A 138,052-nucleotide genomic window follows, 5' to 3' on the forward strand; every position below is an offset into this window, starting at 1 on the left:
GTAGAGGGCAAAGGGCTGGCTGAGCAGGGGTCCATGGTTACCCAGGGCCCAGGCATGAGTCTGGAATGAGTACTCAGTGGCATTTCAGCATCTCTGTGGCCACGGGCAGCAGTTCCTGCATGATAAGTACCAGCGGTGGGTATAGGCCCACCTCCAGGGCTTGCCGAGGGCTGTGTCCCAAGGCTGGCAGCAGGCAGCAGCTTACCAAAGACATACAGTGGTCAGGGCAGAGCAGCTCCTACTGCAGAGGCGGGTGGACCTGGGTGGGAGGGAGAAGGTCATCACCGCTCTGGGAAAACCAGGGGATAGGATGCTGGGTTGCCACCATAGGCCTGGGACCTGGGAAATGGGGGGCAGGAAAGGACGCCCCAGCCTGGAGCTACAGTCATGACCTTTCCATTATCTGCTTTGTTTGGGAGGTGAGGATGACAAGCCCTTGAGCCCACGCAATGCCCTGACAGGCCCCAGGTCTCTACCTCCTGGCCATGTCGAACCTTTGGTTTAGAGGGTACAGGAAAGATGGGGAAAATCAGTTCCTCAAATAGCCACTGCCCGTGGGTTCCAACACCACGTGTTTTGAGGAGTCTGTGCAGTTGCTAGAAGTAGAAAGTGCAATCTCAAACAGAGATGTTCTAGTAAAACCTGGATGCAGTTTGCTGATGCACATTCAGAAGCAGAGGGCAGTGCCGACGCCTCCTCCCACTGTGCAGTTACAAGTCCGCAAACGTTCTCAGCGTTCCCACAGGGGCAAGGGACCACTGACAGACAGCCTTTGCACCTGAACAGTGAAAACATTTTCTTGGCCCCCAGGGAGTGGGGGACCGTGTTCCCCTCAGCCACCTCCTGCCCCAGAGTGGCTCGTGAGGGGAGGCAGGCACCGGCAAGTCCCCAGCGGAACTGGGACTTGAACCCACAACTGCTGGGTTCCCACACCCTCCCTGGGAGCATCTGCCCTCCTGAACCCGGGTCTGCTTGCGCTGAGGCCCCTTAATGAAAGTCAGGGCTTTCAGCTGTTACACTTTGGGCCCTATGTTGTTGTTTTTTTTAAGGCACAGGGTGGTGTATGCAAAACTATGTATAACATATTTTGTGGTGAATTTTTGGGTATAATGTTGAATAAACGTGACTTTGACTCTGAGAGCTAGACAGGCCCCTCCTCTGCTCCTGTTTCATAGCTGCTTCCAGGCCTGGTGTGGAGTCCTGAGAGACCCGGGGGTGTTCCTGGCCAAGTAAGACTCCCAGGATGGCCTGAGGACAAGGGTGTGGAGAATCACATTCTCCATGAGGAGGGTGGCACAGGCAGCGGAAGCCAGGGCACGGAAACAGTACATGGCCCAGGCCTCCACTGTCCACCGGAAAAGCTGTGTGCAGCGGGGCTGGGCAGACAGGCAGCCGAGGAGGGTGTGGACTCAGCAGGCCTTTGTAGCACAGCAAGTAGTCTTGGGCCAGCGCTGCGAGGCGCACCAGCTGTCAGAAGAGAGAGCTCGTGCCTGGGCCCGGATGGCCCTGTGCTGGGCGCTTTGGGTGTGTAAGTCCCACTACACCAGGTCAGCCAGGCTCCCGCTACCCAGAAGCTAAGTGCCGCGTGGGTGCTCACGGCCTGACGGCAGCCACACACTGTGCTTCCAGCCAGAGCCTCCAGCGCGTTTGGGGCAGCGATAGGGGTACTGGTGGCTGCCTGGATGCCAGAGCTCAGGAGGCTGGGGGTAATGGGGAGAAGCAATCCTGGTCATTGCAGCCCACATCTGTACTTTCCAGCTGTAGGACTCCTCTCTGGGCTTTGAAGTCTAACCCGGAGCCCCTGGTAATTAGAGTTGTAGCTGTGGGCTCAGGTCAAAGGAGGAGAGCAGGCCTGCCTTGCATGGTGGCCCCAGGGACTAGAGATAACACGTGATAACATACCACTCCAGCCAAAAACACAGCCGGTGCTCAACTGACCATGTTCTTATGAGGGAAGGGGAGGCATGGTGTCATTGGCAGGACTGCCCTCCCTGTCCCCTAGACAGGATGCTTGTGTGATATTCTGTTGCTCTCCAGGCCCATTTGAACCAGATTTCTCCAGGAAAGGGATGGGGGGAGGAGGAGCAGAGAGGCTTTGCCTGGAGGTCCCCTTCCTGCAGGGCGCAGGCTTGGGCTGGAGAGGGCTCCCTACAGCTGCCGTAGATATGGGCTCCTCCCTCTCCCCCGGGGTCCTAGAGGCCTGGGCCCAGTCAGCAGCCCAGGGTCGTGTCCAGCAAGCCGTCATTGCCCAGTTCCAGTGGACTGGTGTCAGGTGCCCCTTGCGGACTTGCTGGGCCCAGAGGCAGACAGCGTCGCTCAGCATGCAGCTGGAACCACAAGTCGAGGCCCAGGAGGCCAGCCCTGCCCTCCCCAGGTCCAGGGTCCACCTCAGACACCAGCCCAGGCTGGCCAACAGAGCTGTGCATTCTTCTGCCCAGAAAAGCAGTACGGCTGGGCCCAGGGAGTGTGACATATGTCACCCTACAGCCTAGGATCAAGATAGGTACACGTGGCCAGGAGGAGTTGTCATTTTTTTTTCGTATTGGAGAAATGAAACATGCTCACTACAGAAAAATCAGAAAATGCAAATGAAAAAAAAATTTTCCTAAATCTCTCTGCCCAAAACCACCAGTCCCTCTCCAGACCTGTAACAGTTCTGACACCAGCAAATGGTGACAAGAGCTTGATGGCCTAGCAGAAGGGAAGAGACCACAGGAAAGCCAGGCACAAGAAATGACACTGTAGGGCAGCCTAGGGACATGTTAGATAGTTCCAGTTGCTGGCTGTCCCTAAAGGTGAACTGGCATTATCACGAACCCTATTTCAGAATGCCAGGGAGTATATAGCAGATCTAGAAAGATTCTAAAATACTTTTTTTTTTAGAAACAGAATTGAGAGAGACTAACTCCCATTATTTGCAGAATCCACCAATTCACATATGTGGGGGTATGGCAACAGCGGGCTCTGTGTTTTATTTCTAGATGTGTGTCACATGATAATTTTATTTCCAGAGTATGTTTATAAATATTTTCATTCCATTCTTGGCAGCAAAAGCAGGCAGGGACCCCATTTACTGATGGAGAAACTGAGGCTTATAGAAGCCAAAAACAAATGCCAGGAATGATAACTAGGGTGCTTAGTTCCAGCCGCCTCTCTACCCCAGGAGCATACAAGCCCAGGCAGCTCTCAACCTATTGACGTGAGCAGGTACTATGCCATCTCATGGTGGCACACAGTCCATCTGGGAACCCCTGGTATGTAGAGAGTTGTAGCTGTGGGCTCAGGCTCCAAAGTCACACCACTCCCTGCAGGGGGCCCCAGGCAAGTAATTTAAGTTTGTAAAGCTTCCGTGGGGAGAGTAATACGGCACTACAGGCTGTGCCTGGTACACATTAGGTGCTCCCCGAGGGGTAACTGTTGCTGGTCCATCCCTCTGAGTTCTCCAACCATGTGGGAAGATGTGGAAGAGATAGTGGGGTATGCTGATGGCCATACTACTATTGGGCACCCTTTCTGACAACACTGGGAGCCTCAGGGCTCACAAGAGAACAGGGTGCAACAGGAACACAAATAGGAAGGCCCACAACTAGGCAGGGGCAGGGCAGGGCACGAAAGGAACCTGCCAGGTCACTTGGACCCCAGGAGATCCATGCCCACTGGGCTCAGGTTTTCCTCTCTGGCTGTTCCCCAGACCCACAGCTGCACGGGACCCGTGCTGCCCAGCCCAACCCAGCACCACAGCCTCTGTGCACAGAGGAAGCGAGGAGAAATGTCATGGGCTCAGACTAAGATCTGCACCTGGGAACAGACATCTGAGGTGCAGGGGCGGGCACGGCAGCCTCCAGCCCTCATGGGCCTGGAATCAGCTTGCAGCTCCTTGGCAAATCCGTTTTGTATATTTACTCTGTTCTCCCCACCGCTTTCCTGTTCTGAGTTATTTCAGCCATTCTGAGAAAACAATTGATGTTTTCTCCTGCTCTGTTGGTTATTTCTCTTTGGGCAGTAGCTCAGGGCCCCCGAAGACTTTGGCAGACGCAGCAGAGGCGGGTGCACAATGCTTCACACCTGAGGCTGTCCACCCCTCCTCACTGCGCTCAGCTTCCTGGAGCAGACCAAGGGAAAGTTTGCTCCTGAACCGATGTGTTAACCTTCTCTGACTCACCCCCTTTCCAGGCAACAGGGAGTCTCCCCTCTGCCACGCCTTCCAGGCCCAGCTGGGGCCTGGACACACCAGTTGGGCCCATGGCCCACCCCCTACAGGGCTGCAACTCTGAAACCAGCGCCCTGAAGGGCAGAGGCCCAGGCGGAGAAGATGCCTCTGAGGGTGAGGGCAGTTGCCCACATACGGGGAGTGGGTGGGGTTGGGGGAAGGGCCAAGGGGCTTAACTGAGCCCTGCCAGAGCTGGGCCCTCTCTGGCCAATGCTCGTTTCTGCCGGGTCCTGGGGAAGCAGGCCCAGGCCTGAGGCTCTGCCCTTTCTCCGGGACATGAAGGGTACACATGGTGCTCTTGGCCATCAGGGCTATACTCCCCAGGAGGAAATACCTGCAATGCTGGCGCCTTGAGGCACTGCGTCACAGGCTCCAAGGTTCCCAGCAGGCCAGGCACCTGGCCGCAACCTGGCAGTGCTTGGTAGATGCTCAGGGAGCACAGCAGCTGGGGCTGATGCTGGTGAGTGGGGTGCCCCTCTCCAGCCTCACGCTGATCTCCCATCTCATCCCAAACTGCTAGCAATGGAGTCTCAAAGTATGGGCTTTGTACCTAGCAAGTCCGAAGCCTTGGGGGTGAGGCCCAGGAATCTGCATTGTCAACACCATGCCACCCTCCTCTGTCATGCCCCTTCACCTTGGTGCCACAGCACTGCAGGGGGAAGAGGCAGCAGAGGGAAGTTTAGGTGCTGGAGGTGGCAGTGGGTCCAGCCTGGGGCTTTCCTGCCAAACTGTCCCCACAGTTCAGGCAGTGGCACCTGAATGGACCCGGTGAACGTGGTGGCAGCAGGTCCTGTGGCTGCAGGTAGCTCCGCGATCACAGCAACAAGACGACGGCACGGTCCTTTCCCAGGTACTGGTGGGGGGACTCCCCCTACCAGAAGGTCCTTCGCAAACCAGTGCCACACCTGGACATTTCTGAGCTGAGGGCCCTCCCTACTCACCACCCCCAGGACCCCTTCATTTTAAGGGGAGAGGTCAGTTTGGCTAGAGAAAAACACAGCTTGGATTTGGGAGTCCTAGATTTTGCCAGTGGTCATGTGCTCAGCCTAGTCCTATCCTGTCAGTTTAGGAACAAGGCATGGCCTGTGCGGCAGCTCCCCGTTCACGCGGGCGTGTGGGGTACGGGTCCCTGGGCGTCCCCTCCCTTATTTGCTCCATTGCTTCCCATATTATAGGTCTGATCTATTCTGAGCCTGTGCATTTGGCCTGGGGCAGGGCTGGCTGGCTGGCTGCCTGGGGCGGAGGGGCCTCCTTTCCCTTCGGGGACAGGCACTGAGCACAGGTGTTGGCCTAGTTCACGTCCCACAGACACAGGAAGGAGCCAAACAGCCTTTCCGTCTCCCTGATTCTGGGCCTTTGAGAAGTGACACTAGCACCTGGCAGCCAGTGGCCTAAGGAGGAGCCACCAGTGGTCCAAGAATCCCAAGCAAGGTGGGCATCAAGAGCCCTGAGAGCAGGCTGGGAGTGCCCGGAGCCCATGTGTGGCAGCCACGGGGCAGAGTGGGGGCCCAGCTGCAGCTGTGACTAGTTCCCATAGAAAGAAAGAATTGAGCCCAGCCTTCCCATGCCCCATCCATCAGGGGAATGCAGGCCCTAGGCCACAGGGTGCTCAGCCCACAGCCTGGTGACAGAGGGCACAGCTCTCTCAGCTCTGAAGGACAAAGAACGCCCTCCTAGCTGCTTGTCCCACTCAGTCTCTTCTAAAGGCGGCCCCTGTGCCCAGCCAGGTGGCACAGGAAGCTAAGGAAGAATACTTATGACCGGGCCCTCCCCCTGCTATCCGGCTGCTTTCTGGATACCCAACCCCCACCCTCCTCCTGGTGCCAGCAGGGATGGGGGCAGGGAACAGCCTATGTGCATTTGCCAGTCACCACCCTGGGCTGTGGGGTTTGGGGGCTGAATCCTGGGGAGCAGTGCTAGGCAGATAGCTTCTTGGACAGGGCAAGGGAGCAGCTGGCAGGAGGAGGGCCCACCTAATAAGCCAGGAAGAAATAAGCCCTGCTTTGGAGAGCCTCATCTTTGTCCTTGACAATAATGCACAGAGTAGCCCTCCATGGCCAAGGGCAAAAAGGGAAGGCCACAGGCTCCACCAAGTACCAGTGCAGATGCCCTTTAACCTTTAAGAGGCACTTTCTTGAGCCACCAGAATGTAGAGACAGCTGTTTCCAAAACCAGCATCACAGAAAGGTGAAAACCCAGCTGAACTCTCAGGTAGAAGGTGGCAAGAAATGCGTGCATTACTAGGTTTCAGCCCAAGGACAGTCCAGGGGCCTGTGCTGGGTCCAGCCAAGCAGGCAGGACAGGCAGTAGTCTGACTCCAAGATCACAAGCAGGAAGGGCCAGCTGCCGACGTCATAGGGGTCGAGGGGGTGCACCTTCACTTTGCTGTGTCTCTTCTGCAAACACCGTGAGTTCACTTTGCTCGGCCTACACAGGCCCCAAGTGCAAGGTCACAGGCAGTCTCAGACTGGCTCTTAGGGGCTGCAACAGCCAGTTTCCTCCCCTTCTCAGGAGGGATGGTGTTCTGCTCCCAGGGTCCTCTGCAGGAGGGAGGTGCTCACAGAATAACAAAGACTTCAGGCTGAGTGGGGAACCCTACGCTCCTGCCTGGGGCCAATTCAAGTCCAGCCAGAGTCCGGAAGCCTCACACCCATCTAGCTGCCATCATCATGTCGAGGAGTAGAGGCCAGGGCTGGGGAGAAACGAAGGAGAACAGGGATCCCCAGGAGAACCAGGACTGGGGAGGCGGAAGGTGGGGCATCAGGGTTTCGGGGTGTAGGGTCACGGAGCTCCCGTCTCCTTCTCTGGGGTGGGCCTGTTGAGAAGCTCAAATGTATCTTCTACCACTTGCCACAGGCAGCTGTCCAGCGGAAACTCGTTGTCCACCAGGTTGACCAGGAAGTAGTTGTCATGAATGTACTGGATGATCATGCGGGACGGGGCCTCCTCCTCGTACAGCTTGCCCCACCGCTCAATCCACAGGGCAAAGGCTTCGTCCTGCACACACACACGCCCACAGATGCACACACCCAGACACACAGGCAGACACAGGTACAAGGTTAGGAGGGCTGCCCTGGGGTCAGGGCTCTAGCTCAGTCCCCTCAGGGTCTGTGGCGCTGTCCAAGGGGACATTTCCAGGAATAGAAAAGGCCCACTGCCAGTATAACAACGAAGCAAAACTGAAGGAACAAAATAGCAGCAGACTCACAGACTCCAAGAAGGGACTAGCGGTTACCAAAGGGGAGGGGTGGGGGAGTGTGGGTGGGGAGGGAGGGAGAAGGGGATTGAAGGGTATTATGATCAGCACACATGGTGTGTGCGGGGTCACAGGGAAGGCAGTATAGCACAGAGAAGACAAGTAGTAACTGTGGCATCTTACTGCACTGATGGACAGTGACTGCAATGGGGTGTCGGGGGGACCTGATGCTATGGGTGAATATAGTAACCACAATGTTTTTCATGTGAAACCTTCATAAGACTATATATCAATGATATCTTAATAATAATAATAAAAAAAATGCCCACTGCCAGTGCCACCTCCCACCCCCAGCCCAGAAACAGCATGGGAGTCGGCGTGCAGCCTGGGGGGCGGGGTCTGCCAGCCCTGGGGCTGTGGCCTCCAGCCACATCCTTGGGACCCAAGGACACTGCCCGCCCAGGGTTTCCCAGGTGGGCAGGGCAGCCCCGCTCGTGGGCCCCTCACCTTCCAGAACATGAAGCTGACGGGATCCACCACCGTGGGCTGGATGATCTCTCGCCCAGGGAAGATGCCCCAAGTGACAGCGTTGGGCTGCAGCTTGGGGGCATTGGTGATGTTTTCACCCTGAGTGAGAGTGGGGGGCAAAAGCAGATTGGGGCAGAGACCTCTGCAGTGCCCTTATCGCCTGGGGAACTCAACTCGCTGGGAGCGCTCTGCCGCACACTCTGCCCCTGCCACCTCTAGCCCACAGCTCCAAGAGCATGTGAACAGCTGCGGAAACCTAGAGGTCACCCAGGGTATTCCTCCTGCCAGTCTGCTCCACCAGCTCCACAGCCCGCGCTCCCGACTGCTCACTCTGCCGTCAGTCCCCTGGTGTGTAGCCCAGCTGGGCCTCTCTGCTACCCGGGCTCTGACTCTAGTCTTCCCTGGCCCTGTCATCCCACAGCTGCCCGCTGTGACCACCTAAAGTGTAACATGGAGCCGGTCACTCACTGCTGGGAAACGCTTCCTCTTGCCTTTAGGGGAAAACCTAAATTCCAAGCAGGAGAATCGAGACCCTGAGGACCTGACCCACCTTACCCGTCAGCCTCACTCTGAACCCATTCAGCAGCGTCCCCATAGGCGGTGTGGTCAGTCCTTTGCATGCCCTCTGCCCTTTCCCTGGAACGCCCTTCTCCTCATCCTTAAAGATTCAAGCCATACAGACTCCTCCGAGAAGCCTTCCCTGACACTCCCTGGCCAGGTTAGGTGTCACTCCCCTGGGTCTCCAGCATCCGACACCGAAATGTGTTGTTATAAAGTGTAACTGGAATTACAATTATCCACTGATCGGGCTCCCTCACCAGGCAGGCAGCTCTCTGATGGCAGAGGCCTGGATCTGTCTGCATATCTGTCTTGTACATTGTCTGGCCAGGGCTAAATGCTTGGTGACTGCTGCATGGAAGAATAAACGTGGGTGCCCCTGGCCCTGGCACTGGGGCCCTGCAGAGAACTGGCGGAACCCTGGCAGCTGGCCTACCTTCACATCCACAATGTGGTAATTAACCCGGAGCTCGTACTTCTTCAGCACTTGCAGAAGTGCCTCCATAGTCTCAGGAGACGTGAAGAACTCTAGGTAGGCCTGTGGGAGGGGGAGAGGAGCCCCTCCCATCAGCCCCAAGTCCTGGCCAGATGCCTCCCCTGTGTGTTGCCCAGTGCCTGTGTGCTCTGAAAACCAGACGCCAGCCCCCGACTGTCCCAGGGAGGGCCCCACAAAGATACATGTGGCAGGACATGTAAGGCTCTAGGACGAGTAGTGGCCACGTGGATCGAATCGCGAACTGTGGAGCTGGCAAATAAATGAGCAAATGGGAGGGGACCTGGTACATGAAATTTCTCAGTCTGAACAGGTATGAGGGACATCTGCCACCCTTCCTCCAACTAGGGAAGGCTCCCTGGAGAAGCCATTTTAGAAGCTGTCTAGGAGGCCCAGCTTGACAAGCTAAGATGTATGAGAGGCCAGACACATGCTCCCCACTCACTGGGTGGGAAAAGATGTGAGGGCTTCCCAAGCACCAACCGTCTTAACAGGAATCAAGCTGGGTTTACTGACATTTATTTGCCCTAATGCTCATAATACTGCAGGGTGAGCACTGTTATCCCCACTTTACAGATGAGGAAACTAAATCAGGGAAGCTGAGCAATCTGGCTGCACTGATGGCAAACAGCAGAGCTGGTCCTCAAATCCAGGTTTTTCTAACTCCAGACTAACTGTAATTTTAATTCCAGCAGCCCTGGAAAAAAGGTGTCAACTCAGGAGGGTAATAACAGCTCCCAGTTAGGGAACACATTCCCATGTTCTTCCCACCTGCTAAGTATTTTACGTTTTGCCACATTGCATCCCCAAAACATGATGTGATACATCCCCATTTTATAGGAGAGAAAGCTGAGGCTCAGGGGGTCAAGTAACCGCCGACTCAGATCTGTTGACTTAAAGTGCAAGCTCCTGTCCATTCTGATCGCTGCCATGTGGAATACAGTGGCCAGAGAGAAAGGCCTCTCTGCTCCATCTCTGGGGAGTCCCTGGGTGCCAGCCAAGGTGGTGCAGCCCCATATGTCCCTGCCACACCTTCTGGAAGACATAGCCCCCACTGGGGCCCCAGCCCACGATGGGGTCAGAGGATGGCTTCCCGTTGACGTTGGGCTGGGAGTTGATGGTGAGGATGCCCTGCCGGTTCACTCGGAGCAGCTCCTCCTTCATCAGGCTGGTCTCGGCGGCCAAGGGATCATCATTCCAGGGCAGGCACGTCACCTGGGAGAGGGGCAGTGGGTTGGGGGCAATGACAGGATCAGGCACCCTGGCACAGGGGGCCGGGGTCAGGGGAGGGCGGCAGGAAGCCCAGCCCAGTGTCACTCACTCTGCAGCCGTTCTGGTTTGGCTCTCCTGAGAGGTAGTGGGCAAAGACCTCAAAGACGCTTTCTTCGCTGGTCAGCTCCTCCCCCCACATCTTCAGCAGCTCTTCCCTCGGGGACTTGCTCTTCAGGTAGAAGAGATAGTAGTCCTTCAGCTCCCCGAAGGCTGGTGAGGAGGAATTGCCCCTGTAGGAGGAGATGCCCAGAGGTCAAGGCACACTCCTGGCCTTGGGCTCCCGACAGAGGGACAGGTGCACCCACCTGCCCAGGGGGTTTCCTGTAAATCCTGCCCCTTGCTGCTCCTATAGGCTCAACCATAAGCATGCAAACTCCTTCCGCCTCCCTTCTCCCAAGAAATAGGCTGCATCCACAAGACTGTCACCAGCGGCCATTGGGGAACTCGTCCCACTCCTGCGTGCGGTAGATGTAGCTCTTCGGTCTGGAGGCCCAGAAGATGGGACGTACGTCTTCCTCCCGGCGCTTGGGGTGGGCACTGAGAGCCCAGGGCAGAGGACGCCTGGGCAAGAGTGGGGAAAGGGTGAGGGACTGGCTAGAGGGAGCAGGGAGGAGGGGGGCACCACTAAGCCTGCTTCTTCAATCTGACTTGAAAACGTCAAGCTGCCCAAGGCATTCAGAGACTGGAACCTCCAGGGTGCCGTAGGCATGGCACAGACAGCCCTCTGCACCCCCGGAGCAGCCAGCCAGCTAGGGCTCACTCATTCTGTGACACCCAAGTTCCCTGCCCACCCGACTTCCCTCTGTGGCTCCTGGGCCTGAATTCAAGGCCACTGGCTTCACCTGGGGTCCTCGTTCCACATGCCCAGGCGTTTCAGCACCTCTGTGGTAGCCATCTCGCGGTTAAGGGTGTAGAAGTGGAGGCCTGGCACCAAGCCACTTGCCAGAAGCTCCTGACACAGGCTCAGAGCCTGCTCAATGCCATAGTTGCGGATGGCATCATCATTGTCTTTGATTGGCTCAATCACGTCTTTGATCTGCTGCGGCACCTCCAGCTTGGATAGCTTCACCAGCTGCCGAAGGGAGTGGTAGCCCTGTCCCAGAACAGGGAGGCTGTGGGAGCCATCTCCCAGCCCATCTCTCCCCCTAAATACTTATCCCCCTTCTCAGCTGCCACCATGTCTCCTGGCCACACTGGTGACATAGAGTGACCCAGGAAAGTTGTTAGACCATAATGTACAAGGACCCTGGCCTTGTCCTGTTTTTTCCGTTCTGCAGAGCACAGCAGCTACCCACAGCGTTCCTGCCACTGGCCCTTCAGCCCCTACGTGTACTTGCGGGTCACACCGTGGTCATCTGAGCTAGTGGTTCCCAAGCTGCCCTGATCATCAGACTCACCTGCAAAACTTAAGAATGTACAAATTGCCAAGCCCCACCTCAGATCTACTACATCAGAACTTTAGGGATCTGGAAGGCCATCTTTTGAAAAAGCTCATCAAATGGTTCTGATGACAGCTAAGTTTGGGAAACACTGATTGAACCAAAATGTATAAGCAGAGTTACCATGACACTTGTCAGTAAGCCCCTCCAACAGACACTGTTGCTGTTTGGTGGGGGAAAGTAGAGAAATGCCACCCAAAGTAGGGTGGCATTTTGCAAGGACTAGAGCATCTGTGTGATGGAAAATCTAATGAGCAATCGAAGTACTCGCCCGTGAACTTGGCACTTCACCCCAAGACTCTGGCCTGTGCCAGGCTCGGGGTGGAGGGAGTCCATTAGACCTCCTGGGACCCTCACCTGAATAGGAAAGATTCCCGGAAGGATGGGGCAGGTAATGCCTATCTCGCTGCAAGCCTGAACAAAGTGGAAGAATGTGTCAGCCTCAAAGAAAAGCTGGGTGATGATGAAGTCGGCTCCTGCAGACACCTTCTCCTTCAAGTACTTCAGGTCGGCCTCAAAGCTCCCTGCGTCGGGGTGGCCCTTGGGGTAACCTGCCGGTAGGGATGACAGTGGGGAGAGGCTGGCTCCACCTGCTCAAGGGGAGCGATAAAGAAACCAGCAAGCTGGAAACACGGAGTTCTCTGCCTCGGGGCTTCTGGACTCATACCTCCCAGTTCCACAGCAGGGACTGGCCAAAACAGGGAGGGGCTGGGCTCACTGACGTGCCCCTCACCCTAGACAGGAGGGTAAGAGGTGGCTTAGAGTCACACACACCCCCACCCCCACAGGAGTGAGAGGTGGATTGCTCCAAACTCCCCACACTGTTCCTGCCTCTAGGCCTTTGCAACTAGCCGGGCAAACTGGGCCTGTGCTTTGTGGCCAGAGGAAAGAGGAAATGCTACACATAGCACTGGTCAGGCAGCATTTGAGGTGTTGGGCTTGAGTCTAGGTGCAGGATGAGAACCATGCTTTTAATTTAACATTACTCAGAGGTCCATTAGAGTAAAAACTCAGAAGCCATGTTACACAAGCAAAGACAGGAGAGAATGAAGATGTTTCACTTGAAGGAAAACATGGAGAGAACATAAACTTCTAAAGACCCAGAGGTCTGTCACGGGGACAAGGATGCAGCTTAAATGAGTCTCCTATAGTTGTATCTGTGTGGTTTCTGGTGGCAGAGCCCGGGGCAGCTGCAGCCAGAGCTGCCCAACGAGGGAACAAGCAGTCCCACAAAGTAACATCAGGCAGCCAGGACCACGTGGTAGGGACACGGCAGATGGATGGGATTCCGAATTGCCTGCGAGGCGGGCTGGACAGCATGGGGCTCCTCACTAGCTCGGTGAAGCCATGACTGCTTCTCTCATCATCCGAACTTACTAGCGGCCCAGCTGGCACAGGACGACCACAGGCCCTAATGAGACCACAGGGGCGGTGTTGGCTTCCTCAGCCACAGCCCAGGCAGGACCCCAAGCCAGGACGGGGGCAGAACCGAGAGCCAGACTGTTCGGGAGCCAAGCTGCTTTGTTGTTGTAAGGCAGTTTTGTTCTTAAGAAACCCCAAGTCAGCAAAAATGGAAAGAAACACTACTGTGTCGGGGGCTGAGGGGGTGGGAAGACAATGAGGTTTTAATAGCTGAAACTATCCATAAAATCTCAACATCACCAAACAAATCCAGCATTTGGTTACATTTGGGTTTTGCTCAGTTTGTGGTGCCCTCTTTCTGTCATGGACAGCTTGGTCTTTCTCACCCCCTCATAAGTGACGAACTGAACCACTCAGCCCCTGTAAGCTCCCAGCTCTGCTAGTTTCCACTCAGGACCATTCAATGCCCACTGCCCATGTGCATGTCCCCCAGTTAACTGGCTGCATCATTCCTGGAAATGCCTGCTGTGTTACAAACTCCCCATCAGGGCCTCCTACCCTCATCACCCGGACACTTGTTGACCAAAAAGAGTGGACCTGGGGACCTGGTAGTAAGACCAACGTCACCTACAGTAAGTACTATCCTTGAAGACACATGGCTTTTTAAAATTCTGATCACTTTGGTATGCTTCTCCTAATGTAGCCATGCTTATTTTAATATAAAAATGATTTTCCCCAAAATATTTGAGAAAAATTGTTATCCTGAGATGATGAGTCAAATTACTCCCTGGCACATGCTGCCTCACCATACCCATGTGAGAAGCTAAAGGCCCAATCCCAGCGAGTGGCGGCAAGAGGGAAGCCCACCCACCCGGGAAGCCCACCCACCCATCTCTAGCAGGTGGACCTTGCCTCCTGGCTCTAGCCCTCGGAGCTGGAATTGAGCTGATCTGATTCTCCTTCCTGGGAATTTGGAACCCATCAGTGTGGGCTACTGGCTGGGACTGACGGTGTACATCGGGAGGAGGTGGGTGGCTGATCACACGTGCAGAAAGGTGTACACATCAGGTCTACTGGACAAAGCATGGAGATGTGCAATGGGGGGCAAAGATGGGGGCCTACATGGCCTGGACAGAATAAGGGAGGGCCTTAGTTCTGATTGCTCCTTGGTTTCAGCTCCTAGTGAGGTCTGATGCCATTTCCTGACCTTGAGTGCTAAGATTTCCAGAATCTTAATAAACATTCCTCTTTTGTTTAAAGAAGAATGGGCCTGGGACGCAGGCAAAAAGCACAGAAAGGCAGAGGAACAGAATCTGAGGGGCAGTGGCAACCTGGGCGGGTAGCCCTTGGCAGAGTGAGACAATGTGTTCAATTGACGTGGGCCCCGCTCTCACCTGGGGGCACTGGCTCAGACCCCTGGCCCCCCTACCCCTGCTCCTGAACTGATTCCTGGCAGGCTCTCCTCTGGTTGGCTCATTCCATCCCACCCACTGGGACACTCCTGCCACTCACCTGCCACACAGATGTCAAAGTAGTCACCAAACTCGCCTCGGATGTGCTTCACCAAGTCCACAGCATAGCTGAAACTGCATTTGTCCTCTTCCCACTCATCACCTATGGGGTCTGCAGGGTTGGTGGAGGTCACGGTCACCGGGTCTCGCCCAACCTCTGATGGCCTTTACGTTCCTTCTCCCTACCCCTACACCCAGGCCCATGAGCTGCCCCAAGGCAAAGCCTTCACTGGAGTTTGTGTCTCGGCTTCCTAGCACAACACTTGGTAAATAGTGGGAAGGAAGACAGCAGCCAGCCAACCTGTCAAACATTTACTGAGCACCGACTCTGCAGGGTGCGCTGGCAGCGGTAAACAGGGACGGCTGCTGCTGTTCCTTTAGCCTCAAGCATCTGAGATCTCTTCCCTGCTCAACCCTGGTGTGTTCAGGCACCCTCACCCAACCCCCTCTGGCTCTCCTATTGTCCTGGAGCGCTGGCCTCCGGGGAGAGTCTTCTACTCATCTCAGTCTTGTGGTGGGCATCATGAGGCCACAAGGTCCCACCATCAGGCCCCCTCTTCCCACACGTGGGTGGTCCAATGCCAGCAGGCACCAGAGGCAAATGCAGCTATTCCCACTATGGGAAAAATGCCAGGCCTGTACTCTTTGACGGGGCTAAGAGCTGGGCGTGGCCAGTGATCAATGAAGCTGTGGGTAGCCGGGCCACAGGGTTATCAGGCGCTACTGCATTCCTGACTGAACTCCTACGTCGAGGTTGAGAGGTTAAGAGGTGTCTCCATGTGCGTGCCCACGATACTCACTACCCACAATGCCTACTGATGCTACTGGCAGGCAGGCACCCAAGCGGGCTCCGTGTGGGACCCAGAGGAAAGTGAAGGACCATTCCAGGGACAGAAGAGGCCTTTGGTGAAACAAGACCCCAGAGAGTAAAGTACTGGCTCCACACCTCCCCTCAATGCCAGGATGTTCTTCAGGCCCAGCCGCTTGGCCTTGTGCAGGTAGCCAGTGATATCCTCCTGACTCTGACGGCAGCAGGTCATGTGCAGCACGGTCTCCAGGCCACAGTAGTTGACAGCAGTGCTGGCGATCATCATGGAGGAGGTCTCTTTGTCTGAGCCAGGGTCCCCTGCCGGGTGCCAGGTCACATCTATGAAGAGGGGACCGCCTGCCCCCATCCGGTCAAACCTGTAGTGAATTTCTTTCTGAAGAGGGGCTTCTAGGAGCACACCACCCTTTACCGCCTTCCCATGGAGTCTGACAGAGAAGCATCGCGTACAGGTTGGATTTGGACCATCCTGCATTCATTCTGGCTTTGCTATTTATTAGCTTTGTGATCTTGGGAAAATTAATCTGAGTCTCTCTGAGGTTCCTGATTTCTAGAACGTGGCAGAGAATAGTACCGATTTTGGGATAGCACTGTGAGGATGTTATGATTGATGGCTCCACAGCTCTCAGGACGGTGCCTGGTACACAGTGAACACTTAATCAATGTGAGCTGCTATGACGAGTTACTACTATTGTGGAGAATAATACACTACAACAATGCACCCATTTTGTGTGAGAGCAGCTCTTTGGTCTTTACAAAGTGCTTGCACGTTTATTATCTCGAACATTTGGATGGTAAGGGTTTGGGGAAAGTTAGAGTGGCAAGGAGAGGCTCATGCTAGGAACAGGAGAAAAGAGGGTCATGCTGCCCCCCCAGTCCTGCTGCAGCAGCCAGCAGTCCTGTAGAACAAGACCACTGTCCAGAACTAGGCTCAAGAGCCATGGGTGTGCACACACACTTGTGTTACAAGCTATGACATGTTGCATTTAAATATCTCGTGCCTCTAAATGTCAAAATCTTGGGAGCAACACATGTGAAAAGCAAACGGTAAAAGGCGTAAACTTTAAAAAAGGAACTGCAATTCATAGTGTGCTAACGTAATTCAGCTGGCATTTCCAGATTTCAAGAGGCACAATCCAAATTCCTAACTTGCTGAAAATGTTCTCCAAGCTGCTTCCTGGCTTCCTAAACTGTACTCACGAGACAGCCCCAGGTTCCGCCAAAGAATGCAGTCGGAGAGATTCCACATTTTTAACCCATGGAAGAATGTGCCTAAAAATTCCTGATGCCTGCAGGGACTTTACAGACAACTGAGAAGCTGCGGATCAAATTATCTACCCTGCCTTTGCTCCTTTCCACCCCCTCTGCTGCCTTTCTCTTCCAGGTCAAAGTGCAGCCTTGCCTCAGGGCTGACAATTCACTTCTCCCCGGCTCCCCTCCCTCCATTCTGGCCCTTCTCCTTAACTCTATATCAGCTCACCTCGAGATGAGATTGACAGCTCCCTCAGCAGTTCGAGGAGGGAAGAATTCTAGGGAGAACCACTTGTCGCCAGATTCTATCCTCCGCCTCATCTTCTCCCTGAGCCTCTCATGCCGCTCGGGGTCCAGCCCCGGTGTGGAACACCTCGAACTAGAGCTGTCACTGCTACTGCTGCCCTCCAAGCGGGGCGTGGGGCCGCCGTTCCCTCTGGGTTCATCCACCATGGCCGGGTTCCTGCTGCGCGGGGTGTGGGGTGGGCAGGGAGCGTCAGTGCGCCAGCAGCCAGGCCCCAAGGCAGCGTCAAGGGAGAGATGCTGCATTTCCATGCAGGGAGAAGGCCAGCGAAGGCAACAATGCCCCCACCCAGAGGCTCTGCACACCACGGCCACGAATGTCTGCCGCCTCACTCAGAGCTTTGCCCTCCGCTGCTGCCTGCCTCCCAGCGACAGCCCCCACCCGGCTCAAAACCATGCTCCTTCATCCCGAGGGTCCTCGGTACCAGCTACCTGACAGAGGGTGGCGCTGAGAGCCTCGGGCTGCTGACCTCGGAGGACCGCATTCCTAGGGAGGGGCAGCGGTGCCTGCCTGGGAGGATCTTGGGTTTTGGATGGTCCATCTCTGCCAGCTTGGACCCAGAGTGGGTGGGGGAGAATCTGAAGAGCCTTGCCTAGCGAGTGTGTCTGAATGGGCGGGGCTGGGACAAGGGAAGAGCCCAGAGTTGGAGCTAGGGCCTCAGTGGGGGAAGGGGGCGGGGGCAAGACTTCCAGGCAAGAGGGAGGGCGGAGGCTCTAGCTGTAGAGGGCGGCTGGGAGGAGAATGCGGCGGAAGACCGCAGGGCTGGGTGGAGATGAGGCCCGCAGACGAAGAGGCCAGGAGATGAGTCCAGGGTCCCTGGCTCGCTCTCCAAAGAAGGAATAGCTGAGTCTGGCTCTGCCTGGAACTTCTCCCGTTCCTTGGAACAGTTTGTATGCATGCAGGAAGGAAAGGGATGAGGAAAGCAGCCAGATTTCTCCTGAGTTCATGCTACTCCCAGAGGACCCTGTCATGGGTTAGAACTTGACACTGGCTGGGTTCCAAAAGCAGCCAGACCCAAGTTCAGTAAGGACATGAATTTATGTCAACTCAGAACAGAGGCTGTCCCATCTGTGCCTGCCTTCCAGGCCCTTCTCCTTACACACACCACTGAAGTCAGTTAAAATAATGACAGTGACTGCACAACCACATGAGAAGCCCTGAAACATGGCAACCACAGGCAGGCCAGCAGCGGGCATGGTGCCACTGGGCAGTTTGGCAGGGAAAATAAAGGCAGACACTTCAAACAAAACACTACTCTTGCACAGCAATGTGCAAACACATTTAGTAAATCCAGTGTGTGGAGACACAGAGCATTAGAACCAAGCCAAATATTTTTCTTTCAGAGAACATCCACTGCTAAGCCAGGGTTAACCATTTTGGCAGGCTTAGATTCTTGAGAAATTGATGAAATCCACTGTTCCTCTCTCCCAAAACACACACAAATGCACCTCACACACATTGATACATCCATCCAAAGTCAAAGTCAAGACCAGAGTGAAAACTCTAGTGCCAATGTTTTCTCTCCCTAGGGATGCCTATTGATTCTAACCTAAAACCCCCATTTGTCACCAGGGTTGGCCATCAGGAGGGAGAAAGAGGACAGTGTCAAGATCATCCCATCTGGTCTTTCTCCCGAATTCAAGAGAGGGCCTCACTAACTGTCTGCCGGAACAAATCCCAGAGTGGGCAAGGCAGAACCACCTGTAAACTCTCTGCTCTTTCATTTGTTCAATAAGCATTCCCAATATGGGGCAGGCACACAGTGTGTTTCGAAGCTTCCTTCTCGTGCTATTAATCATTTCAAGCCAGGCTGCCATAGCACCTTGGTTTGTAATTGTGAACTCACCCCCAGCTCCCCGAGCCCAGGGCCCAGTATCCTGCCTGTGGTATCCAGTGCCTGACACATGGTAGTAACAGACAACACTCAATGGGCGCTAATGGGCCAGGCACTGCCACTCCATTCTTAAAATAATCCTCTGCCATTTACTGACCACTTGCTTAATCTGCCAATCTCCAAGTAGTGGGGGGACAGGGATCCCACCACTTCCAGAAGGGTCCGAGTGGGCACCTATACCCACTGCTCAGCCCGACTCAATGGGCACTGGGGACAGCGTGCCAGCGGCCCACGGCTCTTCAGGTTTTCAGCAGGATGGCAGGCGTAAAAGGCTGGAGCTGGAAGGATGCCTTCGGCGCCCGGGTGGCTCGAAGGCTGTAAATAGAGTCTCCGTGTCACTAGGTCACGGGCAGCTGTGGGGACAGGGGCCCAGGCCTGGCCCCGTTTCAAGGTTGCCTTTTCCCCGGGGTTCCTTCATCTAGGCCGAAGACCAAAAGTGAATCGTGGCTTCAGGGGTGGGGGTCGCCGGGGATGGCTGGGATCGGGGGTTAGTTAGCACTAGTCCCGCAGAAAGCCGGCGCAGGGTAGGCAGAGACCCCCCCACCCAGACGGGCCGGCCGGCTCCATCGCTTCCTGTCCCCTGGCGGGTGGTCACGGGTTCCCGGGCCCCCGCCCAGGGACCCCACCCCTCGCCATCACTCACCTTCCGGTTGTGGGCCAATCGCGGCGCGTGCGCTCGGGCTGAAGCAGCCCGGCCGGGGCGGGAGCGCAGCCGGGGGCGGGGCGCGCGGGGGAGGGGCCCGGCGCAGGCGTCAGGTTGCTAAGGGAGGTGGAAACCCCCGCGCGGCGAAGCCGAGGCCACGCCCCCAGCGCGGCCGCGCTCGGAGGTCTGTATGGAGGCCCGTTCCACCGTCACGTGACGCGAGTCCTCGCTCCACCCGCCGCAGCCACTCCCCGTCTCCGTCCCCAAGCTCGAGAGGGCCACGTGATGCTCCCGGGGCCAGTCACGTGAGGCGCGGATCCCGGGTGGGAGGGGGCTGGCTCGGGGTCCAGAGCGGCTGTAGGGGAGGAAGATGGCGGGGTGCAGGGGGTCCTCGTGCTGTTGCTGCCGATGGTGCTGCTGCTGCGGGGAGCGTGAGACCCGCACCCCAGAGGAGCTGGTAAGAGCGCGCGGGGCGGGGCCGGGGGGCGGTTGCTAAGGAACGGCGAGAGGCGTTGCCGGGGGCGGGGCTGAGCCAGGCTGAGCCCTCAGGTGGCAGCGGGTGGGGCCGGGGGACCGCGGCGCGGGCTGTCGCAGCATCTGTCCCGCTTCCCGTCCCCGAGCCCGGGGTCTTTTTTTTATAACTCCTCCCTGGAATCTGAGGGAGATCGAGGCCAGCTCCAGTTAATTCCATCCAAATTTTCGTTTATTTACGCGTGAAAGGAGTTTGGAATGAAACAAACATTTTCAGAATGAGCCCCTTTACTGGACTTTGTGCTGATCACGTAGCTGGCATAGTTTCTCGAGCCCTTTCTAACTCTATCTCTCATCCTTTCTGGGTCACTGCTATTCCAGCTTCCTCTGCAAAGCACCCTGGGAAAACTGAGTTGCTGTGTACCCAGAGTTGACAGGTCCCTTCTGATTTAAGATTCGGCACACTTTCGGTTGGGACCTGAATTTTTTTCCCTTTCAGCTGGCAAGGGACATCTTTGAGGTGTCCTTTAGACAAGAGTGGTTACTTACAGAATGTATCCTTAGGAAAATGAGCTCATCTGGATGACTTTTGATCCCCACCCACATCACCTCCTAAGTCCAAGATTTTTTGAGGTCTTGTCCCACTTGATGGTAATGGCTCCAGGTGATTGAGGAACTAGCAACTGATTTCAATAAATACTTCTGCCGCTTTCCACTTTTAACCATTAAAAAGGTCTTCTTTCTGTGAATCTGCTTTTCTAGACCATCCTTGGAGAAACTCAGGAAGAGGAGGATGAGATCCTTCCAAGGAAAGACTATGAGGTAAGATTCTTAGACACTGTCTTTGGTAACAAGAGTAATGAGTGACCTGGTCACTTCAGACCAAAGTATTAAGATTCCAAAGAGAGATGTTCTTTGACAGTCTTTCCCGGGAGTGAGTGGGTAAGAGGTAACTTCTCTCTGGGAAAGGGGCTGTTTAAGAAGCTCTTTTCTCACCTCATCCCCAAAACAGGGTGTGGGTGTGTCCCCGTGCTTTCATAGATCTATGCTGGCACCTTAACCTGGATACAGTATGTGTTTGCCACTAAGCCATTTGTTTTTACAATATATAGAGACCCAGAGTCAAAGCCACTGACAGTTTCTGCTCCTACCAGGTGTGGGCCAGGTCCTTCTTCTCTTCTCAGTTTTCAGGTGATTGTTTCCTGCCCACCCAGCTTTTCTATGAAATGTTGTTGCCTATAGTTCCCCGTTTCAAGTATGGAACTCTTCTTGTGTATGTGTTTAGTAAGGTCAGCACTGCTGGAGTGAGACGTCATGCCCATGCCTTTTTATCATGTAATCAGTTCATTAATCAGATGACATCTCTATGACTTGTGAAATGACAAAAACCAGCCATGATTGTGATAGAGAATTCTTAAACTATTTACAAAAAAAAAGCTACAGAAAAATCCATAACCTCACTCTGTAAAAGGTAGTTATTAACCTTATTAAATCTCCTTTTCCATGCTTACATACTTGCTTTAAGTAACAAAAGTGAGATCCTTACTACACTCTTTTAACGTGTTTTCCCCCTCAACCTCGATAACAATTTTTGTGCCACTGGAAGCTTTTCTGCAGTATCTTTTAAAATAGGGGAATGCTCTTTTGTTATGCTACAATTTATTTAATCTGATTTTTCTGTATGATGTACTGCATAGTTGTGACTATCCTTTCTTGTTCATTCTTAATTGCTTACTTAGATTAATTCCAAGAAATGTAATTAATCATGTATATATTTAATGCTTTTTAAAAAAAATGTCATGTAGACTTTGAAAATTCAATATTCTAGGGCAATAACATACCCAGACTAATTAACGTTTAATATGTCATCTTCTGCTATAGAATTTAGTGTAAGTATGATGATCTGTAGTGTAGCATGGAATTAAAAAAAAAACTTTTATTATAGAGAAGTTCAAATATACACAAAAATGGACAGAATAGTGTATTAAAACTCCCTGTACTCATCACATAGCTTCAAGTCATTCAGCTTATGCCCAACCTTGTTTAATCTGTGCTCCCATCCACTTCCCCCTTCCCATATTATTATTATTATTACTATTTTTTTTTTTGAGAGGGCATCTCTCATATTTATTGATCAAATGGTTGTTAACAACAATAAAATTCTGTATAGGGGAATCAATGCCCAATGCACAATCATTAATCCACCCCCAGCCTAATTCTCATCAGTCTCCAATCTTCTGAAGCATAACGAACAAGTTCTTACATGGTGAACAAATTCTTACATAGTGAATAAGTTCTTACATGGTGAACAGTACAAGGGCGGTCATCACAGAAACTTTCAGTTTTGATCACGCATCATGAACTATAAACAATCAGGTTAAATATGAATATTTGTTTGATTTTTATACTTCATTTATATGTGGATCCCACATTTCTCCCTTTATTATTATTATTATTATTATTATTTTCTTCCCATATTATTTTAAAGGAAATCCCATCCATCATATCATTTCATCCATAAATCAGCATGCATCTCTAGAGGATAAGGACTTTTTTCTAGTAGTTTAATATGCTACTTTGGGAGTGCTTGTCATGAATCAAAAAGCATGGTAGTCACTGATGTATTTTCTCATATTTCTTAAATACCTAGTTTTTTTGTACCTAGTTTTGAAAGGGTCATGAGAACTGGTGTGAGACGCTCCATATTTTGCCGTCACCATTGCACCTGGTGATATCACCCTTGACTGTATAATCTTGACTGAAACTCTCTCAGCCTTCATCCTACTCCAGTCTCGTGGCTTCTCTGCTCCATCAACCCTGCTGTTCCCAAGGCTCTTTTATTCCTTTCACTAAATTGCACTTTTATTTGTAGTGCATTTAATTTCAGCTGATATGCATATTTATGTAGATTTTATGGGTTAATGTTCTTTTCATGTGAGTCATTCATATTTCTCAATTAACCATCTTCACTTGTGAGTTTGAGAGCATTTGTGTAAGAGCAAATTTAGCTAAGCCCTTAATCAGAAAAGTCTGCTCAGATTGTATTAGAGATCAATTAGGAATGGAAGCGCTGAAATCTTTCTAAAATGTGCTCCTTTTCCTTCTTGCCTTACTAAGAGTTCATTGCGATACTTGACTGAGAAGTTGGAGGTAATACAAGATGTTAGAATACCTGTTTTGACATAGAAGATTTGAATAATAACTCCCTATCTGTCATTACCAACAGTAATATTTTCATCAGGTCATAGAGCCTGTGGTGCTCTTTTGAGTTAGAGAAAGGCAGAGCAGAGAATTTAGAATAAAAGGCCTCCCTTCTGGGCCATAGCAATGCTCAAAGGCCCAATGAAGGTACTTTTTTGTGTGAACACTAAGGTGCCCTTCCTAATTGAATTTAGGCTGCATTTCAGCCCCTAATTGCCCCCATGGCCACAGTGCCATTTTGCTCACAACCATAGGCAGTAGCCGCACAGGACACCTATACAAATACTTTTTTTTTTAACTGTTGGTCCCCCAAACCAAAAAGAAACATATACAGAAATAAAAGGGAGTTAGTCCTCACAAGGGAGAAATAAACAATACCTGGTTATAATAATATATCATATAGTCTGTTCATATTTTCAAATTGTCAAACTCTTAATTAATAACAAAGGTGTATGTTCTGGTGTTCGAATTGTTTCTGAATGTCCCTTTTGACAGCTTTACTGAGCTATAATTCACATTCTATACAGTTTGCCCTTTTAAAGCATACAATGTGATGGTTTTTAGTATATTCACAGGTTTGCACGCCCATCATCAAATCCATTTTAGAACATTTCTGATCACCCCAGAAAGAAACCCTGTCCCTGTTAGCAGCCATTGTCCATTCCCCTTGCCTTTGACCCTAGGCAACCACCAATCTACTTTCTGTCTGTATAGGTCTGCCCGTTCTGGACATCTAAAAACCTTTTAAATGTTTGTGGAGCCAGAACATTATTAGATAAAACCATAAGCAAGTAATTAGTTGGCCAATAATTTCTGCACAAATTTGGTATTAAGGAGATTGGTTCCTAGAATGCAGTGTCACTTAACTGATTAAGAAAATGAATAATAGGAGTGTGAATGTGTGTGTATATATATATATGTATACACACATGTGTATGCATGTGGCACGTGTGCATGTCACATATATAATATGTGATTGTATGTAGTTATATATATGATACATATGTAATCGTTAAATACATATATATTTAATCATTTAGTAATTCATCAGTCTAGTTTCCCAGAAGTATTTTTTACTGACTGTGGCATTTTGTTTTGCAAACAGAAAAAAAAAATTCTTAATGTAAAAGTATACTGTGTTTGTAGTGAGAATTTCAAAGGATACCCAGATGTGGAAAATTCCTAAAACACCGCCTCGGAAATAGCCACTGTTAACAGTTTTGTATTGTATGCTGACAAACAAATGATCTTAATTTTGTTTAATTAAAGTGGAAACCATATTATACATTCTCTTCTGCATCTGGTTGTGTTTATTTATTTAGCATCCTTTTTCACTTAATAATCTTTATACCCTTTCCACATGTGACTGTGTAGACCTGTCGTAATTATTTTATTACTACATAGTCTTCCATATCTGGATGCATGATCATCACTTTAATTAGTTACTTGTTGATACTCCAGGACCCTTTTAAAAATAATTTGGATTTGGGGTAGTCATATAGATGGAGTAAGTCGCCACATGTCACCACTGTGGTTTGTCTGACTGTGAACTCCCGCCTAGGAGTGTGGCTACCAGGCCAGTGTCCCGCTTGTTCACCAGCTGACTGACTTGTAGGTAGCAACAGCTTGTAGGGAGGAGTGAGCACACAACAGAGACCATTTTCCTTTGTTGCCCAACTGCTGACAAGACATAGAAATGAAAGCATTTCCTTTGAATTGTTTCTCGGATAGTCTCTCGTGCACCTGCGGATTGTTCACAGAACAGCTGTGTTCTGGGAAGCATGGTTTGGTGAACACTGCTGTAGATGTGGGTTTAGGAGCAGTGCTGAATCTGTGCCTCTTCTGAACGTAAACCTGAAGTTGCTTTTTAAAATAGTCTCCCTAGTAGTGTGTCCTGGTCACTAACCTCTTTTTCATAGAAGTTAACTGAGGGGAGATACTTAGAATTAACTGCCTCTCTGAATTAGTTTGGTTCTGGTTAACTAAAGCTTTTATTCATGGATGAGAGTAAATTGGGTAACACAGGTGATAGCTGAAGGTCTTCTACTGTTTTGCAGAAATAAGATGTCCACATTTTTCCTAAAGCATCAAGTATGACCCTAAAGCAGTGCTCCTGTAATGCCATTGTCCACCAGGTTGCAGATTCTGGTGTGCAGGTCTGACGGGGTCCGAGATGTTGCATTTCTAACCAGCTCCTCTAGTGTGGCTGCAGGGGCCACTGCTCTGCCCATCCCCACTTGCAAGTAGCGGGAACTTGGGAGTTTTATCCCTTTCCAGGCTTGGTAATTCTTCCTATGTGGTTGCACCTTTTTCACTCACATATCCCTCTTTCAGAGCCTGGATTATGATCGCTGTATCAATGATCCTTACCTGGAAGTTTTGGAGACCATGGATAATAAGGTTAGTCCTTTATTGATGCCTTGGGACTAAATAGGTGTTACAATGGTTTCTTTTCCTCTTCTAAAAGCTTTGGTAAATAGCCTTACCCCTTGCCCTTTTAACTCCTTCCTTGAGGAATCAGCATCTTTTCCTTAGGCCTTCATCCTGCTAACCTGAGTCCCCTCTGCCAGTGCACCTGGCCCAGCCCTTAGACTTCATCCTGCTTGCATTGTGAAGCCCCTGCCACGCTAAACATCATCGCCATACCTACTCTCCCTGTGGGATTTAGTCTAAAACTGGTTGGCTGAGATGCATTCCTCCCCTGCTGCCAACATAACCCTGTAATGAACTGAGTCTTTCTTTTCTTGTGTGCACAGAAAGGTCGCAGATATGAGGCAGTCAAGTGGATGATGGTGTTTGCCATTGGTGTCTGCACTGGGCTGGTGAGCAGGCGGGGCATGGGGAGATGGCAGACCAGAGGGGTGGAGAGGGGGTCAGAGGGCAAGTTATCATATAACGGAGGCTGCCTTTTCTTTTTAATTATTCTGACACTGTTTTTCATATTTCTTTTGCTTTCACTTTGTAAAATGAAAGCAAGCCGTGTCACTCTGGTGCTGTTTAATAACTCACTCAAAGGCTTGGTCAAGACCTGTATTTTATGATATGGTATGGTCGTACCAGGTAGATAACATAGTGGGACAGTACCTAGTGGATATCGCAGTCGCTGTAGGGAAAAAACCAATAGTGGAGACAGAACCATGAAGATGATCCCCTGGCCTTTAGCATAGCAGGCCAGTGAACAGGACACTGGCGGTATCAGTACATTTATTGTGCTGCACTGGACTTCTTTCCTGCACTTTGCTCATTTTATCTAGAAAGTAGGTTGTGGTTGTGGGTAGAGGACTCTGCCTGAATGCACAGGGTTCTGGGGTCCGCATGTGCACAGACAAGATAGGGAAACCCTGCCAAGGAGTGTAGAAGTACAAGGTCTGGAACCACAGCTGCTGACTTAACCACTGTTAAGCCTGGAGAACAGAAGCTAGAGAAGTCAGCAGACATCAAAACGATACATGTCAGATGTGATTTTCCATCAGTAGTGTTAGAAAAGGGGGTTGTCTTAGTCCATGCAGGTACTATAACAAAAATACCAAAGACTGAGGGGCTTAAACAACAGATGTTTATTTCTCACAGTCCTGCAGGCTCAGAAGTTAAAGATCAGAGGGCCAAAACAGTTGTGTCTGTGAGGGCCTGCTTCCTGGTTCATAGAGGGTCACGTTTTTGCTACGTCCTTCTGTGGCAGAGGCAGGCAAGAGAGCTCTCTGGGTCTGTTTTGTTAGGGCATTCACTAATCCTATCCGTGAGGGCTCCACATTCATGCCCTAAGTACCTTTCCAAGGCTCACTTGCCGACACCATCACTTCTGGGATTAGCATTTCATCCTAAAGATTTTGGGGGGGACACAAACATTTAGTCCATAATAGAGGTTATCTGTATTTCTAAGCAGCATCCTATTTATCTATCTACAATTATTCATACTTAACTCTACATGATATACCATAACGTGTAAATACATGTTTAATACAGCCACAGAGGTGGCCACAATTTTTATTTTCATGGTACTTGTCAAATTTGAACTGTAGGGAATACAGAGGTCAAGGAACATCTTACTAGTTCAGACCAGTGACATTCAGAAAGCCTCTTTGGTCCCACTCTGAAGAATCCCATTGTGGCAGCAACTTAAGTTGGTTAGTTTTACTGAAATTTCCGACTGCCCATTTTGCTATATGTTTCCAGTTTCGAATTTCTCTGTAATAAGCTGAGTCATTACCCATCTAGTCGTTAGTGTTGCTGCTGCGTTCACATAGAACTCCTTTTTAAAAAGGAGTTTATCAACACCAACAGCCTTACCTGGCACCCTCATGTCAGGGGAAGGCAGACGTGCCTTTATAGTGTGGCAGCCAGTCCCTCTGCTCCAGGTTCTCCTACCCTGTGATCTGTCACCACTTACTGCTTCAGTATTTAAAAGCCTCCTGGCATTGGCTGCAGGGCACACTGGAGTTAAAGACATGAAGCTTTGATCCTGAACCCACAAAACCACCTGTTTCCGGTTCTCTTAAGCCCCAGCAAGGACTTGTGAAAATGGAATCATTGAGCATGAGTGGTTTCCTTACAGCCAAGTGGTTATCTACCAGGATAACCACTTGGCTGTAAGTCAAGATAGTGGCTTATAAAATATTAAATAGTAATAAAAAACATTCAGAAGCTATAGACGCTTATGTGAATGTTGTCTTTCAAAAGGCAGTATCCTAAGCTCTGTGTGCTTCCAGCTAAGCATCACTGAAGACATGTTTGGAATCCTCTTCTGCCCGTGTTCAGAAAGCTGAGCGGTGCCTCACACAGTGCTGCGTCATCACTCTCCAGTCATGGGGTGGCCTTCCTTGGCCTCACATCTTTTTCTGCCTCCTTTCCCCTCTTCCCATTTTACTCTTCTTGTCTCAACTTAGCTGCATCCTCTTCCTTTACTCCTTGGAGGGGCCCTGGGGCCAGGCCAGAGCGGGGATCCCCTGGAGAGCCAGATGACTCCCAGGAAGCTCCGGTCAGCGTCGCTGGTTGGGAACGTGGGGGTGCGTGACCAGCCAGTAAAGGGGGTGGAGGAAGCCAGCGCTTTGTGAGGGGAGTGCTGTGATGACGCCTTGCTTGCTCCGCACAGGTGGGTCTCTTCGTGGACTTCTTCGTGCGTCTCTTCACCGAGCTCAAGTTTGGAGTGGTACAGACATGTATCCTTGCCATGGTTCTAGGTGTTCCCAGACTCGGTGGTCACTGACTTTGCCTGCTTGTCTAGATAACGATAGATGTTATCTTTGAAGAGTTATTTATTAGCTATCTGGCTTTGAAGGTTTTAATTATAATTGGAGGACACAGGAGAAAGACTTTAATAAATAGATTGATTCATGTTTGTGGTTGGCGAGATGTAAATACCACACAGATGCCCTTTCTCCCCAGTCAGTCTGTAAATTCAGTGTAGTTCCAGTCAAGATCCCAATAGAATTTTTCAGGAACTTGAAAATTCTCTTGCTAAATTTGCATGGAAGAATAAAGGGCCAAAAGTAATCAAGACATTTTTTAACAACAAGCAGGGGGACTTGCCCTACTCCATGTCAAGACTTGTATACTTTTAAGACACAGAAATTGAAACAGTGTTTTACTGGTGCAGCAATACCCAAGTAGACCAATGGAAAATAACAGAGGAGGAGAAACTGGCCTGTACATATGCAGAAGTGTGAATGAACGGCAGAGTTAATGTTATAAATCAGTGGGGAGAAACAGATGGATTATTTAATAAAAGTTGCTGGGACATTGGTTACCCCTCGGGAAAAATATAAAATTAGATTCCTACTTTGTACTATAAATTAATTGCAGGTAGAATGACATTGTAAAAAGACCAAACAAAACTTTAAGGTATGATGTCAAGAGTAGGAAGTAATTTCTCAAAACTCTGGGAGGCACAAAGGGAAGGGGTGAAGATCAATAACCTTGACCACATCAATGTAAGTAAACAAACAAAATAACCCAAGCAGCAATAAAACAATGCAAAAGCAGACTCACAACCAAGGAGAGGTTACTCACTCTGCATTTAAGAGACAAATAAGTAGTATCTACAGTATAGGAAGAACTGCAGCTCAATAAGAAAAAAGCCCAAACGGTCCAATAGGAAAATGAGCCAAGGATGTGAACCGGCAGTTCTCAGAAAAGGGAAATTGAATGGCCAATAAAAAAGCCTATGGAAAAGTGCTCACCTCACCACTAAACAGGGAAATGCAAATTAAATTAAGGTGCCCTTCCCTCTGACTCATGAATTCTTCCTTTCGATGTGGGCCTTAGACACGTACAGAGATACTCACTGCAGCTTTGTGATCGCAAAAAGTTGAAGTCACACCAAATGGGAAAAGGGAAAAATTGTAGTATGTTCTTTCAATATAATTTTATGCAGAAGTTAAAATGAGTGAACCAGAGTTGTGTGTATCAACATGGCTAATTCTCAAAAGCTCAATGCTGAGGGAGAGAAAAAAGGAAATTGTGAAAAGTGCATGAAGTGCAACTTAATTTTAGGAACACTTAAAACAACATGGATACATATGAAAATATACAGGGAAGGAGGCATGATAATTTCAGGTTAGTATTCGTCCCAGCGGGGAGAGGGAAGGAATCAAAGCGTTTGTTTTTTTTAATGGTATCTAATGTTCTGCTTTTTAAAAATTATCTGGAGCAAATATGGCATAATGTTGAGATTTGTGAAAGCTGAGAGTGGGGAGGTGGTGCAGGTGTTATTCTGTGTAACATTTGAAGTAGTTCATACCTTAGCAGTTCCCAATGTAGAAGACACCTCAGGCAAGTTGTTTCTTTCGAGTTTCCATATGGAGAACAGGGATCCTGCGGTAGGCAGCCAAGGTGTTTCTGAGGAGGAGAGGCTGCAGCGTTTCAGGTGACTGCGGGAGCGCCCCTGACTGGCAGGCATGCTTTCCTTGACCCAGTTTCTGTAGCGGTGGAGGAGTGCAGCCGGAAAGGCTGTCTTGCCCTGTCCCTCCTCGAGCTCTTGGGTTTCAACCTGACTTTTGTCTTCTTGGCGAGCCTTCTTGTCCTAATTGAGGTGAGGTGGTATGGCTCTTGCCATCTTGCCTATGAGGTCTTCCATGCCTGTGCTCATTTTCTGCCTTTCCATTTTGGCAATGTCAGGAAACTGAGTTAGACTGAGAATGTAGATTCCTGCAGAAGGTGGCTTCTCATTCACTCACTCAGAGAGGTCTCTGAAAGAAAAGGTTTCATCCTCTGATGAGATTAAAGAGGAAAAATCCAGATTGGTTCTCAACCATGGCAGCACATTAGAATCACCCAGGGAACTTTAAAAATGACTTTAAATACGTTTAAAATACTTTTAACTATAAAATAGCTCTGAAACGACTGCTACCCAGCTCAGAAGAATGAGATCAGAATCTCCAGAAGTGGGGTGCCTGCACTGATTGTTGGAAGGCCCCCCAGGTGAGGCTGAATCATGGGAATGTGACTCCTCCGGTCTCCCCTCAGACCTGCTGAGTCAGAAGCCCAGGGTGGGGCCCGGCATCTGTGCTGGGACAGGCCCACAGGTCATGCTGGGGCCGATGCGCGCCAGTTGGTCCCTGTAGCGAGGCTTCTGAATGTAGGCCACCGGACCGGTGACTGTGAGTTGATGGGCCTGCCCACTCTCCCCTGCCAGCCAGTGGCAGCAGGTTCCGGGGTACCCGAGATCAAGTGCTATCTGAATGGTGTGAAGGTGCCTGGGATCGTCCGTCTCCGGACCCTGGTCTGCAAAGCCTTTGGAGTGCTGTTCAGTGTGGCTGGAGGTAAGGAGGTCTTTCTTTCATCCTTCAGGTAGTCAAGGGATGAGGATGAAGAAGTGGTATGTATATGCATTAGTAGATTTGGATTTGAAGGGCGCCATCACACAGATCTCCGCACGTTTTGTTGGTGGGTTTTTTAAGTGAAGCGTCTGTCAGTAAGTTACCATTCAGAGATACCTGACGGACACTATTTAGTTTTGAGGCAGAATGATCATCGAGCTGGTTTACAGCCTTGGCTTTTTGCAAAGTCATCAAGCTTTTTGTGTAAATGGCCAGATAGCAAATATTTTAGGTTTCGTGGGCCAAGAGGCAAAATGGAATATGTAGCTACTTAAACTTGATATAATCATCTAAAACATATCCATGTGAGAATATACAAACCATTCTTAGCTCTCTGGCTGTACAAAAACAGGCAGTAATCCTGTCTTGGCCCGTAGGCTATAGTTTACTGACCCCCGATTTGGAGTTTATTTATAAAGAGTATTTTTCTTATTTAATGAAAATTTGACTCAAGAAGTTTCTCTTACCATCATATGATCGTCTCTGTTTAGTAGCTGTCAGGAGAATGTCTGTGTAGCAAAGGCCTCCTGACCCAGAGACCGTCCTGTGCTGACTGATGCTGTCCCTTTTCCCACCTGTTCCCAGGGCTCTTCGTGGGGAAGGAAGGCCCCATGATCCACAGTGGAGCCGTGGTGGGAGCCGGCCTCCCTCAGGTAAGGGACGACGAGCTGGGAGTGTATGTCCCTCAGGGCAGGCTTCCAGGGTGGGGACTGTCCATGGTTGAATTTGGAAAAATCCATCGGGAGCACCCTAACGTGGCTTTAGAATCTGCTGTCAGTTTGGGTTGATGTGAAAAGCATGTGGTCTGTCTCCCAGGAGAGCAGGTAACTGGTACCTTGAGATTTTAGCAAGGTTCTACCGAGTCCTAGGGGCAGAATTGGGACGTGGAGAAAGTCTGTTCAAATGAAAGGCAGCTGGTGCCCCAGCAGCCTTGCCAGACGCCTCCACATAAGGTGGCTGCATAGATCGCGTCCGGGCTTCCAAGTCCCAGGAGGTGGATGCGTGGCAGACGGGTTTGGGCCCAGCTCTATGCCGAGTCCAGGTGAAACAGCCCAGGACTAGTAAGAGTCCTGTCTGGGCCGGACCCTCCATTTTTTCTTTTTTAAAGCTGAGGCTGGAGAAGCTAAGGAACTAGCTCGGGACTCCAGAGCCCCCAATCGCCAGGGCTGTGAGTCTGGGGAGCCTCAGTTCCTTTGCACCGTCCCTGCAGACAGTTACGTCAGTGCTCTGAAGGGAGAGGGTTCCTGGGGGGTGAGCTGTCGGAGCCAAGCGGGGAGGCTTTCGTCCCAAGCCGTCTTTTCATCTCTCTCGTTCCTGCCTTTATGTCAAGCACCCACCTCCCAGAAATGAGCTGAGAGGTGGAAGGAGGCCAAGCAGGGACTGGGCGGCAGCGTGAGAACCTCTCGGCCTGGCCGGGGTGTGCCTTCCTGCCCTGCCTCCTGGAACAGAGCTGACTTCATCTTCGGCAGCAGCTTTCAGTTCCTCCAACCCCCGTTGGCTCTGCTGTTTCCCCTTTTCTTTCTGACTTGTTGATAAAGCGCAGTTTTGTCAAATGCAAAATCTGACGTTTGTACAAAATGCACCTTCTGAGGATACTAGGAATTTGGGGGCAGGAACAGAAGTTTCTCCCAAAGTAGCTTTTTTCCCCCCTAGGTTGCTGTCCTGGACTCTTCCTTCTCATAGCACACGTGCCCAGGTGTGCTCAAGCAGAGGGGACTTCCAGCGGGGATCCCTGCAGCCTCCATCCCTACAGGCCCCCCTCTGACTTTGTTTTCTCTTGTTCTAGTTTCAGAGCATTTCCTTACGAAAGATCCGGTTTAACTTCCCCTATTTCCGAAGTGACAGGTATGGAAAAGTTAGGAATTTATGTTGGGTGGGGGAAGAAGTGTTCATTTACTGCCGCTCAGGCTGCTACTCACTCTAGCCTGCTTATAATCTCCCTGCCGGGCAGGTTGCTTGTCAAACTGACTGTCAGAAAGAAGTGGGCTTTAAATTTTTCTTCTGAAAATAAGCACAAGGGCCAAGCTGGCATCATGGCTTCTATTTTGTCATGACAGAAGGCCTAGAACCACCTCAGGCAATGAGGAAGACAGTCCAGGATTGAAAACATGACCAAAATGTCCCCTGGAGGTCCACGGCCATTGCCGAGCACCTCCATATATGGGGCCTCAGTGGATCATCTCAGTGCTGCCACCTCCCAACAGGCACATTATCAAGAATGTATCTGATATTCCAGAATGATCTTCCAACTTTTCTGGGCTGGAAGGTGCTCTTCTTGGTACTTTTCTTTCCTGTGGGATTTGTGCTACTGACACCTTGCAATGCCCTTGAAGCCAGGGGCCCCAGTGCAGAATTGTCCACCTTCTTGTCTTGGTGTGCCTACAAGTTGTTGTTACCTGCTCCTCTGCGTGTAACCAGCACTTGGACGCTCTCACTGGTGCTGTGACTTTCTGGAAGGAAGATCCAGTGAGATTGTGGCTCAGCAGTGACCTGCTTCCTGAGTGGGTGGCTGAGACTCCACGTTCGGAGCAGACTGTCATCGGGGAGCCCCTGCCCCTGAAGGAACCCCAGCTGGGGAGGGCGCTTGGCTCGTGGGTGAACTGTGTTTGCTGCCGTCTGTCTCACCAGAGCCTGTCCTTACACAGAGGCCCTGGCTCTGCACGGGTCACGTGATGAGACGTTGGTGGATCAGGAAGTGGAAAATGGCCTTTTCCAGCCTGAGGACTCTTTCCTGGGAAAACCGTCTGTCTCTTGTCTTCTCTCCTCAGAGACAAGCGGGACTTCGTATCAGCAGGGGCGGCTGCCGGAGTCGCTGCCGCTTTCGGGGCTCCCATTGGGGGTACTCTGTTCAGTCTGGAGGAGGGCTCGTCCTTCTGGAACCAAGGGCTCACGTGGAAAGTGGTGAGGAGGACCTTCAGTGAAATCTTCTCCTAAACTTAACACACACCCCAAAGTTAAACTGGATATATTTAACTTTGTCTCTTACTCTGTATGTCTACCGGTAGGTTCACTGAGACTGGGAGGATTGCCTTTAGTGGAAATTCCATTGTTCTGAAAACCCATAACCTCCAAACTGTGGACTTTTCTATACCTTCCATTTTAATGCCCTCCCTACGCCCCTCTCAGTGAACCCTCTGACGTGAAAACATGAGATGGTCTGTGTGCAAAGGCAGGCGGGGCAGCGCCCAGACCTGAGCCCCCTCTCCTGCCTCAGAGGGCCGTGTTCTCCCTCCGGTGTTGACTGCTGGCTGCCACAGGCTCTGAATGAATAGGCCCTCACAATAGGCTGTTGAGTGGGAACCTCTTTAGCCTTTTCCTGTCTTTCACACTTGAGGTGAAAGATCCCTACATCCAAACCTGGAGTTGACAGGTTTCTATGTGGGGCAGTAGGTTTTGTGAGGACGTGTCAGGGAAAAAACAGGACTTGTCACTGTTGAATGTTTTTGTCTTTGTCACCTGTCCCCTAGCTCTTTTGTTCCATGTCTGCCACCTTCACCCTCAACTTCTTCCGTTCCGGGATTCAGTTTGGAAGTTGGGGTTCCTTCCAGCTCCCTGGATTGCTGAACTTTGGCGAGTTTAAGGTACGTTTTATCCTTTTCCCCAGAATTTCTCGCCTGACCCAGGAAAATTGCTGTCAAGTAAAGTACCAGAGAGAAGTGAGCAGAAGGGTAGGTACAGCCTGCGGTGGGGCGTTCCTCACGCTGCGCGCTCGGCGAGGGCAGGATGCCAGCGCGGGCCCCGCTCCGCGGGGAGCAACAGCCTCGCCTCCCATTTCCGGCTTCTCCGCACTGTCCCTTCCTGTTCTCACGGGCACTGTGGTTTTTCTCTCTCCCTCCCCTACCCCTTCTCTCAGTGCTCTGACTCTGATAAAAAATGTCATCTCTGGACAGCTCTGGATTTGGGTTTCTTCGTCGTGATGGGGGTCACTGGGGGCCTCCTGGGAGCCACATTCAACTGTCTGAACAAGAGGCTTGCAAAGTACCGTATGCGAAACGTGCACCCAAAACCCAAGCTCGTCAGGTACCTGCGCAGTCGCCCCTTGCCTGCCGGCTCCCCGAGCTCTGTGTGGACAGGGCGTCTCTCCTGAGGCGGGTGATCATGTGAACACCCTGCTTCCCACACCAGCTTTGATCTGGTGTCTGAGACTGAGGATGTAGATGGGCTCATAAATCTGCTATTTGGTCAACAGGCCAAAAGGTTGAATCTGAGCTTGATTTGTGTCAGAGTCGCTGGTTGACTGCCAGCCTCTCTTGTCACAGGGCACATGACAAAGTCAGGAGGGTCATTGAGACCCTCGCCCCTAAGACCTAGAACAGAAAGATGACGAGCATTTGGCAGCCCACGTTACCGGCTCCCCACATTTCACGTACAAACCGCTGGGACTCAGCAAGTCGCTGGCTGCCCAGAGGCTGCCGTACACGCTCTCGGGGAAATGAGTGTCGGAACAGGCAGAGTTGGGTTTTGAATTCCTGAGACTGGGTTTATTTTATCATGAAATAACAACCGTGCTTTGCTTCCTAGAGTCTTAGAGAGCCTGTTGGTGTCTCTGGTAACCACCGTGGTGGTGTTTGTGGCCTCACTGGTGTTAGGAGAATGCCGAGAGAGGTCATCTTCGAGTCAAATCGGTAATGACTCATTCCAGCTCCAGGTAACCCCATGCACCTGCTACCTTTGTCCTGCACCACAAAGAATCAGAAATGAATGACTTGCCTCTGTTCAGCACTAATCCATGTGTCAGGTTCATTGTTCCACACCTGTAGCAGGTAGCTGAGAGAGAGGAACTTGTGGTAGTCTTTTTACCTAAGAGAGGATGTGCACGCTCTATTTTTTCCTTTTTGTGAACAACCCTGGCCATCACAGAGGGAGGGTCCTCTCTCTCCCCCTCTCTGTTGAACAAGATAACTGGAAACAAGCTGAGGAAGCAGACCGTCTGCTTCTTCAAGCGCTGGTCTGCTCTTCTCCCTCTGCATGCCTGGCAGGCACCCACCCGTCTCACCCTCAGGTTTGTGAGTCACCTTGCGGGGAGAAAGGAAGCAGCCACCCTGGTCTTCCCAGCATCTCTTTGTTCTTACTGGGTTTAGGCCACTTACTGGCAAATGTTCTTTGGTATTTCTCCTTTCCCTGTCTTGAGAGTATGTAGTATTTTCCAGAACCTTTCCCTGAAAGAGCAGGTCAATGAGATAGGCATTGGAACTTTCTCTGGCCTGCATTTTTTTTTTTGTCCAGCAGTGGGTCTGAGAGCTAGTCTGTAGTGAGCCAGAGGTGTGGGTCTGGCCTCAAGGGTGGAGGTAGAGAGCATTCTCTGAGTACCCTGTCTGGTTGCCCCTGAATAGCGCTCAGATCCCTCAGAGCCCCATTTAGGGTCTTTGTCTTGGATGGCTGCCTCTTCAGGGTCCCTGGGAACAGTCCATGAACAACAGACTCTATTAGAATCAGGAGTCTTCAAACCATAGCCCGTGGGCCAAATCTGGCCCTTAGCAACTGCTTATTTTTATGTAGCTTCAAGCTATATAAAAATAAGCTACATTTTTAAAGAGTTGGAAAAAAGAAAAGAAAAAATATGCAACAGAGACTGTGCCCTGCAAAGACTTAAGATATTTAATACCTGGCTCTTTACAGAAAAAAATTGCCAACCCCATTTACTAGTTATCCCTGAGGCTAACTCATTACCAGACTAGTGTTTTCCGAAATGTGTTCCATGGAACATTGATATGTATGATTAAAAAACAAATGGACAGGGATTCCATGGTCAAATGGGTTGACCAGAATTAAGTAAGTTTCTTTAATACAGGACTTCCTAGGGCCTTTAAAATTCCAGTAAGTGTTACAAATGTTTGGAATGTTCATTGTGGGTTAGATAATCCACTGGGCACTTCACGTACATGACCTCATTTTAATCCTTTCCGCTGCTGTATTGGCTAGTATTGTCCCCATGCTACGGCTGAGAAAACTGAGGCAAAGTGAGGTCTCGACCAAGGTCACTCAGCTAGTAACATATAGCGTGAGGCAGATATGATTCCCATTCCATAGATGAGGAAACTGAAGCTCCACAAAATGAAATACCTTTCCCAAGGTCATTCAAGAGTGGCAGAGTCAAATCTGTCTTATTTTGGCATGTGTGCTCTGCTTTTAGCAAATATTTTGATTTCCAAGGTGCTGTGATGCTTTGCAAAGAATTTAACTGCAGGACTCCTTCCAGAGAGCGCCTTCAGGAACTGGCATTCCCTCTACATCCAGTTTGGGAAATACCACAAGTGTAGATCATTACACTGTTGTCTCAACTTGTCCACCATTCACTGTTTTGCACACATTTCTCCTTTGCCAGCTCCTCCCAGCCAGGTTCTGCCAAAGGGGACTGTCCTGTTCCCTACAGCAGCCTTCATCAGCTGTAGTGCCCAGCCAGGCTCACCTGGTAGCGTTATACAAACACAGCACCGTGTATCGCTGTAGGGCCACCTAAGGGCATCTCTACAGTGTCATCCATAGAACTGAGTCCAGTAAAAATCCGTATCCTTTATGGGCACGTGTCATTGTACTCTGTTTGCACGCACAGTTACCTGCGTGAAGTAAATGCCTGGCCTGGACTAGTGCCCACCACCAACTGAAAAATAAGAATTGTCATGCTCCAGAGAACCTTACCCTCTAAGGAGCCAGGCAGTACCACACAAAATAATAGAGGGAATGAGAGGTCTGAGATGTGGAGGAACAATCTCCTCTTTTCCAGTTTGGGTTCTGTTCATCCGGGTGGGGCTTGGGGAGAGAGGCAGCCAGGAGTACAGTGTCTGCATGTGGGCTTCCTGGAGAAGTGGGGTCTCTTCCAGCAAATGCAGGGTGGAGGCTTTCTTGATTTGGAGCCCAAGTTGGGGCATTAGGTCCTCTGCAGACACCTGTCAGCTCCCACCCACTCGTCTGTCACCGGCCTCATCTCCCCACACCCCGTGGGCTTGGGCCTGGCTCCCAGCAGGATCACTTGCAAAATTCACACCAGGAGAGGAAGCAAAGCCAAATCCATGGTGAATCATAATGTAGCTGTATTTTCATGATGAATGTGGATAAACAAGGGCCCTCCACCTGATTATTTCATCTGCAAAATGCAGGAACTACAGTATCACAGCTGCTGTTGGGTACGGACTTATTATTTGCTCTCTGTTTAAAGCCCGCCCAGCCTTCCCGACCTAGCTGGAGACGTCCCCTTGAAGACTTGGTGCCCTGGGAGGCGTACTGGCTTTGTACTGACTTTTGGATTCCTGCCTTTTTAGGTCATGTCAGAAGATGTGAATTCAAGTATCAAGACCTTTTTTTGTCCCAATGAGACCTACAATGACATGGCCACACTCTTCTTCAATCCCCAGGAGTCTGCCATCCTTCAGCTCTTCCACCAGGATGGTGAGTGGCTGTGTACCCCCTTGTTCCTGGGCAATTTGTTTGTCCTGCAGGGAACAAGTGATCAGTCCTCTGCCCCTTGCGTTGGCCCTCAGACACAGCCAGGCTTGCCATTGATTCTGAGCGAGAACAGGACTTTTCCTTTGTAATACCAACCCAGACAAGATGAGTGTTTCTGCCTCCAGTGTTGGAGTTGAACCGGTTCGGGTACGGGACCTGGCAGGCGCCGAGGGGGTCTGGCGGGCTTTGGCAGGCATCTGGTAGTGGGAGTCAGGTCGGTCCTTGCCTTGCAGGTACTTTCAGCCCCATCACGTTGGCCTTGTTCTTCGTCCTGTATTTCCTGCTTGCATGCTGGACGTACGGCACTTCCGTTCCAAGTGGCCTTTTTGTGCCCTCTCTGCTGTGTGGAGCTGCTTTTGGACGTTTAGTGGCCAATGTCCTCAAAAGGTACCGTGTAGGTGTGTGTGTGCCTGAGCATATGCACGTGTACACTCGCACAAGCATGCGGACCATAGCTCCCCTCCCCCTTTTTCTCCCCCTACCCCCCCAAGCAGGATTCTCAGCCATGTTCTTGACTTTCTTCTCCACAGCTACATTGGATTGGGCCATATCTACTCAGGGACCTTTGCCCTGATTGGCGCCGCTGCATTCTTGGGTGGGGTAGTCCGTATGACTATCAGTCTCACTGTCATCCTGATTGAATCTACCAATGAGATTACTTATGGGCTTCCCATTATGATCACGCTGATGGTGAGTACACCCCTTCTAGGCCTGCTGCAGGTTTAGGGCCAAGTTCAGCCCCAACAGCCTCTTTTCAAGTCTTGGCTTCGTGTTTCAGGTGGCCAAGTGGACCGGGGACTTTTTCAGTAAGGGCATTTATGATATCCACGTGGGCCTGCGCGGAGTGCCTCTTCTGGAATGGGAGACAGAGGTGGAGATGGACAAGTGAGGCCGTGACTCCTCTTTCTGCCCTGGTTTCAGCATTTATAAACCCCTAGGGCCTAGGAGTGTTTGTGTCAAGGTAGAAATGGGCATTAAGATTCGTGGGTTGGAATAAAGTGAAACAGTAGGTGACAACAGGCAGGTCATTCAAACAGCAGCACGTCTGTTCTGAGCCCCTTGGGGGGTGTTGAGCCCTGGGTGTGGTGGGAGCTGGGGTGGGGCAGAGGCCAAAGGGTGGGGCTGAGGTGGGTGGGGCCGCCTCATGGTGTCGCCGGCTCCTGTGGTGCTCTGGTGGGATGTGAAGTGAGGTCTCTGCGTGAAGTCTGTTTTACGATTGACCGTTTAAGGGTCTCCAAAACCGTGTGAGTGAGAACTAGCCTGCCTCACGCGTGCCTGGCCAAGTGTCACACTGCCGGCAGTGATCATTCTGAACATTATCACCAATTACCCATCAACCCACGAAGCTTGGGCCTCCTGTGTCTAGAGGGAAACTTCTATAAAGGGGTAGATAGTAGATATTTTCAGCTTTGTAGGCCATGTGGTCTCTGTCACAGCTGTTCGGCTCTGCCACTGTAGAACCGAAGCAGCATAGACATCTGTAAGTAAGCGAGTTTGGCCGGATTTGCCCTGTGGGCCGCTTGGCCTAAAGGAGCACCCAGACACATTTCATACATTCCAGTTGTATAATTAATCAATGGTGACATGTGGAATGTGCCATGGAGTGCCAAGGAGAGGGTGGCCAATCCCCTGGGCAGGCAGACGGGGTTTGTAGCGAGGGGACATTTTCTTTGGAGCCAAGGAATGAGTAAAGGCCCACCCGTTTGGCAAAGGGCGTTCAGGCATGGGGAGGGGCATGTGCCAAAGGGATGGAAGTACAAAGGAATGCCTGTGTTCGAGGCACCACCAGAGAGGGGACCCCAAGCAGTCTGGGCAGGCAGGGGTACCTGCACAGCCCCATTCTGGCTTGCTCCTGGGGTGCGTGGGCTCTGTCATGAGGACGGACCGTTCCCTCCCTCCCTCCCCAGACTGAGAGCCAGTGACATCATGGAGCCCAACCTGACCTACGTCTACCCGCACACGCGCATCCAGTCACTGGTCAGCATCCTACGCACCACGGTCCACCACGCCTTCCCTGTGGTCACCGAGAACCGGGGCAACGAGAAGGAGTTCATGAAGGGCAACCAGCTCATCAGTAACAACATCAAATTCAAGGTAAAGAACACAGCCCAGGAGGAAGGGGGGGGCAGGAGTGACAGGTAGTCTATTGACGCTTGTGCTCATCCAGGTGGGGCAGCGGGGTTGGCTCCTCGGGAACGCCAATGCTCTTCCTTATGTGGTACAGAGGGTGTAGACGCGACAGCAGGCGTGGGCTTTGCCAGGCCATCAGGACGTGTGTCCTTCCCTGCCCTGGGAAGCACGCGGGCAGGTTTGCTTCTAATCAGCAGTGCTTAGTAGTCATAATTGACTGCGTGCACGTTGTATCGGGAGGGCTCCAGAGTTGCCAATGACAGAAACGACTTTGGCCTGCTTAAGAAAGGAGACTGAGTCAGCTGGCAGCTCCAGGACTGCCAGGAAAGCTGAGGAGCCCGAGGTGGCATGCTCCAGGCACGCAGGTGGCCAGCGGACACGCATTAGGTACCAGGCTTCAGCCAGCCACTCTGTTCTTGGGTTGCTCCCAACTTGAAATCCAGGCGGAGGGAGAGTCCCATTGCCTCAGGTGCCCACCCCTTGGCTTTGGAGGCTTAGGGTTTCATAGATTGACAGTCCCCCCCAAGACCTGATGTAGGGAAGAAGTTGTTCTCCTCTGGAGAAGTGAGGAGCTGTTCCCAAATCAAAGGAGTAGGGATGCTGGGCCGGCAAACTACGGGAGTAATGCAGGCCCTGGTGCTCCGAGGCTCCTTTCAGTCTCAGGCCCCTGAGCCCCTGCGGTGCTGCCATGTTCAGCACGTGCTTTTGACCTTCACTGTCACCCAAATCCTCAAGCTCAGTAGATGCCCTGTTGGGTGCCTGTGGCAACTGTCCATCGCCTCCCTGGGGGAAAACCTCTGTCCTCACCACCCCCTCCCCATCCTCAGAAGTCCAGCATCCTCACCCGAGCCGGCGAGCAGCGCCGACGGAGCCAGTCCATGAAGTCCTACCCGTCCAGCGAGCTGCGGAACATGTGTGATGAGCACATAGCCTCCGAGGAGCCCGCCGAGAAGGAGGACCTCCTGCAGCAGATGCTCGAGCGAAGGTGAGCAGACGCTGCCCTGCCTTCTGCTTGGATGTTGTGAGGTGGCTCCTGAGTTTCTTGGGGATCAGGTGGGTCGGGGCTGTGGGTAGGACACGGTCCTGCTGAGGGTAGACTAGGCAGTGTCTGGTTTTTATATAACAGATACACTCCCTACCCCAACCTATACCCTGACCAGTCCCCAAGTGAAGACTGGACCATGGAAGAACGCTTCCGCCCTCTGACCTTCCACGGCCTGATCCTCCGGTCGCAGCTTGTCACCCTGCTCGTCCGAGGAGTTTGTTATTCTGAAAGTCAGTCGGTAAGTCTCTCTCGTCCACACCAGGGTTCTGGAAGGCACGGGTGGTAGGAGCACAGCTCCTGTGCTTCTGGGGGGGAGACCAGTGCTTTGAGAGTCTGCGTGCCAGCGGCTGGCATCGAGTGGTATACGCAGTCCCACAGTGCCCTCTGCTGCAGTGTCTGTGTGCTTAGTGAGCCAGTGTGCTCAGCAGGGGCAGGGCATATTGTCCCCCACCATTCTCCACTGAGTCCTGTGCCAGTTGTCAAGTGTCCTGGCATGTAGGCTTTTATTATAGTTTCTACTCTTTATTTCTGGCATCAATGAACTTCCCTTAGGTATGTTATCAAAAGAAATACTATTCTTCCCATTAATTCCCCTGTAGTTTTCTTTTTTCTCTTACGTTTATTTTTTGTAGAGATAAGCAGGCGTCAGGAGGTGTGTTGTTCAAAGTGGCCTCTTAACCCCACATACTTAACTGCTTTAGTTGGAGCTTGAAAAAGTTGCCTAGAGACCTGGTTTCCTAATTGACTCTCCCAGTTCGTGTCTTGCCCGAGCCTGAGGTCACTGGTGGTCCCGCTGGCCCGTGGAAGAGCCATTAACACGGGGCGGGATGGAAAAGGCCACGAGCAGAGCAGCCAGGGCTTGGGGTGTGTCTGTGGTGAGGACCAGTGTGGTTGCAAGTGGGGTCGGGGTGATGTGCGGAGCACCCCAGACGAGGAGGTTGGAGGAGCGGAGGGAGCCAGATTACGGAGGCCTGGTTTGAACACAGAATCCTGAGGGCCCTGGGAGGTGGTGGGTGGAGAACGCCATGTGCAGAGTGGAGTTCAGGGGAGAAAGATGGGGGCAGAGCGGGGACCAGTCCTGGTGGCGGCTGAGTGCAGCCTGAGAGCCAGTGGCAGCGGCCCAGGTGCCCGGTGATTGTCAGCAGCAGCAAGAGCTGAGGGAAAATCAGAAGACAGAAAACGCAGGACTAGCAGGAAGCTGCTGTGGGCGCTTCCTGTGGCTGCTGCAGGCGGCTGCCAGCAGCTTGGCGGTGTCAAGTCCGGAAATGTGTTCTTTCATAGTTCTCAGGCCAGAGTACAAAATGCGGGTGTCGGCAAGACCTCGCGTTCTCCGGAGCTGCAGGGGAGGATCGTTCCTGGCCTTCCTAGTTTGTGGTGGCCGCCATCAGTCCTCAGGCTCCCTGACTGTAGGCCCATCGCTCCAGTCTCTGCCTCTGTCATCACGTTCTTGTCCCTGTGTGTCTTCCCTTTTTGTAAGGGCTCCAGTCATCAGACTTAGGCCCACCCTGATTCAGTATGACTTCATCTTGATCACATCTGCAAAGATTCTATTTCCGAATAAGCCCACATGTGCAGGTACCAGGCATTAGGACTCAGACATATCTTTTGGGGGATACAAATCAACCCACAGCAGCTCTTGGTTAGCACTTCTGTCCCTTAAACTTCAGAATAACCAGTGTCTATTTTACAGACGAAGAAAGGGACATTCAGAGAGATTAGGGACTTCCCAGAGTGGCGCAGCTAGGACTTGGCTGGGAACCAGCTTTGCATTGTGCTGTCTCTCCAGAGCACCCCGCTGACCCCTGTGCTGCACTGCCTCCCTCTGGTGGGCCGTGGCTGGGCAGATACAGTAATAAGGAGGGAGGCGGCTCTGTGTGTGGCCCCGACATGCTATGCTGGGTGTGAGGACAGTGTCTTGGTTGGATTGCAGAGTGCCAGCCAGCCGCGCCTCTCCTACGCCGAGATGGCCGAGGATTACCCGCGGTACCCTGACATCCACGACCTGGACCTGACGCTGCTGAACCCGCGGATGATTGTGGTAAGAAGGGCTGTGCCCTTGGGGCAGGACTGCAGGAGGAGGCCGCCAGTTGGTCCTGCCCGGACTGCTGCTCCTCTGTGCTGTTGGCGTCCCTCCCTGGCAGGGGCAAAACTGCCTGCTGGTAACGTGTTGTCCTTCCTCCGCAGGACGTCACTCCGTACATGAACCCTTCATCCTTCACTGTTTCCCCTAACACCCATGTGTCCCAAGTTTTCAACCTGTTCAGAACAATGGGCTTGCGGCACTTGCCCGTGGTGAACGCCGTGGGGGAGGTGAGTCTGAGTTCCAGCTGGAGGAAGGAGAAACCTGTGCCTGGGGCTACGCCTGCGTCGGTTGCCCCTCTAGCTAGCCTGTTGCCCTTCCACCCACCTTCTGGAAAGGCCCCTCTAGCCTCAGCACTGCTTGTAAGTCAGGCCTCCTCAACCCGAAGGAAACACCAGAATCCCGCAGGGAGATTCCTCAGACTGACACCTCCTCTGCAGCTCTCCCACCAGGAGTGAAGGGGACAGTGGTGGGTGGGCTCTGGTGTGGTTTCCACACCTTTACACCTTTGCCCCTTTGTGTCCTGCGCGTCTTATGTGCTATCTCCTGCTTGGCCAGCAGATGTCGCCAGCGTCCCAGTGACCTGTCTTTTGAGCCCAGAAAAGCTTGGTGGAGTCTCCCTACCCTCAAATGCTCCTTTCCTCTTCACCCTTGGCCCACGGGCACCTCCTTGAGGAGGGGTCAGTTATGGACGTGTGTAACATTAAAAGAGAATTTCAAGCAAAATACTAGAAAGTTTTAAAAGATACAACATCTAGTAATGCTGCAGACTTTCCCATTTTTTCTTCTTAGAATTCCGTTTTTTCTTATTACAAGAATACTGTTTGTAGAAAAATAAGAAAATACAGATAAGCAAAAAACAAATACCAAACCCTTTTCTTAACTCTACAGAGGTAGCTGTGTCAACTCCTTAAGTTATATGCTTTGTACCTAGAAATAGAGATCTTTATATATTAACTTCCAATGAAAATGTTATTTTACAGTTGGTTCCCTTGGCAACCAGCTCCGTCCTTGGGGCTTCCTGAAAGTTACATCATTAACATAAACTGGGGTGTGGTTGAAAGGGGCTCCTTATGAATTTTGGAGCCGAATTTGTCCATTGGCCTCCAGTTGGCAAGCCCCCGTTACCTGTTTACCTCCTTCCCTGCTGGAGGCTAGGTAGCCTTTGCAATGAGTGGGCTGGTCGCTTCAGGTCTGTCCCAGCATGGCAGAGCGCCGAGCTCTGCCCACGTGCGCTCTCGCCCCAGGGGGTTTTACTCTGCCAGTGACTTGGGTTCACTCTCCTTGTCCTAGATCGTTGGGATCATCACACGACACAACCTGACGTACGAATTTCTGCAGGCCCGACTGCGGCAACACTACCAGACCATCTGACTGGCCAGTGCGCGCTCCCTGCCACGTGCCGGCCTGCCCACTGGGGAGGCAGCTCTCCCCTGCTCCACCACCACGGCTGGCTGGGGCGGTTCCAGGGCACGGAGCATCCCCAGTCACCCACTTGCTTGGAAAGCCTACAGTCATGCAACACTGCTGGTCAGAGATCCTAGGGATGGTATTGAACCACCAGAGTTGGCACTTACTTGTGTGACTTCCTCAGCAAGTATCCTCCTGTTCCCTGCTCCCTGCATTCTGCCATCCAGTGCTGGCACAGGTCCCTCCAGCCAGAGGGTGCCAGGACCAGAGCAGGACGTCAGGCCTCCCCTGCTGGAGATGACACCCAGAGCAGTTGTCCGGCTCCCTCTCCTCTGCTTTCCTAGGGAACCCAGCTGTGGCCTTAAACCGTAATGGGAGGGACTCTGGCTAAGGCAAACACTGGGAAGGAATGCCAGTTGCAAAATGCAGTGAATCACTAAATTTAGGAGTTGGACATCAAGGAAAAGATGCAGGTTTCAGGGAGGCCTTCCTTTGTTGGGACTCTTAACTCGACATCAGCAGCAGTTCATTTTAAGGACCCTTTCTGCTTCCTGGGCGTGAGCCGGGGTCTGGTCTCAGCCCTGTGGTTTCAGTCTTCTCAAAACCACTTGCCTCCAGAAGCACAAAGCACTAAAGTCCTACAAATAGTCTCTGAAAGATAAATCCCATCTGCCCTGAGTTTTCACATTTCTAGCTTTCTCTCCATTTCCAAATTACTCATGTTTCCTGGTGACATGTTTTTGTCCCTGGTTGTTTTCATCTCCAGTGAATTACTAGTAAGTTTGTACTCCCAGTGTCCTGGTAAAGCAGCCACAGCCCAGAGGATCTTGATGTCACCCCTGCCTCCCAAGTTAACTAAAGAAGGGCACCACTACGTAAAACCACTTCATTTTATTTATAAGATGGGAAGGAGTGTATCCTGAGCCACTAAATGGTACATGATAGGGCTTGACAAGCCGGTGTTAGGATAGGGCAGGTGGTTTACTCGCCCCCCGCCCTTGACAGAATCTCGCTGCCCTGCCGCCAGCCATCCCCGGCCAGCGGAGGGGCTCAGGAATGGGAACTTGAGGCGGGTCTGCTGTGCTGCCCTGGGGCTGGGGTGAGAGGGTGCCTTCCTGAATGTGCCCCCTGCAGTTCTAGCATTAAATACTGGGAGCCTGCCCCTGTCTGTCCATGTCTTTGTGCCTCTCCGGGCAGGCTGGTCCTCTCAGCAGGCGCCCAGTGTGAACACGGGAGCATCAGGCACTTGCCCTTGTTTTCTTCTGCCCTGTGACAAATGTCCTTTGGGACTCCAGATGGCATTTACTTGTTTTTAGTTTTTTGGGTTTTTCTTACATCGTGGAAGTCGTCTGAGGGCGTCGGTGCCTGGCCCTGGCAGCACTCTTCCCCTCTCACCCCTTGCTGACTTCCTGTCCCAGGACTGCCTTTCAGCCCCCGGAGGGGCTGTCAGTCCCAGTTTTGCCAGCTTAGGTCTTGGGTTCTGCCCCTTCCCACCCTTTTCTTCCCATTTTCTTATCTCTCTGACCCAAAGTACTCTGACTTCTAAATTTCTCAGCTGCTTTGGATGCACTTGACTTGTGAATTGTGGGCAAAACTCCCACTAAATAGTTTGGGAACTCACAAGGACCGGAAAGGCAAGCCCTTCTAAATGTGACAGCTCACTGCCGCTTTATTTCAAGGCAGCCATTGGAGCTGGACTACATTATTTCTTTTATTAAGAGGGATGCCAGTTACCCAAGTCCTGAGGATGGCGTGACGGCCCATCACAGGACTTCTGTCCCCTCTTCCCATCCCTCACTGAATATGGCAGAACCCTAAGTCCTGCAGGAGCTTTTCTGGCCTCCCGGGGTCTAGGTCACCAGCCACTTGTCTCAGTGCCACCCTCGAGGAATGTGGCTGGAATTTATCCCTCATGCATATCGTGTTGCATTTAAGTCACCAGATATTTTGCTCCCAGCAGTGTGGCCCAGAGATACACTAGAATGCAAATGCCTCCCTCCCCGTGAACTGACCGGATGGTCCCCACAGAGGACCCAGATCCCTCTGGCAAGGCCCGTTTTTTCCCGTCCTCTGTCCGCCCTTGCCAAGCCCAGAGAACCGCTGCTCCACCTGGAACCGGGAGCCTGGCTCCTTTGCTTACTAATCGTTAGAGACGCACATTTTCAACAGCTCACCTATTACCAGCCCCATCGCCTCCGAGTGACATGGGACCTCAAGAAACAAAAATCCACAAAGGGGGCTTTGGGACTGGCTAGAGCTGGTTTTCTGTTTCACCTCAGCCTAGTGTTTTGCTAGGTTCCCCAAGGAAGGTGACTGGGGGGCAGGGAGCAAAAGCCCCTCCTGACTGGGAACCTTTGCCTTCTGGGGGATGATTTGCTCATAGCCTTGCTTAACTAATGGTTCCTGGCTGGAGTGGACGCTCGCTTTACCCGGCCTACCATATGTTTCCGATGCAGAGTTGAGCACTGACACCGCCCTCGGAGACAAGGGAGGCCAGAAGCGCCCTCCTGGGCCCGCAGTATTATGTGCAGCGTTGCCCCACCGCGTTGTGCACCTGGGTCATTTCAACAGTAGCAGCTTTCTGTGTTCTGTTTGCACTGTTAACAGTAATGTGAGCTAATTCCAGTGTGTATATAAATTGTATTTTTTTTAATTTGTAAAATTCTATTTTTATTTGATCTTTTGGAACTTGGAAGTTCCTCATTGTAACCATAACATGTCAGAATAAAATGTCTTTCTCTGTCTCGTTTAGCCCTTTGTCTCCATGGCACTCTTCTGAGTGACGCTGGTTTTTATTTTATACCTTCTCTATCTCTAATAGGTAACAGTTGCAAAGCTAGAAGGTAGTTGTGTAGTCTCAGATCTCCTTAAGTAGCTCTCCCAGCAAGACTCTTCGTTCATAGGCAGCGACTTAACTACCTTAGTAACAAGAACAAATTTAGCCCTTGGTGTTAGCAAAAATCAGAAAGTCACCACTCCTGTTTCTCCCTTCAAATGAACAGTTAGTTCTTGTTTACTGAGCCTTCCTATAAAAACCTACCTGTTCCTTTCAGCTGCTGAATGTTTCCTATGACAATGGGTGGAGAATCCACTTGTATTCCTAACAATGTTGTGCTTAGGAATTTGCCCCAGGAACAGATTCTCCTGCTGTCCAACAGCAGAAACAAAATGGAAGCTGAGCCTGTAGTGTTGAGACCTGCTGGCTAGCCTGTCAATTCCCCTCTGTCATGCTTTCCGTTCACTTTTTGTTTTGCAAGAAATGTGACTTGCATAGTCTAACTGACCTGCTTCAGTTTGCCTTTCCACCCCCAGTAGAAATGGCTTCAGTCAATTCAGGCCATTCCACCTACCCCCCCATTTCCAGATTTTCTACGCAGGTGGCCCTTTCAGTCAATTGCACTCGGGGAGAGCCCACTGTGTCAGTGACCCCTGCGAGGGTGCCCAGCTCACCATGCTTCCCCTCCTGGCAGTTCCCACGCACGCATGCCAGGCCTCAGGAGCCAGGTGTAGGCGGATCCTTCTGGGTCTCTACCCTTGTCCCTGCTAGCCCTCCTCTGTTTCTTGGTTTTCTGCCCCTCTGTGTTTGAAGTCCACATAAGGAACTTTTTTATTGGGAAGTTCCACCTCCACTCCCTAACCACCAATTCATTTCTGGCTTCTCCTTCCCTCTACAAAGAGCAAATGGCTACTTTCCATTTTTCCCAGTTTCTGTGCAAGACCAAGACAATTTAACTAGCATTTTATAGAGCATCAATGGTGCCCTGTGCCACAGGGGATGCTGAGTGGGCATTTCCCCTCAGGAGCTTACAGTCCAGGGACACAGGCACAATTGTATACCAGGCCACATTGTGTTGCATTATATAGTTACATGCAAAATGCTCCGGTGAGGAGCTCAATTTGTACTGGGCGCGTGGTATCAAGGAAGAAGTGGTGTTCTTGGGGAGCCTTGAGGAATATGTAGAATGTTCTCAGGAGCATTAGATGAAGGATGTCTGGAGGAAGGACTGGCATGAATGGGGACATGGAGAAGCAAATGTGTGAGTGGAGAGAGTCTGGTATGCAGAGTGAGGTGTGTGGGGTGGGAAAACAGCACCACTCCCAGGTGTAGGTGAACTTAGTGTTGGTATTCTCTGCTTAGGACAACACCCTTTTCAGAAGTAGATACTAAGAAACTGCATCTTTTCCAGTGGCTTCAACCTTAATAAAATCTATAAGCCCAGGCACCTTGGGTCTGAATTACAGAAAGCCCATGACTATTTTTTAATCATGTTAGGACCCGAAAGACACATAAACCTGCGGTTTGTTGGCATAGTAAACATTTCTTCTTTGCTCAGCTTTTAAACCCAAATACTCTGCCTGCTCATCTTAAAACTAAAAGTGCAATCATTCAGTTACATTACAAGTGGATCAGAGGAAACGTAGTGTCCTTGTTTATGAATGGGCCTCTAAAAAATAACCAAAAGTTACTGGGTGTACAAAAATTGTCTATTGAGTGTAAGCTACCCTAGATGTAACCAGGGGAAAAAACCCAGATCTTTGTAAGCTTTCAGTAAATAAGAGCCCTAAACATAAGCAAATCCAAAAAATAAATGCCCTTTCAGTCTGCAGGGGATTTTTCAGGATGCATGATGAGGCTGCAGTGAGAACCAGCAGGTTGATAACTACCTTGAGCCCCAACCCCAGAAAAAAAAAAGAGGAAGGAAGGAGGAAGAATCTGTGCAAACCCACAGACTGTCCAACACCCAGAGTCGCCCTGTTGTAACCTGGACTCTGGGCGGGAATGATGCGTCCATGTAGGTCCATCCATTGTAACAAAGGTCCCCCTCAGTTGAGGGGTGTTAATATGGGATATCTATGGGAACTCTATTCCTTCTTAATTTTGCTGTGCTCCAAAAAATAAATTTTATTACTTTTTAAAATGAAGAAGAAAGAAACTGAGCACTTCTTTTCTCTGACTAAAGGTAAAATGAGTATCAGACTGAATTCTCTTCCCTGGGAAAAGAAAGAAATCACGCCAACCCAAGCCTTCAGCTTCTGTCCATGGTGCTGACCTTTATTCACTTTCAAACCACTTCAATAACAGGTGAGGGTCTACCTAAAATGTAATACATGGGATGGGAGAGGTGGGGAAGCCACAATTAAACCACTTTATCTACATGTAGCAATAAATGTGAGAAATGTTGACAGGAGGCTGCAGCAGCTTGAATAGGGTGCTCGTCCCAGTTCGGTTTGACGGCAATGAGATGGCACAAAGTTGAGTGAGAAACTCCAGGACATGAGGGTCTCTTGAAGTTTGCCCAGGACCTGGCCTGACTTTTCCTCCCTCGCCATTATCTTCGGTACTACAAAGAGAACAGAGACATGTTGGGTTGGTGACGTGGCTCTACTGAAAAAGTCAACTTTTCACAGGGCTCTGCTCACTTCCCCCCAGCCCCCACTCCAGCTTGACAACTGCTCTGAGTTTCCTAAACTGGCACACAAGCTGCTCATCAGAAGTTTGTAAGGTCAACCCCAGTTGATTTCATCGCGTCCTTTGGAATCTGACAGTTCTGGGGAGGAACATGAACTACCAATGAGCAGTTTGAAGGCAACTCGGCCCCATGAACATTTTAAGTTCCCAGTGCTGTGGCAGTAATACATTTTTTCTTAGCATTTTCTCAACAGCCTGTAGCTGAAGATGATGTCACTGTCCTGAGACTCATGGGGCACCCACCTAGTTGGGACAAAGATTTCAAACGGAGTAAGCTTCTAGGCTGGTGCCTTTCCTGCAGAAGGCGTCCCCTGGTGTTATTCTTTAAGGAGGTTTGAGCCTCAGTAAAACCAGAACTTCCTTTCTCTCCATCCAGTTTCCATCCCCAGCTCCTCTTACCCGGAAGCTGTTGCAACCCAGTCCACTCTGGGCTCCAATCCTGTCCATCCTGCCCCCGAAGCAGCTGGACCTCCGCAGGCTCCGAGGGGCAGCAAGCAGTGCCCTCAGCTTGTTTTTTAGGAGGGCCGACCTATCAGAGGAGTCCCAGGGGCCCCGGCCGAGGGCACCCGCATCTCTCTGTGCTGGGTTGACCTCCCCAGTCCAGGGAGGCACCTCAGGGAGGGGGCTCAGAGCTGGCCCAGCCTCCTCATTCTGCTCACTCAGTACTTGTTGGGGAACAAGCTCATCTTCTAAAGGCATCTTGTCCTCCAAGTGGTCCAGCAAATTCTTTACAAAGGAAAACACGGGGGGAGAGGGACGTCTCAATGACTAGCACAGAGTCACAAAGCCCCCTGGTCCCAGATGGCGGCCCCTTTCCTGGCCCTACCTTGAAATCCATCAGGTCTGCGTTGGACACCGAGCTGTACACAGGATTAGCCCCAGTTTGCCCTGGGAGCTGACAGGCCAGAAAGAGGAGCAAGCCCATCGTGGCAGCGGAGAAGGAGCCCATGCTGGCGTCAGTCGGGGAGGAGCAATCTGGCGCTTTTTGCCTTTTTTCACTCCTCTCTGGTTTCCTCCTCTTGGCCTTTGTCCGCCTCTGTCTCCCAGCTGCCCTGCGCCTCCTCTTTTTATAACCCCCCAGCTCTCCAAGAGCGCAAGAGAGATGGAACCCTCCCCATTCTGTCACTTGCAGTGATAAAGCAGCTGAATGAGGAGCCGGCCCAAGATGCCCTTTTAAAGTTATCCGTGCGGCGGAGCCTGTCACAGCCCCTCTGCCTTGAGCGACTCCAACAGCCCCGGACCCTCCGCTGGAAGAGCCACATTCTTGTTGATTCGCCTCAAGAGGCTCCCACTTCAAAGGTGTGAGAAGAGCAAACAAGAGTCCTTGGTTATCTCACAGCGATGCCTCCGGCTTCTTTCTCCTCTGCGGGGGACCCACGCCGGGAAGCAGAGGGCGACTGTTGGCCAGCGCCCAGCATCCCCGGTTGGCTTGCCGTGCAGCTGTCAGGGGCTCCAAATAAGGGCGGGAGAGGAGGAAATGGCAGGCAGCCGGCAACACGGGGCAAATTAGTCCAGATGCTCGAGCTGGCCTCACACCTGACCGCTCAGCCACCAGGGAGGCCTCCCCTCCCCTCCAGCAGGTCTGCCCTCGCCCTCTGAGGTCACTCCCAGCATCAGATGAAGAGGGGTTCTTTTTTAGAGCACTAAGGCAGTCGGGAACCAAATGTGATGGATGTCCCTAGAATTCAGCTCCCCAAATAAATACCACCTTAACGCCCCTGGCCTCGGCCCTCTCGAAGATGTCTGGGGAGGTAGGCACGATGGCGTTACCAACATTCTCATTTTGTCACCTCACTGCTTATAGGGGCTCAGACTCTGAGTCTGAAGCTTGTAGTGCCCCCCACCTTTCCCAGGAAAGCCCCCGCAGTGAGTTGGCTGACGGAGTGGGGTGGGGGTCCCGGGGTGTGAACGTGGCATGCACAGTTTCCTTAAAGCCTTTCATGTCCTTCTCCAAAGCCAAGCAAGGGAGGAGCCACCGAGGCCTCTATTTTCCAGGTCCTCAAAAGGAAATAGTAGGCAGCAAGGCTGTCCACATTTCATGTGCAGCTCCATTCACTAAGCACTGAACTCACATTAGCACACTTTCAACTCAGTGTGTCCTGGGGAGAGAACACATTGAATCTGAAAGGGTGAGAGACCTGGATCGTAGCCCGGACAAACCAAGTTGCATGCATCATCGGAGCCTTATTCTCATACATAAAAACCTGCTCTACCCACCTCCCCAGGGTGTGAGGCTCAAACTAGCTACTAATAAGTGAACACATTTTAAAGCGTGAAGGGCTGTGTAATTGCACGGTGGTAGTAACGGCTGCCTTTACTGACAGCTACAGTGTGCCAGACATTATGCGGGTCATTCCACAGGGCTGTATGTGCATTATTTTATTTTCATTGCCACCCCCACAAGGTAGGTGGTATTGTACCCATTCAAAGGGACAGAACTGAGACCAAGTTGTTCAGGGTCACGTGGCTCATTAAGTGGCAGAACCAGGACTCGAACGCCAGGTCTGGTACCAACGCCTATACTCCTGACCCATCTCACAGAGACTGCTGCTTCTTAGCATGATGGTTCCCCACGGAGCCGTTTAGGTTCAGTCCCTGATTAAACATACCCCTATGCCCAATACCCTAGGTTGCCCCTGAGCAGCTCCTTCACTTCCCCTGCCCCAGGGGCAGTAGTTTTGTGTGCTTGGCGAGTCTGTGCGTGGGTGGACCCTCAAGGAAAGGGCTACATCCAAGCCCCATGAGCTATTGCCACACCTAATGTATTTTGATCTACCTGACGGAGGCTCAGGAAATGCATGTGGAATGACCAGCGCTGCCCTGGCCAGACCCCTCCCCGGTGGTGCCCACTCTTTGGCTGATCAAGTAGAGAGGCTGTTTTACTGCAGGAGGGCAGGCCATCAGGGCAATATGTGGCCAGAGGTCACAAGACATATCCAGGGTGATTTTATTCTAAGATGGAAGGAGAGAGGAGCTCTCTTCAGTAACATCTGGGTCCGCCCGACTCAACTTGAAACCCAAAATGGGTGCAGTTCTGAGTAGGAGCTCTGGGGGCAACAAACCATGGTATCCTGAGTCGCCCCTGGAATGTACTCACCACTTAATTGCTCGGTTGGCAGGGTTATTATTAGCAAGAGGAGTCAGTGCAGCCACACTGGGGTATTTGATGCTCCTTGCTGCGTGCGTCACACAGCCTGCCTCCTGGAGATGCCCTTTGAGACAGGCCTTTGATGCAGACGAGGTCTTCCGGAAGGGCAGAGTGGCAGGGGGCCCGTGCCATGGCTAGGCCTCTGAGGGCTGCTGCTGCTGCTGAGCCACTTCTCAAGTCCACAGGTGGCCCGAGGAAAAGAGGAAGTCTGTTTGGTTGTTTTGGTGTGTGTGTGTGTGTGTAAGGGGGGGTGGCAAGAAAAAGAATATTCAGTTTTGCTGCCCTGAGGACTTTGTATAGGACCAACACCACCTCCTACACCAACAGGGCACAGTGAAAACACAGATAACTCTCAAAGACACTTATCACCCCAATCCAGTCAAAGCCTTGCTTTGAGCCTGAAACAGAATGGCTGGAAAAAATCTCTTGACGTAAAGTTTCTCTTCATTTCCATACCCTTGCTCAACTTGGGTGTGTGTGTGTGGAGGAGTTGATATTTAATGGGGTGTTTAGAAGTCAGCCTGTAGGACTGAGACAGAAGAAAAGCAAAAGGCATATAACACCAATCCACCCGCCAGCCCCACCTCTCCCACTAGCTGGAGAATCAAAAGCCTTTGTTTCCTTATTACTGGGAAGAAATCATCTTACTCATATGATGGAATGAGCTTTGCAGATGGGCGGGAGAATCCAGAACTGGGCTCTCTCCAGTTTCTGTCCCAGAGTTTGGTTTCACGACCTTCCACGGGGACACTTGGGGGAGCCCATGAAGGCCGCACCATGTCAGGCATGTGCAGAACCGAAAAACCCATCATGTTCACGGCATGATTCTATCAGACCCAAAGGGTCTAAACAGAAGCCCTGGGAGAAATTGGTAGGATTCTGGTACCTATTTAGAGATAGTTGTTTCTGACTTTGAAAACAATGTTGTTTCTTTAGTACAATATGGAAGTCAGTGGGACTGGAGCTGGGGACGGGTTTCCTAGGCAGAGGTCAGTTGCTAAAGCTTTTGGGGGTTTCAGTTCAGGGAAACAGAGTGATGGGAAAAGAGAAGAGATAGTATATTAATTAACTGTTGCTGAATAACCAAGTACCCCAAACCTTAATAACTTAAAACAACATACATCTATTATCTAACAGTTTCTATGGATCAAGTATCTGGCCATGCTGGGTACCCCTTGCTCAGAACTTCCATAGGCTACAATTAAGACGTTGGCTGGGTCTGCAGTCAGCTCAGGGCTTGGCTGGGATATCTGCCTTCCACCCCACTCCTATGTTGTCAGGCCTCGGGTCCTTACTGACCATTGGCTGGAGATGTCAGTTACTTGCACATGGGCCTCTCCATAATGATGCAACTGACATCTTTTAGGTAAACAGATCATATAAACCACAGTCACTTTGTAATCTAAGCTTGGAAGTGGCCTCCATGATTTGTGTTGTACTGTGGTCATTAGAAGGGAGGCATGGGGTCCAGCCCAGCCTCAAGGGGAGGGAATCATAAAAAGGAACGGATACCAGGAGACGGAGATCACTGGGATCCTTCTCAGAGGCTGTCCAGCACAGGTAGGGAGAGAGAGGGACAGCAAATACAAGATGATAAGGTGGTAAGTTCCCAAGCTGGCCACAGCTTTGCAAAACATGCTTGATTGATTGGTTCATGCCAGATACCTACAGAGAGCTTCATGGAGCCCAGCACCTGAGAACAGCCTGTGAGGAGACAAAAGGTTGAGGGCTCTGTGTTAGATCCTTAGGGATGCTGTAACAAAGGACCACAAACTGGGGGGCTTCAAACCACAGAAGTGTGTAGTTGCACAGTTCTGGAAGCCAGAAGTCTGAAACCATGGTGTGGGGCAGGGACACACTCCCTCTGAAAGCTGTTGAGGAGGAGGCTTCCTGGCCTCTTCCAGCCCTGGTGGCTGCAGGAGATCCTTGGTGTCTTCTGGCTTGCAGATGCATCCCTCCAGTCTCTGCCTCTGTCTTTACGTGGCCATCTTCCCTCTCTGTGTTTCTCTCTCTTTTTCTTGTAAGAACACCAGTCATATTAGATCAGGGGCCCGCCTGCCTCCAAGATGACCTCATCTTACCCTAATTACATCTACAATCACCCTATTTCCAAATAAGGTTCTGAGGTGCTGGGGGCCTTAGGACTTCAGCATACCTTTTGGGTAAACACAATTCTACCCATAACAAGCACTTTATCTATGAGTTCCTTTCTATATCCTGGTCAAAGCACCACCCCCACCCCAACGCAGGGCTGTGAACTCCCCTGCACTTCTGGGATGGGTTACCCAGTTCCTTCAGGCAGGTATATGGAGATGGCTAACAGCCATGAAGAACCAGGCCAGCCATTGCTAAGGCTGCATTTTCTGGGAAGCCAGAGGTGCAGGACACACAGGTCTGAGGCAATGCATCTCTCAGCCACAGGACCCCACTATATTCCACAACTAGCACAACTAGCACAGTGCTGGCTCCTACTGATTCTTTAGAAAATGTTTTCTGAACAATTGAATCAATGAGTTTTGCCATTGGATAATAAGACACAGACAGGAGGCTGAGAATAAGACAAGAACAAAGACAAATGGCCAAATTCTTGATTTTCTTTAGATCTGCCTGTGCAGGAAGAGAAATGCATCATTTTTTTTTCTTGCCACAAATTCTCAGAAAGATCAAAGCTGCCACAAGAAGATGGAGAAGGGCTCAGCGTGCCTTGAAAATGTCACAGGTGGAGACTCGGTGACATGACATGAAGTGTCAGCCCCAACTCTGTAACCTCAACACTTGAGACCCCGCAAAGCCCATCCACCCTCTACTGAAACTTGTTCCATCTCTGAAGCCGTGGGCTAGACCCCTGGGGTCTGTTTCACCACCACGTCTTTCTGGGAGGATTAAAGTGACAAGTGCCTATGGAGATACATAATCTGGCAGCTTCCCTGGGGACAAGGTTGATGATTGGGAAGTCAGGGACATTAAGGCCATGGCCATAGCTACTTAGGGACATGTTTGAAGGGGCCAGTGTCACAAGGGAGGGAGAACTGGTTCTAAAGGATGACCATAGACTATGCATATGCTGTTGCGCTGCCCACAAACACCACACACAGGGGAGCTCAATGAGATGTCACTCCCGGGGTCCCCCCAGGCCACCCACTTCCCATTCCCCAATAGTCAGTCCCATTTGGCTCTCTTGAGTTCACTCTGCGGTCCTCTTTCCTGGATTCTGCTTGGGGGAAATGCCCAAGTAACAGGATGTATCTTACGTATGGACTCTACCTCCTGAGCCCCAGGTATGAATGAACCAGGCTCACCTGGATGAATTCTGAAGTGTGGCTGGCCTGGGGGAGGGAGTGTTCCAGGAGGGGTCTGTCCCCATCACCTGAGCAGAGGGGAAAGGTCGCCGATAGGCAGTGGCACCAAGTGTTGAGGTGTGTGCTGCCGTTAGGAGGGGAATCTCCCATCCCCCCAGCAAGCCCAATCCACCAACCTGGGAGAGGACAGGTGGTGCCATGGTTGTGGTTAGAGGCCAGGGCGCCGGGCCAGGCTGCATGGGCTTGACTCTGGCTCTGCCCATACTAACTGCATGACCCTTAGCAAGTTCTATCACCAAATCTGTGCTGCATTTTCCTCTTCCGTTAAAATGAGGGATAATAGGAGCTCTTATTTCAGAGATTTGTTGTGAAAACTATATGATTTAATGGAACTGTGCCTGGTACATAATGAGGCCTTTATAAAAGGTAAACCATGCTGATTGCTCATTGCCTTCCCTGGATCAGAAACATTGGACAGCTCCCACTTTCAACCAAGGCCTGGGAACTTGAAGGCAAAGGAGCATGGCCTGGGGTCCCTGAAAGGGGGTCCCACAGAGAAGAGGGCAGAGAACCTACCCAGATGACCACTGATTAAGGCAACACAGCAGGATTAGGGTGGTTGTCTCCTTTTCTGCATTGGAATGAGTGGCTTCTCTCTGGGGCAGAGAGGAAGTGAAGTTATGGTGTCTCAGGGGAAGGTGCACTGAAATGCTGGGCCTTTTGTCGGACCCTTTAGTACTTGTGGACTTGGGAAAATTAAAGTGCTATTAAGCTCAGAGTTTCAAGGACCTCTTTCCAGAACATCAGGAAATTGCACCTGAGTTTTGGAACAGGACGGAGGGCTCACCCCATTCAGGAACGCCAATGAGACAGTGTGTGTGTGTGTGTGTGTGTGTGTGTCTTTCTCTTGCACACACATACACTGTCCCCTAGTCTCTGAGATTTTAGCTTAGACCTTCTGAAAACAACAATCTCCAGGGAGAATGTCCTTATACCCCCATGTTGCATGAGTACATCAGAGCCATTCCACACCTAGGGAGAAACCAGCTGGCTTTGGAAAGCACTTTCTGCAGTGCCTCAAACGCTTGAGGTATTTACAGACATTTCAGAGCATGAAACATCCTTAAAGAAAAGAAAGGCATCCCCAATCTGCTTGACCAGCCTTGAGGCTGTGTCCCCACCCTACCATGAAGATACTTTGGGGACCTTCAAGAAAACACAAGGCTTGGTTTTTTTGGTTTTTTGGTTTTTTAATGCACAGAGACAAATCAGTTTCAAAAGAAAAAGTTGTAATGTTGACACTTTATTTCACTACAGAAAATGTGTGCTCAAAGGTAAGAATCATCTTATATAAAACAATTCAAATAAATAAGTAAATAAATAAATACATAAAAATAGAAATTGTTTCAAAGGAGATCGGAGGTGATGAAGAATCAGACACAGACGTCTGTGGCCAGGACTTCTTAATACCTCCTCAGCACTGTTGGGCAAGAGAGAGGGCGCTGTTGGTGTTAGGGCCGAAGATGGAGGGGAGACCTGAGCTTCCCCCTATCACGGGCCATCCCTGCAGCTGTGCTCTCCACCCCCATCCTCAGTTGATCTTGATGTCCAAGGCTTTAGAGTAGTCCATCTCTCTGGGCCGCAGTCTCCTCATCTGAAAACTGGGGATTATTATACCCATTCTCCCACCCCTCGCCCCACACCCGGGGATCCTGCCCTCTTCCTTTGCAGCTTTAGAGGGTTTAGGGGAAGCCAGGAAAAAAATCGTTAGCTCTCTTCCTGCTCAGCTCCAAGGAGGGGCTGCCAGACAAAGACCAGGTTCCACCCTAAGGCGATTCTGTGCCTTTTTGATAAGAGAGGCAGGATGCGAATATTAGGTGGCTGGGGACTCGATCTATCGATCTATCGATCTATCGTATCCACACTTAGTATTTCCAGAAAGGCACTCCTTGGCCCTAAGGACTGTCAGCAAGAGGGTGTGATGTCCAAGGGTCCGTTCCTCAAGAGTGTGGTCCCCCGGACAACAAGCCCAGAAGTGACTCTAATGGGAGGACCCACAAGAGTGGGGCTGGGTGTGGCCAGGGTGGCGGGAAGGGGGCTCACCATTGCAGCCTAGGCCGCTTAGGGAGCCTATCCTGTCCAGCCTCCGCCCGAAGCAGCCTGAGTTGCGCATCATCTTGGGACTGCGTAGTCCTCGCCGGGCCTGGAGAGTGCTGTCTAGGGGCCCAGAGACCCCCGAGGAGGCTGTCTCAGTGGCCTCCCAGGCTTCTTCCAGGACTCGGACCTGCTGGGGCAGCTCCAGGGCCATCTGCTCTGCCTGCAGCTCCGAAACTGTGTCCCGCAGACCGTCCAGCAGCTCCTGTGATGGATGGGGGCAGCCCGAGCCTCAGGAACCCACACCTGGGCCCAACCATCCTCAGTGTCCCAAGTGAACCGGCCACCTTGGGTCCTGGCGCCTCATCCCTCTGCCTTCTGATTCCCGTATCACTAATACTCAAGTGAGGATGGAGGCCACTTGGGCCAGTAGGTGGGGACCCTTTAATTGCTGCTGCCCCGCAGCTGCCTTTACGCAGGGCCCCAGCGCTCACCTGCATTCCCGACAGATCCGAGGAGGTGCTGGGGCCAGGCAGAGGGGAGGAGCGACCACCCAGCGGCGACAGGTGCAAGAACAAGAACAGCAGCAGCGCCCGGGGCAGCACGGTCTGGGGGTCCATGTCACCGAAGAAGTGGACAGAGGTTGTGGCCGCGGCTGCTGCTGCGCTGTCTGTGTCTGTGTCGAGGCTCCGGTCTCACGTCCTCGCGGTCCACGGGCGCTCTCTGGGGTCCTCGGGCAATCGCGGCCTTTTATCCCTGTCCTGGGAGCCCGGCAGGCCCTGCCCTCTGGGGTTATCTCCCATTTATCGGTCGCATTCCGGCCCGCTGAGCTCAGGCGGGGGAATGCACCCCTCCGCGTCCGGGACGGGTGCTCCCTGGGGGTGGAGGCTGGGGAGAGCAGGCCTTGTATAGAAATGGGTCTGGCGGGGGACGGGAGCGCGCGGGGGACACCAACAGGTGCCTCGCCTCCCGCTTCCTCCCTTCCCGCAAAAATCTCAGGATCTTAAAGAGTGGCGCGTTCCCCTTTCCTCGCCACCTCCAACTATTCCTAGAGAGGGGCAGGGAGTGACTCAGACGCAAGTGCGGGGCGCACGGGTGACTCAGAGCTAGAACAGCCCCAGCCAATACCCCACCACCACCACAGCGCGTCTTCCCTCCCTTCACCCGCTCTTACTCTGCATCCGCCTGGCTTCGTGCGCGCTGCCGGGTTGCCGGCCGGTCTCCTGCGCGCCCTGGCCGCTGTCCGTGGTCCTGATAGCTCTGAGCAAACTCAACCCCAAGAGGTCTTGCTGTCCTGCACTCAGAGGCGGCCAGAAAGACAAGCGTGTGACAGGGACATCTGAGACCCCTCCCCATCCTCTCTCAACCTCTGCACTAGGATGCTGATTCTCCCATGTCATCGGATTAAAAGCCTGGGTATGACAAGGAACTTCTGGAATGCTAACCCTGCTTCCATCCCTTGAAGGGTAGAGCTGATTTGGCTGGAATTTTGAGAGGCATAGGCCCAGAGATGAAGTCATCCAGGAATGCCTCTATCGAATCTCCTCCAGGTGCCAACACCTCCTCTCCCCCACCATGCCGACATATGACTGGAAGATTTAATCTATTTGGTGAGGCACGAGGTGTGAGGATCGCCCCTCCCCTGTGCCTCCTTCATCCCATCACCGCGACCTGATTCCCATAGTAGATGGTCTGGAGGCTCCAAAGGAAAATGGCCCTATGAAGAGACACAGACTAAATTCCACCCCTCAACCCCCAAGAGTACATGACAGATGTCACCACCTCTTCCAGATAATTTGTGTCAACAAGCAGCAGGATGAGAAAGTGCGGTCGTCCAGGAAGGGAGATGGGTTATGACAGAAATGGTCAAAAGGACAGTAAAGGGCAGAAGTATGACCTCTAAGCAAATCTTGCCTTAAAAATAGCATCTGCCAGGTACAGAGTGAGAAAAATATTGTTATCATTTCTCATTTTTCAGATAAGGAAATTGGGCTCAGAAGAATTAATCTACTTTCTTAAGGTCATACAATTGACAGGTGGTAAAGCCTGGATTTCAGACCTGAAGCTCTTAATCACTGCCAGGGTGATTGCAAGGTGTTTCTACTAAGAGAAAAGTTAAATTAGTCCATTGTCATCCCTGAAGGTCCAGGTTGCTGTTCTGTGAGGGATGTGTAAGTGTGGTGGTTATGTGTGCAAGGAGAAGTGTGGCTAAGATGACCATTTTGCAGATGAAGGTGGAGGAAGGTTAAGAGCTGTGTAAAAATGCCAGCCCTGGGAGATTCTGGGGGCTGGGCAGTGTGTATATGTGCATGTGCATGTGCACCCCACAGGAAGAATATCCAAAGATTGAGTGACAATGAGACAGACAAAAAAATCCAATCAAATGCAGAATTGAGTCAGATGGTCGGGGGCTACCAGGGGTGTAGAGAGACCCTTGTGCTGGGTGTCAGAGGTGAAGGGCCAGGAGCAAGACAGAATCCATCAGCCAGCAGCTATCAGGAACTCACTTGCATCTAACCTGAGACTCGCTTTGCTCTTCTGCAAAATGGACATATGCTCCCTCATTGCAAGGATTAAAAGGGAGAAAATGATGTCTATAAAAGCCTGTAACAGCATGGAAAGAGTCAAAGATTTAGGAATACATGTGAGAGTTGGTCCTTGCACCAAAAGAGATTATTGTCCTAGGAGTCAGAGCCACCCTAGGGGAAACAATTCAGTGCTACGCACTCTGACAGCAGCTTTATCTGCCCCAGCAGAGGGGACTGTGGAAAAGACTTCAGAGAAGACACAGGACTAGATACAATCTCCAGGGCCTTCTGGCCAGTGAAGAACAATATATTATCAATCAGATTTCACAACAGATTATCCCCACAAATATTCACTGGGTGCTAAATGTAAGCTATGCATTTTCCACTCCCATTAAGTGAAGCTAGTCATGCCAGCTATGTTACAGCTGTGTTACAGCATTATGGCACAAAGCTTAAATGAGATGTTCCAAAGATGTCCATGTTTTAATTAATCCACAGAACCTGTGAATATGTTACTTTACATGGAAAAAGGGGTTTGCATATGCAATTATCCACGAAGACCGAATGTAATCACAAGGGTTCTTATAGGAGGAAAGGATCAGAGTCAGAGATAGAAAATGGAAGAGTGGAAACAGAGGTCAGAGAGGAGAGTAAATGCCACCCTGCTGGCATATTTGAAGATGGAGAAAGGGGCCATGAGCCAAAGAATGCAGGTGGCCTCTACAAGCTGGAAAAGGCAAACAAATGGATTCTTCCCTAGACCCTCCAAAAGGAACATAGGCCTGGCTGCTGACACCTTGATTGCAGCCCATTGAAACTTACTTCACACTTCTGACCTCCAGAACTGTAAGAAAATTAATTTGTGTTATTTTAAGCCACTAAATTCATTATAATTTGTTTCAGTAGCAAGGTGAAATTAATCAAGTATATGTGAACTGCTGAGCACAGTGCCTGGCACTTAGTAAGTCCTCAGCAGGAGTGGTTTTGTGGCCATGTTGGTTCTTACCTGTGTCAAGCCCTAGGTGCTAGGTGCTGGTTACAGAGAAAGAAAAAAGGCCTAATCCATTCAACAAGCCTTCATTGAAGGCCTGGGGTCACAGTGGTCTGGAGACAGATTGCCAGGATTCAGTACCACCTCACCTCTTGCTGCTATGTGACCTAGGACAAATTACTTCGTCTTTCTATATGTTTTCTCCTCGCTACCACACAGTGTTGGAATGGGACTGTGAGGTAAAAATAAGCTCTCTGCTAGGAGGTGGGCGTACAGAGTGGACATGACAAACCCAGCTCTGGGAGGCTTACAGCACAGGGAAAAAGATAGATGTGATTGCAACCCCACCAGGATGACACAGCAGAGTCCTAATCTCCCTGTGAGAACTGCAGGAACATTGAACGTGGGAGGTGGGAGGGCTTCCTGGAGAAGGTGGTACTGGGCTAAGGCTTTGAAGGAGAAGAAGAGTTAGCCAGGAGCAGGCAGGTGAGGAGGGCATTCTGGGAAGAGCTGGGAGCTTGTTAATTGATGAGCTCCCACCCCTACTGAACACAGGCTGCTATAACAAAATGCCATAGACTGGGTGGCTTATGAACAACAGAAGTGTGTTTCTCACAGTTCTGGAGGCTGTGAAGTCCAAGGTCAAGGTGCCAGCTGATTGGGTGTCTGGTGAGAGCACACTTCTTGGTCCATAAGCAGCTGTCTTTTCTTTGTAACCTCACAGAAGGGACAAGGAAGCTCTCCAGAGCCTCTCTTATAAAGGCACTAATCCCATTCAGGGGGGCCCCACCCTCATGACCTAATCACCACCCAGAGGCCCCCCACCTCCTGATGCAATCACACTGGGGCAATAGGTTTCAGCATACGAATTCTTGGGGGAACAGAAGCATTGGGTCTATAGCACTTGGGCTCATGGCAAAAGGGAAGAGATGCAGGAAAGAACAGGTGTGGGGCAGGTAGGCCAGTCAGGGAACATGACTCAGCTGCAGGTGTACTGAGCTGCTTCTCCGTAGCTCCCCCTCTCACCCTGACCGCTAGCCCAGCCCTGGGCCACCATGGGGGCGGCATGAGAGCCCTGGGCACCTAGGGTAAGGAAAGGGAGAGAGCAGGAGCACTGGCCAGGGAGTCTGCCCACTGCTGCCTCACTGTGGGGCAAAAAGACCCTGGAATAGTCAGCTGCCCCTAGTTCATGGTTAGGGTCTGCTTGCCGGCCCCCAGCTCCCAGTAGAAACCAGCCTAAGTATGATCTTCTGTGACCCTTATGACTTTCTCCAAAAGCCAGAAACCATCTGCAGAGGGGCCATCAGATCCTTCACAGCTGAGGCAGGCATGTGGGCGTGTGTGTGTGTGTCGGGGGTACTTTGGAAACCAGCTTAAGTGTATAGATTTTCTCTGCCCTTGAAGTGAATCTCTAGACTGATGGTTATCAGAGGGAGGTCTGAGCTTGGCAGCTTGGTAAAAAATAGCTACAAACCCTTCTCACCCCATGTCCTGCCTCAGCAGCGATATCTGAAGCCCCTAAGTGTAGTGAAAGGTGACAGTCTCTGCTCTCCCTTTCCCCATCACCTCGTCATTGCTGTAAGGATTCAATTCACTTTGCCTCTGTGGGTAAAATTGAGATATTTTCAGAATCTCTCACCTGGCTTAGTGCATCTCCATATCAATAGGTGTTTTCAAGGGGTGGAGAGAAGTAGTTCATCTCCATATCAATAAGTAATTACAGGATGAGCTGAGTGCATATCTAGACGGGAGAGGTTGGGTGGGGTCCCTTTTCTCTGCAGCTGGAAGTGGTCGACAGCTTGTAAGCAATAACTGAGTTTCTCCCACTTTATTTCTCCCTTTGACTGATTTCGGTTTCAAAGGTATTTTGCCCCAGGATTTTTCCCCTAGAGTTACAACCTCATAAGGAAAAATGAATTCTGAGAGTTGCCCTTATCCTTCCCACCACCACCAGATGTGATTGTAATCATATTGTCCCCATAGCTGACATCCTGGTGACATTACCGGGGCTCCTGGATCCAGCAATACCTGAAGTCAATCTACTTTGGCTTTCTCAGTTATGTGACCCAGTAAATTCCCTCCCCAACTTTTGTTTGTTTGTTTGTTTTGCCTAGACCAATTTAAGCTAGATTTCTATCACTTCCATCCCAAAGATTTTTAATTGACACAGTCCCCAGAAGAACATGGCACACATTTTTCTTAGAAATGTTGCTTGAGAATAAGACATCTCAGGTGGTAACAGCCCAAGTTCTAGATCCTTTGAAGATGAAAGTGCTGGACGCTATCTAATTTAACTCTCCCCTTTTGTAGTGAGAGTTAATTCCCTGTGGTCAGACAGAAAGGAGAAAATGTGTTCAGTAACTTTCCAAAAGGCTGCTGGAGCTGGAGAGAAAGTCAGAAGCCCAGTTTTCTTCAAGTCCAAACAGCATGCATGGATCAGCAGGTGGGTTGCATGAGGAAGGACAAGAGGAACACACCAGAATCCACATCCTGCAGGGCCTCCTGTTCTGTGGGGAGAGATGGAGAACTCAGAAGGTCCAAAGCCTGCCCACCCAGGTCGTCTCCCGTGCTCCCATCCCTTCTGAGGTATCAGGGTGTAACTCCAGGGAGAGGAAATCTGAGGGCAAATACCTCTAAAACTGAAATCAGTCAAAGGGAGAAATAAAGTTTAAAACCCATTTATTGCTTACAAACTGCAGTCTGGGCCTTCTCTTTCTTGCTCAGGCAGAAGTAAGCAAGACCTCCCCCTAACTTCTAAGGTTCAAATAAGCCCTCGGTTGCCCAGGTAACCACCCACTGATATGGAGATGGAATGCTATCCACCCCTTAGGAACACCTGTTGATATGCAGATGCACTAAAACCAGGCGAGATATTCTGGGAATATTACAATTTTACCCACACTGGGGAAAGAGCGCAGCCTCTCCAGCTGAACTGATGCCAGCCCTGCCTCCCGCACTGAGCTCCCTGCTCTGTGGAAGCTGCATGTCCTCCTCTCCCGGGCCTCAGTCTCCTTGTGCCGCCTTGGGCTGGTCCCAGAAACTCTGGGCTGCAGTTTCCCCACCCTGTAAAATGGGAACAATATGGTCGTTTGTGAGGCTTAAAGTATGGTCTTTTGTGTATGCCCCACATACAGTGCTTGGGGCAGCGCCTGGCTGCTTTTTTGCTGCCCTTTCTACGCCACACGATTCTGGCAGCAGATTCTTAGGGGAAGGGACCTGGAGCCTCCATCCCATCCTTCAGGAAAACCTATGGAATCTTTCTTTCCCTGGAGGATGTCTCGATTTCTTCATCAAGCATTTATTAAACTAACTCGTTCAGCGTATGGCTGGCCCATGTCCCTGGGTGGCTCCTCTGGCAAGCTGGTATCCTCTAAATCCTCTGTAGCCACAGGGCTTAATTTTCTCCTTACCTCTTGGGGCCCTTCTGTTCCAGCTTCAGATCAGAATGGAGTCTGCTCTTCCCATAGACACTCAGCTCGCAGGAGATGGAGCGCTGCGCTGTATACCACCTTCTTCCCCGGGACAGGGCTCCACTCCCCTGGGTAAAGGAAACCTCACGGCCAAGAGCTAAGGGCAAGATGGAGTCTAGGTGCTGGTCTTCCTCACAACGGATCCCAGGTGTGCTCAGCCCCAAAGAACCAGGACTTTAGGAGTAGATGGAAGAGCCCGTGGAGGCACATGGGGCGTGAGTTTCACCCTAGGTTTGTTTTGCTTTGTTTTACCAGCAGAATATTTTCCATAACAAAAAGAAGCCAGTAAGAGAAATGCAAAGCTGCTCTGGCTGGGACAGCCTCTCTTTGTTCTCCCCCTGTCCCCTCCCACCCCTCCAGTCATCTCACTCTCTCCCTGGAAAACAGGACCTCTGGCCCCTCTCCCTATTTTACAAATGTGAAAACAGAAACCTGGAGAGATAAAGGTCCCTGCCTAGGGTCACACCAGGCAGTATTTCAATTGGTTCCACTGTGAGGTGGGCAGAAGGCCAGCTCTGCCGCCAGGGTGACTGTAGGACCTGCGTGGACCAGTGCCCACAAAGGACACATCACACCAGGTGACACCCACCCTCCCAGTGTACCGAGGGCCAGTTGCTTTTTATTTTGAACTATTTTCCAGTTTACGGGATGTTTTTAAAAGTAAGTCAGACAACTCCCACATACCCCTTCCTCAGATAAGACCATTGAAAAGTGTTCCACCACATTTGTTGTCTCTCATAGATTAGGCAAGATAGAACACCTAAAGCATAAGTAACTGAAGAAAAACTAGAAAAGTTAGAGTTCATCAAAATTAAGAAATGTTGTGCAGCACAGAACATTATCAAGAAAATGAACAAACTGTTTGAAAATATCTGATAAACACACTGAATCTATAAATTACTCTTATAATTCAACAATAAAAATATAAATAACCCAATTTTTTTTAATGGGCAAAGGACTTGAACAGATATTTCTCCAAAGAAAATATGCAAATGCCCAAAAAGCACATGAAAAAAGATGTTCAAGATCATTCGTCATTAGGAAAATACAAATCCAAGCCACAGTGAGAAAAATTATAAGGTGCCAAGGAGTGAATAGATTCAAATGAAAAATTTAAAAACACACTGAAGAAAGGGACAGAGAATGAAGTCAGGAAGTTAAAAAGAATAAGTGGTTCAGTAGAGATTGACACTTTATACCCCGAAATAGAGACAGGCACTTTATACACTAATAATGTTAGGCAGGAAAATAGATACGAGCTGGGTGGAAAGAGAATAAGATTAGTAACGCCCATTAGAAAGGACACAGAGTTAACCAGTTAAAACAAGAAAGCCAGAAAAGACTCAGAGTTAATGAGTTAATCAGTTAAAGCTCAAAAGGCCAGGAGCAACTTGGCCTTGAATGTTTGAGTATTCCCCAGATAAAGAGAAGTATCTCAGCATAACCCACGTCTTCTTTGTGTCAATTAGATCATGTCATTGTAAAATTTACTTTAGCCTGCTAAAAGCTATAAACAGCATAATAAAGACAGGACAATTTCACCTTAAGGCTAAAATTGCATTTTAAAAAGTCCAGGAAGTTCAGAAGTAAGATTCTTAACACAAACAATAATTGACCCACTCTGGGGGCAGGGCAGGTGGTCTTATTTGATATGCTCCCAGACCAGGAAGCTGCTATTCTGGGAAGAAATCAGCAGTAAATTTCTTATGTTAATTTTGCAGAATTACCTGGAGGAAAAATAAGAGAAGAGACTTAATGACCCATCAAGGATGAACATTCTGGAAGCACTTAACAAGTCCACACCCCTAGCCCTTTAAAAATCCTTAGCCACCTGTAAAACCCCAGACCCTAAACCATTTAGGGCACATCTTGTCTGAGGGAGCCCACACTCCCCTTTCTCCGAGTGTGCACCTCTTTGCCCTAAGTAAATTTCTCACTGCTCAACTTACAACGTTTTGTCTCTGCACTTTTCCAGAGGTAAGTGTCTTTGTTATTTTTCTTTTTCATTCTAATCCTCCAGATTTCAGCTCAAATCTTCATTCCCTCTGTCCTATTTTAGATAAGTAGGGAGGGGCTGCTGAGAGCTCATTTCTGGGCTTGCAAATTACCATAGCCTGGTGACCGGGAGGGCACTGTAGCTTCCAGTCACTCTCTTTAGTACCCTGCCTAAAAGTCTCCTTTCTCTGCCTCTGGGAAGTTTGCAGAACATAGTCTCCATCCAGTGCTGTGCAGCTCCCCCAAATCCTGGGGCGGTAAGGACTCAGTTCCTGTGCTGTGCAGATCCAAGCAGGCACTGGATGCCAGGTGACAGTGGCTTAAGGAGTTAGCAGGGGATGTGCCCAATGCTGAGTAGCGGTTTAATGAACTTCTTTTATCACTCTGTTCTGTTAGTCCCTGACACTCTCGCTTTAATAAATTCCTTCCTCACCTTGTACTCTGACTTCCCTGTGTCTCAGAACTGATTTTCCCCCAATGATATGGCTATAATAAATTTTTTAAAGGAAATCAGTAAGTGTTGAGATGATGTAGAGAAATTGGAACACTCATAGTGGGAACGTAAAATGGTGCAGCTGCTTTGGAAAACATTTTGGCAGTTCCTCAAAAAAATTTACCATAAACTTAGCACATGACCCAGTAATTCTACTAAGGATATACCCAAGAAAGATGAAAACATATGTGCACAGAAGAATTTGTACACAAGTGTTAATAGCAGCAATATTTGTCATAGCTAAAAAATGGAAACAATTCACATGTCCATCAACGGATGCATGGGTAAATCAAATATGGCATAGTCATATGATGGAATATTATTTAGCCATAAAAAGGATAAAGTACATGTTACAACATGGATGGACCTTGAAAATATTATGCTTAATGAAAAAAACACAGAAGACTGCATGTTGCATGATGTTGTCCATATGACATGTTCAGAATAGGCAAATCCCTAGAGACAGTAGATCAGTGGTTGCCAGAGACTGAAAAATGAGAAATGGCTGCTAATAAAGGGCACAGAATTTCCTTTTGGGGTGATGAAAGTGTTCTGGAATTAGTCATGAAGGTTCCACAATCTTATGAACATACTGAATATACGGAAACCATCTGGGATGGTTTTCATTCTCTCTCCTTCACTGTGCTTTTAAAATATTAATTTGATTCTGGCCACTCCTGGCCACCTTATCATTTATAAATAATCTCTGATATGATTTTGTCTTCATCTTCAATTTTTTTTTCCTGACTTCAAGCAGCCTTCACTGCATTTCTTCCTGTTTTGTGTCCATTTTGCTTTTTAAATTTCTGATTGTAGGGTTTGAAAAAAGTTGTATCAAACAGGCTTGACCTTTCATATTCCTGGGTATTATGTGGACCAGATTCCTGAAACATCCCTGTCAGTGTACTGCAGGTTTTTAAATGGATAATGTTGGTAATGGGGTAGCGGGAAGGGTAGGGGCTGGCACAACTTGTTTCTTTTTGGATTCTACGGGACCTTTAACCTGCCCCACCCCGTGAGTTTGCTGGGCTGTCATTACAAAGCACCACTGATGGAGTGATTCAAACAGCAGAAATTTATTTCTTACAATCCCGGAGGCTGGAAGTCCAGGGTCAAGGTGTCGGCACAGTGGTTCCTTGGACATCCCCTCCTCCTGGTTACAGCTGCCCTGCCTGCTCCCCAGGCGATTCTCACGGTTTGTCCAGGTCAGGGCTGGCTGAGTGAGCCTCTGCGGGAGGGAGTTAGTGGGGCGGGGGGTGTGCTTCAGGCCTGAAAATGGGGCAGGAAGAAGCTAGGACAGTCACATGCCCCTGCCAGGGACTTATTTTGAGGCAACCCCTTGGCCTGTCACTATCTCCCACAAGGCTCCCAGGACCTACGGATTGGGAGGGTGGTGGATGGTACACATACTCTGTACCGAGCCCTCCTCCCTAGCTCAGCTGGTTCTGGCCCGTGGCACAGGGATTCTAACTCACTCATTCATTCAACAAACAGTTATGGAAAACTCACTCTCTTCTAGGTGCTGAGGATACAGCCATGGACAAGAGACACAAAATCCCTGTCTTCAGGGAGCTTATATTTTAGTGGAGGGTGGAGAGGCAAGACAGCCAAATAACTGAAGTGTTTAGTGTATTGGAAGGTGCTGATGGTAAGGGGAAATGAAGAAAGGAAGGGGGAGAGGCACATGAGAGGCTTTGCACCTATGCCTCCCTGAACCAACTGCCCAGTGGTCCTCGAAACCCTGGGCCTTTTATGGTGTGGTTGCTTCTGCTGCCTGGAAAGCTCCACTCAGCTTGGTGCCAAGTTCTCTGGGATGCTGACTTTGACCCTCCAAGCACACCACACCCGTCACCCCCCTTCAGTTTTATTTCCTTCCTCCCTCTGGTTCCCAGAGCCCCTGATGTGGACCCCCACTGACAGGCTTCTCACCCTGTAGTCTAATCATTCAGTGGCTTGCCTGTGGCCCGTGCTGGGGTAGGAGCTGCACAAGGGCATGGGTCAGACTAACCCATTTTTGTGCCTGGACTGGCTGGTGCAGGGCCACACACAGGAAATGGACCTCACCAGGCATGTGTTAACTGAGTGGGACCTAAATACATTTTCTTTTCCTTTTGCATTGATATCTGTTAATCCATATATGTATATATCTTTAAAACAACTTTATTGTGATATAATTCACATACCATACAATTCATTTATTTGAAGTGTATACTTTAATAGCTTTTAGGATATTCATAGATATATGCCATCATCATCATAGGTGGTTTTAAGACATTTTCATCATCACCTCAGAGAAACTCCATGCCATTTAGCCATTATCCTCCATGGCCACCACCCACTCCAGCCCTAGGCAACCATTCCTCTGCTTTTTCTCTCTATAGATTTGCTTGTTCTGGACATTTCATGTAAAGGCATTGTACACTATGTGACCATCTGTGTCTGGTTTCTTTGGTTCAGCATCATGTGGTCAAGACTCATCCATGTGGTAGCGTGTTATCAGTGCTTCACTCTTTGTTACAGCTGAGTAATATTCCACTGACTGGACATACCACCTTTTCTTTATCCATGCGTCCATTGCATGTTTGGGTTACTTCCACCTGTAGGTTATTGTGAGTAATACTACTATGGACGTTCACCTACAAGTTGTTTTTGTGGTCATACATTTCATTTCTCTTGGGTATATACCAAAGAGTGGAACCAAAGGGCCGTATAGTAACTCCACATTTAATCATTTGAGGAACTCATATATCCTACATGTAATATTCATATATGTAATTTTTAATATGCTTAAAGTTATTTAAGGGCTGTCATATTTATCCTTTTAAATGGTCATTTTATAGTCTGTTGAATTTAAAATAATTATTTTCTAATGTGATAGATAATGTCTAGAATTTTTTGTTAGTTTAAATACTGCTGTTATAAAAAAACCTTAAATTTGTAAGCTTTTGGACCTCTCAGATCAGGGTTCCTCAACCTCAGCCCTTTGTGGGCCAGATAATTCTTTGTTGAGGCTGGGGCAGGGGCTCTCCTGTGTATTATAGGAAATTTAGCAGCATCTGTGGCCTCTACCTACTACACGCCAGTAGCATCCCTCTCACCCAAACTGGGACAACCGAAAATGTCTCTAGACATTGCCAAATGTCCCCTGGGGGGGGCGGGGAGCAAAATCACTGTGGTTGAAGACTGTTTTAGATATTTTACTCAGAATAAGTGCCCAAAAATGAAATCCACTGAATTAAGGCCTGTGAGCATGTTTATGGTCTCAATGCTAATGAGCAGCTGGCCCCTGACCAGGACCGTAGCAGTTCAGACTTCATCACAAGGCTCAGGAGAATGGAGTCACGGATCCTCACAGAAGCCCTGGGGACCCTGTGGAAGAGTAGACCCTAACCATGGGCAAAGAATGGCTGCCACTGCTGCTTGCACACCTGCAGGGGGCACCATGCACACTGCAGGCTCTGGGCAGGGCTGCACAGGGCACTCTCCAGGCAGACATGGTTCATTTAGAGCATGAGGCAGATGGAGAGCCTCTAGTTCAGTGGGGGTCACTGTGAAAAATAAGCACACAGAGGCTGGGACCCTGCAGACTCTGGAAATGGAGAAGGGGAGGGAGGGAGGGAGCCTGCCAGCCAGGAGGGTCACACTCATGAATGGCTTGGCATGGGGGGCACACGTGAGGCAGAGATCATGAATGGCCATCCCAGAATGTCCACATGAGGGCTATTAATAGAGTTGTTTGAGGAGAGGACGCTCTGTGCTTGGGGAGGGTCACACAGGAAAAGGGCGGGCTGTGCAAGAAGCAAGTCCTGTGACACCCCCTGAAGGGGGAATGGGGGGTGGTGCTGGCAAGGCACAGAAGGCCCTCTGGCTGGCTCTTCTACCCTGAGCTTACTCCCCAGTGAGGGCGGCCACCCCTGCTGGCTCCGAGTTCCAGGCCCTCAGAGGCTAGCTGCAACCCTTGGACATGGAGATCTGTCCTCATGGTGGGAGCTGTGATCCCTCCTTTAAAGGCTGCATAGAATGATGTGAGGGACTGGAAAAGTCATCAGGGAGTGACAGGAAGGGGCATTGTGTTGGGTTGAACACAAATCCCCCCAAATCCATGTCCACCTAGAATCTTAGAATGTGACCTTATTGGGCAATAGGATCTTTGCCAGTGTATGTTGTTATGGTCTCATCATAATGGAATAAGGTGGGGCCTAAATCCAGTATGACTGGTGATTAGAAGAGGAGAGACACAGACACAGACAGGAAGAAAGCCACTTCAAAGGGGAGGCAGGGATTGGAGCAATGTGTCTACTAGGCAAGAAACACCAAGGATTTCCAGCAGCTACCAGCAGCTAGAAGAGGCAGGAAAGATCCTTCAGAGGGAAGGGGCCCCGCCAACAACTTGATCTCAGACTTCCAGCCTCCAGAACTGGGAGAGAATAAGTCTCCGTTGTTTTAACCCCCCCGTTTGTGGTGCTTTCTTACAGCAGCCTCAGGAAGGTGCACAGGCATCTTATATTCACAAAGAGTCTTTCATCTGGGCTCCTGTGTCCGTAGGTTTATGCCTTAGGTCTTTAGGGGAGTTAGCTTTTAACAGGGCAACCCTGTGCAGCACAGTAGGGTCTGGGGTCCAGGAGGCAGCCTGTCTGGGTTCAGATTTCAGCCCCACCCCTTAATAGCTGTGGCAGATTGAGTCTCCAAAGATGGCCACAAGATCTCCCACCTGACATGCTCTTCCTAAAATGGGACTTTGACTCTTCTCCCATCGAAAAGTGGGTCTACTCTGGACAGGCTTGTGACTGTGACAGAAGAAACAGCCTGTGATTTCTCAGGCTGAGTCATAGAAGGTGAAAAAGAAGCTTCTGCTTTGCTCTCCAGAACACAGGCACCGGAGCCCTGCGCCTGCACGGAAGCAGCCCCGCTGCTCTGAGCACCACCGTGCTGTGAGGGGTCCCCAGCTCGGCCGCCTGGAGAAGCCCTGAGACCACAGGAGGAAGGGCCTGGCCAGCTGCTCCGCGTCCCAGCTCCAGCCACCGTCTGACTGCAATGGCATGAAAGACCCTGAGCCAGAAACCACACAAAAGTTTCCCAAACTCTGGACTCACAGTGATCCTGAGAAAAAACAAAATGAGGTTGTTATTTTAAGCCACTACGTTTTGGGGTGATTTGTTACGCAGCAGTTGCTCGTCAAACACTAGCTGTAGACCTTGGGCAAGCTACCTTAGCCTCTCTTTGCCTCATCTATGATAACAGCACCTGCCTTAAGGGGTGGTTGAAAGATTAAATGAAATAATATATGTAAGATGTTTATCACAGGACCAGGCACAAAGTAAATGCTTGATACAAATCAGCAATCATGCTGGCTGTTATTATTATATAATAATATATAAGTATACAACCCGGTGCCCATGATTAATTTGTTCTTCAAAACCTGTTTATCAAGCCTTACCTAGTTCCTCCTTTCCTGAGTCACGCACTCAGAAAATGGCTTTTCGGCCCTTAAGATGGCGGTTCTCATGCTAACCCATTCTTACAAGCTCTATTTGGGGAGCAGAAAAACTGACCCTCTAGCCCAGTTGAGTTGTCAGAGATTGTAGTGCCTGTTGACATTCTGATGGGGACCATATTAGAGACTACCCAGCCATGCCACCCCCAGATTTCTGACCCACAGAATATGTGAAATAATAAATACCTATCTTTTTCAAAGTTCGAGTTTGGGATAATTTGTTGCACAGCAACAGATAACAGGTAGACATTGTTATCTCTACAAGTAAGGGAACTAAGAAATTCATTTCTCTCTCCTCCTATTTATTGAGTGCCTACTATATGCCAAGCACTGTCCACGCCCAGGGACAAAACAGAAAACAAGGAATACAGGACTTCCTGGTGTCCTTCCAGGAGGCCCTGGGGGATGAGTTAATACGCACTGAGCACGAACCACGCGCAGTGAAAGGTTCTATGCACAGCAGGAAATCCCTGACTTGGGGTGAGGATGAGATGAGCTGGGCCTGGCGCCGAGTCCCTGCTCCGTAATGCTAACTCACATTTTTATTAGGCCGGGTGTAGAAAGGCCAGGTGCCTTGCCCAAAGCCCTGGGTGTGTAAGTGGTGGCACCAGTGTCTGGGCTCCCACCCACTGCTCAGGCCTCAGGGGTCTCTGGGACGTGAGGGGAAGGCGGGTCTGGCACAGGGGGCCTGGTAGCTGGCCTGCGCTGCTGGGCTGGGCTCTGAGATGCTGCCCCTTATTGGGTTCTGCGGAGCTCTGCTGGCTGGGCTGGTGGCCGATGCCTGGGCAGCAACTCCCCATCCCGCCCCTCTCTGCCTGCAGACTTGCTCTGGGGGCTTCAGGTGGGGGAAGGCCAAGGCCCCATTCCCTGTGACTTAGGCTCAAGCCCCAAGCAGGAGTGAGCCCAGGGAGGCTGAGCCAGGAGCAGGTGTGGACACGGCGCTGACAGGCCCAACTTATCAGGACCAGAGGCCCAGGCTCCAGACGAGCAGGCTGTGGGGCTTTATCAGCCGTCAGAGTGACAGAGTTTGCAACAAGCCTGCTGGCCAAGGGTGCTGACAGCCAGGAGCCGGGCAGGGCGCAGCTTCTGCACGGGGCCTCTGGGTTCCCAGCACAGGGCAGGAGGGGCACAGTGCAGGGACATTTGAGGCGAGGAGAGGATGGCAGGGAGGAGAGAGAGAGAGAGAGAGAGAGAGAGAGATGAGCTGAGGGGCTTGCTTTCTCCCACTTCCCTTTCAAAATTTAAAAACGTGCTGTGGTTTCAAAGCTGATGGCTGCTGCTTACTGCAGCAAGCTAAATTGTTAAAAGGGGTGAGAAGTGCTGGGCACACTGGAGGGACAGGGAGAAGGGGTCCCTCCGTCACATTCCAGGGATCCCTTAGCCCCTGTGTGACCGAGGGGACCGTGCAAGGGTGCATGTGTGATGAGAGCTGTGATGTTTACAGCTAAGCGCTGGTCCCTGTGCCGAGGCCAGGCCATGGTCACCTTGAGGTGACCCCAGGGAGCCAGGCTTGTAGTGGCAGGATTGGGACAGACAGTTCATTCAAGATACAGAGAGAGTCCACAATGGTGGAGATTCTCTGCTCCGAGTCCTGTCAACCCCTCCCTCCAGATTCTTCCTTGGGGGAGATGAGAGGAGGGTGGGTGCGGGATTCCGATCGCACACAGAGGCCCGGCAGCAGCAAGGCCTTCCCGAAGGCAGCCGACTCGACCAGGAGCTTGAGCCTCAGAAGACATTTGGCAGTGCCGCTGGTTGTCATAACTAGGAAGGAAGTGTTAGCTGGCATCTAGTGCTTAGAGGCCAGGGAAGCTGCTAAACATGCCACAGTTTACAGGACAGCCCCACTGCTAAAAATGATCCAGCCCAAAATGCCAACAGTACCGAGGCTGGGAAACCCCAAGCTGGACAACAAAGGAGCAAGCCTGGGAGTGGGGCCTCCAAATGCCTCACCCGGAAATGCAAAAGCTAAGGCCAAGCATTGCCTGGGAGCCTGGACCTGGGCCAGAGGCAGGGCAGGGCCCTGCCTTGCAGCACCAAATGGCCCTGCAAAGACTGGCTCTGCACAGGCCCAGCCAGGCACTGCCCTTCCCTCAGGCATGTGAGGCAGGTACTTTCGGACCCTGCAGCCCCGTGGCTGAGCACATCCTAGGAATGACATAGGAAATATCAGCTCCTATTTTCCTGAGCACCAACAATGAGCCAGGCACTGTGCCAAGCATTTTCCTTCCACGTGGTGTTTCTGCACAGCGACGGGGAGACAGGGATTGTTTCCAACCTCACTTACAGACAAAGAAGCTAAGGCTCAGAGCTGTTAACTCACTGAAGATTGCTGTTACGGTCACGTTGAAGCGCCAGACTCCAGCGTCTCAGAATTACCTTATTGGAGGCAGGCTCTTTACAGAGATCATGAACTTTAAGGTCATTGGCAGGAGCCCTAATGCAATGCAACTGGTGTCCTAGTGAAAAGGGGAAATTTGGACATAGAGAAGATGAAGGCGGAGATCAGGGTGATCCATGCACAAGCCAAGCAATGACGATGGTGGTGACAAACTACCAGGAGCTGGGAGAGGCCAGAGATTCTCTCTCCCAGCCTCAGAAGGAACCGGCCCTGCCAATACTTGGAGCTCAGAAGTCCGGCCTCCAGAACTTCTGTGGTTCAAGCTCCAGTCCGTGGCCCTTGTACCACAGCCCTCGCACACCAGCAACAGTCAGCGTAACACAGCTACAAAGGGCAGTTTCAGTTTGGAGCTGAGACCCATCCAACTCCAGGCAGCCACTGGCTGTGATTCCATTATTCCTTCTGGGACAGGCACTCTAATATTTAACTGGTCCCTTGAGGTCAGGTTTCAGCTTCCAGAAGCTTCATTTGGTTATTGCTCATAACACCTAAAGTAATGCTGTGAAATAACACAATCTGTATCAGTAAGCACCATCTCGGGCAGTGTGGTGGGATGTTTTTTACTGTAATGAATAATTCATCTGGGCCACATGGTTAGTCAGAACTAGTAGCTGAGTTATGAGGAGAAGAACCCAGGCTCCGAAAGTCTGAATGACAGACTTGAGTTAAAACCCCAGTCCCACCTCCCACCAACACAGGCTCTTCCAGCCTCGGGTCTCCCAATCTGTAAAATGGGTTAGAACAATAGTGTTTACCTCATAGGGCTTTCATGAAGATTGAGTGAGATGATGGCACTTTAAATGGCACAATTCTTGGCACATGGTAACCTCTTAATATCTAGCTGTTATTACAACTATTACTATTATTATGACTTTGTCTTATGGTCCCACGAAGATCGAGGGGAGCAGCTGTTGACAGCTGACTTAGCCCACTGAATGTCATCTCTGGGTCCCCCTTGCCCTGTTTCTCAACACCTGGGTGAAGAAGACCTTGGAGATTCAGGACTGGGGTGCTGGGCCCACCCAGCACATTTTTCTTCACACGGCTCCCTGAGGAAGTCACACGGGTAGCGATCACACAAAGAGCATGAAGTGCTGTCAGCAGCTCCGTCACATTCCAGGGATCCCTTAGCCCCTGTGTGACCGAGGGGACCGTGCAAGGGTGCATGTGTGATGAGAGCTGGAGCTGCTGTCAGACAGGATGTCTTTGCCCCACACGTGGGGCCACTGTTTCCCGTCCCACGCCCCACCACTCCACAGCTAATCTAGCCCGGAGCTGCTGCCACCGATCTGCTAGAATCCATGACCAGCTGGGCGGTGTTTGCCATCCGGGTAGGAGAGCCAGGTGGGAGAGCAGCCAAGGGTGGGCACCCCTAAGCTATCCTCCCAGGCCTCTTGCTTCTGAGAGTCAGGCTGGGTCTTCCTCCGCTGCCCAGGAGTCAGCAAACCTGTTAATGCCAACCACGGGCCTGACACTCTGCTGGGCAAAGGGGACCCCAAAACATCCCTGCCCTTGAGGAATCTGTAGTCAAGAAGGAGGGAAAGATGAACACATTTTTGTTGTTGTTGTATTTTGCTTTGCTATGTGATTGATTACAAGGGCCAGATCTCACAAAGCTTCCCACCAAAACCCCAGAAATCGGTGATGATGGAAAAATAGCAAAGGAAAAACCCCAAGTCGTATAATAACAACCTGGGAGCACAGGCTAAGGGAAGGGGGGTGGTAGATGACTGGCCTTCTGTTCTCTTGAATTTTACTTTTTGAGAAAAAGTAGCAGGTGTTCACAGTAATAAAAAGGAAGTCAGACTTTTGAAAAGACTGTACCCAGTAAATCCCCACCCCCCAGTTCTATTCCCCTCCAGACACACAGAACCATTTCTTTTTTTTTATTAAGGTATTATTGATATACACTCTTATGAAGGTTTCACATGAAAAATAATGTGGTTACTACATTCACCCATATTATCGAGTCCCCCCCATACCCCACTGCAGTCACTGCCCATCAGTGTGGTAAGATGCCACAGAGTCACTATTTGCCTTCTCTGTGCTACCTTGTCTTCCCCATGATCCCCCCCAACACCATGTGTGCCAATCATAATACCCCTCAATCCCCTTCTCCCTCCCTCCCCACCCACCCTCCCCTTTGGTAACTGCTAATCCCTTCTTGGAGTCTGTGATTCTGCTGCTGTTTTGTTCCTTCAGTTTTGCTTCACTGTTATACTCCACAAATGGGGGAAATCATTTGGTACTTGTCCTTCTCCACCTGGCTTATTTCACTGAGCATAATGTCCTCCAGCTCCATCCATGTTGTTGCAAATGGTAGGATCTGTTTTCTTCTTATGGCTGAATAATATTCCATTGTGTATCTGTACCACATCTCCTTTATCCATTCATCTACTGATGGACACTTAGGTTGCTTCCATATCTTGGCTATTGTAAATAGTGCTGCAATAAACACAGGGGTGCATATGTCTTTTTGAATCTGAGAACTTGTATTCTTAGGGTAAATTCCTAAGAGTGGAATTCCCGGGTCAAATGATATTTCTATTTTTCATTTTTTGAGGAACCTCCATATTGCTTTCCACAATGGTTGAACTAGCTTATATTCTCACCAGCAGTGTAGGAGGGTTCCCCTTTCTCCACATTCTCACCAGCATTTGTTGTTCTAAGTCTTTTCCATGCTGACCATCCTAACTGGTGCGAAGTGATGTTTCATTGTGGTTTTGATTTGTATTGCCCTGATATTTAGTGATGTGGAGCATCTTTTCATGTGCCTGTTGGCCATCTGAATTTCTTCTTTGGAGAAATGTCTGTTCATATCTTCTGCCCATTTTTTAATTGGGTTATTTGCTTTTTGGTTGTTGTGGCATGTGAGTTCTTTATATGTTAACCACTTGTCGGATATGTCAGTTACAAACATATTCTCCCATACCATAGGATGCCTTTTTGTTCTGCTGATGGTGTCCTTTGACTAAAAAGAAGCTTTTTAGTTTGATGTAGTCCCATGTGTTCATTTTTGCTTTTGTTTCCCTTGCCTAAGGAGATGCTTTCAGGAAAAGTTGCTCATGTTTATATTCAGGATATTTTTGCCTATGTTGTCTTCTAAGTGTTTTATGGTTTCATGACTTACATTCAGGTCTTTGATCCATTTAAAGTTTACTTTTGTGTATGGGGTTGGACAATAATCCAGTTTCACTCTCTTGCATGTAGCTGTCCAGTTTTGCCAACACCAGCTGTTGAAGAGGCTGTCATTTCCCCATTGTATGTCCATGGCTCCTTTATCGTATATTAATTGACCATATATGCTTGGGTTTATATCTGGGCTCTCTAGTCTGTTCCACTGGTGCCAGTACCAAATTGTCTTGATTACTGTGGCTTTGTAGTAGAGTTTGAAGTGAGGGAGCATAATCCCCCAGTTTTATTCTTCCGTCTCAGGATTGCTTCGGCTATTTGGGGTCTTTGGTTGTTCCATATGAATTTTAGAACTATTTTCTCTAGTTCATTGAAGAATACTGTTGGTATTTTACGTGGGACCATTTCTTATGTCCCCTTCTATGGATATCTCATCCACACACAAGCACTTAATGTCTGTGTCTCATTTGCTCATCCAGTATTTTGCATTTTTCTACTTTTTAACTTAAAGTATTAAGCTATTCTTTCAATTACAAAATTAAATTATCTTAGAGACAATTCTCTATAAACATATATAGACCTATTAGCTTAATAATAGTTGCTTAATCATGTAACAGATTAATAATAGCTTAATTAATAATAGCTTAATCTTGTAACACAATGTAATCATGGAACCGCAGGCTTCTGAGTGTGAAATGGGGTGGCGTTATAATCCCAGCAGTGACATAAAGCAGGACTCCCTAGACAAATATGTCTTAGAAAGAGTCATGAGAGAGACCCAGCTGAAGCTGAATTGAATGTAGTTCAACAACTGAACACATCTCTCCTGACTTACACATTTTCTGAGCCCGGGAGGGAGACACCTAAGGCCGGGCTCTGAGCCATCTGCACTCACACTCCTGGGAGCCTCCCAGGGGCCCGAGGGTGCCAGGCTTTGGGAAAGACCTGCACATCGTGTTCCCCGTGGCTTGTCCCACTTTGGCTTTTAGGATGCCAGCAGGCTCCCCGAGTGCTGGTTGAAGCCCCATGTGCTCGTCTGCTCTAGTCTTTGAGAGTCTCGTGGAACTCAGACTGCTGACCAAGGACAGGGCTGGGAGGCCCACTTGGGGTGGCCGGTAAGCAAGGTGTCCCCACTGTGGTGGAGCACTTGGATGGACACTGTCCTGGCTGTATGGCAGCTGCCCAAGTCCCCCTTGCAGACTCTTTTGGGGTGGCCAGTCCTTCTTTGCCCAGGCAGCCCCATTGCAGCCACTTCCCCGGACTTCCTGGCCCTGTTACCCAAGAGTGAGCAGGGCACTGCCCTCCCAGGTTCCACCTCAGCTCAGCTCAACACGTGTTTTTGAGCACCTACTATGTACGAAGCACTGGAGTTAGTAGTGAGAGGCTAGTGGCAGCTTACATGGAGCTTCCATCCTAATAGGTGGTACAAGCATAGGTGTGATGAGTAGTAGCAGAGGGAGAGGCTCCTGTGGACACGAAAGATGACTTGACCTAGTGTTGGGCCTGGGCAGGCCTTTCCGGGGAAGCGACACTGGACTTGAGTGAGCGGAGGGCTCAGCTGGGCAAGGAGGAGAAGGACAGCAAATGGGCAGGCCTCGGTGCACAGAACTTGGCATATTGGAGGATGGGAGAGACAGCAGAGCAGCCGGCGTGTGAGGTGAGAGGGAGGCGGGACTGGCTCTTGTGGGGCTTCTAGACCACATCCAAGGACCACAGCCGTCACTAGAGGAATTCAAGTTGGACAGGACCCAATTTGCTACCCTCCCTGCCCTAGAAAACAACTTGGAGTAAGAGGAGAGGCAAATACAAAGTCCTGGAGCCCAGGTCAGGGCGCTGGAGAGCAGGTGCCGAGCCTTGTCGGAGGTGGGCCCAGGTGCTCCGGGAACCTTGCCCAGGAAGTGGCGTCGCAGGACTCCTCAGCGTCTTCTGAGGCCTCATCCCGGAGGGCGGGGCGAGGCCTAGGGACAGAGGAAAGGAGTCCAGTGGTATGGGGCTTCCCTGACCCTGGGAGTCAGGAGCAAAGAACTAGGCCCAGCTGGGCAGGGATGCCAGGCCCCTCCCTGGCTCACGCGGTCAGCGGGGCCCCGGAAATGCCAGGTCCCCAGATGGCTGCTTTGGAGCAGCAACCCCCTAACACACACACACATCAGGAAGGGAGCAGCAATCACAGGAGACAAGGGGACAGTCAAAAAAGGAAAAACACAGCTGGGAAGGTCAGACAATGTGGGGAACAGTGGCTCTGCCCCCTCACTGCCGAGCTCGCTGGGCGCAGACAGGGAGGATTTGGAACCAGCTCCAGAATTTTGCAGGCGGGGTGGCTGGGGAGAGGTGCCCATGACCACAGGCCAGCGGGCGTTGCCATTGGTCCTGCAGGCTGACATCACTGCCCAGGCCCGCGGGAGCCCTTCCTGGGGTCACATTCCGCACTGAAGAGCCTCTCTCTCCAAGGCCTTGGTTGGCGCCAATGTCTTTTTAGGAACCAAGGGTCTAATTTTAGTGGCCCAGCCTTCGACACCTTCTCAAAATAGTTCCCTGTTTTCCCTCTTGTCCCTGCCCCTTCCTTGGAGAAGGTGAACCCCCTGCATCCCCGTGATCAGGGGTGGCGAGCACGGGCCCACGGCCTTGTATGGGTTTCAGTGGCAGAGCCCGTGTCCGTGTGACCTGCCCCAGAGGACTCACCCCCAGGGAGGGCAGTTCACGGCGCCCACGACACCAGGGGTCCCACCGCAGCAGCCAGAGCCCACTCCCGCCGCCTCCCTGTCCTGCCTTGCTCAGGTGCGCACAAGCCCATGTCACCCAAATTCAAGTCCCAGCCCCTGGAAATCAGCCTGCCTCACCCCAGCCTCTACCTGTAGGAATCAGGGGACTGCTGACCCCCTGACCAGGCGAGCCTCTATTTTCCGTTTTGCAGGTTCTGTGCCATTCGTGTATAATTATAACAATTACTATCTTCTGAGCACTTACTATGGTGGCAAGAGCCCCTCTGCATGATTTCATTTAGCCGTTCAGCCATCCTATGAGGTGGTCCCTGTGATTGTCCCCAGTGCTGTGGGGCCACCAAGGGGTGGAACCAGGATTTGAACTCAGGAAATCTGACCCCCAGCCCCAACTTATGGTTCAGTGCTGTTGCCACATAGACACCCTCCTTGGATCCTTACAACAGCCCTTCCTCCCTGTCCCATCTCCTCCCCCAGAGTACTCTACACAGATTCTACCGAAGCTGGCAAGCCAGAGAGGTCATCCTGATTGCCTGAGGTCACACAGCAAACTAGTAGGTGCTGAAGACAATCAGCTCCAAAGTTCTAGGATCCAGGTGGCATTCCTGGAAGCAGGCTGCAGCTCTGCCAAGACAGTCATGTGTTGGCCCACACCTAGACACAGAAGGTGGTCGCAGGGAATAGCCAGGTGTGCGTCTCTGGCCTGGGAGGGCTCAGCCGGCAGCCCTTTCCCTAACAGTCCCATGTACTCAGCAGCAGAAAAGCTTTTTAAAGGCTGAGTGGCTGAGAAGCGTGATTCAGCAGGCTGCCAGGGGCTGCCCATTAGGACCCATAGTCCTGATGGGAAATGGACACATCGCAAAGAAGAGAAGCCAGAATGCACCTTCCTGGGTCTCCTACTGCAATCAGAGCTTAAACCCAAATCCAGAGGTTCCAGCGAGAGATTGTGAGGGGGAGGAGCTTGTTTCTGGGGCCCCCAGGCCTGGCTCCTGCCATGGGCCCTTGGCCTGCATGCTGACCAAGCTCAGCAGTGACCAGGGCGGCTGGGAGGAAGATAGAGATGTGGGGGCGGGGGTGGTGGTCAGTGCACTGAGTCAGATGGGACAGGCCTGGTCTCCTCAGCCAGGGAAGGGCCTTGGGAAGTTCTTTCAGTCTCCCAAACTGTCCCGATCTGTCCTTTGACTTTTAGGACAGGAAAATGCAAATTTTGTCCAAGTAGATAAAGAGCCACTCTTCTGGAAGAACCGGAAGGCCAGCAACTCCCCTAAATGTTACCCCCTCTGGAGTCAGTGCTCGATGCCAGGTGGGCGGGCACGCACACAGGAATAGAAGGAGCACCAGGAAGAAGAGAGGGGCTGTTGCTCAGGCCAAGGGGTTGCCAAACCTGGAAATGACCACAGGGACTTATGATGACCCTGTACCTCCAGTGTGAATAATGCGGTTGCTGCAAACTCGAACACCCATCAGGGCCACAGGGGGAGCATAAGGACCAAAGCAAGCCAGGAGACAACCAGCACCTGACCTTTGACCTCCATGCTGAGGGACATAACAGGGCACGAGGGGCTGTGGGGATCTGGAGACACTTGTTTGAAGGAAGAGCCCAGTGTGCCCAAGTGCTGTGGGGAAAAACGCATCTGTACTGTCAAATGTAGAAGTAAATCCAAAATCTGTAAAAATCTGATTTTTAATCTTGGCAGAAATTTTAAAAATATTTTTTCTTTTACTTCAGGGAGTTTCTAACAAAATCTGTCTGCAAGTGGCATCCAGTCATGGAGAGGGCTGGGGAGGCAGCATTTGCTGTGAGAACACGCTTTCCTTGTTTACAAAGCACATTGTCCCCTATCCTTAACTGTCACCCCAGCATGGTGAGCTGACTGGGCAGGTATGCTGTGTCCCTCTGACAGATTAGGCAAACCAAGGCCCAGGTGAGTCAGCACTGTGCAGGTGTCACACCCGCTACTGCAGCAGCAGAGCATGGATTTAAACTCAGGTCTCCCTGATTGCAAAAGGGCACTCTTCTGCTTGAGTATGTCAAGGCTGGGAGGTGAGGGAATGGGTGGGATGCCTGCAGGGGTGGGAGCCACCATCTGCACTTTTAGACCAGGCAAGCTGGCCCCACTCTGTTACCTGGATGCCCAGCTCCATGTCTGAGCACCCCAAGAAAAGCTAAGGGTGGAGATAAGGTTGCTGGGGGGCTGATGGGGCATGCGGTGTGAAGGTTTTGCAGCTCCGAAGACAGCCCCCATGCTCCCCACGTCTGGCTGGAGGAAGGCAGGAGGGAAGTCATGGACAGGGTGTCAGTGACGGACAGATTCCAGCATCCACCCCAGGAGCCCCGGGCTGGGACCTGCCTAACCTCCAAGGCTACCTCCCCACCCCGTGAGCTTCCTGCGTCTCACCTGGCCCAGCTCCTCACCTCACTGGGGCTTGCCCACCTCTCAGGTCCCACAGCCCTAAGATCTGCCATCTGCGGCAGGGGAAGGCAGACCAGAGGCCTCCCATTGGACTCATCCATCCCTTAGGCAGGGACAAACTGGTTTGTTCTGGACCCTGTCTTTGAGACCAGCAAGCATTACTGGTGCCCTAAAGGAGACCCCAGAGAAGCCGCTTGGGACCACAGACACCCCCACTCCACCAACTCAGCCCACGGGTACAGGAGACTCCAGCCCCCAGACACCCCAGCACAAACACACCCTGGAAACACCTCTTTAGTGGCTTCTCTGGCCCTGGGTGCCTGGCGCCGCTGACCACCCCCTCCCCGGCTTAATCACTCACTGCTGCTTCCAGGCAGGTGTGGGTCCTGCCCCTCTCCCCCTCTCCACACTGGAGGCCCTGCCTGGCCCCTGACTTTCTGCTGCCCCTGCTCAGAAACACTTACCCCAAGCACCCACCAGTTCGCTGCTGGGGCCAGGCCCCATTTTTGCGAGGGAACTCACATGAAACCCCCCACCTCTAGGATTGGGGTTTGTTATTTTAAATTCCTGATCTTCTAGATGTTTTAACATCACGTATGAATATTACACTGTTCGTCTTGCCAAGCTTTTTCTAGAAACGCAATTATTTTTTAAGTAAAGCAGAAATTTTCCCTGCAGCCCCACTGTGAAAGAAATGGGAGCTATTGAAAAATCTGGGTGATGTGCCTAAGTTCCCCAAAGAAGGGGGGTAGATATCACTGGGACTGTTAGTGCTCTTGAGGAGGCAGTTTCTGCTTTCCTCGCCCCCACCCCTCAGTTCTGTTGCCCCAGGAGCCCAGTTCTGCCCTTGCTTGGGGACCGTGTAGAGTAAGAAATACCACCCCATGTTCGGCTCTGACTGCTGACAGACCACCAACACAAGTCCTGGGGCTGTGGAGGGGATCAAAATTTGCTGACCACTGTTAGGATTTCATGCTTTTACATCTGGACCCATTTAACCCTGATGGTCACCTGAGCATTGGGAATTTTTATCCCATTTTGAGTAAACTGAGAATCAGAGAGATGAAGCGATTTGCCCAAGGGCACACAGCCCTCAGCAGACAGAGCTGGGATTTGAACTGAGGTCTGTGTTTATTACAAGGTCTAGGCCCTTTCCAATGCACTGGGCTTGACTCTCAGGGGAGAAAGTGAGGTTGGCTGTGACCATTGGGCAGCTGAGACCAGAAGACGGGCAGGTGCCCCCGCACTGCCCAGGAACACCCACGCAAGGATCAGTATCCCTTATGAGAGTTCTCCTGCCTTGCCTGCTGGCCTTGGGTGGCAATGGGGAAGAATCCAGCCTGGCCTTGTGCTGAGCCCCTGCCCAGTCTTCCCTTGTCTGGCCTGCCTGCTTGTTCCCAAAGCAAAAAGGGAGCAGGCAGTGTCACCAGGTGAGGAGAGAGCCTTCAGCTCCACCTGCTGGACAAACAGTAGCAGCATCTCCGCTGGACCCCGCATCCCCAAAGTTACAGACACTGGTGAGACTGGGATTCAGATATGGTGGAGGGCGGAGAGGGGGGCCAGACTGCTCTCAGGAGATAAGCTTCTATAATTAATGCTATAAACAGGAGTGGGTGTTCCTCCTGCCAGAACCTTAGACAGTTGCAGATGGAAAGGTCAAAGTAGCAGCCTGACCTTCCAAGCATGAATGGACAGATGGGTAGATGCATGGATGGACGCAGGGAAGGATGGGTGGAGGCGTGTCTGCTGCCGAGGGCCAGGCTAGGAGGAAACCTGGCTAATTGCTGAAGCAAGGAAACAAGGCAATTTTCTGCAATTTCCTGAACAATGTCCTGGCTGTTTGAGTCCAGAGAGGAAGAAGACCAGAGGGGCCAGCTGGGGCTCATGTCATCCGTATTTCTGACCAGCCTGACATTTTCATAATAATCACAACCATTAGGGAGCCTGTGGCCACTACCCCTGTAAACCTTCCCTATCTTCCCCTCCCAGCCTAACTGTTCACACAGTCTCCCCTGAGGAGGGCTTGGGGTGACACTGGTCCCAGGAACCTGAGAGAAGTGGGCAGCTCAGCCCTTGGGAGGGAAAGGGGGAGATCCAGGTCTGTTCTCCACAGCAAACATCTATCAAGGGTGTTCTTTCCAAATCCTATTCCCAGCCCACTACACACAAGGTCTCACTGACCCAGGCTGTGACCAATGGGGGAGGAAGGGAGGCCTAACCCCAGAGGGAGGCATCAGCATCCACAGCCATCTGTCTAGATGCAAGTCCCCAGGACCCAGCCCTGCTGACCACGTTCTGCTGCTTGGGCCACAAGGGGAGAACCATCACAGAGTGTTTAAGCAGGCAGCCCCTCGGAGCCAGACTACCTGTGCTGGTCATCACCAATCAGCAGTGTGATCTTGAGCATGTCATTCAACCTCTCTGAGCCCCAGTGTCCCATCTGTGATATGGGTTTATAACAGCACCTACCCAGGGCTCATGGCCACCCAGCTGGCAAAGCCAGTGTCAATTCTGACTGGTTGACTTTTTTTTAATTATAAAAAATGCCAAGCCTCATAAAAGTCAAGAAAAATAGTATAAGAAGCTCCATAAACCCATCAACATCATTTTGTCACATTTGTTTCACCTGATCTTTCTGTTGTTGTTAAAGCATAGCCCACATAGCAAATGTTCTTATTGAAATAAACATGCATGGAGTAAAGTGTATAGCTTGATGGATTTTTGCAGTGAATCAGGCAGATCAAGGTGTTGCCAAGCAGCTGAGCCTGGGGAGGTCTCTCCCTGCATACTAGGTGAAGCACTGGAAGCAGCCTAGATCTTGCAGTAACACAGACCTCAGGGGAGCATTGTTGACTCTGGATGAGAAAGAATTCTCAAACAGGTCGGACAAGCACGTAGGTAAGGAAGGAATTCCTTAAAGCAAGAGTAGCAGCGAATGGCATCTGCCTTGCAGGCAGCAGAGAATGAGGAAGCGCAGAGGAAGGAAAGGGAAGCTCGCTGAACTTCTGCTCTGCACAGGGCAGACTCCTTGCCAACTCCTGAAGCCAGGGTCACCTGGCATCCAGTGTTTGCTTGAATCTGCACAGTGTGGGGACTAAGCCCCTATCACCCCAGGATTTGGGGGAGCCACAGAACACTGGATGGAGTGAGATTATGTTCTGAAACCTTCCTAAAGGAAAGAAAGGAGACTTTCAGGCAGGCTTCTAAGGAGCACCATCGTGCAGCTGCAGCCCTGTCCTGGTCAACCAGGCAGGAGAAACTTGCAAGCCCAAATCTGAGCTCTGAGCAGCCCCTCCCTACTTGACTGAAGTAGGACAGAGAGAATGAAGACTTGTGCTTAAGTCTAGAAAACAGAATGAAATGGCAAAGTAACAAAGCCTTACCACTGGAAGAGCACAGGATGAAATGCAGTAAGTTGAGCAGGAAAAGGCTTTATTTAGTAAGCACACACTTGAAGAAAGGGGAGTGTGGGCAATCTCAGAGAGCAGGCACAATTAAGGGCTTAGGATTTGTCTTTTAAGGCTTTCAAGAATGGGGCAAAGGCTTTCAAGAATGGGGCAAAGGGTGGTGGGTTGTGGGTGGGTGTAGGCTTGACATGTGGTCTCATGATGTCTTTCTCCAGTGAGAGACATTTGTCACCATTCACAGTCAGTCCTCTAGATAATTCTGTAAGATAAACTTAACACAAAGAATTTATTGATCCTGTTCTTCTCCAAGGTAGTGGTTCTCCTCAAGCAGTGGTGACATATCATTTAGGACTCTTGCCCCGTGCCTTAACGTAGGGTCGGTTATTGTCTGATGGCCAAAGAATATTTAGGAATCTTACCTCCTAATTCCCTAGTTTTTACAATGGAATCTGAGCCTTCTGATGGAGTCCGTCCTGTTCTTACTATGCTGTTTGTATCTTGGCATTCTTCATCATAGGCAGGAAAAGTTCATTATGATGCTCGTCCCATGTCCCTACGGTACTTCAAAGGTATAAAACATTCCCATCCCAGTGCCCCCCACCTCCCTGAAGCTGCCCTCCTGGCCCCTCGCAGCCAAGGGTAACCACTGTTATGACTTCTATCATCGACTAGTTTTGCCTGTTTGGGGAATTTATATTCATGGAATCGCTCAGTACATAGCTATTTGTGACTGTCTGATTTTCAATGCCAACTTTGTAAAATCCATCCACGTAGTCATGTGTACTATACTTGCATTTCTGTTTATATTTATGAATATACAATTCATCTGTTCTAATATTGGCAGACATGTGGGCTGTTTCCTGTCATAATTCTGCTATGGACATTCTTTTCCATGTCTATTGGTACATAACACACACACACTTGTTTGGTTGTACACCTAGGAGTAGAAGTATTGGATCGTGGGGTGTGTGCATGTTGAGCTTCAGTAGATCCACATAATTTTTCAAAGTGATTTCATTAGTTGACACTCTCTTGCAGGATACAAGAGTTCCAGTTGTTCCACATAACACCAGTACTTGATATTGTCAGTTTTTAAATATTTCATCCATTCTGGTAAGTGCATAATGATGTTGCATTGTGATTTTAATTTGCATATCCTTGATGTCTAACAATGTTCAGCTCTTTTCATATGTTTATTGGCCATTTGCGTATCCTCTTTGGTGAAGTGCCTATTTAAATTCTGCCCAGTTTTCAAGTAATTGTCATTTTCTTATTGATTGGTAAGCATTCTTGATATATTTTGGATAGAAATCTCTTGCGCCATATATGCATCACAAATATCTTTTCCCACTTGGTGACTTCTCTTTAACTTTCCTAATGGTGTCTTATCTGATCATAATTTTAATGTAGTCCAGTTTATTAGTCTTTTCCTTTATAGAAAACTGTTCTGATATACTCTCCTAGTTTATTTTTTAGATTTATTGTCCTATTCATCCCTAGGTTTATGATCCACTTAGAACTGGTCCATGTGTATGGCATAAGATAGGTGACAAGGTTCTTTTCTTCCATTTGGATATCCGATTGATACAGCATCACTTGTTAGAAAAAGACAGTAGTTGACTAACACATGTGTAGTTGTTGTACATCAGGTGACTGTATAGGTGTGGCTTATTTCTGGACTTTCTATTTTGTTCCATTTGTCTGTCTGTCCTTGTACCAGTATCACACTATATTCTAATCATAGTAGGTTATAGTAAGCTTTAGCATTAACAGCTTTATTTTAGCTAAGACCATACGTCCTCACCAATGTTTAGATAAGTAAATATTTTTAATTTTAGCTATTCCAGAAGGTGTAGTTATGTCATTGTGGTTTCCATTTCCGTTTTCCTAATGAGAAACTACGTTGAGCACCTTTTATGTGCTTGTTGGGAATTCATACGTCTTCTTTCAGGAAGTCTCATTCAGATCTTTGGCCCGTTTTTTATTGGGTTCTGCTTTTATTAATGGATTTGCAGGATTTTCTTATATATTTTGCATGTATGTCCTTTGCCAAATGTCCGTATTGTGAATATTATCTCCCAGTCTGTGGCTCGTTTTTCCATTTCGCTGACTTTACTGTTGATGGAATGCAAATCATCAATTTTCTTTTATAAGTAATGCTCTTTGATGTTTGCTATGACTACATTTTACCTACCCCAAGGTCATGAAGATTTTCTACTGTGTTTTCTTCTAGAAGCTTTGTGGTTATAGCTTTTATATTTCGTTTATGACTCATCTTAAGTTCTTCTTTGGGGTTAATTTGTTCTTCTTTTTCTAGTTTCTTAAGGTGGAAACTTTGAGTATTTGTTTTCAAATCTTTCATTTAAAGCTACAAACTTCCTTTTAAGTATTACTTTAGCTGCATCCCACAATTTTTGATGGGTTGGTTTTTAGGACCACTGAGTTTAAAATAGCTCCTAATTTCCTTTTTGATTTCTTCCTTGGACCATGGATTATTTAATTAATCCATTAATTAAATAATTAAATATTTAATTATTAAATATTTAGGACCTTTCGAGATAACTTACTGTTTTTTATTTCTGATTTAATTCTCTTGTAGTCAGACAACACACTCTGTAAGATTTTAGTGTTCTCCCTTCGTTTCATTGCATTTTGAAATTTCATTATAAGGTGAATCATCATTTAGGATTGTTATATCTTCCCAACAAACTGATGATTTGTTAGCATAAAATGTCCTTATTTATCCCCGATGTCCCTTGTCTTAAAGACTACGTTGTTTGAACTAATATAACCACACAAGCTTTATAATTCTTAGTAATGCATCCATTTAGTTTCAATCTATTTGTGTCTTTATATTTAAAGCATGTTGTTTGTACTATCAAATAATGGAGTCTTGCTGTTTGTATCCTATTGGATAACCTCTGGCCTTTAATTGAAAGATTTCATTCATTTAGGTTCAATGTAATTACTGATACTGTAGGATTTAAGTCTATTATCTTCTTGTTTGTTTTCTATTATCCTCTTTTCTTCTTTATTACTCCTTTCCTGACTTCTTCTAGGCTAACTGAATAGTTTTATATTTCATTTTATTTCTTTTATGCATTTTTTAGCTATACCTTTTCATATTGCTCTAGGGATTGCAATATGTATCACCTTTCCAGAGTGTGCCTAGAATTAATATTTTACTTCTTCAACTAAAAGGTAAATACTTTAAAACAGCATAATTCCACTTAACTTCCTTCTTTGTGCTATCAATGTTATTCTTTCACTTCTACCTATGTTATAAACTCCCAAATACAAAATCATTATTTTTGTTTCAAACAGCTGCTTTTGAAAAAAAATTAAGAAAATAAAAGATGGTTTTGCATGTAGCCCTGTGTTGACCCTCCCGATGCTCCCATCCCCCCACGGACGTCGGGTTCCATCGGGTGTCCTTCCCTGGCAGCCTGAAGTCCTTCCTTGAGCACATCTCATCATGCAGTTGTACAGAAGACGGGTTTCCTCGACTCCTTTTTGATCTGAAATAGTGTTTATTTCATCCCCATATTTGAAGTATGCCCTACCTGGATACTGAATTCTGCATTAACAATTTTCTTTCAGCACTTTAAAGTGGTCGTTCCATCGTCTTCTAGCTTCTATTGTTTCTGATGAGAAGCTGGTCATCAGTCCATATTCAAATTTCCCCATTTGTCTCCAAAACGACTTTTTATCCTTGGTTAGTTCAGGGCAAGATCCAAAAAAGGTCCTCACATTGTATTTGGAAATTATGCTTTTTCTCTTCTAGCCTGAACAGCTCTTATTTCCTGACACTTTGTGTGCGTGCGCGCATGTGTGTGTGACTGATTTCTGAAGGAGTGGCTCAGTTAGTTGTCCCAAGGAACGTTCCTCGTCCTGATTTTGCCTGATTTTTTTCCCTCCATGGTAGAGACTTCTTCCTCCAAATTTAATTTGTTCTTATACCCTCTAAGCTCCCTGTAACATTCACGGGTTGTCGTTTTTGCATTTTATATTGTCTGACATTAAATATGAGGAACAACAACTCTTCGTCCACCTCGCAGGGTCGTCGGGGGTTGAAGGGTCGTCAAGTGTTTTTCAGCCCCTGACTTGTCTCAGGGACACATAAATGCTAGTGTCATGACTGTCATTCCATCAGTTGTGCTAAAGATGACATATTGGGAGCCCGCAGGTGGAATTCAGATTACTGGTGTCTCTGTCTGGTCCCATTTTTCAGTTGTGAAGTAATTCTCAACACAGAAAAAGCTGGACACGTGATATAAAATCCGAGATTTCTGGCTTCTCTGGAAAAATAAGCACTGGCAACACTGGGCCTCTCTGCATGGCCTCATCATCTGGAGTTGGGCTACAGACACTTCCCTCCGATAGGTCGCACTCACTCCGGTCCCCAGTCTTTGGCCGCTCAAGGCCACACGGGTTTGTAACTTCTGGTCCAGGCTCACCTGTGTCTTTTCTGAAGGGCGAGAACTATTTCTGCTATGAATCCTTTCTGAGGGCGGAGATCTCTCCCACCTCCTGGGCAACATCAAGGATCAGAGCAGAGCAGACCCTTAGGAAACATTCATGGAATCAATGAAAGACCCCCAGGGGATTCTCAGGGATCCCCACCAACCACAGGGTGGATGGCAGGAACAATCTAGGCCCACAGATGACCCGCAAGTCTTTTAGATTGGTCTGGGTGTGAGCGCAGCCAGTCTTACCCATTTCACCTGCTCTTGTCTTGTATGACTGACCCACCATAGTTCTCTGGGACACCCTGGCTGGGTTTTGTGGGGACATAGGTTGAGTCAACCGGAGTTGACTGCCTGAAAAAGACTTGTGGCTGATGAAGAGAAACGCAGGCCCTGACATTCAGGAGGGGCTGTGCACACACAGCTGGCCCTTGTGTTCTGTAGAATATAAATAATTTCTCAGAACATCAAAAACAGACAAGGCCATTCTGCGCCCATGATAGGCCGAATTCCAAAAAGGAGCCCTCTGTAATCGTGCCTGAACACAGACAAAACATGAATATTGCCAAGCCACAAAATTCAAACATTCTCTTCTCCTAGCTAACGAGTGACTATTATTTCTTTACCAATTACAGCTTTAGCCTCACTTCTGTTTCCCTCCCTATAGATAAAATGTGTTGAGATACTGAATCATTGAATTGTCCCTGCTTTCTGACAGCATCCACTCCAGAGTAAAGCCCCATTTCCTTGGACCCTCCCCCAAAGCACCCAATCAAGACCTGAATCCTCTAAATCTTTTCTCCCACCCTCTTACGGAAACACCCAGTTCCCCATGGGGTGCCTTCAACCCCTGTGCAACAAGTAGAATATTTACAGAGAGCTGTAATCTGGGGAACAGAGCAAGTGGGACTGCTTGAGAACTCGTTTCTAAAAATAATAAGCTCCAACCTGCTGGGGTAACAAAATTAAGGGAGAAGTCAAAGTATGAAAGTGTACCCTTCAAATGTCCCCCAAATGTCTCTAGAAAGTTCCAGCAGAATTATCTATCAAAGATGAGGCTTGCATAATCAAACGTTCACCTTGACTGATTTCGCTTTGCTGCTCACTCTCCTAAGACATCATCTCTCATGAGGGCCTGGATGTGGCTGAGCTGATATCCATCTTCTGAGCTGGAGGGAAGAGAAGCTGCTAACTCAGCCCTCACCAACAGCAAAGGGGCCTGGGGCCAAGAGGTGATGGGCCTAGCATGGCCTTCCTGTGCAGACTTCCCTGTGAACTTGAGAGGCAGACACCAGAAGAAAGATGAAACAGGTGCATCTGAGCTGGCTGGGAAGGGGCAGCACCATGGACACCTCAGGGTTGCCCCTTGAGCTCCCACGTTCCTCACCACAGCTCAAGCTGCCCAGAGGTCCTAAGCAGGTTTGAGCTGGGAGTTGGGGGAGGATGCTCTCAACCCCTGACCCTGGATTCAGACTCCATTCTCAGACCCAGGAAGCTCTGCCAGGCTGTCTGAGTAAGAGGTGAACGTGGAAAGCCCTCCTCTGTTATCAGATCTGGCCTGGAGTTCTGGGAGAGCTTTCCAGATGAGAGCTCCAGGGGCCAGGCAGTCTCAGAGCCAAGCCAGGGCCAGGTGGCAGGCTGGTGGCAAAGGTCACAGACTGACCCCATCACTCTCATAGGCTGGTGGATTCCATCCAGACAATCTGCGTTGATTGTGTGGCTGAGGAGGCAATAACTTGGCATTTTGTGACCCACCATTCCAGTAATGCCAGGCCCTGGAAGGGACAAGGGGAGGAGGGGTGGGAGGGGGCGGGGAGCGCTTCCTAGAGCTTTTTCAGCAAAGAGGCCACAGAGAAGATAAGAGTGACCCAGAGGACATAAACCTTGGACACCTACCAGGAGTTCATGTTAGGTGCAGAACAAGATCTGAGAAACTGGGGTTTATTAGCAAGTTGTCAGCTGCAGCCAATACCCCTGAGTTCCTACTATCTGTGGGATACATATTCAGTTCCAGGATTCAAGAAGAAAATGTCATGGCCTCCGTCTCCCTCTCTGAGGGGACAGAACACAGCAGGAAAATATCAGGAAGGCCCAGGAAGCAGATGGTCAATGCCAAACATGGTTTATGAAAAAGATGACCTTGGCGCAAGTGCCCAGGAAGGCTTCCTGGAGGAAGAGGCATGTGATCTGGGCCTCTGGGGAAGGGTGGGATTCATGATGGGAAGGGGGAGCAGCAGGGAGAAGGCAGGACCTGGAGCAGGCGGCACTGGGAAGAGCACGCAGGACCATACATTAGCCGTGAAAAGAAGAGGCTGATAAGACTGGGCTTTGCTGGGTGTGGCTGTGGAGACCCCCTGGGGCAAAGTGGGGCTTGGGTGATAGTTTTCTGGCAGGACAGATGAAAACAGATAGAGCAGGTGAGAAGGCCAATGGAGACAGCCTGCTCGTGTTTAAGTTCTGTCTGCCCAGAGGGAGAAACAGGGACTGAGGCTCTGTGCCTTGTCCATATAGAGTTCACAGACTAAGCCCAGTCCCTTCTCATACTGGGCATGGTGGGCACATACCCTGCCCAGCTCTGCCCAACAGAGGGTCCCCTCTTGCTGAGCAAAAACCTGTCCAGAGAGCCAGGACCAGAGTCAGCCTCAGCCATGGGTCCCAGCAGCAGAGGGCCTGTTCTGCTTGGAGGAAGTAGAACAGCAAGTGCAGGAGGGTGTGCCTACAGGACAGCACCCCAGGGACCTGTCCCATGGCCTGCTGTTGGCCAGCTGTCCCTCAGATCAAAGACAACAACCCCCAATACGGTCAACAGAGAAACTGCAGAGTCCTCCGGAGTGGCTGGCTGGTTCCAGGGTCTGAGAACAGGTGAAGAAAGCACCACTGAGATGCCAAGGGACAGGCAGCTGGACCCGTCAACAGGGCCAGAGGCGGGCAGGGGGGCTAACAACTGTACAGCAGTTTCTAGGAGGGCAAGGGTTCATGGCAAAGTCAGGACCCCAAATGGGAAAGCAGGGGTCATGGCCCCAAGACTACATCTGCAGTGGTGTCCCTGGCCAAGTTATATTTCTTCATCTGCAGATTCCAAATGATGATAGCATTTACCACATTAAGATGGGAGAATCAAAAGAAATGGTATATGTACAGCCCTTGGCCCAAGAGAAGGGCTTAATAAATGGAAATCCTTAGGTTATGAATAGGAGTGAAATGTCATGGTTGGGGGCATGGACTCCGGAGAGAGACTCCCGTGTTCAGATCCAGCCTCTGCCACTTACTAGCTGTGGGCTCTCACCGCCTGTGCTGTGTGGGCATCAGCTTCCCCATTTGTAAAGTGCAGATGATAATAATAGTGCCAAACTCCCAGGTTTGTTTAAAGGAATTAGGGTTACTAAAGATGGTTAACATTGATATGGTAATCCCCTAGCAGGTCTTATTTCCTCTTGATCTCAGGGTGGTTAGGGTGGTTACCAGCAGCCCCCTCTCTTGAAGCATTTCTGAGAAATGCAGAAGAATTCTCTTATCTATCCCCAAACCAATATAAATAAGGAAGTGAATCTACTTCCACCACATCGTGCACTCCCAAGCCAACACCAAGTGATTTAAATTCCCTTGGGGTTTGGGTTGGCTTGGTTTTGCCAATTCTGTCCACGTGGATAATGGGAGTTAACTGGGCTAGTAGGTGGGAGCTGGGGTTGGGGACAAGGAATGGGGATGCAGAGTTAGGGGAGAGAGCTGGCTTCCCTGAGATGCCCAGACGTCTGGACCCACTGGGAGAAGCATAGAGGGAGCACCCTGAGGAACACCCATGGGGTGGTAGAGCACACCCAGCCATCAGCGGTGCCCACCCCCAGCTGCACAAGGTTCAGGCCCCTGACTTGTATTCATCCACAGTTTAGGGGCTGCCTGGGTCAAGTGTCCCATCGAATTACCTGCAGCCTGGTGGTGCTTGGGAGGGCTGACTGAGGGATCTAGGTTCATGTTCTGGCTCAGAGCCCTGTGGTGTGGTGGAAGCTAGGAAGAGGTGGAAGCTGCTAAGGGCTGCACTTTGGAAAAAGGACCCCTCTGTGGAGGACCGTGCATTTGGGACTCAAAGACTTTGCCCTCTCTCCTGCTCCGGCCTTGGTTTCCCCTTAGGGTGCCCCTGGCACCCTGCTGTTGCCTTGCCTCTTCCCTCCTTCCCCCATCCTCTGCAGGTAGTGGAGCCCCTGGCTTCTGTCTAGGCTGGGCCAAGCATGGCCAAGAGACTATGTTCTCTCCTGCCCAGACCCCAGATCTCAGACCTCTCTTTGCCAACTGGGCCCGGAGGGCCTGCCTGGATGCAAGGGTGGCCCCTGTCCACGGTGCTGAAACAGGCAACAGCGACAGGCCGGCCAAAGTCTCATCTCTGGGCTCCCTGAGGCCCCCTGTGCCCCTAGGAAGCCCCCATGTAGGGTTTATTTCAAGGACTCAGATTGGCCCTGAGCTCACAGCACTTCTCTCAGCCTCATCCTTGGGTGATCAAATTCTGCTTTCGGTTCCTAGACTAGACACAATTTTAAGTCTCTAGTGCTTTTTTGGGTACCTCTATGAGCAGACATCACAGACTGGCACATTTGATCATTATTTATACCTTTTTCTTATGCTCTTTGCTGCTCCCCCAACTCAGTGCCCTAGACTTCTTGGGGGGACACTAAGGTTGCCCACACTTAACTGGCATTTTTTTCTGATAACCACTGCTTATCCCTGAGCATAAATTGTTTCTTATTTTCATATTTTGATGTTTACTGTCAAGCTTTTTATATGCACATACATCTTTCTACCTAATTGGGATATCTTTATACTTTTGTATCTTTCTTTTTTACCTAATGAATTGTTAACATATTAATATGTCATTATATATTCTTGGGACAAAAACATTTTAATTGCTTCAAAATATTCTGTTTTGAACTACCACAGTTTAGTTAATTTCCTATGACTAGATGTTCATATGGTTTCCAATTTTTCTGATTTTTACCTTCATTGTAAAAAAAGTGTATGTTTTATATGCAAATATTTTTCCACATTTCTGTTTCCTTAGAATATATTCCCAAATATGAAATTGCTGAAGTATACTTGAAGTATATGAACTTTTAAAATACTCTTTTTAAGCCTTCTGATACAGATTACCAGGTGACATTCCAGTCACTTGTAAATTTTACCAATTTCTATTTCTATGTGTAGTAGATGAGTTCCTGTTTCACTGTACCATGAACACTATAATTTTTTAAGTATATGATAATTTAATAGATGAGATGTGACATTTGAGAGTTGCTTACATTTGGATTTCTCTGATGAGAAGTAAGGCAAAACATGTTTTCACATGCTTATTAGACATGTATATTCCTCCTGGAAATTATTCCTCTCTGTTATCAATCATTTTCTGTTGCAGTTTTGTTTTACTAATTCATAAGGGTTTTTTATATAGTACTATATTAACCCTTTGATATTTATTTCGAGTATTGCTCTGGTTTGATGGTCACCCTTTTGCTTTATTATTTTTGACAGAATTTTAAAATGTCACATACATTTGCACATCCTTTTGGCCTAGAATGCTCTTTCAATATTAGATACTAATCTGTATTTTCTAATATGTTTGTGCGCATTTACATAGGTGTGGAATTTATATTTTAACACTTGAGTCTTTTTGGAGTCCCAGCCTCCTTTCCCCCCACCTACCTGCTACTTATTTCCTCCCTCCTGCACCCTGGCCTCCCCCTCTACACTGCCTTCTCCCAGGCAATGGTTAGCTCCTCCTGAAGACAAAGAAAGAAAGAGGCCTCTCTTGACCTCACACGCCTCCTGCTGGTCTCTGAGCCTCCACTCCAGCCCCTCCCACTCCCTCCCTGCAGTTGGGCTTCTAAGAAATCCTCTGGTCAAGGTCACCCACTCCCAAGTTGTGACATCTACTGGCCTTTGCATCCCACCTTACTTGACCTCTAGGAAACATTTACCATAACGAACTGCTCCATTCTTCTGCACTTGATTTCTGTGCAGCTCCTGCCCCTGGTTTTCCTCCTGCTTCTCTGGCATCTTCCTCATCTCCTTCACATGCTCCCCCTCTGCACCACCCCTCCCTCTGCCACCATCCCCTGAGAACCTACCAAGACTTTTTTCTCTCCTCTCTTCCCACCCTTTCCCAGGCCTTACCCCACCTTCCCATGCCCAAACCACCACGTTTTTCTCTCTGGCTATAATGCTCAGCTTCCTAATTCACCTCCCCTACAATTGACATATTAACCAGAATAGTTTTCTCAACCTAGCTGCATCACAATCACCTGGAGGACTTGGTGGGACCCAGGGTTTGAGATTCAGTAGGTCTGGAATAGGACCCAAGAATTTGCACCTCTCACAAGAACCCAGGTGATGCAGATCAGAGGGCCCTGGGACCTGGAAAGAACCATGGTATTAAAACACAAATCTGATTGTGTTCATCTCTTAAAACTCTTCAGTGCCTCCCTATTGCACTTAGAGTAAATTCAGGCTGTTAGTTTGGCACCAAGTCATCTGGCTATACCCTCCAGCACTGTGCCTTCCTGCCGAGAATGCCCTATCTGCCCAGCTTCTATGAATCTTTTAGTGCCTGCTCAGATGTCATCGAGTATTGTTATCAGTGCTTATCACACACACCTGGCTCCCCATCACAGAGCCAGCTCCTTGAAGATAAATGTTAGGGCTATCACTCCATCCCTGGAGTCCAGCACAGGGTTGAACACAGTTGTCAATAAACGTTTGTGAATGAATGGATGGATAGATGGAAATTTGTGGATAAAATTGTAACATTTTCCAGAATATCTCGCCTGGCTTTAGTGCGTTTGCAATCTTCAGGGGTGGAGAGAAGTTCATCTCCATATCAATGGGTAATTACCTGGGCAAAGGAGGGCTTATCTGTACCTGAGAGTGGGGGGGAGGGCCGGTTTTGCTTCTGCTGGAGCAGGAAAGAGAGAAGGGCCCGGACTGCACTCTGTAAGCAATAAACGGGTTTTAAACTTTATTTCTCCCTTTGACTGATTTCTGTTTTTAGAGGTATTTTGCCCCAGGATTTCCTGGCCCCGGACTTACATAATTATTTCCAAGTTTAATTTTATTATTTTATGTATTGAAATGCAAAAGGAATTTGTATTTGGAGTGACAATTGCAACACTGACTTTCTGGTTGGAGCAGGCTCAGGTCTATAATCCTGAAAATCTGGCCTCTGCTCTGCCACCTGGTGGTAATACCGGTCCCTGCATCAAAAATGAATGTACTATTTAAGATACTTCCGGAAACCGGAGAGTGACGAAAGATTTCGTTAGCGTACCCATAATGCAATGCACACAGGACGACTTTCTGATTTAAAAATGACTAGATTCTCCTCTTTCTTCAAACTATTTTTCTTAAAAAATGAGACTTCTCTTACAGAATTGTCTGAGAAAAGCATGAATGTCACCCTTTCGTTCGTGTAAATAATCACCATTATTGTGTTAGGAGTGACAGTTACCCGAGGGACATGGGCCACCATGGCCAAATATGCTCTGGTTTCTCTTCAGATCGCATAAATCTTTCGCCTTTTACTAAAGATTTCCGTGGAGAGGAACAATTCTGAGTTTTTACCTAATTTTTTGAGGCCTTGTCTTTGAACAAGGCTGGCAATGGTATTAAGAAAGACACTATGTTTCCTTGTCTCAGCCTGTGAGTTTATTAAGCGGAGTTTCGCTGTCTTACAAGCTACTCCCTATACTTCTGGGTCGTGGTGGTGTGGCTGTTGGTTTACTCGGTTACTATCTCCAGCTCCTTCCAGAAACAACGAACAAAAGGAGCAGAGGTCCACTACTCTTCTAGTCGTGTTTGGGCGTCAAGTCACACCTGGAGCAGAGTGGACATGTTGACTATACGGGACGGGAAATCTGCTTTTGGGGTGAGCTGGGACACGCAGCCTCTGCCCTAGGACGCCGGCTCCGGGCTCTTGACTCGGACCTCACACCACGGGCTTTCCTGGGCCTCTGGCTTGCCCACAACAGCCTCCATAATCCTATGAGCCAAATCCCATAATACATCTTCATTTTTATATATCTGTACATATCCTACTGGTTCTGGTTCTCTGGAGAACCCTGACTAATACAGTCACCATTACAGGATAGAAGAGAACCAATTCATTATTTTGAAAATTGGTAAGTAAAGAGAAAGAATTAAGCATTTATCCTACTTATACAAACTATCTACTTGGTGAGAGGGCAACTTTGCTGTTACAGAAGAATTCCAGCTAAAATAACGAAGGGTTGATAGAAGTAAAATAGCACCATTTTTTTTACCCTAATGCCCGAAAAGAGCTAGACACCAGCTGCTAACATTGCAAGAAGAAAACTAGATTTTACTTGCCTGAGAGAGCACATTACTTCTATGAGGCAGTCGGCCAGGGAAAAAAAACCAAACTTGAATCTGATCGAGACTCGGGATCTGACTACCAATTTCCAGAAGCGCAGAGCACAGGAGACGGATACGATCAGCGAAGTCCTGGCTTCAGGGACCTCTCCGAGACGAACACCAGATTTCTTCCAACAAATTAATTGCAAGAAAAAAAAAACACTATATATTGAAAGAAACTTAAAGGCCATTATCAACCCCTCTCACCGTGCAGAACTTCTTGGGATCCTGGTTTAAACAAGCACCGTTTTAAACATTTACTACATTTATGCAACCCCCTCATTTTTTAACGTGACTGGATGTTTGATGATATTAAGGAATTACTGTTTTTGGTATGATTATCATATTGTGATTATAGTCATTTTTTTAAACTTATATTTCAGAAGTAAATACAGCAATATCTAAGAAGGAAGGTATTTATTTGTCTTAGATTTGCCTCACAACAATGTGAGTAAACAAACCCCCTCAATAGTAAAATTTTGTTTATGGAAAAAATAATGTGAGTGGAAGAGAAGCGGTTGATGGTGGTCAGGACTTGATGATGGAGGCGTATTATGTAATTAGGGCTACTTTTATGTATGTTAAACATGATCCGTGATTTCAAAGTTTTGAATATACTTTAAAAACAAGACTGTGATTGGTAACATATGTGCTTCTTTATGAATAAAGCAAATATTGGGAACACGTACCAAGTCTCATGACTCCCCTAATTTCAAATCATACTGTAACAGGTATGAACATGTCTGTGACGCCTATTTGTGATAATGACATAAATGCCAAAGTTAATCATGGCAGGAAATGCTAAATTTCAGTTAGAGGTTAAGGAAAGCAGACGCCTTGAATTCTGTGCGTGGACCCCAGGTTTAGAAGCCCTGATCTTCATTCGCCTGCCTCCACCCTGCCTCCCAGGTACACAGCACAGATCCCGCTGTGAGGACAGGGAGTTTGGAATTCATCAAACACATTCATACAGTCATTTATTTAGTGGGACTTCCTATCCATCTTATGAAATTGGAAGGTGTTACTAGACCCATTTTACATGGTGGAAACAGTGCGTAAACATTTAACTCACTTGTTTGAGGTTACACCACGATCATGACAGAGCTGGAGATGCCCCCCAGGTCCCTAACTCCTAGCCCAGAGCTCGCTCTGTCACCTCCAGCTCCCCTCCCAGAAACACTGCCGAGTTACCTTTCCTCTGAAGTTTCTATTCTGAGAGCAGCCACAGCCTTTCTGCGCTCCCCGTCCTGGTTTGTCATCTCCTAGGGTGCCCACTGGTTCCCCTAGGTCTCAGTTCCTGCTTTTTAAAAATAGGTGGTAAATCTGTCCTTCCTTGGTTTTGGGGGAAGCTGTAAAGATTGGCTAAATTATGACAGTAACCGGAGAGGAGGAAGTGATGTGTCCATCTTAAGAGTTGCTTATTATCTGTAATGTTATTATTGCCATGAGTTCGGGCCAGAGCCCACCTATCCTTTCCCTTTAGAAGTCAACAACACAGGTCAATAAACCCCAGTTTTCTAATCTTATTGCCCACTTTCTTCGCTTCACGGATTCTACAGTCCCCTTGCCTCCCTAAGCTTCCCCAGCTCTGTACACTTACTCACGTTCTGCCCACTGCCTGGATGGTCCTCTCCCATGCCTTAGCCTGGCTGACACCCAGCATCCTCAGGTGCCAGCCTTCTCCAGGGAGCCACCCCGACCCTCCAGTGGAGGTCAGCTGTGCCAGCCCCACATTCCTACAGCCCCAGTCATGGTGTAATTGCCTGGCTTCTTATCTGTCTCCCCATTTAGACTGTGCATTCCATAAGGTTGGGGACTGTCTTTATTATTCCCCTCTTTCCAGGGCTTAGTGCTCATGGTCTCAGAGCCCCACTTTCCTCATCTGTAAAATGGGAGTGAAACTTACTCTGCAGGTACCCTGGAGACCTATGCTTTGCTGCCAAGCAACTATTCCCCCTCCTTTCTGATAAGTGTCCTAAATTCCTTTGGGGAACCACCCCTCTCCTACTATTCTCTGGTTGGTGGTTTGAGATTGACCACGTGCCCAGCTCTGAGGAGGTGGTCTGGTTGGCCTAACCTAATTAACATATCTCTTGCACCCAGGCCACAGTGACTAGCTCAGGATGAGCTACCCAATCTGAGGTGGACCACAGCACTTTGGGTAGGAATTCAGTAGGCTGGGACCCAGATTCTGCTGGCCTCACTAGCAGGGCATCAGGCTTGTGATAACTGTGGACTTTTTGTTTATCACAAGGGTAGCCAGCCAGTCTGAGGATGGAAACCAGTCTAAAGAAAGTAGAGCAGATATGCATCTTACTGAAGTCACTTGGGTCCTGGGTCAAGCCATTCCTGAAGCTCCTACTGGACTATAGTGTTACATGAATTAGTACTTTTCCTTTTGTTTAAGCCAATTATAATTAACTTTTTTTTTCTGCATGGCTTACTAAAAGATTCACAATGAATTCAAATTTACTGAATCAAATGATTTATCTGAAGTTTCCATTGGGTGAAAGTCCAGAGGAGAGGCTTCCAGAAACCAGAAATGCCAGGCTATAGTAGCCTGTTCAGGATGAGGCTGTTTGCTCAGCCAGCACCCAGCCACTGAGATGAACCCCCACCGCCCCAACATCTGAGCCTCCTTATAGCAATTGGGGTGATCTGCCCAATCGCCAGACCCCTAACCCAATGTCAGAAGCTCAGACCACTGCTGCAGGATTAAAGTAAGCTCCCCAAAGTGCCGGTTATCTTGTTCTTAGGCTTTCTTTTATGTCAGGCATCCTTCTGAGAATCTGAAGAAAGCTACAGAAACTGTCTTCATAAAAAAATGTACATACATCTTGTGGTTCCAGCTGTTCACACCTCCCTTGAAGCCAGGTCACAAACTCTTGAACAAGAAAAGCCCTGAGGTTTCTTCTTTATCGGAGAGCCTACGAAGCTCCTTAGTCTTGTTTCCACCTCCGAGAAGTTCCTCTCCTCCCCTGGAAGAATTTGCCTGTCTTGGCTGGTCCTGGCACCTGTAACAGGATGCAGAGACTGGGCCCTACATAGAACAGAAATGCGGCTCTGCAGCTTGGAAGGCCGCCATCAGAGCACCAGCACGGTCAGGCCCTGCTGAGGGCCTCTTCAGTTGCAAGTGGCCGTCCTCCCCTCGGAAACTCACCTCACGTGGCGGGAAAGGGACGAGGCCCATTCCCAAGGGCTCCACCCACAGGATCCCATCACCTCCCAAAGGCCCCACCTCCTAACACCATCACCTCTGGGGGTGGGATTTCAGTGTGTTATTTTGGTGGGGACACAGTCAGCCCCTGACAGTGCCCTTGGGAGAACCCAGCTTCCTCCCAGAAACAGTCTCCGGAGGAGCCAAGGGCCTCACAGGGTCTTAGTCTGGGCAGGAGCTTGTGTGCAGGTAGTTCATTTGAGAAAAGATCCCAGGGGCCAGGAGTGGCGCCTGGGGAAGATAAAGCAGAGGGAGGGGAAACCCAATCAGGGTGCCTGGTGTCTAGTGCTTCACCTCCGCGGGCAGCGGGGGCCTGATCCCGCGGCGCCGTCTGAGGAGCTGTATAACTTCCGTCCCAGAATTGTCCACCAAAGGACAGAGGAGGGAGCACGTGTCCACGGGCTCCGTCTGCGCTGGGCGAAGAACTGCTCTGAGTGGTGTTATCCTTCAGCTGCGTCAAGGCTGCACACTCCCAGAGGGCCCAGCGGCTTCCTGAAGGGGAGGGCAGCTGAGGCAAGGTGCTGCTGACAGCTGCACAGTTTGTGGTGGCAGCCACGGCAGGAGGTGCTGAGAGGATGTGAGGTGGAGCGCAGGAGGCGTGCAGGGCAGGGAGGGTTCCAGGGAGGGAGCCCATTTCCCAGCCAACCTTTCAGCTGTTGGGAAGCACTGAGGAGTGTGACATTAAATTTTCTGTACCAGGCTCCTGAGAAGGCAATTTGATAAAACCTCTTGGGGCATCTGGCCCAAGAGGCCGAGACTACTGCACTGCAAGGCGGACCCACTGAGGGTAGGGCCTGGCCTTCTCCCTGCTGAGGCCCGATCACCTTCCTCTCTGCGAGCACTGCCGAATGGGAGGCACTGCTCAGGTTCCTGGCAGACGCCGAGATTCTTTTAGCGTGAGCCACTGCTGCCATCCCTGCGAGGAGAGAAAATCCTTTCTCATCTGGAGGAAGGCCCGCGGACAGACGCAGAGAGAGGCTGCACCTACCTGGAGCTGGAGGTGGCACTTCATCCTGGCACTGCATGGCTGCGTGGCCTCGGGCACATTATTCATTTCCTTCTCTCTGGAATTGGGATCTTAACCCCAACAACCTCCTCCCCACCCTGGGCAGCGCTGAAATTAAACATCTACCACATATGATGGGCACTTACACGCGAGCTGTAATTGGCAAATATTTGTTTATTGGAATTCTAGTCATTCAATTGGTATTTCTCAGCACCAGGCACCTGGGTTCGTTTGCGCGCTTATGGCGCCTACAACACGCCAGGTTCCAAGTTAAACGGTGTGGGTGGGGACTGTAAAGTGTGGCCCTTGTCAAGCAGCTTCTAGGTTAATGCAATTGGAGGGCATGTCACACCGTAAACCACACCCAACAGCACCCACGAGGTTTCCGGCCCCCGGGAAATGGGCAAGCCAATGATCCGTGGCTGGGAAAGAAGGCATTTCTGAGCTCCACACTGTGCCAAACAGGAGTGGCAGGTGCATGAACAGAGGCCACCAGAAAGCCAGAGCAACTCGGAGTCAAGCCCGAGACACTTGCTTACTTTCCCTCCTAGCCAGCTGTTGTGGGCCAGACATCCAGCTCCTTGGCAAGCAAGCCAGGCCTCCTGGTGAGTCAGGCGGCTTGGAACACTCGCGTGAGAAACCACAACACTGAGGATCATGGCCTCCCGGGTGCACGGCTGCGCCCCGCTCAGTCCCGTTGTCGTCTCAGGGTGGCTCCATTCTCCTCCCCACAAAGGCAGGGCGTCAGATCTTAGTTTCAGCAAACAACCAGCAGGGGGCCCACTCCAGGTTTCTTCTGGCTGTCCGGTGCTTTGGCCAGCCAAACCCAGGGCAGGCACATTTGGCTGTTCAATTATCAGAGGGCAGGCAGAGGAGGGCCTCGTGGTAGGAAAGGGACCAGGGTGGTGCCCCTCAACCAGCCCACTCGGCTGGGTGGTCCAGAGAACCCCGGTGAGCAGAAGGTAGCACCCCCACATCTCCTGAGCAGACTCCTCTGAAAGGGCAGGAGGTGGGGGAGGCAGGACTGTCATTACTTGGGGCCTGGGTGGCTGGCCCCGCTGCTGCAGACACTACCCAGAGGTCTGGTGACAGAGGAAGATACGAGGTCTCCAGAGGTGTCAATCACACACAGACTGATCATGGAAGTTTGAAAGATTTATTTAAAAACAGAACAAAGAAAGCTTTGGTATTTCAAAACCAACAATCATCAATCACTAGAAAGGTAAACGCCTCCCCCAAAGCCCAGAAGTACAAAACCACAGATCTGCACACGCTCAATAAAGAGATAAGGCGCAACCCCAAGGATGACCCGAACCGCACCCTCCATGCAGGCAGCGAGCAGGGCCTCCGATGCCGCCGAGGTGGTATCGCTCAGAAATCACTGCCAAGATTCACTGTCTAAAGTGTATGTGGAAGCCAGCCAGCAGTATCTCAGCAATAAATTAAAAATTCAGTCAGGAAAGAACACAAGTTTTCCTAGACAAGAGTCTTTTCAAAGAGGACCTATTTCCTGGGACAGAGAAAGGGGGAAGGTGGAAGGAGTGAGTTCAATTTCAAGTATTTTCCATATGGGGTCATTTTATTGAGTCGAAAGCTTACAAAAAGTCCACTGGCCCTTCCCCTCCCGCTCCCCAACGCAAACTCCTGAGCATCCACACGTGCTTCTGCATCACTGGTGTGTCCCCAGCAAGGCACAAAAGGGCGGGTGCTTTCAAAGGATCCCTTGTCTGTAGCAGCAGGACCTTCAGTGCTGGGTGTCTTGTGCAAATGGTGGCTGAAAGCGGGACCATTGGTTCACTCAGACACTGGGATCTTCCTGTTCAATTAACAAAACAAGCTGTTATTGCTCCCTGCCAACCCTTGTGGACAGCTACAGAAATATAAAGAGAAGCAGATGCCCCTGTTAGCACCCCACCTAGGCTCTGGTCCGGCCTTGCAGACAGCTCCTGGCCAGGGACAAGCTAAAACTACCACGGATTTAGCGGCCCGAGCACCTCCACAGGCTGATGCCAAGTGTTCAGTGGGCTCTGCTCTGGCATGGCCCAGCTCCAGCATGAGTAAACTGAGGCACACAGGGCAGTACCCTATCAAGGAGTATGGCCTGACTCCAACTGGTAGAGAAACAAGAGTGGATGGGTATATGCCAAATTAAGAGCAGAGATGCCCATGAACTAGCAAGGGAAAGCAGCTGCTTGCTTATTAGCAGAGGCTGCCAAACCCCCACAATGCAAATTTAGCACTGTTCTATTAGAGCTGGTCAAGAGGCAGTGAACCAGGACCGCGGCCTGCACGCGTCCCTTTGATCTGATGATCTGACTTCCCGTGGGTTCTGCATGCTTGCGGTGCTCAGACCTGGCGCCCACCTTTCTCCCACACCTTCATGCCGAATACTACTTCCCTCTCAAGTTCTGGCCTCAGGCCAGAATCTAAAAACCAGAAGCCACAAAGCCCTGTGTGGAGGTGATAAGGCATTTCTGAGAGTTAAAGAGTTAAACTTCAGGGAGTTAAAGCCTGGCTCTCTAACTCCGTGGCAACACAGACCTAGAGCTTAATCTATCTTTCTGCTCACTACCATCTGTCAAGAGAAGAGAGAGAAGGGAGAACCGGCTCAGCTCTGGAGCACTTTCTCCTGGGACTGCCAACAGTGGACACCCTTGTGTTCCTTCTCCTGGGAAACCCTGGCAGGGGAGGCCCAGGAGACTGAGAGGCAGGGCAGAGCATGTGACCTTCCCCGAGACAAAGACAACAGCCCTGATCCCCAAGATATATTCCAGATGCGAGGCCTAAGCGACTGGTCAAGCTCACAGCCTCCTGGGGGCAAGGCTGTTTCAGGAACCGTGGTGGATGACCCACAGGGCAGGCCCCCACAGGGATGAGGGATGACCTCTGAACCCAGCGAACCCCAGTTATGTTGAATGCTGGGATCCAGTCGGGGAGGAGGGAGGCTGGCCACTCCATGGGAGGCTGGCGGACTCATGTATTCATGCCCGGATTTCCACAGCTCTCCCCTCCTATGGTCTCCTCTTGGAAGTCACTTTTTGACGTCCTCTCAAACTACACTTACTCCTCTGTGTGTTGAGGGTCAAGGGCAGTGGCTTAGGATCTCATCACTGCCCAGGCCTTACCCTGTCCTAGACTCAGGGCACAGCTAAGGCCGGGGTCTCGGACTCTGAAGACACAGACACATGGGCTTTATACCTTGCTCCTGAAGAGGGGCTTGGCCCCAGGCCCACAGTACTCGTTGTAAATGAGCTTGAACAGGAAGAGGTGGAAGAGGGTGATGAGGGAGGCCACGCTGAACCAGAAGAGGAAGGGCAGCCCAGGGTCCTGCTGGGCCATGTGCTCGTCGTGGGCCAGGATGGCCTTGAGGTGCAGTGTGTGCCGCAGATCCTGCAGGTGCGTAAGGTCGGTGGAGATGTACAGCAGGGGCGTGATGGGCTGTGTCACCATGACCGAGAATGTGTGGCCCTGGGGTGCCGAGGTCAGCTCCACAGGCTCGTCCAAGCAGCCTGCCTCACAGGCGTAGATCTTGACGGGCTGGCCACGTGCCTCCACAGACACGTGCAGATACGGCTTGCCCTCAGCGTCCGCGAGCACGGCCAGGTTGATGTGGTCATTCTTGTAGCGGATGCCATGCAAGGCGTAGCTGTTGTGCAGCACGTCGGGGTCAGCCTGGAACTGGAGGTGATTCTCGGTGAACTGCAGCCCCCCAAAGCTGAGCACCATGCCCTGTAGGATGCCTGGGGCACCCACCTTCACCAGCCCCTTGCAGCCACGTTTCTGCAGGGTCAGCTTCCACAGGTCAGAGAGCTGCAGGATCTGCTGGACAGAGGACAGTTGGCCTGGCCAGAGGTTCTCAGCATGCATGGTGGCGTGGCCACTGAAGCAGTGATCTTCATAGTTGAGCGTTGCCTCCATCAGGTCTCGTTCCCTATGGCTCAGGTTGGGGCTGAGCAGTGGGGCCGAGGAACAGGAGAGCATGTAGTACAGCGTCAGGTTCACGGTGAGGCCAGAGGGGGTATGGGCATCTGTGATCTTCTTCATTTCCACACCTGTAATGCCACAAAGGTTGCACATTAAGGAGTAACGGCATGCTTGGGAGACTGAGTTCAGGTAACAGAGTTCAAAGGTTTTGTCCCTAAGGATGAAAGCGGCACTTCCAGTGTCCCTCGAGTAAGAGAGAGTCATCCTGACTGGCTTCCTTACGTGACCACCTTGAACCCTGTGGCCCTGAAACCTAAAATCCTGTTCAAAGGAAGTGGGGCCTCCTGCCAAAGCCCAGAACACAGACTTAGCCAGGAATTGGCACCGACTCTCAGGTGCCAAATAAAAGTCCAGTCCCCCCTTTCCAGAATGCTGTCATCAATGCCTTGCTCAGTCTTGGGCTGCTTCTGTCACCTCTCTCTCCAGTCCTGTAGGTTTACGTAACATCCAGGCACAGCCAAGATCTCCCAAATTTGTATGAACTCTAGACAGACTCAAAACAGCTAACTGACGGCTTGGTGTCTCTACCTGCATGTCTGACAGGCATTTTGAACCTGATGTGGTTTGAGTGCTTCCAGCCCCAAACTAGTATTTCCCTAAATTGTCTCCAGACCTGCTCAAGCACTCCCCACAAATTCAGAAGTCACCCTCAAGTTCTCACTCCCCACAGCTAGTCCACAGCCAAGTCCAGTGGCTCTGCCTCCAAAAGCATCAGAATCCATCCATGTCTGTCTTCACGGTCACAGCTCTGGATCCAGCCACCCTCCTCTCTTACCTGGGCTCCTGCAAAAACCTCACATAGTCTCAGGCTCCCCTGCCCCACTATACTCTAGCTTCTGCATAAAGCAGCCAGAGGGATCTTTAAAGACGTGTATCAGATGGTCGCTGCTCTGCTTCCCATCCGACTTAGAATCAAATTCACCACCCTCACCAAGGCCTACAAGGCCCTTTAGGATCTGGCCACTGCCACCTTCCGCTTGCCCTCTACCCACCAGCCTCGCTCAGCCAAACCTGCTCCCTTGCCTTAGGGCCTCCGCCCTGTTGGCCGCCTCCAGATTGTCACGTGGCCTCTTCCTGCTCTTCAGGTCTCAGCTCACGTGTTCTCTCCTCGGAGGGGCCTCCCCGACAAAAGGAGCTAGACAGAGCCCCACCTTCCCCTATCTTCCCACACACCCTGACCACACCCCAGTCACCCTCAATCAGGTATATTTAACTTTTTTCCATAGAACTTTTATTCTAAAAAGTTATTTTGCCTATGTATTCAAATATTCACTTTTCTAACATCTGTCTTCCCATCCAGAATTTAAGGAAGCACCATGAGAAAAGGAACTTTGTTCTATTCACGTCTGTATCCCTCATGCAGAGAACACTCCCTGGCTGCAGCAGTCAATAAATACTTGTTGAATGAATCAAAACCTCTTTGAACAACTAAATCTAAGGATTAGGACAACTAGAACCCTGGGGCCCAAAATCTGTCTCCCACCTAGAATAGGGTTTTCTTTTCTTAAGCCATCAAGGGGGAAAGCCTTCATCTGACAAGAGCATTCCACTTGCTGAAGACGGCATTCCACTACCTCCTAGGGAAAAGCTGCAGCAGCAAAGGCCACATACCTCAACCTGGCGGAAGTCATGCCAAAAAGCCCTGGCATGTCCTGGCCAGATGGTGGGAAAGTGAAGAAAGAATCTGGAGATCCGCCAGGCCTCTCTCTGCCTGCTGGTTTATCCTTTATGCACTGACCCCAAAAACCACTCTGCTCGTCTACAAAACAAATAAACAGTAAGACCTGCCCTTTGTATTTGGTATTTCATTAGAATCTCATAAATGCCTTCTGAGGTGGGGGCTACTGTTACTACTGAATCCAGGCCCAGAGAGGTTAGGCGACTGGCCCAACATCACACAGATACTAAGTGGTGGAGCAGAGTGTCAGCCCCAGGTCAAACGCCAAGCCCAAGCACTGGCCAGGACTCACCTGGGCTGAACAGCTGAGCCCAGAGGCGCTGGTGGTCCTGAAGCAGCTCAGCTGCTGGCATTTCCAAGAGCTCCAGCATCTCCCTCCGTGCCAAGTCCTGGAGCACCTTGAGCTCCTTGGCTGCTTTGCTTTTGAGCACCTGGGAGGTAAGGGGGCCTGAAACATGCACCACCCACAGCACCGTCTCATCCAACTGTGCCTTCGGAGCCACTTGGAGCCGGTTCACTAACTTCTTGGCGGCCACCACCACCAGGTGCACCAGCCCCGTGGGAGAAGGCGGGGACCGGCCAGAGTACAGGAGGAACTGATGGTCTCCGACCTTCTCCAAGGTACTGGTGAAGGCTCTGGGGACCGGGCCGACGGTGGGCCCCACGGTCTGCAGCGCGGCCACACGCTCCGTGGGGTTGTTGAGCTGGATGCGCTGCAGATAGACGTGCGGTCGGCCCCGGTGCGCCAGAAAGTCCTCTTGAAGCAGCACGCAGTCGCGGCCGGATCCTGTGACAAGGCCGGAGGCCGACGCGGGCCCAGGGACCGCGGCCGCAGGGCCAGAACCTGGGGCTCCGAGCTGCAAGCAACGCACCCGGCGCAGCAGCCCTTCACGCAGCAGCAGCACTGACTCTCCAGCTTCAGAAAGTGCACTCAGAGGGCGCAGCTGCACGAAGGGCACGAAGTCCGGTGCCACAGCGGGCTCTCGCTCCCCCGGGGTCACCCACAGCCGGTTGGCGGCCACGTCCACGGCTAGAAAGCCGTTGGCCACCAGGGCAGGCACGCCAGGGCCCAGCGGTATCGCCTCTCCGCGCTCCCGCAGGCCGCGCCAGACGCGGGTGGCCGCCTCCAGGCAGGCGGAGGGCTCGGCGGCGCCCGGCTTGCCGCGGGCCCAGGACAGCAGGTGCAGGCCGCCCGCCGCCCGCCGCGCCCCGGAACCCCCGAACCACAGCAGCAGCAGCAGGAGGCCGAGCAGGCAGAGCAGGCGGCGGGCCCAGCTGCTCGACAGCAGTCCCGGCAGCCCCTTCAGCCGCTGCTGCAGCCACATCGGGCCGCCGGGCGCGGCGCGGGGGCGGCCGCCGGGCCCGCCGCCCAGCCCACCGTTCCGGCAGCCCGCACCTCACTCCCTGGCCCGGCCCGCGACGAGCACCCCCGCACCGCCGCAGCCGCCGCAGCAGCTGCCACCTCCGCTTCCTCCCTCTTCTCCGTCGCCTCCGGCCGTCAAGCAACACCAGCAGTCAAGCGCCGCCGAGTCTTTTGCGACAGATGGAAAAAGAGGGAGTCAGGAGGGGACAGGGATGGGCCAAAGAAAGGAGGCGGGGCCACGGGGAGAAAGGGGCGGGAGCTGCCGGGGCTGGACCACGTGTCCCCGGGCCTACAGAGGACAGGGTTGGGGTAAGAAGGGTGCTGGAGGCAGCCAGCTTGCTTGTAAAATAAATACCGAGCCAGACAAAGTGAACACCTCTTTGGGCCCCTCTTGCTACTGATGGAATTAACAACCTTATAATTAAAAAAAAATTTTTTTTAACTTTTTTTCTGTGAAAATGATGATCCTCACTGCAAAAGAATAAAGAACAGTACAGAAAAGTACAAAAAGAAAAGAAAAGAAAGGAGAAAGTAGTCACTGTAAACTAGAGTTCCTAGGAAATATTTTGATGATAATTCTTCCAGACCTGTCTGGCGGTGTGTACAGCATATCTGGGAAACAAATCTGGCCCAGAACTGCACGTTTCTCTGCCATGCCAAGCTGTCTTCTTGATGGCAACCTGGAGTTTTAACTTATGAAATAACATAAGACATTAAAGTTTCATATTTTTAAAATGCCTTTAAATTGTAAATATCAATGGAAAAGAAATTTTTCTTTGTTTCTGGGGGAAATATTCAGTAGGGGTAGGGGGGAGGACAATGGGACGATTGTTTCCACTTTGGTTTTAGGCCATTCCAAAGCCAAACAGTGCATCGCAGTTGCTGAAAATTAAACAGTCATTTGAGGTGACTTCCTGTGGGCTGTGACCAGACATGGATGTGTTTGCTGACTTCCAACGCCAGCCTCCTGTAAGAAGGTGCCTGTCTAGGTGATCCTACAGTTCACTTACCTTTTTTTTTTTAAGGTTATTATCAAAACATAAACATAATTCTTAATTCCCACTAGGAGTTCACAAACCCCACAGTATATGTTCACAGATGCTCAGGAATCCATGACCTACATAGTTAGAGACACAGGATCCATCCAACCCCCTCTGGCTGGCAGAAGTTTTTGGGAGGCCCAGTGAAGTGGGAACAAAGGACCAGAGCAGGCTAGATCCCACCTGTGAAATGGGGATGACTCTGAAATGAAATGACTCTGTCACCTTTTTGAGGAATAAATAAGTTAATGCAGGCAAAGCATGTAAGGTGCATGACACATGGTAAGAGCTCAGTAAATGTAAATGCACAAGATTATTTCTGCTATTACAAGCAACTGTGTAATGGGCCCACTTGTGTGAATGCTTCTAGGGGAGTAATTCCTGGAAACAGGTTCCTAGGTCAAAAGGAACCCTCATTGTTTGTGCTCTTAACTCCCTAGCCACTCTCAAACACTGCAGGGGAGAAGACTCACAGCCAAGCACCAGCAGCATAGGCACAACGAAGCCAGGGGGTCAAGGGTGAGGACCTGGCATAGGCTGCCTGGATTTAAATCTTGGCCTTACCCCCTTGCTAGCAAGTCAACTAATTTCCCTGCATCTCAGTTTCTCCATCCATAAAATGGGGGTTATAAAACAGTAGGCTTACTCTGAGATTAAATCTAAAAAAACACATGGAACACTTAGCATACTGCCTGGCTTAAAACCACCATTCATCATTTATTATCTTTTGACTAGGAAACAGGAAACACTCATACATGACAGAATCTGAGATGTGAGGAAAAGAAGAGAGTGAAAGTTAAGTCTTCCTGCCTCCTGGTGCCCCAGCCCATCTGTTCCTCTCTCTAGATGCCTCCACCTCTACGTGTTCCTTGGATACTCTGACATAGTCCATCTGCTTACAGATACACAGACATATATCCACATTTTTCCTTTCATGGAATTTCTAGTATATAGCATATGCTTGCAACTTTCTTTTTTTTACTTAGGAGAACAGCTTGGGAATCCTGTTGTTGTTATTATTTTTATTGTTAAAGAAGCCAAGTGCTGGGGGGACTAGTTGATGGGTGTAAAGGGGGAGGAGGCTGAGGGCAGCTGGCAGCACAGTGTGGCTGAGGCCATTGCTCTTCCCCCAGGTTGAAAAAGGAAATGGATAAAAGGAGAAGATTAAACAGGAAAAGTCCCTCATGGCACGAGACACCACCCTCCAGGCCAGCTATGCTCTCTGCACGCTCCTGGGAAAGCAGTCCTGCGCCTTTAACTGTGTCCCACACGTGCTGCACGTACGGGGAGCTCCGGACGGCAGCCACTGCTGGGTAAGGAGACAGGCCCTCTTCTGGGATGAACCTTGGACCAGATTCAACTTACAGCGATCTGGTAAAGGGGGCAGGAAATAGATACCAAAGGAATGGAGGGCAGGCTTTGTCAGGGTGAATCCTTTATCCAGGAGAGTCCAAAGCCTCCAAGATTGGGTACCCCCTCCTGATATACAATGACTCCGGACAGTTGGGACATGGAAGTCCACTGCCCAAGGATTTTTTTCTGTACACAGTACATCACCATCATGGTTCTCCTTGGGTCCCAGAAAATGGGGTGTGGAGAGCAGGGTTCCAAAGCTACCTCTACCTTACTGTGGTCCCACATTAGCTGTGTGACACTGAGAAAGCTGCTTCACTTCTCTGAGCCCTCCCCTGCCTTCCTCATTTTGCAAATGGGGACAATACTGCCTAAATTCTCAGGGCTGTTGTGAACAGCACTCTGAAATCTGAGCCAGCCAACATCGTTCATTCTCCTCTCTGCTCAGCCCTCCATTTCCTCCTTGCAGGATCTGGAATTTCTGTCTGCACCCTCCTGAATTAAAAAACATCCGGTAGATTCTGGCACCAAGTCCTGTTCCCAGCTGCAGAAACTCCCCACCCCATGTCCCATTTGGGAGGCTGAAGCCCTGGAATGCATTCATGCCTCTTCCCTTTACTTGCCCTGTTACCTTGAGCTTGTGGCTGGGTTACTCTGGGCTCACTTGTACCATCTATAAAATGAGTAAATCTCTATGCAAGGAAATAATCTTCAAGGTTCCTAGGAATTGCATCTATCTGCTTTAAACAGCAGGTGTTGGCTTTGTTTGGATTGTACACATAGTATATATATATATTTTTTTAAATCTAAAAACTGTGAAAAATATAAATAAAATAAAAACTACCTGACAATAACACAATATATAAAAAAGTGCATATATATATATTTATATATATATATAAATATATATATATAGTCACATTTGGCTGTCATTTTCTTTTAATGTGTCTCTGTGCATTGTATCTCTAAGAATGTATTTTTACTGGGTGGGCTCGTACTGTTTTTTCCACTTGACATCGTATTGGTAGTCTACAGTATTTTTCCCTTGCTGGAGAAATCTTAGAATGCTGTTGATTTCTCCTTCTGCCAGCACGTAAGCACAGCCTGCTCTGTGTTGTTCACGGCTGTCCATGACATTCCTCCTCCGCCCTCCACCTTTTGCCCCAGGGTGCAAGGGGTGGAGGGCGTCCCTGCCCCTCAGTAGGTTTGAACCTGCTGCCTGCTCCTCTGGAAACTAAGCTACTGGAAAGAGGCTTCTAGACCCCTGTCTGAAGGTCCCTTCCAAGGAAAGGAGGGTTCCCCCCCCAGAAATGGGTGCTCCTAGCTGACATCTGCCCCAGGAGCCCTTGCTCTAGAGAACCTTGAGTTATTTGTTGGGCTTTCCCAGGAGCGTGCAGAGAGCATAGCTGGCCTGGAGGGCTATGTCTCATGCCATGACCTGTAAAAAGGCCCTAAACAATTTCTTCTTTCCCTCCCTGGCCCTTCCTCCCTTCCTTCCTTTTCCACTCTTTATTCACTCATTCATTCACTCACTCATTCATTCATTCATCAATGTGACCTCAGCAACAAGATCTTCCTTAGCTTAGACGTTCCGGTGCGCATCAGGTAGGTAGATTAAGCGATTCCCTTTTGGGGGGACCTCGTGATGCGTTTTTAACATTTCCAGCAGCCAGGAGGGTCTCGCCAGAGTGTGAATCACTCTGAACACATTCCCGTCCCCTCCTCGCCCACTCCCGGCTCAGATCCTCACGCCCAAGAGTTTGCGGAGCGACTAATGAAATCTCAAGAGCTGAGACTCATTAAGGCAGTTCTGAGTGCGTTACAGGTAACAATGTCATCAACCCGTGCAAAACCCGATGGATAGATGCCATTATAACCCCCACTTTTCAGGCGAGGAAACTGAGGCTCACTGTTCGATACCATCACCCGGGGAGCAATTAAGGCTATAAAAATGGGCGTCTTGCCCCCCCCCCCCCGCTTCCCCGCCGTGCGAGGCCGCTTTGAGAAGGCACGGAGGAGGCCGGCGGCGGGAGGACCCGGGAGCCGCGGGGACAGGCCCGCGGGAGCTGCCCGGACTCGGGGAGGCCTCAGTTGGGGCAGGTCTGGAGGAAAACCGTCCCCGAGGGAGGCGGCGGGCGGCGGGGAGGGGGAGGGCGCGGCGCGACACCGCCCCCGGGGCGGGCCCAGTGCGTGGCAGCCGGACTGCCGGCCCCGTCGCGAAGTTTCCAGTCTGCTCTCGCCGCCGGGCTGGGCAGACGTCCCAAGGCCACGGCCATGCGGCCCCTGCTGCTCCTGGCCCCGCTGGGCTGGCTGCTCCTGGCCGAAGCGAAGGGCGACGCCAAGCCGGAGGGTGAGGGCGCGCGGCCGGCGGCGGGAGGGCAGGGGCGCCGAGGCGGGTAAGGGGCTGGAGGGGCTGCTGGGATCTCCCCCAGGACCGCTCTGTGCCCGAGGCCTGGGCTTCTGAGGGGGTTTGGGTTCCGGCTGCTTGTCCACAGACTCGCTGATGACTTAGGCAAATCACTTCCTCTCTTAGGGCCGCGGTTCCCACACCCGTGGCAGCTGGGAGCGGAGGGACAGCGGAGCCCCTGATTACCAAGAGGGTCAAAAAATAATAGCACCCATAATAATAATGGCAAGGGCTACCATTAGTGGAGCACTTACTATGGGCCGTGCATCAGTGAAGCGTGATCTCAGCCCTCCGGTGTGTGTTAATTAACTTGCCCAGTGTCACACAGCTTGTGAGGCTTGGAACCAGGAGGACCCCCAGTGTGTATGGTTCCAGAGCCCAGCTCTGAGTCACCAGGCCTTACAAACACTGCGGTGAGGGGGAAGGGGTGGCTCACATTGCAGAGCTGATGCATGTCTGCCTGGGTCCTCTGTGGTCTGCTCTGCCCCTGCTGCGTGGGTCTTACTCTGTCCAGTTTGCACATGAGGAAACTGAGGCTCAGATAGGGCAGTGACTGCCCAGGGTTGTTCAGCCTTGGAGTGGTTGGTCTGAGATCTGTTGGGCTCCAGGTCTAGTGCTCCTTCTACATCCCCAAGTCAGATTGGATTTCAAAGTGTGTCCCAGTATCCTGAGCAGGGGCTACTGTCCTCTCCCAGCTCTCCCCAGGCCAGGTCCAGGGCTGCCCACTGAGTATCTGAGAGCCCCGAGGGGAGCACAGACTGTGGGCAATCCCAGCAAAGCAGAGGTGAACCCGGCCAGACCTTCCACAGTACCCCCTTCCCTCAGCCCGCTGGGAGCTAGACGGGGCGGGGTGGTGGTGCGGCCAGCCCCGTGGGCCAAGGGAAGGGGTGAGATCCACCATTTCTGAGTACCTCCCTTGTGCCAGGTTGTGTCCAAGGCCACTTATCTCTCGTGGGAAAGCCAGTGGTGCTTAATTTCCATGAGGCTTGGTGTTCTAGCCTGCAAAATGGGGGTGATGATACCTTGAGTCCTAGAGCTCTTAAAGGATCTCACAGGATGAGGCCTGCTGGTGAAGGTTTGGTTCAATGCCCGGCCCATGGGAGCATTTTTCCTGGTGTATCTCTCCTGGAGTATCCCAGCAGGGCAGTAAGGCAAGTCAAAAAAATCCAGTGAAGGAGGTGCTGAGGACAGGGCTGGGCTGGCTGAGGACAGGGTGTGCAAAGGGCCTGTAACCTGGGTCCACTCACTGGCTAGGAGCCCTATAATAGCCCCGACCCCCAGTGATCAGGGAGGAGACACAGCCCTTTGCTCCCCAAGGGTCCTGTGTCTGAGGGAGGAGACATTGTCCTGTCCTGGAGAGCCCCCAGACGAGTGTGGGGGACAGAAAAGGCCTTCAACAAAGCAACACCCAGACAAACGAATTTCCACAGAGCTGAGGAGGTGAAACGGCCCAGATGCCCCGTGGTCCTTCCCTCTCTTCATAGAGGCTTCTTGCATATCCCCACTTTCTCCCTAGGCTTGCGCCTTTCCCCACAGGCCTTGGTTTGGCCACGGAGAGGGAAGAAACAGTCAGAGCCTGACAGCTGCTGGCTTCTGAGTCTCCGGGGATGTCAGCTGGGCGTGGGTGGGGGTTCCAGGTCCTGCTGTTCCACAACAGGGAAAGGAGTTGTCCCAGGAGTCCAGCAGGCCCAGCTGGACGTGTGTGTGTGCGCCAAGACGGGGGTTCTGAGGGGACACAAGGTGCCACAAGTGAGTGGGAGGGGAGGTTGGGAATAGCCATCTCCTGCCATTCTTCTGGACCCTCCTCATGGTTTGAACAGCCTAGGGTTCTGGGCTGGACCCATATCCGTGCAGGGTAGGGGAGGAGCTTCATTCCCTCCCACCTCCCCAGAGAGCAGACTGGGTATGTCAGGCCAAAGCTTTGGGAGCCACTGACCACCCACCCACTCCCCTTCCTGGGCTGGAGGAGGGGCCCAGCTGAACCAGGCCTGGGTTCTCAGCCTTCTCTAGGACCCCAGAGAGCTGCCTGCACTCTCCCAGCCTCTGCCTCAGCCTGGCCATGTCCTTCTCGCTCTGAGGAAGGCCGCTGCTGTCATCCCTGACCCCAGGGCGGCACTCATCCACGCACAGCTCTCTCCCTCCGGGCGCTTCCCTAGGACAGAAGCCTGTGTGGCCACTAAGGCCAGGTACTGTGCTCCTGTGTGGCCACTAAGGCCAGGTACTGTGCTAAGCACGTTATGGGCATTAGCTCCTTTGATCCTCACAAGCGTCTCTGGAGGAAGGTACTGTTATTGCTGTTATTACTCACATTTTACAGATGAGGAAACAGGCACAGAGAGGTTAAGTTACTTGCTCAGCAACCTTGTCTCAGCCGCCCCACTCTGCTGTCTCTCATTTATCTCTGCTGACCCTTAGTCACAGGTTGTCTGTCTGGGGAAACCACTGCTGGACTTTGGGCAGCAGGTCAGGAGGCCTGAGAGCCCTGGGTGTCGGACCTCACGCCAGCACTGGCCTCAGTCAAAGCCTGTGGCCGAACCAGACCAAAGCAGGTGGGCGGGGCCTGGTGCTCAGAAACTGAATTCTTAGAATCCAAACGCTCAGAATCCTCCACGTTGATAACCTACCGGTTGCCTGAGCTCTGGCTGGACCTGCCAGTGAGTTGGGAAAAGACCTCAGAGTGATTGGAGCCAAAATCCCCATCGGGAAAACCTGAGAAAAGGTGCTGGAAATGCTGGTTTCAGTTTGCTGCTGAGAGTCCCAGCCTCGTGGGATGTCGGACGGGGGAATGGAGAGGTCCAAGGGCTCCAGCACTGGAATTCCAGCTCATCCCCTTCTCACTTCAGGGTTCTGTAACCCCCGGCAGTTACTTGACTTCTCTGTGTCTCAGTTGCTGCACCTGTAGAAGGGGGGCTGGAAGTATCAGCTGCCACATAGGGCGTGGATAGTTAAACGTGATGATGAATGTAATGTGCTGCCTCCAGCACATGGCACCTAGTGTGAGGGCTCCACCAGTGGTAGTACTTGCTGGCATCATCTTCCCACTTTGCTCCCCAAGGCCAGTGCACAGCAGGCCTAAGTCATCCTCAGTCCCAGCCATGGTGAGGGAGAGGGAAACAGACCCCAGAAATAAAGATGTGGACCTGGCCTGGCAAAGGTTTTACTGGTACATCCCCTGCTGGGCACACCGAGGCACACTGAGACTGCACAGGCCAATGACTGACCAGATAAGGGGATGAAGATAAGGAGGGCTTCCCAGAGGAGGTGAACTGGGGTCTCTTTAGGGGAAGGAGTGCATTTTGCAGGCAGGACAAGGGAATGGGATGCAGGCTGGGCACACTGCGGCAGTTTTTGTGAGAGATAACGCTAGGGTCCCTTGAGGGGCCTGCCTGGAGTTCTCTTGCTGTGAACCATTTCCCAGGCCCCTAGCTGTGGCCCAGAGTCAGGTCTGGGGGATGGGTTGTATCAGAGGTTCCCAAATGTGGCTGATATCAGAAATCACCTAGGAAATGTAGGAAAAATCTAGACTTCCGGGCCCATCTCAGACCCTTGGTCCCGGGGCTTAGGGGTCTGTATTTCACAGTCTATCTTGTGATGTTGATATGCAGGCAGGGTGGGACCCTCTGGACTGTTTATTTCACGGGGTTCTTGGTCCAAGAAACCTAGGGTTTGTGAAGGCTCCACTGGGGTACCTGGCAGCAACCAGGAAAACAGAGAAGAGAGACAGGCTGGGCAGGTGGGGAGGGTCCAATGTGGCCTGGGGCTCTCCCATCCGCCTCAACTAGGCAGTTTCTTGAGACAGATGGTCTGGTCACTCACTGTCCCAGGCCTGGGCAGTGCATGCCAAGGTTCAGAGAGGGGACTCTGGGTCTATGCTTCTATGTCTGAATCCTGGGGCTGTCACTTCTTGGCTTCCCTCTGCAGGTTACTCATCATCTCTGGCCCTTGGGTTTCTAACTGTAAAGTGGGGAGTCAGTACATATAAAATGCTTAGAACCGAGTCTGGCATACTAAAGGGTCAATAAAGGTTAGCCATCTTTACTGTTATTTGGAAGCAGGAACTCAGGAAAGGAGCCTCCAGACACAGTGCCCCCTCCCTGGCGCCTCTCCACTGTCTGCCTTCAGGGCTCTGGTCCAACTGAGAATCCAGAATCTTTCACAGACACATGCTGGCTTTTTCCACCCATGAAATGTGACACTCTTGCTGTCCCCCACAGCCCCTGTCTCTGAGAAGGCCTCAGAGCTGGTGCCTCTGGCTCTCTTCACTTGGAGTGGATTGGAGGAGCCCTTTCCCAAGTGTGAGCAGCACCCCTCCTGCCTGGACCTCAGGGTCAGGTGGTGAGGCCTCCCCTCACCACCTTGGTGCCAGCCCTCTGCTCTGGGCCAGTAGTCTGCCCCTCTTCTCAGCCAGCTCTGCCAACCTGGCCCCGTTTGTTTTAGCCCAGGTTCCTCCTGACTTCCTGTAGAGGCAGAGGTTTGGGGGGCCTTATGTACCTCTGCTGGCCTGGCCACTTGGTGGGTTCATCAGAAAACTGTGAAGTCCTGGACCCCAGTAAAGCAATGATGAGCTCTGCCAAGTGGAGTCCTGCCTCTGAGGACAGGAGAGGGGTCAGGAGAAATCTGAGAGAAGGCTTCATAGAGGAGGTGGCAGGGAAGGGGTGTCACCATCACTGGCCCTGGGACCCAGAGGAAGGTGGACTGGGGCTTCTTTAGGGGAAGGAGTGCAAGAGAGAGAGGGAGCTGTGGCAGAAGTGGGGAACCCAGCAGCATGAGACCCCTGGCTGGAGGAAGGTCCACTCGGTGGAGGATGAATGAGTATGTCACCGGGCTGATCAGAGAGGGCCTTGAATGCCAGAGCAAGGTGTTTACATCTCACTAATCAGCAGCAGTAAAAGCTCTCAGCCTGTGTCAGCATCCCAACAAAGATTTTACAGACCTGATTTCATTTAACTAGTCCGGCAGCCCTGGGTACAGCAGTGCCCCCTTATCGGAAGTTTCACTCTCTGTGGTTTCCATGACCCACCTTAACCCCTGCCTGGAAGCAGATGATCCTCCTCTGATGCATCGTCAGAAGGTCGGTAGCCTCTTGCTGTGTCACTATGTCCATGTCATTCCCTACACATCATCTCATCACATAGGCATTTTATCATCTCACATCACAAGAAAGGTGTGTTATGATAAGATACTGTGAGATAGAGAGACCACACTCACATCACTGTTATTCCACTACACTGTCGACTGTTCTATTTTATTATTATTGTTGCCAATCTCTTAGCATGTCTAATTTATAAATTAAACTTTATTGTAAGTACGTAAGGAAAAAAAACCAGTACACCTAAGGGTTCAGTACTACCCATGATTTCAGGCATCTGCTGGGGGGCTTGGAACAATACCCTGCAGATAAGGGGGGATTATGTACTATTATCCCTGTTTTGCAAAGAGGAAACTGAAGCTCAGAAGGGTCAGGGACGTGCCCAAATCCATACAGCCGGTAAGGACTGAGCTAGGATTCTGACCAGGTGTGCCAGCTACAGAGCCTTCACTGCTCAGAGAACATAGCCTCAAAGGGTGGTCTGGGCTGGGCCTCCCCAGGGCTCCCAGGGATGCTGTCTGGGGATGTGTCTTGGAAGCAGGTTGTATTGCAGAGGTGAAGCCCCACTACAGGGTCCCTGTACAGGTTATAAAGGTAGTGCAGCTGCTCTGGCCAAGGGGGAGGGTTTTATGTGGGTTTCCACTCCCGGCCAACTCTGATTGGTTCTCATGTTGTCGCGAGAATCCAAGGCGGAGTGAGTCTCAGCAAGAAAGACTGTGGGGATTGATAAGCATTATCTGCCTTGGGTGCAGACATGGAGAACTGTGGCTGTCCCTGGACTACTGCCCGACATCGGCCAGAGAGGTCCTCTTGGGGCTCAGCATTCAGAGGAAATCCTTCCTTCTGCCCCGTGTGAGGCCAGAGCCCCCTAAATCCAGAGACCCAGTCCCACAGTGCATGGTGCTGACAGCTCTGCTCCAGATGCTTCCTGACATGTTGGTCAGTTACCAGGTGGCAGGGCCCTGGAGGAGAGGAGGGAGACCCAGGTTGTCCCAGCTATGTTGCTAACCAGCTGCGTGATCTTAGGGGCATCCCTTCCTATCTTGGCCCTGGGTCCTTGTCTCTAATTGGTTGACGGGAATTCACATCTTGCCAGGTTTTGACACATCCTCTGGGAACAACGACCTGCTCCTGCCGGTCCTCTGCATCCTCCATTCCATTCACAATGCTCTCCTCTGTCCCTAGAAAACCTTTTAGTTCTCACGGTGGCCACGAAAGAGACCGAGGGGTTCCGACGCTTCAAGCGCTCAGCCCAGTTCTTCAACTACAAGATCCAGGTGAGGGGTCCTTGTGCGGGGTGGCGGGAGAGTCCCAGAGCTGTGTGTCTGCCTTTCCCAAACCGACTTGGGGCCACAGGGGAGGCTTTTAGAAGTCTGAAGGATGAAGATGAGCTAGGAAAAGCAAGAGGGGCAGGAACATATGCGAAGTCTAGTGGGTGCTGGAGATGGAGAGGGTGGGGCAAATGGGACTGGAGAGGCATGTTGCGGTGCTCACGTTCACGTGCATAAAACTCATCTGGGGGTGCGTGGCTGGTTTAGCAGGTAGGTCTTGAGAATTAGCATTTCCATAAATCCCTCTTGGTGATTTGGGGATGGCCATAGTCTGGAGATCTTCCCTGTATCAACACTGCTCTAAAGAAACACAGGCTAATGCCCAGCCCATCGATGGCATGGGCCTGGTGTCCTCTGTGTGTAGTCCATGGGGCTGAGCCCTGCAGGGACACATTCCTTCTTCCTGTGCACTTCCTTGTGTCAGGCACAGCGGTAGGTCCTGAAGACAGAATGGTGGGCAAAACAGACCATGGCCCTGCCTACACAGCTGCAATCTAGCAGCATTAAGTCTGAAAGAATGTATTGGCTCACGTGAATGAGGGTTGAAGCAGAGAGTTGCTTCAGGCATAGCTTGATCTAGGGGTTCAAGCAGCATGGTGATGGTTTTGGCTTTCTATCTCTAGCCCTTGTTTGTTTTCATTTGCAGACATACTCTTTTTATATGGTGGCAAGGTCGCCACTGCCCCTGCTATAGCTTCTCAACCTGAAATAACTAAACTTTCCATAGTTTTGATGGAACGGTCCCAGGGAAGATTCTGATAGGCTATGCTTGGGTCACATGTACAAACCCATGGCTGTGGGAAGAATGGGGCACTCTAATTGGCCAGGTACGGCCACGTGACTGTCCGGGAACCCAGGCGACCTTGCACGGTTGTAGAATGGTTTCCTCACAGGGGAGGGGAGGAGGTGCCGGACAGACAGAAGCAAAGATGTTCACTCCCTGGGTGAGGATAGAAATATGACTGGCTAGATAGTTCTTTACCAAAAGCCCACATTTAGGGGCCTTTCTCTGCAGGCATTGGGCCTGGGGGAGGATTGGAATGGGAAGAAGGAGACGTCTGCAGGTGGAGGGCTGAAGGTCCGGCTGCTGAAGAAAGCTCTGGAGAAGCATGCAGACAAGGAGAACCTGGTCATTCTATTCACAGACAGGTGAGTAGCCGGGGCTTCCTGGGCGGGTCCCCCCGGTGGAGAGATAGAAGAATATTCTACAGTGAGGCCCTCCCAGGACAGCAAGGATAAGGGGGGATCACACTAGCCAAGGTTGCCTACAGTTTTAGGGGGTCTATGAACCCCAGAAAAGACCCTCTGGTGTGGCCCGCTCCCACCCTTGCTGAAAAGATAGGAGGAGGGACCTGTCCAGCCGCGGTGAGCTGTGCTTTGAGTGAGAAGAGCCCGGCTTAGAGAGACCATCTCTCTGCCCAGGTTGGGGCTGGAAAACGGGTCTGGGCCAGAGACAACGCGGCAGATGCATTTCCCAGATGTGGCCAGAGCCGGCGTGGGGTGGAGGAGGGAGGTTTGCGGACGGCTTCCCTTCCTCCTCACCTCCGCCCCGCGCCGTCTTCTCCCCGCTGCGGCTACAGCTACGATGTGTTGTTTGCATCGGGGCCCCGAGAGCTCCTGAAAAAGTTCCGGCAGTCCAGGAGCCGGGTGATCTTCTCGGCAGAGGAGCTCATCTACCCCGACCGCAGGCTGGAGGCCAAGTACCCCGCGGTGTCCAACGGCAAGAGGTTCCTGGGCTCCGGTGGTGAGGAGCCTCCGTGGGAGGGCTGGGCTCCAGGGGGGCCCCTCCGCTGCCTTCCTGAGGCCTCCCCTTGCCTGGCATCCCGCGTGGACGTCTCACGGGCCCCAAATTCGGCATGTCCTGAGTAGAATACCTGATTTTTTAAGCCTGGAACTTGCCTCCCTCTAGTCTTCCTCACCCATCCGCACAGGACAAAACCTGTGCGTCACCCCCACCTCCTTCCTCCCTCCCCCTCCCCGACCTAAGTCTGTGGGCAAGTTTGCAAGATCCGTGAAATCTGCCAGCTCACATCCACGCCCACGCCCACCGCCTCACTGGCTCCTGGCCATTTGCATTAGACTTAGAACTGCTCCGCCAGCCCCCACCCTCAAACCCTTCCTGGCTATTCTCCACCCAGCATCCAGATTCAGACCCACACACAGCACTCAGTGGCTTCCAGTGCACAGTCCTCTTGCCAGAGGGGGATCCACCCCTGGCGGCCACTTTTTCCCATTGGCCTGGAATTAGCACAGTCCAGATGGCCTGGCCCTGGCCCAGGGGTGGAGGTATTCCCTGGGCTGGGGCCCTCCCTGGCTGCCCACCTTCGCCTTTTCGCCTATCACTGATTTGCATGGTAGTGTGCACTTTTCTCTTTAAGTCCCCAAGTGCTTTGTGACCTTGGCCCAGCCTCTGCCCCTCTGTGGATCAAGTTTACCGGATAACTGTAGAAAAGAGGCTCCAATCCTATGCCCCACCAGCTCTGCTCTTGAGGGGCTCCTTGTCTAATCCATTCATTTACTACCTATGTGGTACCCAGCACCTGAGCTGGTGCAGTTTAGTGAGCATCTTTGATACTTTTTTCTGGGCTCAGTGGGAATTTGTGGCCACGTGGCATTAACTTGCAGGCTGTTTCCAGCCTATAGACAGCATCCCGCAATCCAGGAGGACTTCTGAGAGGAGGCAGTCAGGGCTTATGGGTAAAGGTCTGAGAGGTGGCTGAGAGGGGAGGCTGAGAAGAGAACCCTGACATAGAGGCTGGAAGCTAAGCATCTGTCTCTGTGTGTCCCCTGCCACAACCCCCAGGCTTCATCGGTTATGCCCCCAACCTCCACAAACTGGTGGCTGAGTGGGAGGGCCAGGACAGCGACAGTGACCAGCTATTTTATACCAAGATTTTCTTGGACCCAGAGAAGAGGGTAAGAGGCAGTGGGTGGGGCTGAGGAGTTGGGGCGGGGCTGGGGGACCTGATACTGGATCCCGGGGACCAGGCTGCACTGTGAGCAGCTCCCCTGAGGCCTGATGCCTGGGTTGGGCACTGACACCCTCATTTATCCATTCCTTGATTCACTCATTTACTCAGCAGAGGTTTATTAAATGCCTGTCATGTGTAAGACAATGTCAGGTGCAGGGCAAGGACATGGCAACAAATAAGGCAGGAGGGGTCTCTGCCCTCATGGACCCTCGAGCTTGGGAGGAGACAGGCGTTTACAACCTCATGTCAGATGGTGCTGAAAGGAACCCACAGGCAGAGCTGCCCCTACCCCACCCTGCCTGGGGAGCCCCCGAGGGGCTGATGGGATCTTGGCTGAACCTGGGCCCCAGAAGCCAGGTCTCTGAGCCTGTCCCACTAGGGGAGTGGAGATGGCAGAAGTGGGCTGGGGTAGCTCCAGACCCAGCTAGTGTCCTCTGGAGAGGCAGGAAACTCAGGGAGCCCTTTGAGGTTAGGATTCCTAGATTCTGCCCTGCTTACCTCCCTAATCCCCTATCCATGCTGAGCTCTGTTACCTAGGATAAGTTGGTTCCTCTCTCTGGGCCTTGATCTTTATCATCCGTGAAATAATGAAGCATTTGGACTTGTACAGTGGAAACTATGAACTTGATCTTTTTGTTAACTCCGTCCTTCCTCCTCCTCCCCCTTTGCTTCCAATGACATTACTTGTAGAAGCCTAGGGTCTAAGACGTAGAAGTGGAGCTACTCTCTAAGGGATGAGGTCCAAGCCTAGAGTGCCACTTGTGGTTCCTTGGCCTGGCCTAGGGCTCCATGAGACACAGTCAGATCTTAAAGGGCAGCATTGTGCAGTGAACAGGGACCTCAGGGCCAGGTTGCCTGGGTTCAAATGCCAGCTTAGCCAATTACTAGCTGTGTGACCTTTGGCAAGTTACCCAACCTCTCTGTGCCCTGTTTTTAAAATGTAAAATGCAGTGACTTTCTCACAATGATGTTGTGCAGATTAAACTAATTTAACACTTAGACTACTGATTAGGTAATAGGAAAGTGCTAAACAAGTGTTATTATGGTTGTTGTTTTAGTTGAACCAGCTGTTTCCTTAGATTCCTTCCAGTTCTGAGAGTCTCTGGTTCTCTGTGAATAGAGCCACTGGACCAGTAGATCCCAGGGATTCGGCCTCTGATTGGCCTTCCCAGGGCTCCCAGCTGCCCTGATGTGATGAGGCAAAGCGGGTGTGGGAAGAGGAAGTGGCTGAGATGGACGGGCAGGTCCCCCCCACACTGGGCTTGATGGAGCCCTGTCCCCTGCCAGGGCCTGGCCCTGCTGCAAACTGGTGCCCTCTTTCCTGAAGGAGCAGATCAATGTTACCCTGGACCACCGCTGCCGTATCTTCCAGAACCTGGATGGAGCACTGGGTGAGCAGCCCCCACGGTGAGGGGGGTCCTGAGAGGGATGATAAGAAGGAGCTGAGGATCTAGGCAGGGCCTGAGCCCAAGGAGGAAGACAGGCTGGTTTCTCTCTGACCATTGTGCTGGGAGGTGGCCTGCCCCATCTCCAGGTCCCCAGAGGCCACGTGGATGTCCTGGGGCAGAGCCGTGTCTCCCCGGGGGTGGAGAAAGGAGGGCCAAGGGCTGAGTCTGCAGAGCCTGCCAGACGCCAGAGCGAGCAGGCAGCCACTCAGCCTGGGAAGAGCTGGTGATGCACAACAGGTAGCCCACCCCTGCATCCTCCCTGGTCCTTGCAGGTGAGCCTGCTTTACCTCCCTCCTCTGTCCTCCCACCTCCCAGGTGACGGCTTCCTGGCCTGGGGACGGGGAATGAGCTGGCAGGGAGTTCATGGAAGATTCGGAAGCAGAGAGGATACTTGGTTCTTGAAACCACAAATACCCTTGGACTGGCCCCAAGTGTGTGGCTGGTGATGACATTGCTTTGCCACTATCTTGCTGGGTGACCTTAGGCAAGTCTCACACACACACAGACACACACAGACACACACGCACACCCCTCAGGTCTCAGTTCTCCCATCTTTAGAAAAGAGAGATTGGGCCAGATCACTGATTGGCAATTTAGTGGGGTGAATGGGCCTCTTTGAGACTCTGATGAACGCTGTGGCTCCCTCCCACGTTGCACCCTTCTGCCTGTGGCTTTTGGGAATTCATGAAGCTAGGTTAAGAAGCTGGGTCCAGATCACCCCCTCCCCAGGTGGCCTCCCTCCCCAGCATCTTCTCAGGCTTCAGAGAAAGGCCTCTGTGCATCTTACAACTGACTAGTCAGCTTCCTCCTGTTGTCTTCTGTGTAACAGGATTAGGACCGTGCCGTGGGCCTCTCTCCACCAGGACAGGATCTGTCCCCTGCCCCGCCCAGGCCTTCCTCTTTGGCTGCCATCTTGTTGGTGCTGCACCATGTGCCTTTCACAGCAGATGCCTCCCAGACTCTGTCCCCAGGGCTTCTCTGAGCTCTGTCTGTGGCCGGGATGTTTCAAGTCTTTGCTTTCTCCCCTCCCCTGCTTCTGGCTCTAATAAGTAATCACAATAAATAACAGGGGTTTCTGTGGATTCCGTGCTCACCATGTGCCGGCATGGTGCTAAGTGCTGATGGGACACAGGACCCTCTTGCTCTTAGCCCTGTTTTACAGGTGAGGAAGCTGAGGCTCATAGAGGTGATGTGATTAGCCCAGGGCCACATGCCGCTCACTGAGGGAGAGCTAGGATTTGACACCAGCATTGCAGCCCCAGAGCTTGGCCTCTGGGCCTGGTGCTGGACAGGGCTGTGCTTTCTGACCCCCAGATGAGGTCGTGCTCAAGTTTGAAATGGGCCACGTGAGAGCAAGGAACCTAGCCTACGACACCCTCCCAGTCCTCATTCATGGCAACGGGCCCACTAAGGTAGGGAGGGGCCCCGGGCCCTGGGGAGAGTGGGAGGGGGCCCACAGCTTCTCCTCTGGGTCAGAGCCACCTGGGCCCCACTGGGAGCTCACTGCTGCCATTGTCACATCCGAGTTCACCGTGACACCTTGTTACCTTCCTGTGGTGGTCAGTGATGCCCCGTCCATTACTGCTGGGCCACAGGTCACAAAGGAGGCCACTGTCCCATCTAAGCCTAAGGTGGGCTACCCCGAGTCAGATGTACCCCTTTACCTCAGGGCACCCTTGCTTCTTCATTCACCAAACATTTACTGAATGTTTGCACTTGAGCACAAGGCAGAGTCAGTAATGGACAAAACCCAGTGGTCCCTGTGCTCCTGCAGCTGTGAGGGGGCCAGGGTGCAGACCAGACCTAACTGCCTCCTAGGGAACTGCCCCAGGCTCACAGCACATTTCACTGAATGTGGTCCTCGGCCACCCATGTCGGAACCATGTGGACAGGAGAGAAAGGGGGGCAGGTTAAGAACGTAGAATCCCTGACCCCACCTGAGAGCTGCTCTATTGGAATCGCTGGGGAGGTGGGGCCCAGCAACCTGCATTTCCCAAGCTCCTGGGAGAGCTGGAGAGGAGGATGTGGGAGAGTGTGGATCCCTCAGAGCAGCTTCGGTGATGTCCAGGGGGACGGAACATGCTCTCTGAGACCCACCCTAGACACAGTCATGTTCCTGCCCTCTTAGGGGTGGTAGAGGGCCGGGCCCAGGGAGATGTGACCTGGTGGTTATGGGTGGGTGAGGCTGGCCCGGATCCTCTCAGACGCCACTTCTGACAGCTGCAGTTGAACTACCTGGGCAACTACATCCCGCGGTTCTGGACCTTTGAGACTGGCTGCGCCGTGTGTGACGAGGGCCTGCGCAGCCTGAAGGGCATCGGGGTAAGGCTGCTGGACACGGGGCTTGGTCCCTTGGGATGGGGAGGACAGGTGGTTCCTGGAAGGGACTCTGTTGTCTTGGGTGGGCAGTGAAGGGGTCACTCCCTTTCTGGGGTTCCATCCTCCTTACCCAGGCACCTCTTCTTGGAAGCCTCCTCAGACTACATGCGGCTCCAGCTTCCCCCAGATGCCGAAACTCCAGTTGCTTCAGCCTGTCCTGCAGCCCCCTTCCCACCACACCAACCTTACTCCTTACCCGTGGCTCGTTTTAAACCCTGTCTCAGCCATGCTGTCCCAACAGCATGCCATCAGCCTGTCCTTGCTCCAAGTCTGGTTCCACACTGCTCCCCATCCCCAGCAGGGACCCCCACCTGTGGCTGACCCACCAGTCCTGCCTCTGCCCACTGCACAACCTGCTTGGAGCTCCCTGGCCTGGGACCCGTTCCTGCTAAGTTCAAATGCCTCTGTCTCTGGCACCGGGTCCCTCAGGCACCCTAGGGCTCAGCAGTGGCACTGTGGCTAGACATTGCCAGACTCTTGTGCCACCCCTCCCCATACAGGATGAAGCTCTGCCCACAGTCCTGGTCGGTGTGTTCCTAGAGCAGCCCACGCCTTTCCTGACCCTGTTCTTCCAGCGGCTTCTGCGCCTCCACTACCCCCAGAAGCGGATGCGACTTTTCATTCACAACCACGTGAGTAGCAGGCACTTGGATTAAGGGCCCAGTCTCATGAGGTGACTGAGGCCTCTGGGGAACCGACTGGACCAGCATTATCTGGACCTGGTCGAAGTGGGCAGTGGGCTGTATCCCTCCACCACTGGGTTGACTCTGGAGTCAGACTGGCTGGGTTTGAATCTTAGTGCCACTGCTTGTATTGGCTGTGTGAACTTGAGCATGTCACTCAACCTCTCTGTGCTTCAGTTTTCTCATCTATTAAATGGGGGTGTGATAGAGCTGACCACGTGGAATTGCTGCGAGTGTGAACAAGCTGAGGTGTGAAGCACACAGATGTGCCTGACACTCAGGAGGCACCTAAGAGGTGCTCCTAGCTCTTGTCATGGTCATCCTTCCCCTGCCTCAGTCAGTCCCTCCGGATTTGATCTGGGGACAGTCAGATTGGTCTCAGTATCTTCTGGAGAATCAGGGAGGACCCTGAGGCCAGCTGCTTTGTCGGGAGCAGGCCCGGGTTCAGGATTCCCAGCCCTCTCTCCTTTCCTGCCCCTCCTTCCTGGTTGGATAAAGTCCCCCCTCTTGCCGTTGCTTATCCCGATTTCCCTAGCGGGGATGCCAGCTGCGCCTTCCAAATCCTGCTGTTCTCAAGGCCCTTGTCTTCCTGAGAGTCCTCTCCGCTGCCCCATGTAGCGTCACCCCTTTCTTGGACCTCTCAGCCCTGACAGTCTGCACCCCGTTCCCCGGGGCCTGTGGTCCCCTGCTTGGCTCAACTCTTGCCTGGCTCACAGGCCTCATGGAACCAGAAAGATGTCAGCCCGCACTTGGGAGGCTCCCAGCCTCCCTGCAGACAGCAAATAGCACACCCAAGAACTGTGACTTTATAGGAAAAGGACTGTCCCGGGAAGTCTTTGAGGACCTGCCGTGTGCTCTGCCTGACTTGTCGGGGTCATGATTGCCCTCCCATTTTACAAGGGAGGTAAACAAGCTGAGATGGGTGAGGTGGCTTGTTCAAGGGCATGCAGCTAATCGAAGCAGAGCCCAGCTTCACTCTAAACCTTGGGTCTGATTCTAAAGACCTGCTCTTGTGCATGTGGGGAGCCCTGGGTAGACTGATGTCTTTCAAAGCACGGTCCAAGGATCACCTGGAGTGTTTTGTAACAAAGCAGATCCCTGGGCCACACTCCTGATCAGCAGAATCAGTGACTGTGGATGTGGGGCCTGCAGGGTGGGGGGATACTGTCCTGGTGACGGAGGCCTGTGGGCCTGGTCAGGGAGGATGGTCAGAGGATGGCCAGGGGAGGACACTCCAGGCAGAAGGACTGGAGATGGGAAAGCAGATGGCCAGGGATGCACCGGGAATGAGGGGGAGCAGCCTGCGGTAGCAGAAGGCACTGTGGTCCCTAGGGGTAGACCCTGTGTCCTTTTCTTCCCCTTCTCACCCCGACCCCCCACTCCACCTCTCAGGAGCAACATCATAAGGCCCAGGTGGAGCGGTTCCTGGCAGAGCATGGTGGCAAGTATCAGTCCGTGAAGCTGGTGGGCCCCGAGGTGCGGATGTCGAACGCTGACGCCAGGAACATGGGCGCGTGAGTTGGGGGCCAGGCCTCCATTGTTATCTGTGCTGAGAGTTGTGAGCAGAGGGGCCGTGGCGTCAGGAGCATCAGGCCAAGAGACAAGACTTGAGAAGGCCATGTGGTCTCTAAACAGATGCCTGCCATTCTCGCGGCCTCAGCCCGTCTGTCGAATGGGGAAATAGTCCTGCCAACCTAGGGACTCTGGGCAGGGCTGAGTGGTGTCATTTGGGTCCAGGAAGCAAATCAGAAGAAGAGGAAGGACTGGAGGGCCAGAGCAGATCAATGCTGACAATTAGAGATGCAATTATTGATTTTTTTTCCTTTATCTTTAAAACAAATAATTTGTATTGCCTATAGAAGAATCAGTCTGGATCCAAGACTGGCAAGCTTCCTATAAAGGACCAGATAATAGATCTATGGAAATCAGCTTTGTGGGCCCTGCCGCAGCCACAGCTCTGCTGCTGTAGCCCAAACGCGTATGGCTGTGCTCCAGCAAAGTTTTATTTATGGACATTGAAATTTGAATTTCATTATTTTCACATGACTTCTTTTGATTTGTTTCCCCCAACCATTTAAAAATGTAAAACCACTCTTAGCTCATGAGCTATATGAAACCAGGCAGAAAGCTGGATTTGGACTGTGGACTGAGCCCTGGACCAGATAAATAGAAAGGACATCAGTTGTTAAGGCTTTGGTACAGGTTACCAAATCACCTTCCAGAAAGGCAGAGCCACTTTGCTCTTAGGCCCAGGCAGTAAAGCTCTGGGCCTTCATCTTGAGAGTTTAGCAGCCCAGGATTTGGGTCTCAGAGTCCGGAGGGACATTTGAGGCTCCTGGTCCAAGCTGCACCAGGGCTGGTCTGACCTGTACAGAGCCTTGGCTGGTACCTGGGGATCAGGGGGCAGGCTGGGGAGTACAGCTGCCTGGAGCTCTGGGATCCTGGGTGGGGAGGCTGGTGCCACAGTCCCAGCTCCCTGACCTTGTGACCCCCTCCCTGCAGGGACTTGTGCCGGCAGGACCGTGGCTGCACCTACTACTTCAGCGTGGATGCTGATGTGGCCTTGACGGAGCCCCAAACCCTTCGAGTGCTGATAGAGCAGAATAAGTGAGGCTCAGAGTCAGGGCTCCAGGCTCAGCATGGCTCATAATAGGCCTGCGTGCAGGGTGGGAGCACCTCCCTTGCCTTCCCCTCCTCTGCCGCCTTGACCTCATCTGTTACCCTGGGCCTGCCCCTTCTGCAAACCTTGTCTTGGTGTAGGATGTTCCCCATCTCCCTGCCACAAGCCACAAGCCGTCCCCCTCACACCCTCTGCTCCTGGCTGCCCTGTGGGAGGAGCAGGTACCAGAGAGCCAAACCCTCCTACACGCCTTGACCCAGGGAGGTGCTTGCAGGTCAACAGGCTGCCCGTCCCTGCCCCATACCCAGTTAGATCTGCCCCAGAGTCTGGGGGCAGAGGGGCTCCCACTGAGGTGCTCCCTTCCTCAGGAACGTCATCGCCCCGTTGATGACCCGCCATGGGAGGCTGTGGTCAAACTTCTGGGGGGCACTGAGTGCTGATGGCTACTATGCACGCTCGGAGGACTACGTGGACATAGTGCAGGGGCGGCGTGTGTGAGTACCTGCTGGGCGGGCTTGGGGCACCCTCACCTGTCTGCTTCCTGCCCTTGCTGCACCCCCCTCTCTCGGCTTCCTGTCCTGTTGTCCACATTCTTGCTGAGCCCAAGTCAGGGAGCTCTGCAGTCAGAAACACAGAGGACTTCCTGACAGTTACCCTGGGCCCAGGGGAATCAAACTAGTACTGTCCTGCCCTCCCAGCTGTGACTTCCCTCTCCCCCGGCCCTGGTTCCCAGCCTGTGACCCCCACCGCCGGTCTTTGGCCCCTCCATCTTCCTTTCTCTCCCTTAGTGGGGTCTGGAATGTGCCCTACATCTCGAACATCTACCTGATCAAGGGCAGTGCCCTGCGGGCTGAGCTGCAGCAGACAGACCTGTTCCACCACCGAAAGCTGGACCCTGACATGGCCTTCTGTGCCAATATCCGGCTGCAGGTCAGCCTGGCCGGGACGAGACCCCTGGGATGGGGGAGGTGGGCTGTCCCTTGTCACCATAGGCCCTGGAGCTTCTGGGTTTCCAGCAGGGCTGCCCAAATGCTGCCAGGGCCTGGATGGGCACCCAGGGCACTGGGCATGAGGGCTGGTCCTCCGGGTCTGTGGGGATCATTTTAACAGACCCACTTTTCACACCATCTATTTTATTTATGTTTGTGACAGAGGCTAAAGAAAACTAAATTTTCCATCTAAATGTACTCTGAGTACTGTGCTCAGAAGACATCCTTACCCTATCCCCATGCGCCACCTGATGTTTTCTTGTAGTTATTTATTTAATATGTGACAGTGTGATGTTTTCGTCTGTACCCAAAACTTCAGGATTGGACACCATCCTTTTCTTTTACACGTTCGTTCTTTCCTTCCTGTTCAGTCCTCCGGGAAGCCTTTCCTGATCGCATTCCCAGTGTCCGGTTTGGGCTGGCCACTGGGGAGGTGGGGTGGCCCACATTCAGTTCCCTAATCGTGTGAACTGCTGCCCGGTGGACAGAGGGGGCTGTAGTCACGCCTCTCCCAGGATCTTAGGCCGGGAGGGTCTCTTCTATCTGGCCTGCTCTCCCCAGGACGTGTTCATGTTCCTGACCAACCGGAACGCCTTTGGCCACCTGCTCTCCCTGGACAGCTACCAGACCACCCACCTCCACAACGACCTCTGGGAGGTGTTCAGCAACCCGGAGGTAAGGCCCAGAGTGGGCGGACAGGGGTGAGGGCGAGGGACCCTAGTGAACCTGTGACTGAGGTACCTCCCTCTCAGAGACAGACAGTGGCTGGGGCCCTGTGGGCCACCTGCCTCCCTCCACCCCTGGGGGCTGCCCCCCAGCAGGATTTGGGTGGGGAGAGGAGGGTGTACTGAGAGGCAGCGCCACCTAGTGGAGGAGGGACCAGGAGTCAAAAGCCTGGTTTGCAGCCCACTGGCTATGACTTAGCTGAGCCTCTCACCCTTTGAGGCCTTCGTTACCTTAGCTCTAAAATGGGTATACTACCCAGCCCGACTCACTTCTGAGGCCGCTGTGATGGTCAGAGGAAGAGAAAGTTGTGACAGTGTTTCTAGATGTTTTGAGCTGTGGCTGACATAGATACATGCACATCCCTGCACCTAGACCTGTATACACATGCACACCTGGGTACACACATGTGCAAACACCAGCTCCTGCAGGCACACTTGTGCACCAAACAGCACACATGCAACCAATGGGCATAGGTGCATACCAGCTCCCTTGGGCGTGCACACGTCCCTCACCCTGCAGGGGGTCTGTGGGGTGGAACCCCTCTTCGAGCACCCCACAGAGTTGAGCCAGGCCTGAGGACCCTGGCCCACTCCCCTTCCCCACAGGACTGGAAGGAGAAGTATATCCATGAGAACTACACCAAGGCTCTGGCAGGGAAGCTGGTGGAGACGGTAAGGACAGGCACCCCTGGGAACAAAGCTGCTGGCTTCACATCCCACACCTGCCGCAGGGCTGGGAGGGCAGAGGGGCGAAACCAGCTGGCCTGGACAGGGAGGGGAGGCACCTTTCTGTGCCCTGGTGGTGCCTGGGGTGCGAGAGTGGGCAGCAGGATGCTGTTGGTACTTCCAGCTGGGCCTGTAGGGGCTTCAGGCGCCCTGGCAAGAACGAGGAAAATGTCCCTAAATCTGGCCTTGACTGTGGGCTGTGAGCCAGGAGTAAGAAGCGAGTGCTTCTTTGCTGCTTCTGGAGCCTGCGGGCCTCTGCTCCCTCCATCTGAGGGTCCCTTTCCTGGGCCGGTGCTGGCAGCTCTGTGGCCTTGGATGAGAAGGGCCAGCTTGAGCTCTGCTTCCTTCTCGTTCAGCAGCTGTCTGAGCCCCTGCTCCATGGAGACGCTTGTGGGGACCCTTGGAGAGCTCACAGAAGGGGGCATGGGGCAGGGCATGGGCCATGTGAGGGGTCTTGGCTGCGTCGGGTTCTGCAGAGGGCCTTGGAGGCGGGGAGGATGTGGTGGTGCCACTCTGGACACCTGTGGCTGAGTCCCTTCCTTCCCCAGCCTTGCCCGGACGTCTACTGGTTCCCCATCTTCACGGACACGGCCTGTGATGAGCTGGTGGAGGAGATGGAGCACTACGGCCAGTGGTCTCTGGGGGATAACAAGGTGGGGTCCCAGACGCCTGGGCTGGGGCTGCGGGGAAGCCTTCCCTCCACCCGTGCCCACTCTCTGGGCTCTTTTCCTGGCAAGCTAGCCAGCCTCTCTGGGACTCCTTAGATGGGGGCACTGGCAGGGGTGCCTGCAGGCATTAAGAATAGAGGGATTGAGAAATGGGATGCAGGTTTGGTCCCCAAACTGCCATTGCCACTGGGTGACTTTGAGCTGCCTTAATCTTAAGGTGCTAGGTCTCCAGATTCTGATTTGTTGTTGGACTGGTTTAGCATCCTTCCCCAGACCAGGTGTGGGATGGGCAGGAATGAGCGAGTGTGGGATGAGGAAGAATCAGGAAGTGACTTCAGTGCCAAGATCACCAGACAGCAGAAGCAAGTGGCATGGCGCATGTGAGAGGTTGTGCGTTCCCTGACAGAGGAATCCTATACCTGTGCTTATCCTGGAAAGTTCGGGAACTGTTTTTAAAGCCACACGAGCCCCTGGGCCTGGGTGTCTCGGAGACTGGTTGCCCTTTGACCTAGCAGCTGAACTAACTTGTGGTTCTGGTTACCTGCCCACTCCACATGCTGTGGTGGCTGAGCTAATCTCCAGAACCCAGTACTGGCATAGCCCACGGTTCTGGGGTCCGGCCAGCTGCTGTTCCCTGGTGACTGAGCTGGCCCCGGGACACAAGTGCCTGAGCTAGCGTGCACTGGTCATCTACGCCGTGTAACAAATGAGTGCAGAGCGTAACCACATTAAACGAAACCCACTTACTCTCTCTGGATTTCTGTGGGTCGGGAGTCCAGGCGGGGCTGAGCTGGGCCCTCTGGCCAGGGTCTCACAGTACATCCGAGGTGTCAGCTGGGGTTGGGGTCTCATCTGAGCCTCGGGGTCCTATTCCCAGCCCATGGGCCGGAGTTCATTTCCTGGCAGCTGCAGACCTCGTAGTGACTTGCTTCTTCCTGGCCACAGGGGACGGTCTCTTCAAGATCCTCCTTTAAAGACTCACCCAGGATAGCCTCCCTTCTGATTGGCTCAGAGCCCACAGACTGGCTGCCTTGATTCAGTCTGCAAAGCCCCTTCACTTTGCCCTGTAACCTAACCTCGTCAAGGGGAGGGGATTAGACAGGGCCTGTTCACCTGGTGGCGGGAACTGGGGGCCATCCTAGAACTCGGCTTCACCACACTGCCCTCCATCCCCTCCAGGACAGCCGCATTCAGGGTGGCTATGAAAACGTGCCAACCATCGACATCCACATGAACCAGATCAGCTTTGAGCGGGAGTGGCACAAGTTCCTGGTGGAGTATATCGCCCCCATGACGGAGAAGCTCTACCCGGGCTACTATACCAGGGTGGGTGTTCCTGGGGTGCAGCCAGGATGAGGGTGGGAG

The 138,052-nt window shown here is 51.1% G+C and overlaps 6 protein-coding genes, 1 long non-coding RNA gene and 1 other non-coding gene across 23 annotated transcripts in view; 3 read left to right on the forward strand and 5 right to left on the reverse strand.

Moving 5' to 3' along the window:
* Window positions 1-2,525: 2,525 nt before the first annotated feature.
* Window positions 2,526-19,621, reverse strand: MTHFR (methylenetetrahydrofolate reductase). 9 transcript variants are annotated; one of them, XM_073233194.1, is made up of 13 exons: window positions 19,488-19,621; window positions 18,942-19,159; window positions 16,876-17,109; window positions 15,516-15,754; window positions 14,571-14,681; window positions 12,054-12,247; window positions 11,100-11,350; window positions 10,684-10,818; window positions 10,307-10,487; window positions 10,018-10,200; window positions 8,929-9,030; window positions 7,914-8,033; window positions 2,526-7,207 (listed from the first exon to the last, which is right to left on the reverse strand). In XM_073233194.1, the coding sequence occupies exons 3-13, from the start codon at window positions 17,097-17,099 to the stop codon at window positions 6,992-6,994; spliced, it is 1,956 nt and encodes a 651-aa protein (XP_073089295.1). In that variant the 5' UTR covers window positions 17,100-17,109; window positions 18,942-19,159; window positions 19,488-19,621; the 3' UTR covers window positions 2,526-6,991. The 9 variants fall into 9 exon arrangements, with proteins under 9 accessions (XP_073089295.1, XP_073089294.1, XP_073089298.1 ...); XM_073233193.1 differs by having other exon boundaries at window positions 16,876-17,112; XM_073233197.1 differs by lacking the exon at window positions 18,942-19,159 and having other exon boundaries at window positions 16,876-17,112; window positions 19,488-19,505.
* A 90-nt stretch (window positions 19,622-19,711) lies between these two features.
* Window positions 19,712-47,832, forward strand: CLCN6 (chloride voltage-gated channel 6). 4 transcript variants are annotated; one of them, XM_017643270.3, is made up of 23 exons: window positions 19,712-19,944; window positions 20,721-20,780; window positions 25,494-25,559; window positions 25,916-25,981; window positions 28,249-28,315; window positions 30,080-30,186; window positions 30,790-30,916; window positions 31,559-31,626; window positions 32,760-32,818; window positions 33,742-33,874; window positions 34,441-34,554; window positions 34,827-34,993; window positions 35,495-35,621; window positions 38,233-38,359; window positions 38,650-38,803; window positions 38,947-39,106; window positions 39,195-39,301; window positions 40,324-40,510; window positions 41,374-41,531; window positions 41,673-41,829; window positions 43,522-43,629; window positions 43,776-43,901; window positions 44,965-47,832. In XM_017643270.3, the coding sequence occupies exons 1-23, from the start codon at window positions 19,858-19,860 to the stop codon at window positions 45,043-45,045; spliced, it is 2,613 nt and encodes an 870-aa protein (XP_017498759.1). In that variant the 5' UTR covers window positions 19,712-19,857; the 3' UTR covers window positions 45,046-47,832. The 4 variants fall into 4 exon arrangements, 3 of the variants coding, with proteins under 3 accessions (XP_017498759.1, XP_073089292.1, XP_036855947.1); XM_073233191.1 differs by lacking the exon at window positions 19,712-19,944 and adding an exon at window positions 20,134-20,622; XR_001850388.3 differs by lacking the exons at window positions 43,776-43,901; window positions 44,965-47,832 and having other exon boundaries at window positions 41,707-41,829.
* LOC140848819 (uncharacterized) lies at window positions 26,698-30,032 on the reverse strand. Its single transcript, XR_012129988.1, has 2 exons — window positions 29,896-30,032; window positions 26,698-26,977 (listed from the first exon to the last, which is right to left on the reverse strand). It is a non-coding gene; the product is annotated as an uncharacterized lncRNA (long non-coding RNA).
* Window positions 47,833-50,107: 2,275 nt separating the features above from the next.
* Window positions 50,108-51,648, reverse strand: NPPA (natriuretic peptide A). Its single transcript, XM_017643245.3, has 3 exons — window positions 51,378-51,648; window positions 50,951-51,277; window positions 50,108-50,423 (listed from the first exon to the last, which is right to left on the reverse strand). Exons 1-3 carry the CDS (start codon window positions 51,498-51,500, stop codon window positions 50,412-50,414), a joined length of 462 nt encoding a protein of 153 aa, XP_017498734.1. The 5' UTR covers window positions 51,501-51,648; the 3' UTR covers window positions 50,108-50,411.
* Window positions 51,649-58,282: 6,634 nt separating this feature from the next.
* On the reverse strand, window positions 58,283-60,456 carry NPPB (natriuretic peptide B). 3 transcript variants are annotated; one of them, XM_017643244.3, is made up of 4 exons: window positions 60,267-60,452; window positions 59,587-59,980; window positions 59,102-59,357; window positions 58,283-58,478 (listed from the first exon to the last, which is right to left on the reverse strand). In XM_017643244.3, exons 2-4 carry the CDS (start codon window positions 59,710-59,712, stop codon window positions 58,462-58,464), a joined length of 399 nt encoding a protein of 132 aa, XP_017498733.3. In that variant the 5' UTR covers window positions 59,713-59,980; window positions 60,267-60,452; the 3' UTR covers window positions 58,283-58,461. The 3 variants fall into 3 exon arrangements, with proteins under 3 accessions (XP_017498733.3, XP_073089314.1, XP_017498731.3); XM_073233213.1 differs by lacking the exon at window positions 58,283-58,478 and adding an exon at window positions 58,485-58,652 and having other exon boundaries at window positions 59,587-59,871; window positions 60,267-60,456; XM_017643242.3 differs by lacking the exon at window positions 58,283-58,478 and adding an exon at window positions 58,485-58,652 and having other exon boundaries at window positions 60,267-60,456.
* A 39,659-nt stretch (window positions 60,457-100,115) lies between these two features.
* LOC118969419 (U5 spliceosomal RNA) lies at window positions 100,116-100,233 on the forward strand. Its single transcript, XR_005057356.1, has one exon. It is a non-coding gene; the product is annotated as a U5 spliceosomal RNA (small nuclear RNA).
* Window positions 100,234-106,374: 6,141 nt separating this feature from the next.
* KIAA2013 (KIAA2013 ortholog) lies at window positions 106,375-112,388 on the reverse strand. 2 transcript variants are annotated; one of them, XM_017643272.3, is made up of 4 exons: window positions 111,187-112,388; window positions 108,986-109,284; window positions 108,431-108,910; window positions 106,375-107,048 (listed from the first exon to the last, which is right to left on the reverse strand). In XM_017643272.3, the coding sequence occupies exons 1-4, from the start codon at window positions 112,217-112,219 to the stop codon at window positions 107,031-107,033; spliced, it is 1,830 nt and encodes a 609-aa protein (XP_017498761.2). In that variant the 5' UTR covers window positions 112,220-112,388; the 3' UTR covers window positions 106,375-107,030. The 2 variants fall into 2 exon arrangements, with proteins under 2 accessions (XP_017498761.2, XP_036855896.1); XM_037000001.2 differs by having other exon boundaries at window positions 108,431-109,284; window positions 111,187-112,387.
* Window positions 112,389-116,831: 4,443 nt separating this feature from the next.
* PLOD1 (procollagen-lysine,2-oxoglutarate 5-dioxygenase 1) overlaps window positions 116,832-138,052 on the forward strand; it is a 24,285-nt gene continuing 3,064 nt past the window's right edge. Inside the window, exons 1-17 of one of the 2 annotated variants that reach the window (XR_001850387.3) lie at window positions 116,832-117,000; window positions 123,332-123,423; window positions 124,493-124,626; window positions 125,058-125,221; window positions 126,281-126,393; window positions 127,777-127,840; window positions 129,212-129,309; window positions 130,118-130,219; window positions 130,777-130,908; window positions 132,352-132,473; window positions 133,462-133,566; window positions 133,948-134,073; window positions 134,368-134,509; window positions 135,130-135,243; window positions 135,900-135,965; window positions 136,568-136,672; window positions 137,867-138,013. Coding sequence is in view for 1 of the 2 variants with exons in the window: in XM_017643261.3 (XP_017498750.2) it covers window positions 116,925-117,000; window positions 123,332-123,423; window positions 124,493-124,626; window positions 125,058-125,221; window positions 126,281-126,393; window positions 127,777-127,840; window positions 129,212-129,309; window positions 130,118-130,219; window positions 130,777-130,908; window positions 132,352-132,473; window positions 133,462-133,566; window positions 133,948-134,073; window positions 134,368-134,509; window positions 135,130-135,243; window positions 135,900-135,965; window positions 136,568-136,672; window positions 137,867-138,013 (1,902 nt within the window). In the remaining variant the exon portion in view is untranslated. The remainder of the gene's footprint in view (window positions 117,001-123,331; window positions 123,424-124,492; window positions 124,627-125,057; window positions 125,222-126,280; window positions 126,394-127,776; window positions 127,841-129,211; window positions 129,310-130,117; window positions 130,220-130,776; window positions 130,909-132,351; window positions 132,474-133,461; window positions 133,567-133,947; window positions 134,074-134,367; window positions 134,510-135,129; window positions 135,244-135,899; window positions 135,966-136,567; window positions 136,673-137,866; window positions 138,014-138,052) is intronic. The other variant, XM_017643261.3, reaches the window with a different exon arrangement.

This window comes from Manis javanica, chromosome 4 (genome assembly GCF_040802235.1).
Source record: "Manis javanica isolate MJ-LG chromosome 4, MJ_LKY, whole genome shotgun sequence".
Taxonomy (NCBI): Eukaryota; Metazoa; Chordata; class Mammalia; order Pholidota; family Manidae; genus Manis; species Manis javanica.

Coding starts and splice junctions, on each gene's coding strand:
- NPPA (XM_017643245.3), bottom strand. CDS start 51,500: ATGGGCTCCTTCTCCGCTGCCACGATGGGCTTGCTCCTCTTTCTGGCC. Junction 51,278..51,377: donor CAGACCTGATGGATTTCAAG/GTAGGGCCAGGA, acceptor TCCTTTGTAAAG/AATTTGCTGGACCACTTGGA.
- CLCN6 (XM_017643270.3), top strand. CDS start 19,858: ATGGCGGGGTGCAGGGGGTCCTCGTGCTGTTGCTGCCGATGGTGCTGC. Junction 19,945..20,720: donor CCCGCACCCCAGAGGAGCTG/GTAAGAGCGCGC, acceptor CTGCTTTTCTAG/ACCATCCTTGGAGAAACTCA. Junction 35,622..38,232: donor ATGACTCATTCCAGCTCCAG/GTAACCCCATGC, acceptor CTGCCTTTTTAG/GTCATGTCAGAAGATGTGAA.
- KIAA2013 (XM_037000001.2), bottom strand. CDS start 112,219: ATGTGGCTGCAGCAGCGGCTGAAGGGGCTGCCGGGACTGCTGTCGAGC. Junction 109,285..111,186: donor GGCTCAGCTGTTCAGCCCAG/GTGAGTCCTGGC, acceptor GTGGCATTACAG/GTGTGGAAATGAAGAAGATC.
- MTHFR (XM_017643246.3), bottom strand. CDS start 17,491: ATGGACCATCCAAAACCCAAGATCCTCCCAGGCAGGCACCGCTGCCCC. Junction 15,755..16,875: donor GCTGTCAATCTCATCTCGAG/GTGAGCTGATAT, acceptor AATTCACTACAG/GTTTGACCGGATGGGGGCAG. Junction 14,682..15,515: donor CATCCTGGCATTGAGGGGAG/GTGTGGAGCCAG, acceptor CCAACCCTGCAG/ACCCCATAGGTGATGAGTGG.
- NPPB (XM_073233213.1), bottom strand. CDS start 59,712: ATGGACCCCCAGACCGTGCTGCCCCGGGCGCTGCTGCTGTTCTTGTTC. Junction 59,358..59,586: donor CGGATCTGTCGGGAATGCAG/GTGAGCGCTGGG, acceptor CATCCATCACAG/GAGCTGCTGGACGGTCTGCG. Junction 58,653..59,101: donor AAGCGGCCTAGGCTGCAATG/GTGAGCCCCCTT, acceptor CCCAGTTTTCAG/ATGAGGAGACTGCGGCCCAG.